Here is a 144,179-nt window from a genome sequence, read left to right on the forward strand (position 1 = left end):
TCATTAAACAACAATACACTTTACACCGTACATATTTAGAAAAATACATACGAGAACATTCAGAAATAAGTCACAATCTGTGCAGATATAATTGCTATTAACATTTTGAAACATGTATAACCTACCAATTTTTTTCTGTACACATATTTCTTTTTTCCCCAACCAGGGACATAAAACAGATATTCTTTTCTAATCTGATTATAATTCCATTAACATCTTTCTTGGTCATTAAAAATTCTTTTGCAATAATGGTTTTTAAACATTGTATGCACCGGAACTCTGTTTTTAAACAAAATTCTACCAGGAACCTCAAAGGCCAAAAGGGATATAAGTAGAACTACTGTGACCAGAACATGGGTGGGAGCCCTGATGCCCGCCTGACCCTGTAAGACACCCTGACCCCGTTCTGAAAAACACTGTTGCCTAATGTCATTTTTATGGCTGCAAGGTAAGAGCATAGCATCACTTAATCAGCTTGCTCAGTTGTTTCCAATTTTTCCCTTTGTAAATTGATACTACATTCTTTGAGCACATCCCATAATTATTTCCCAGTGAAGGTTTCTGAACATGGGGTGTGACATAATCAGAGCTATTAGCGTGAATGCCAAATACAGTAAAATCTTACTTAACTGGAATTCAGCTAACCACAATCCTTAATTAACCAATTTTCTTTTGCTCAACTTTGGGAACATAAAGGAAACTCTCTACCTCCCTCCCTTTTCTTCTCTCTCTCTCAAACACATACACAAGCACACATGCACAGAACTATGAAATAGGGATACAGTTAACAAATATATGCAATCACTGTACTCTGAGAACTATGAAACATTACTGAGAGAAATTAAAGGTGAGTGCAAATGGTGAGACATACCATACTCATGGACTGGAAGATTCAGTATTGTTAAAATGCCAATTCTCCCCCAGATTAATCTATAGAGTCAACACAATGACATTCAAAATATTAGCAGGGTTATTTTGAAAAATTTAGTAAGCAAATTTTAAAATTTATGTGGAAATGCAAAGCATGTAGAATAGCCAAAACAACATGGAAAAGGAGCAAAGTTGGAGGCCTCACCCAATCCGGTTTCAAGACCTACTATAAAGCTGACAGAAATCAAGATAGAATGGTATTCAAGTAAAGGTTGACATATAGACCAATGGAACAAAATAGAAAGCCCAGAAATAGATCCACACATATATGTGGTCAATTGGTTTTCTAGCAAAGGTGCCAAGACAATTAAATGGAAGAAAGGATAATCTTTTTAATGAAAGGTGCTAAAATAATTGGTGGCTATACGTACAAAAATGAGCTAAAACTATAAACCTTTAAAAAAATAGGAGAAAACCTTAGTGATCTTGGGTTAGGCAAAGATTTAAAAAATAGGACACATAAAATTTAAAAAATCAATAACTTGGACTTCATCAAAATTGAAAATGTCTGCTCTTTGAAAGCACAATTAGTTAAAAGAAAAGGTGGGACTTCCTTGGTGGTGCAGTGGTTACGAATCCACCTGCCAATGCAGGGGACACGGGTTTGAGCCCTGGTCCAGGAAGATCCCACATGCCACAGAGAAACTAAGCCCATGCGCCACAACTACTGAGCCTGTGTGCCACAACTACTGAAGCCCACGCACCCTAGAGCCGACGCTCTGCAACAAGAGAAGCCAACACAATGAGAAGCCCGTGCACCGCAACGAAGAGTAGCTCCCACTCGCTGCAACTAGAGAAAGCCCGCGCGCAGCAACGAAGACCCAACACAGCCAAAATAAATAAATAAAATAAATTTTTAAAAAAAAGAAAGAAAAGAAAAGGCAAGCCACAGACTGGGAGACTATGTCTGCAAACATACACAAAATAAAGGACTTATGTCCACAATATGTAATGAATTCTCAATATTAAGACAAGACAATTAAAATCAGGCAAAAGATCTGAACATTTTATCAGAAACACTGATGCCAAATAAGCGCATGAAAAGATGTTCAACATCATTAATTGTTAGGGAAATTTAAACCAAATGGAGATACCACTACATATCCACTGTAGTGGATAGAATTTAAAAGACAACGCCAAGTTTAGCTAGAAGGTGGAGCAATGGGTTAGCATTTATTTACAAAGTTAAACATTCACTTACCATATGACTCAGGAATTCCACTCTTGTGTATTTTTCAAGTGAAGTGAAAATATTTAATATATGTCTACACAAAGATCTGTACGTGAACATTTATAAGAGCCTTGTTCAGAGTAGCCAAAAACTGCAAACAGTCCAGATGTCCATTGATTGGTAAATGGATAAAGAAAAATCTATACCTAAATGGAATACTACTCAGCAATTAATAGGTATAAACTACTTATACATGCAACAACATGATGAATCACAAAAGCATTACTAAGTGAAAAAAGTCAGATACAGAAGACTACATACTATATGCATTCATAGGAAGTTCTAGAAAAGGAGAACCTGGAGTGGTGATAGCAGATCAGCCGTTGCTAGGGGTTCAGGGATGGGGACGGGGACTGACTGCAATGTTCTAAATAATATTTTTGACAGCAGTTGCACTACTAAAGACATATGTCAAAATTCATCATGTAGACTTAAAATTGGTGAATTCTATTATAAATAAATTATGCTTCTATTGGCATTTGGATTCATCTTCGTTCGCTTTTTTGTCATTCTTCTAGTCACTTAGCGGTTCACATTTAATGGTTCAGATTTGCAATGTCTGCTAAGTGTCAAGAATAGAGTTTGTGTTTCTTGTTATTTTCCTTGGTTGTTTTTGAGCAAAAAAAGAAGTGGGAACACCTTTCCTTCACCATTTTAAACTTGGAAGTCTTACAGATGATATTAAAAACCATGGACTGGAGCTATCCCTATTTCTTAATTATTAATTTACATTTTGAGACCCTACTACTGAGTCCCTACAATGATAAATAAGGACTCAGATCTCCCTCACCTTCCCACTTCCACTTCCCTATCCCCCCAGTGTAGTTATAGTCAGGACATATTTAATTATGATTGTGCAAATGTCATTCACTAGAGCATCACTCGAACTCTCTGCCCACCCCATAACACCTTAGTTATTCAGTCCTTCACTTTTACTGGAGTTACTCATTTTCCCATGTGCCTGATTTTCTACACATTTAATTTTTCCCAATAAAGCCTGCTTCAGTTCTATTAATAATGTTTTCCGTAATCTCAAATATATCATGTTCATCTTATTCCTAGAGACCTTCTTCTCAGAGCCTTCCTTCCAAGTTCTCCAATTTAAACCGTATGCGGTACCAATGTCAACCAGAAATTTCCATTCACCATCATCGTGGGGATTCATGTTGCCTCTTGCGCTTCGGATCCCTTGCTTCCTGGATTCCATGTATTCCTTTCTTGGTTTACTCCCTCGTTTTATTGGATCACTACCTCCAGTAGTTCACTAAAGGTACAAGGGAAGTAAATGATTTTCGTTCTTGCCTGTCTGAAAGTATCTTATTCTATCTTCATTTGATGAACAGTTTGGTTGAATATAGAAGTGTAGGATATAAATCAGAATATTGAAGGCATTGGCCCATTGTCCACTAGATCCCAAAGTGTTGTTGAGAGGTCCATTGATTCTGATCCTCTTCTTTTTCTCTCTAGAAGTTTATAATATCTTCTCTGTATCCCTGATAGTCAAAAACTTCACCGTGGTGTACCTGACCATGGGTCTTTTTCATTCTCCGTGCTAGGCCCATCCCTTGAGCTAGCTCTTTTGAGTTGGAAAATCATGCTTTAGTTCTGAGAAGTTTCCTTCATAATTTTGTTCCCTTGGCTCTCTATCTGGCATTTCTAGTAGTTGGCTTTTAACCTCTTAGACTTATTCTCTTGCTTTATTTATTTTTTTAGATTTAAAAATTTTTATTTATTTTTGTCTGTGTTGGGTCTTCGTTGCTGCACACGGGCTTTCTCTAGTTGTGGCGAGCGGGGGCTACTCTTTGTTGCGGTGCATGGGCTTCTCATTGCAGTGGCTTCTCTTGTTGCGGAGCAGGGGATCTAGGCGCGCAGGCGCTCTAGGCGCACAGGCTTCAGTAGTTGTGACACACAGGCTCAGTAGTTGTGGCTCACGGGCTTAGTTGCTCTGCGGCATGTGGGATCTTCCCGGACCAGGGATTGAACCCGTGTTCCCTGCATTGGCAGGCATATTCTTAACCACTGCGCCACCAGGGAAGCCCTACTTTTTATATTGAATTTTTATTTTGAGTCGTATATGTAACTTTCCAGAGGTTTTCCTTATTTAGTGGATTTTTTTTTTTCCCCAAAGCTTTCTGGTTCTTCTTTCATAGATCATCCCTACTCTTTTCAGGGAGATTGTCAGTTTGAGGTTGTCTCTGATCCTCCCAATTCTTTTTCCCATTTTTTTTTTTTTTTTGTTTTTTTTGTTTTCTGTCTTCAAGTTAAAAGATTTCCCCTGTGTCTGGAGGTACTTAGCCATCGGCTCTCACTTGGGAGCCTAGAAATCTCTTTGCACGTAAGCCAGACTTGGGTCCTAGGGCTTCAGTCTAATAGGACAGAACTTCAAACCAGCTCATTGTAAAGAATCCCAAATGGTAGTCTCTGGGATTTACTTCAGAGAAGATTCTTATCTCCTGCCTTGGGTGGGGATATAAAACTTGCTACTGGCATTCTAGGAAGGGGGAGGGGCAGTATTCAGATTTTCACTCAATTCCCCCATTTCTGGTCTGTGCGTCCTCCTACCCCACATGCCCACTTTCAAATCCTCTTCAATTACCATTGCCTCTCTTCCCATTTCCTTGGTCCTTATGGACTTAATACTTTAAAAAAAAATTTTATTGAAATATAGTTGATTTAGTTTGATATAGTTGTGTTAGTTTCAGGTGTACAGCAAAGTGAATCAGTTATACATATACATATATCCACTCTTTTTTAGATTCTTTTCCCGTATACATCCTTACAGAGTATTGAGTAGAGTTCCTTGTGCTATACAGTAGGTCCTCATTAGTTATCTATTTTATGTATAGTAGTGTGTATATGTCAATCCCAATCTCCCAGTTTATCCTCCTCCTTTCCCCCTTGGTAACCGTAAGTTCGTTTTCTACATCTGTGACTCTATTTCTGTTTTGTAAATAAGTTCATTTGTACTATTTTTTTAGATTCCGCAAATAAGTGATATCATATGATATTTGTCTTTACTAGATGAATTTTAACCCTCTTTCTAGTCTGAAATTGTGTCTTTCAAGAAACTAGAACCTGATCTCCATGGTGACTTTATTGATTTGTCCTATTCTGGGTGCTCCCAAGATGTCCCACCAATCTCCTTTTAAGATCTTTTCTTCCCTTCTCCAGAATCAACAGCCACAGGTAGGGCTGGCTTCGTGGGTGTGCGGCCTGTACAGTCACACGGGACCCCATACTCAGAAGGGCCCCAGCCTCGATTTACTGCTCTGAGGCCACCGCCTTGAAGTTCTTATTAATTTTCAATCCACGGGCATAACATTTCCATTTTGTGCTGGGCCCCACGAGTTACGTAGCCAGTACTGGCCACGGGAGGGTCGCGCGCCAGGACTCATCTTTCAAGGACTTTAAGGCTCGTGGCCAGAGCTACAAACACCTGTGTTCTGTTAACTCTGCTTCCTGGAAGGGAGGGAGGAGCAAGACATGTTTGCCCCAAGATTAGAAATGCAGAAACCAGCCCCCAACAGGTTCTGCAACCTGCCTGTGATCTTATCACTCGAGAGTTTGGGAAACTCCTGAGCTTTTCAGGCCACACTCTGAGACCTCACATGAATCTTACAAGGCGGTTTTGCTTCTGTGTAATCGGGGCTGTGCCTATGGCTGTTGATGTCCTTTGACAAAAGGCAATTTTGCATCCAGAGGACTTTATTCATTCATCCACTCGCTCGTTCACTACGAAAACCTTTAGGAAGCACCTACTCTGTTAGCAGAACGAGTGGGCTTTGAAGCAGGGAGAAATGAGTTACCGTGTCCCCCTCTGGCTCTTGTTGGCCATGTGAGCCAGTGAGCCTCAATTTCCCTCCCAGTTTGATGAGGAGAGAACGATTACCTCCCAACTCAGTGATGAGATAACCTGAGTCATGGGCCTTTTATGGCTCTAAACACTCTGTACCCAGCCCGTATTCGTTTCTTTACCTTTCTCCCTAGCACTACGCAAAACACAGGGGGTTTCAGCTTCAGGTGTGGATAGGCCAGGCCGCTAGCAGGTCCTGGAGCACTCGGAGGGTCCATTCTTCGGGGACACACTTGATTCTCTCTTCCTCCAGCAGAAATGTTGATGGGCGCCCAAGGAGAAAGGAGCCTCATGCATGTGACAGGTGTTTGCACTCTAGACTATCCCAGTGCTTTGTTATTAGCATTTAATAGGTTCCCAGAAAGCTCTGAAGATAATAATACGTCTCCCCTCCCTCTCAGCTGGTGATCTTGACGTGATATATTTATGTCTGTAGTGAAATTTGGAGGCTCTCACAAGGAGCCAAGCACTTGCTCTTATCTTTAAAAAAGCTTAAAAGTCTAGTTATGAAAATTAAACCCACAGAGAGGAGTGCCCAGGAATGTGTCCCAAGAAATGCTTCCTCTACAAGCTGTGCCTGTTTTGAGAGATGAATGGGGGAATGATAGAGTGAATGAAGCCTCGTGACAATTTATGGCGTTTGCGTCTCACGTCCCAGCTTACAGAGCTTTGACGGAGCCTTTTCACACCCACTATCCCGTTTCTACCTCACAATCTCAGAAGGCGTCTTGGTAAAGTTATCATCTCCACATTGCAGATGAGAAACCTGAGACTCAGAGAAGTGATTTGTCCAGGTCGCACAGCTGGCAGGGAAGTTTCAGGGCCAAGATTCAAATCTACTCTCCTGATTGCAGAGTCTCTGCTCTGTCGCCTCCTAGAAATAGTATTTAGCTATTTCCACACTCAGCAGAACCTCTTAACTAAAATCTAGCTGAGTTGTCCTGGGCTCCAAGCCCTGGGATGTTGGCAACACCAGGGGAGGGGGGTAGGTCCTGAGGAGGCGGTGGAACCAGCTCCGATGCTCAGATGTGGCCACACCCGGCAGACAGGGGCCCCAGCCTGGCTGAGAGGTGGCCACATTCCAGGAATTTCCATGGCCTGGTCAGGTGAGAATAATGCAGCCCCTCAGGGTGGCCTCATCTGGGGTCAGATCCATCCCTCTCATCCACTCAAGGACTTTGATCCTGTAATTCTATCCCCCACCCCAGTCAATGTTTCATTTCCATTCACATACAAACCCGCTGTAATAGTTCACATTTTTACCCTCTCTGTACCTCCCTGCTCTTCCTTACAGGCCTTTACTGACGGTCTACCTTTTCCTCCGGCTCTGCCTTGAGCCCACTCCAATTCAACTGTCATCCTTAACACGTTACTAAAACCGTCTTGTCAGTGCCGCGCATCTTGCTAAGTCCTGTGCTAAGCTCAACTCTATGCTTAACTATTTTTGTCGGGTTTTTTTATGCTTAACTCTTAATAGCATTTGATGTTTCTTCTTTCTTGACACTTTCTTCACGTGGTTCTGGTCACCATACTCTGACCGTTTTCCTCATTCCCCTTAGCCGCTCCTTCTGTACTCCCTTTACTAGATTGTTCTGCCCTTCTGACTTCTAAAGGTCACAGAGCCCGCGTCTCAGCCTGGGGCTCTCGCCTCATTCACTGGCTACTCTCGCTCCCCAGGTATTCTCATTCAGTCCTAGGGCTTTAAATCTCATTTTGACACTAGGACACCCAAATCCACGTCTCCAGCCAGAACATCTCTGAATTCCAGATTCATTTAAATGTAATGTCTCCTCTTGTATTTCTAAGAGACATATCAAACCTGAGGTGTCCCAAATCTTGATTTTCACCCCAAACCCGTTCATAACCATCTCTGCTCCACCATTCACCTCACAACGTTATCCTAGATCCCTAGGATTCTTCTCACAACTACACGCAATCCACTGCTGGCTCCACCTCCAAAGTATATCTATATCCCATTGCCCACGACGGTGCTCTTATCCAAGTACACCCGTGTCTGGGTTGGATTCCTGTAACAGCCTCCTGTGGACAGAGAATGTCGCCTGCCATATCAATAAACAAAGGCTGTTGCGGTCATCGAGCCCTCAGCAACCACAGGGGCCCCACGTCCCCATGGTGCACCCGGAGGGTGTTCAGGATGGAGCGAGCAGGATACTGGCCCCAGATGGCTAAGGTGCATATCAAAGAAACGATTTCAATGAGCATCCTGCACCTGCCCATACGCAGAAAAGTGCTAAATGCATTAACTTGAGATTCTGGTTTTTCTTTAATTAACAGTAATCTTTTGATGTTCCGACTACCTGGGTTTTTTTTGTTTTTTGTTTGTTTGTTGCAAAAAATTCCTATATATCCTGGCTCCTCCCTTACCTCTTTGGAGAAATCCCTCAGAGCTACGTGAGAGGCTGTCTCCGGGCTTAAGTCCTCAGTATGTCCGCTGAATAAAACATAATTCCCAACTTTTAGGTGGTGCATTTTTTCAGTCGACACTCCCAATTAGCCATCTTCATTCCACCCTTGTGATCTGTGGCTGTTCCCCATACAGAGACCTGAATAACAACTAAAAGAATAAAATAGAGCATGTCATTCCTCTGTTCAAAATCCTTCAATGACTTCTCAACACATTTAGAATTAAATTGAAATACCTTCTGTGGCCTCAGAAGAAATATTCAAAATACTCATATTTAGCAACTGGTAGGGAAATATATATTATGTATAAGTTTCTACGTAAATCACAATTTAAAAATACATTCCCTTCTATTTTCTAAATAAACCAAACTATATCTGTTTATATAATAAAACTGCTTACAGATGATGTAAGTTGAAACACAGAGCATTCATCAAATCAGTGCAATAATTTCTAAGTCATTTCTGGTTTTTGTGTGATCTTTGGTTTGATACAGTCTCACTAATTAAATAATGTCCCTATTGGGGCTAGGATTTGACAGAGTGAAACACGTCAAACTCCTCCAATAACTTCCCCATTAAATCAGTAGCCACTAGGTCACTTGTGGTCTTGAAATACAGAATTTCTCTTAATAAAACAATATTGTTTGCAGTACTGAATTGTCCCTCAGCTTCTGCTGAACTAAGAGTAATTATATTCAAACATTTTCTGAGCCTTACAATATCATCTGAGGTTCTTAACGTAGTCAATATCTTATTACTGGCTAAGCCACAGGGACCCACTGTAGAGGGCCGTATTTTGCCGTATTTCATGAGGTTGACCTTCCAGAGAGGGCCATGTGGCCAAAACCATGTTCTCCACTAGGCTACTTGGTTTTGACTCCTGGCTCGGCCACTTACAGAAATTTAAAATCTCTTTGTTTTAGTTTTCTTGTCTGTAAAATGGGGCTGCTGCTGCTGCTAATATTCAAAGGAGTTCACAGGTTTAGACTGGTGTTTGGCCCAGAAGACGTTACATATGCATTGGCTCTCACTCACCAAGGAAAGCAGCGCTGTTAGCGCCCTTGGCCGGAAGACTCGTGGAGGGTTTTAACAAATGCACGCCCTTAGGCGGAAGTGAGTTTCAGCAAGAACGTGAGAAGCGGGGGCTGCACCCTGGTGTCCTCAGGCCCTTCCTTCCTCCTCTCCTGGGGTGGGAGTATCTGCCCTCCCAGTGAAGCCCCAACACCTGGCTTATGCCTATGTGGGGCCCCATTTTTCTGCTCCCCCAGGCTCTCCCTGCTCTCTCTGAGTCAGAATCTTGTGAAGCCTGTTATCCCCACACACAGGTCTGGGCTAAGTGGGCAGGACAAGGCAGCCGCAGCTGATCCACCAGGAGTCCCTTCCCGCCTCCCTGGTAGGAGCCAGTGATGGTGGCCAGGAGGCAGGACCCACCAGGGACGCCTGGTGTAACACGTAGAAGGGGCTGTAAGGGTGTACTGGCCTCGTATTAGCACCGTGGGTCCAGGAGACCTTCAGCAATTGGGCCTTGCCCAGCATCTGACCCCGAGGCCAATGACTCTACTGTTCACCTGTGACCTTCCAGACACACAGGCTTCCTTTTGTTCCTCAAACACACCAAGCCCGGTTCCGTCTCGGGACTTGTCGCTCTCCCTGGGACATAGTCCCCCATAGTCCTGCACGGTTCTCACTGCATTCCCACCTTGGCTCATCTGGCCCTTCTTCAGAGAGGTTTCCCTGATGACCTCATAAAAATTCTGTGCACTTACCCCACCTAGTCATGGTACCTACCTACCCAGCTGCGTTTTCTAAAGCATCTATCTACTCCCTAAAGTTATATTTTATAGTTATCAGTTTTCTATTCTGTTGTAATAAATATGGCTGAAATAACAGACAACAAATAATGTTGGAAGACGTAGAAAGTGCTGAAAATTTAGAAGAAACAAGTATGAGAACAAATTACACAGGTTTGCAATTTGAAGGTTTGCTATATAGTTGGATAAAATACAGACGTTTCTAACAAGTCCCTGTTCGTGGTAGTCACTAGATTGTTTCAAAAATGAAATATGGAAGGAATTACTTTCGAGGAGCTGCTAATGGGAAGATGCACCCGGGAGCATATATTCTCAACAGTAAATAATTTCTTTTATAAAAGCAATATTTCGGGTAAGATTGTGTCCATATAACCAATGAAAGAGTGGCTGCTTTGACTAGAATAATAAAAGGACTCTGAGATAAGGTTGCCTAGAATGCCGCGGGTGAAATCCATCCATGGCCTCATGCACTAGCAGGAAGTGGCAGCAAAGGCGGAAGGCAGAAGTGTGCACATCGCTGCAGGATGCCACAGGTCTGGCTAATTTTATAAACACAAGACCTTGCAGATGCCACGGGATTGTCACCCTAACCTGTAATGGGCTGAATACCCGTGAAAGTCCCTTTTCCACCTCGAAGGTTGTTGGTTGTCTCATGGCAAAATACTAAAAAGACCTGTCAGACTTGCAGATGAGTTGTCTTTTTTTTCTTTTTACACAAAATGAAAGTATCAGATTTGGACATGTGATAACAAGTGGCTGTCAGGGGCATACTGCCTGGCAGATATTTTTGGAATTGTGAATACACCCCACTTGTCCCTTTGGAGTAAATGGGATGTTTTAACCAAGCGAGCAGCTGAATGGCTGGATGTGTTGAGTGGCCTTATCTCTATATTTACGATCACAGACGCCCAGGGGGCCCCTAATGCTGCCTGACAATTTATTAGATTTCTGGTGTAACTCCCCCATTTCCAAGAGCTATTACACCTCCCATCCCTCCTTAGACCTCGTACAAGCCCCCACCCCACTCAGCTGATGACTTGCTTCCCATCTCACTGGAATACTCAAGAAAGCCTTTCCAGCCATTCCCACCAGTGCCTGAGCCTGCTCACACGCTCTCAGTTCACAGATGAATTGCCTACAAGGCCAACCCTTCTGCTTGGGCCGCATATCCCGCGCCCCTCTCGCAGCTCAGGGAGAGCCCCCTGAAATCGTGCCCTGTCTCTTCTGCATCAGCATTTTTCCCTCTCTGACAGCTCGTTTCCATCAGCTTATAAACGTCTTAAGCAAGCAAAGAAACAAAAGCAGACCAAAGTCTCTCTGGACTTTACATCGCCTACCAGCTACGGCTCCCCCGCCTCTGTCTGCAACAGAGTTCCTGACAGGTGAGGTCTGCGCTCTTGAACACAACTCTATTTGGCTTTCTTGTCGTTGATGGTACCATTGTCCAAATCTGCCAGTGGGCCCCCGGACCCTGTCCTCCCGTAGTTCTCCGGAGCACTGGACACAGTTGAGGGCTTCTTCCTTTTGGCCACGCTCTCTTCACTTGGCATCCAGGACACCGCACGCTCCTGGCCACCTTCTACCCCCAGGCACTTGGCTCAGGCTCCTTTTCCGGGTCCTCCTTCTGGCCCCTCCTCGTGCACACACTGCAGCGCCCAGTCTTAGATCTCACACCTTTTTCTCTGTCTACTCTCAGACCCTTGATGACCTTAGCCAGGCTCTGGACTCCCCACTTTATACCTCCGGTTCCTACGTCTCCCCTGAGCATCAAACATCTATGCGACAGCACGTTCAGCATCTCCACTTGGATATCAAATAGACATCACTAACTTAAACATCTTCTAAACTGAACTCTTGATTTTTTTCCCCAAACCCTACCATAAGCCCACACCTAAGTCTTCCCTGTCTCAGTAAAATGGCAACTGCATTCTTATGTAGGTTCAGACCCCAAATGTTGCTGTCATCCTTAACTCTTCTCTTTTCCTCACACCCCTTCCCGTAAGGAAAGACTTTTTACTTCTGCCTTTGAAATTTATGGAGAAGGTGACCACTTCTCACCAGCATCTCCACCCTCACCCTACCAGCAGCCCACACCTGGGTCATTTCTCTAGCCTCCAAAGTGATCTCCCTGCCCCTCCACCAGCCCCTTCCAATCGACTCTCCAGACACCCAGTGCAATCCTTCTAAACTATGAGTCAGCTGCCGTCACTCTTCTGCTCTCCATCTCACCGAGGATAAACTCTAATGTCCTTACTATTATCCACAAGAACTTACTCATGACCTGGCCCGGCCACCTCTCTGACCTCCTGCCCTCTGCCACCTCCTCCTGGCTTATTAAGGACCACCTTACTGTCTCAAGGTCTTTGCACCGGCAGTGCTAACCCCCAACAAATCTAAATGGCTAGGTCCCCCAGTTCCTTTTTTTTTTTTTTTAATACTTATTTATTTGGCTGGGCCAAGTCTTAGGTGCGGCACGCGGGATCTTCGTTGCGGCATGTGGGATCTAGTTTCCTAACCAGGGATCGAACCGGGGCCCCCTGCATTGGGAGCGGAGTCTTAACTACTGGACCACTGGGAAGTCCCAGTCCCCCAGTTCTTTTATGTCTTCTCTCAAATTTCACCTTTGAGAGGCCTTCCTAGGCCATTTTGTCTAAAATAGCAACTCCCACCCACCCCCAATCTTCACATTCTGCTTTCTTTTTCCTTGTGGCAGTGCTTTGCTATCTGACATATTTTATAATTATTTATTTATTTATTATGCGTCTCCCTCAGCTAGAATGTAAGCTTCATGAGGTAGAGATGTTTTTGTTTATTGCTTTATCTCCTCCTTGTATCTAAAAAGTGTCTGGTGACTTCCCTGGTGGCGCAGCGGTTAAGAATCTGCCTGCCAATGCAGAGGACACAGGTTCAATCTCTGGTCCGGGAAGATCCCACATGCCGTGGAGTAACTAAGCCCGTGCACCACAACTAGTGAGCTTGCACTCTAGAGCCAGCGAGCCACAACTACTGAGCCTGCAAGCCACAACTACTGAGCCTGAAAGCCACAACTACTGAAGCCCACACACCTAGAGCCCGGGCTCCGCACCAAAGACAAGCCACTGCAATGGGAAGCCCACGCACCGCAACCAAGAATAGTCCTTGCTCGCTACAACTAGAGAAAGCCTGCGCACAGCAACGAAGACCCAATGCAGCCAAAAAAAAAAAAAAAAAAAAGTGTCTGGCACAAGCTAGGCACTCAGTTGTTTAATGCATAAAAAAATAACTGCTTTGGGGCTTCCCTGGTGGCGCAGTGGTTGAGAGTCTGCCTGCCGATGCAGGGGACACGGGTTCGTGCCCCGATCTGGGAAGATCCCACATGCTGTGGAGCGGCTGGGCCCGTGAGCCATGGCCGCTGGGCCTGCGCGTCCGGAGCCTCTGCTCCGCAACGGGAGAGGCCACAACAGTGAGAGGCCCGCGTACCGCAAAAAAAAAAAAAAAAAAGTTACTGCTTTTTTCGAAGTAACATTCTATGGAGAGAGCATTTTGAGACTAGATATTTGCACATGTGTCCATTGTTATGAAGACACTTGGTTCTATGCATCTTTGTGAGGTATCTTTTTCTTTTATGACTGCCATTAAAAAGAAGTATTAAATTGAACTTAGGACAAAAACTACAAGTCACTGTATTACAGTATTAAGCCAAGATTTAAAGACTAGTGAACTCTTTAATTACATAACTCTTACTAGTATTTTCACTGAAAGTTATTTATTATGTTAATAAGTAAATTAAATTTTTATTTATTTTATCAATAAACATATAAACATTTATTTTATATATTTATGAGTGTTCTATAATATACATCACTAGAACAGTCCTGCATGTATATAATATATACAAAAATATATATCTGTATAATGGGTATGCATGCTCAAAATTTTTCTCTGGTATTTTGCTGTCTAAGGGGTATGTGTTAGGATAGGATTAGATCTGGGCACATGTTTTTGGTTTTTAAAAAAATTTTATTTATTTATTTTTGGCTGCGTTGGGTCTTCATTGCTGAGCGCAGGCTTTTCTCTAGTTGTGGTGAGTGAGGGCTATTCTTCGTTGCGGTGTATGGGCTTCTCATTGTGGTAGCTTCTCTTGTTGTGGAGCATGGGCTCTAGGCACACAGGCCTCAGTAGTTGTGGCATGCAGGATCAGTAGTTGTGGTTCGTGGGCTCTAGAGCGCAGGCTTAGTAGTTATGGTGCATTGCTCCGTGGCATGTGGGATCAGGGCTTGAACCCATGTCCCCTGCATTGGCAGGTGGATTCTTAACCACTGAGCCACCAGGGAAGTCCCAGGTTTTTATTACATCATATTCTACTTCAAGAACCAATGCGAGAAATGGCAAAAAAATTTAAGGCCATTTTAAATTCACCATAGGCTTCTTCTGCATGTCATTGTGTTTCATTCATGTTGTTTTATGTAGCAGTTGTTCATTCTTCTTCACTGCTGTACTGTATTCCATTGGATGACTAAATCACATTTGCTTGTCCATTCTCCTGTTGATGGACATTTGGTTGTTTGTAATTTTTGGCTATTATAAAGAAAGGTTTATGAAAATAATTGTACATATCTTTTGGTGAACATATGCACTAATTTACCTTGGGTATATATCTAGGCGTGGAATTGCCAGGTCATAATTAGCATAGATTTAGTATAACTTCCAAGACTTTTCCAAAATATTCAATTTATACTCCCATCAGGAAAGTAGAAGAGACCCAATTCATCCATATTCTTGGCGAACCTTGATACTTTCAATTTTTAAAAAATATTTAGTCGTTCTGGTAGATGTGTGGTGGCATCTCATTGTTGTTTTTCGTTTTTGTTTTTTTTTTTGCGGTAGGCGGGCCTCTCACTGTTGCGGCCTCTCCTGTTGCGGAGCACAGGCTCCGGACGCGCAGGCTCAGCGGCCATGGCTCACGGGCCCAGCCACTCCGCGGCATGTGGGATCTTCCCGGACCGGGGCACGAACCCGTGTCCCCTGTCATTGTTGTTTTAATTTTCGTTTTTCTGATGACTCATGATGTTAAGCACCTTTCCATATATTTATTGTTCTTTTAGCTGTCCTCTTTTGTGAACTAGTTGTTCAAGTCTAGCCTATTTTTAATTATTTTTTAATTGATTTGTAAGAATTCTTTGTTATGGAGATAACTCTTTTGTTGAATATATGAATTATGAATACCATCTCTCAGTCTTTTGTTTGCCTTAACAATGTCTTTTGATGAACTAAAATTTTAAATTTTAATGAAGTCCAATATAACAATCTTTCCTTTCATGGATAGTGCTGTTTTGTGATCGTTTAAGGAAATCTATCCTATCCTAAGCCATAAAGATATTTACCTACTTTTTTTTTTTCTTAGAAGCTTTATGGTTTTACCTATCACATGTAGGTATGTGATTCATTTCAAATTAATTTTTGTGTGAGATAGGGGGTCAATAATTTTCATATGAATTCAATTCAAATGATCCAGAATCATTTATTGTAGAACAATCCTTTCCCCACTGAATTTTAGCAGCACCTTTGTTGAAAATCAGGTTATCTTATATGTATCTATGGGTCAGTTTCTGGACTTTGTATTCAGTTCCATTGATCTTTTGTCTATCCTTGCACCACACTATCTGGATTACTATTTAAATTGTTGTTGTTACTGTTTTTCAAAGTTAAACCAACCTTGCATTCTTAGAATAAACCCAATGTCCTTTTGATTTACTGTTCTATTTATATATTGTTGAATACAGCAAAGGACTTGCATTCAGTTTGCTGATATTTCATTTGTCCTGGGGAGAGAATGGACTTCAATTTTTACTTTTCTTGAAATATCCTTGTCAGATTTGGGCGTCAAGTTTAAGGTAGCCTCACAAAATTTATTGGTAACTGCTCTCTCTTTTTTCATTATTTGGAATAGTCTGTGTAAGATGGGTGTTATTTCTTTCGCAAAATTTTGGTAGAATTTACCAGCTGTGCCATTTGAGATTGAGGTTTTCTTTGTGAGAATTTTTTTTTTTTACTTATAGAGTCAGTTTCTTAAATAGGTATAAGATTGTTCAAATCTTGTATTTCTTCTTGCATAGCTCTTGATTATGTGTTTTTCTAGGAATCTGTCCATTCATCAACATTTTCAAATTTATTGTCTTAGAGCTGTATCCTCTTATGATCTTTTTAACGTTTATGGTATCTGTAGTGATGTCACTTTTATTGTTCTAATATTGGTTAATTTTGCTTTTCTTCTTGATTGGTCTTTCCAGGGTTTATTGAATTTATGATTCTTTTTAAAGAGCTAATATTAGTTTGTGGACCACCCCCACTGAATGTTTGCTTTTTCTTTTATTAATCTCTCTTCTTTTTAATTTCCTTCCTTCTATTATTATTATTATTATTATTATTATCTGGTTTAACCTTCTTTTTCTAACTTCTTGAGATGTATGTCTCTATCATTGATTTTCAGCCTTTCTTTTTTCTAATCCATGAATTTCAGGCTATAAATTGCCCTCCAGATTTAAGTGCATTTCATAATTTTGCTATGATACATTTCCATTTTTATTCAGTTCAAAATGTTCTGTCAGTCCATTGTGACTGCTCAGTTGATTGGGCTGTTTAGAAGTTTATTGCTTAATTTCCAAACAATTGGGAATTTTCTAGTTACTTAGCATATAGTTGATAACATTTGCAGCTGACTTCTCAACAGAAACAATGAAAGTTAGAAGAAATGGAACCATGTCTTCAGAGAGCTGAAAGAACAACTGCTAATCCAGTAATCTACACCCAGAGAAAATATCCTTTATATTCAGTGTCCTCTCTCCCTACAGGCAGAATTGAATAATAGTTTGTGTTGGATTCTGTGTCTGTCACTTAAGAGGTATGGTTCCCTGGGGACGTTAACTGCGTGGGCCTAAGAGTGGTGTGGGGGTCCTTGCTATGGTTAGGTCCTCCTTTTGTTAGGATTGAAGGGCTAAATACATCTCTTGCTGATTACACATTCTTTCTTTAGATATATTAATACCTTCAATCAGGCTTTGGTGTTATATCAAATCTTGGCCCAGGGACTCTTCAATCCCTGTAAGGGTTTATTATCTCCATTCTAATTTTATTTCCCTGTTTCCTCTTCTTGGCATTGCCTCAATATTGCTCCACCATATCACCTGTTATGCAGCTGAATTTTTCTCAAGAAATATGCCCACATTCACTCACACCTGCAGTACAAGACAGAGTCCATCTCACTGAGCCCTTCTGCCACTGATTATTTCCATTAAGCAAAAATCATCTGTGCCAATCTGACAGGTCAGCAATGGCATGTGAACCAGTTTTAAGAAATGCATATTAAAGCTTCTCTGCTGAAACAGTCATCTAAGTCTTACAGTCTAAGAAGACAGTTTCTTCCAAGGAGTCTGACTTTGCTCAAAACACTCAATTTTCTGTTAAGGAATGGCTGGGAAAATCTGTAACTCATTTCTGTGCAACCACATGTCCAAAGCCTCAAATCAAGATACGTCATCTCTTTAAACTATTTTGCATATACGTAAAAATCTTACAAAGTCATCTATCCATTTAACAAATATTTATTGATCACATTCTATAAGCTGAGTACTGTTCTAGGCCCTGGGTATACAGCAATAAACAAAAAGACAAAACTTCCTGATGCTATGGTGCTCGTATTTCAGTTCAACATACTAACTCCAGTTTAGCTGGGCATTCAGCAGTGCCCCCTTCCCATAGTAAAATTTCAACATTTGAAATCAGGGTTTGTCTAGAAAATTAGAGGCCTATAATCATGCTGTTCATATGACAATACTTAATGCTTTGAAGATGGGTAAGGTTTTTTGGAAAGAGTTTGAAGTTTCAGAGCCAAGCGTGGTAAATGACCTGGGTGACACAGCTGGAGAAGAGCATTTATCTAATGCCATGATTAAAATAATAAGACTGAATGCTCCACTGGACTGGGTGCCTCTTGAAGGCAAGGACCCTGTCCTGTTTATCTCTCATTTCCCAATTGCTGGCACAGTGCCTGCCACATAGTGGGTGTTTAACGACTTTGCAAAAGAAATGAATTGACAGGTGAATAAGGAGATTTTGGTGATCTCCTCTACTCTCATGACTTTAAATACCATCTAGACAGAGATAAATCCCAAATATATATCTCCAGTCCAGAACTTGCCTCTGAATGCTAGACTGCTATATCCAATTGCCTTCTCATCCTACCTAGAGGTCTTATAAGCATCTCTAACTTCACAGGTCCAAAGTCAAATTCCTGATTCCTCCTCTACCCCCCTCCCAAACTGGTCCACCCATAGTCTGCCCCTACTCTGTCAAATACAGCTTCACCCTTCCAGGTGCTCAGGACAAAATTCTTTAAGTTATCCTTGACTCCCTTCATCCTCGACAGCTGCTTTGATGGGCTTCTTATCCATCAAGATATCCTTATGGTTCTACCTTCAAAATATACATTTCCAGAATCTGTCTACTTCTCACTGTCTCCGCTGCTTTTACCTGGTTCAAGCTACCAGGATTATTGTAACAGACTCCTGACTTGCCTCCCAACTTCTACGTTTGCCCCCTAGCAGTCTACTCTCCCCACAACAGCCAAAGTAATCTGTTAAACATGTAAGATTGTGTAACTCCCCCAACGGCGTCTCTAATTTCTCCAAGTCTAAGTCCTTAGAGCTGTAATTTGTCCCTGCCTCATTTTCTACTCTCCCTTTAGCTCACTGTTCCAGCCACTCGCTCACCTCCTTGCTGATCCTTAAATGGTCCGGCATGAGGTTCGGGACTAGGGCCTTGGTACTCACTGTTCCCTCTGCCGGGAATGAGGTTCCCAACATGGTTCTTACTCCCTTGCCTCAAAGGTCACCAACTCAGGGAGACCTTTCTTGACCACTCCATTTAAAACTGAAACCACAGTATGGCTCCCATTCTCCTTTCCTGCTTTATTTTTCTCCTTGGCACTCATGCCCGTTTAACATACCATATATTCTCCTTATGTATTTTTGTCTCTCCCCACCAGATTATAATCTCCATAAAGGCAGGAATTTTTGTTTACTTTGTTCACTGCTTAATCCCCAAGACCTAAAACAGCGCCTGTTTAATGAAATGAAAGTGCCCAATGAAGGGACAACAATAAAGCTAAATTTAATGAGCATTTACCATGTGAGGCTCCATCGCGAGGGACCCACAGATAACACCTAATTCTTACAGAGGAGGAAATTGAGGCACAAAGAAGCAGAAAAGCCATGATTACATACCCAGGTCTAAACCACGTGTTCTTTTCTCCAGAACCCGGTGCCTCTCCTGTGCCAGAACCAGGTGGAGAGCCCCGAGCGCTCTGAGTCCACGCCACCGCTCCCCCCTCGCAGCCCGAGAGCAGGAGAGCTGCCGGGCCGGAACGGCTGCCGGAACAGAGACTGAATCCTCTCAGCAGTAGGCACCGCCCACTTTTTTACTGATTGGTTTTAGTTACCTTGACTAGGAAAGGGATGCTGTCTGGGGATGCAGGATCAGTGGCGCTTCATCCCTGAGCTAGCAAGAGACGGAAATCCAAAGTCAAGGGTATCGGTTTCCGCCCGGAGGGCTCTTCCCGCCGCTCCCGGAAGCTGCTCTCGCTGCCGGGGTAACGGGCCGCGAAGGCGGCGGCGGCGGCGGCGGCGGCGGCGGCGGCGGCGGCGGCGGCGGCGGCGCTGTCGTTATGGACCTGGAGGAGGCGGTGAGGGGGCCGAGTGCCGCGCCGCAGGGCGGCGGGGCGGGAGGGGAGGGAGGCTGAGGAGTAGGGGTGGAGGACGCCGGTTGGCTGTGGGGGCGGCCACTGGCCGAAGGGGAACGGGGCGGAAGGCTGCGGCGTGGGGACAGGGATGGGGCTGGCGGGGCTGGCGGGCCGCGTGTGCCCGCGCTTTGGGGGAAGAGGCTGGAGTTTCTGGCTGGGTGAGGTTGTGGGTGAAGGGACGGTGAGGTGTTCGTCGATGTGGGTATGTTTCGGGAGGAGGCTGAAGTTGTGGGTTTTGTGGGGTGGCCACCCACGTGTCTCATCTCTAAACGGGACCACCCAGAAGTTCCCTTTGATGCTGGAGGTTAGGCGAGGGAGGCGGGGCTTGGAACCAGAACGCCCCCAAGTAACCCCTGCTGGTGTCTCTGCGAATCTTAGCCATGGCCTGTGCAGGAATTCCAAATTCGGGTTTGGGGACACTCCAAGATTACAATAGTTATCCACATGGAGTCGCTGAAAACTTGACCAACTTGTTGAAGTAGATTTGGCATGCATTTTGACCCACTTCATAAAATGCCACTCTTTGATGGTGTTAGAGGAACAGTCGGTAATTAGATCAACAATAATAAGATTTCACGCACCAGAGAGTTGCGAATGGATAATTTGGTGCCAGTCTATGTATGTACAGAAGCATTATGGTGATGGAAGGCCTTACTCATTGTAGACGCTCAATAAATGTCTACTGAATGAGGGTTAACGTCTGTAGATGCTAGGTTAATGAAATTAGCAATTAGAACTCACCATTAGCGTCGTATATAGTTATGAGTAGGGATCTTGTCTGTTTTGCTCACCCTCAAATCCCCAGCACCTAGTTAAGTGCCTAGTACATACATTATACATTATACATTATACATTATACTGCTGCGTGAACAAATCGAAACTTGAAACAACCCTAATAAAACTGTGGCTCCTTCGTGGTGGGTATGTGTTCTTAGTGTCCTGGAGGAAGTTCCAAATGGTATGCTATTTCTATTTTTTAAATCTTCTCTATTCTTGAATCTTATCATCTTTTTTCCTCACAGCATGTTCAAGGAGTTTTATTTACTCATCTTTTTTTCCCACTTTACCCCTACCACCTTGTCTTCTTTGTCTTTTTTTTTTTCACCCTCACACACTGCATATTTTAGAAACATTTAATAGTTTAATTCAGTTTCAGATGGCTCAGACTGAACTGTTCTTCTTGTTTATAGATAATCCCTCTGGTATATTTTCTATTCTCAGTGATTCTTTATTTATAGAGTAAAATTGTAGGGAACCCTCTAAGTAGAACTGCAGCGTTTAGGTACAATGTATTGAATGTGGTTTTCCTTTTCTCCTACAGAAAGAGTTCAAAGACCGTTGTTCTCAGTGTGCTGCTGTCTCTTGGGGTCTCACTGATGAAGGCAAATATTATTGCACTTCTTGCCACAATGTGACAGAAGTAAGTAACAGACCTCATTTATGAATTTGCTTGTGCTTTAAAAGTTGCAGTTTCAGCCTAACATGTGGCATAGGTCCCCCCAAAACTGATCTATTTTTATTACTCAGGCAATGTCCAAATATGAAAAATGTAAGCGGTCCTCAAATGCTTACACAAGGGTTGAAGACTTTGTAAGGTAGATTTAGGATGAGCTTTTGAAATTATGTTGGGCCACATATATAAATGTTTTCCTGATTAAGACTGTGTGGTATGTATATAAGGGGAAATAATTAAAATTGCACTTACAAGATGATGCATTTATTTTTATTAGTTACCACTTATTTAAGAGTTTTTAATGTATTGTGGTAGCTTAGAGGTTTGGAAGACAGAATGTTAGAAAGACTGTTGGGAGTATGAGAAATGTGCTTCATCGTCATTATATCTTTGTACAGTGCCTTACACATTACAGAGTGTTTTCTCATCCATTAATTCATCCCCTCATAACAACCCGTGAGATGTGTATACTATTACACCTATCTGTAGATGGGGCAAGTAAGGCTCATCAGTTGAGTGAGTTTGCCACAGTCACATGGATAGAGTGCTGAGCCAGGACTTGAACCTCAGGCTTCCAACGTCAGTGGTCATTTTATTCCACCACACCTGTCTCTTAAGGTAGAGGTTGGCCAACTGTCCTGTGGAACCTTGGTAAATGAGGCTCCCTTCACACTGGGAGTGCTAGGTCCTCTGGGACAGGCTAAACATGCCAGGACTCTGCTCTCTGGAAAAGGATTTGCTCAAAGTCTACAGAGCCAGGAAGGAACAGATATACTACCTTTGCCGTATAGGCCTATATAAGAAAGGTAAATTTGGGACAAATATAAGTAACTGTGTGAACTTCTTCTGGCCAGGATGAAGTAACAGGAGCCCACCTTAAACAACTAAAAGCCTGGACAAAATGTATGAAGTAAAAAATAGTTTTCTTGAGAAAAGTGGTTAATGTCGCTTGCAACTCAATCACCCAAGAGCTTTTCCTTGAGACAGTCTTTGTTCTTCAGTCTGCTTCCCATTTGGTCACACAGAGTATTAAGAAGATATGTACTAAAAAAAAAAAAAAAGAAGATATGTACTCGATGAAATTGTTGATGTGATGGATATGTTCATTACCTTGTTTGTGGTGATGGTCTCGTGGATATACACACACATCAACTTGTACACTTTAAATATGTGCAGTTTGCTTTGATGTATATTGAGGCATTAATAGTTTTTGCTTTTGTACCAGCAGTGCAAATGTAAACATGGTGAAGGAAGATGTGTCTAAATGGACTGTTTATCGTTAGCAGATGAAGTCAGCATATACTATTTTTGGAGAAATTAAACTACCTTAACTAATTGCTTTCTTTTATTTCTGTCTTTGATAATGTTTCTGTTTGTTTCTGTCTGATAAAATCTGCTGCAGTCGTTTTTTAACTTGAAAGCCCCTAATGCCACTGTTTCCACATTTGAAAGATATCAGCCTGTATGGAATAACTTGTCAAGAATGTAGCATTCTTGAGGGTGGGCACCATCTTTAAACAGACGCAGAACCTGTCTCAATGCCTCCCATGTGATAGGCAGAGCTCTGTGTTGCACAACTTAAGTGGCTTCTCTTGGCTTTATTGTCTTCATATAGAGTGTGACACAATCAGTCCTTCCTGGAGAGCGGGGGTGTGTCGTGTCGGTGTGGAAATCCAGTGGGTGGGGAACGACCGACGAGATGGTGGTTTGCACCTGCAAAGAGTGGAGGCTGTGGCACAACTTCCCCTGTTTTTCTGCTCCTTTCATTGCCCTTCAACTTACTCTGTATATAATTCTCATGTTTTAGATACTCCACTGTCTGGAAGAAGGCCTTCTGAATTGATAAAGGAATTAGAATGTTATCTTGATTGATTTTATACAGGAAAAAAATTTTCAGGTCTTAAATCCGGCCAATTTATATTATAGACATTCTCGGAAGTATTTTGTGGGTATTTAATAAAGGTGTATGCTAGAATTGTGTGAGTTTAATAGATTTTTATGATCATAAGAGCAGATTTATTGTAGAAAATTTAGAAATTATGAAGATGAAAGCTAAAATTACCAGTGATCTCAACATACAACATTTCTTTTCATAGCTTCCATTTAGTCTTCTTTTTTTTTTTTTCTGTGTATGAGAAGGGAAAGGGGATGTGGGTGAGTACCACTGAATCTTCTGTCTTAATAAATATTGTCCTGTGTTATTCTAAACATTTGTGGACGTGTTAATTGACTGTATAAATATTCCACAATATAACTATTCAGTAATTTAATTAGTTACAGCTTCAGTTTGTATATGTAGCTTTTTCTAGCTTTTAGTTATTTCACATTTTGTCTAATCCAGATTTTAAGCCCTTTTTTTTTTTTCTTGCCTACTGTTTATAGGTTTTACCTGTTTTTGCTGGGTAACTGCTTTGGTGTGTATTCTGACATGTCTTATTTTCTCAGTGTGGCCAACCCAGTCCACCAGAACTGCTTTGAATGTGGTTTCTTTAACAAGAGAGGATGTATTCCAAAAATCCTGTTAGAGACATTTCTTTTGTTCTTAATGAAAGTTGAAGATAAATTTCATTCCAAATCTCTAAATTTGGACAAATATATAACTGTTCCCTGTTGGTTAAAAATCTTCACCTTTTCCCCATCATTTAGACCTAATTCTTTTATATTTTGGTTGTGAGAGAACCAGAATCTTAGATACCAGCCCTTGAGAGAACTTAGAATTGAAGACTTTGGGATGAACTGTACTCAGCATTTAGTCATTCTAAAATCCTATAGGTTTGATTAAGAATAAAATTAGCACTTTTATAATTTCATAAATAAAGCTGTTTTAGAGTATTATTCAAACACATAGAAAAGTAGGATGAAACTAATCTGTATGTAGCTTAGGCATTGCTGACTACAGTGAATACAGAAGTTATTTTAATTTCAAAGTATGTTTTGGATAGAGAAAAAAGTGAATAAATTTGACTTTATGATTGGTTTCAGACATTTAAAAATCAATTTAAAATAAAACTTTATTCATTTGACATACATTTATTTAGTGTTTACTGTGTTCCTGGCACAGTTTTAGGTACTGAGAAATTTTGAATCAGAAAGCAATATAGGGCTTCCCTGGTGGTGCAGTGGTTGAGAGTCCGCCTGCCAGTGCAGGGGACACGGGTTCGTGCCACGGTCCAGGAAGATCCCACGTGCCGCGGAGTGGCTGGGCCCGTGAGCCATGGCCGCTGAGCCTGCGCGTCCGGAGCCTGTGCTCTGCAACGGGAGAGGCCACAACAGTGAGAGGCCCGCGTACCGCAAAAAAAAAAAGCAATATAAAGGCTAACCAGAATGTTACACTTTATCTAATTTTCCCAAAATATTACCATCATTGGTCCTGGCACTCACAATCTGGTTCATTATACATCCCAGAGCATGCTTGGCAGTATAGTTAAGGAGATGTAAAACTATCTTTTTATGGTCTTTTTAATGGTCTGCTTCTATTTCCTGCAGAGATCTAGGGAAGTTATAAACACTGGGGCTATTCCTAATACTAAAATACAAGCCATCAACCGGGGACTTAAAAGAAAACGAAAACTTGGTAAGCTCTTTCTTCATATGTGCTTAGCATTTTTCAATCATGTTTTCACTTTCATGATTTGGGGATGTGGAATGGAATTTTAAATAGATTCTAAAGAAGTTGCCAGAATTTTAAGCAGGTAATCCAAAGTAGAATTAGAGTGGATAATTGTTGATGGTAAAATTGGAAGCAGATGTCTTAAAACATGTCCATTTTTTATTCTGCTTATTGTTAATGACTTGATTTTCCAGTGGAGCAACTATTATGCCAAAAATAATCTTAGCAAATGTAGCATATTTCTTTTTGTGTGTTGGTGTATGTTTTTCTGTTTTATATCTGTTATCTATTATATGATTTTCTGTGCTTTTAAAGAAAAATGCTTATTTTCTGAAATGAATCAGCTGTGGAGTTGTCAGGTTAGGCAAGTTAAACATGATATTCAGCTTTCAGAAATCCATTTCTCACACTGAATTTTGAACACACCCTTTTAAAATAGGGAAAATTATTTTCCCTTAAAATAAGCTCAGCATGGGTGTGCTTTGAAAAGTACTCTATTTCATTAATCCAGTGAGTACATAATAATTAACCATTATTGAGAAGAATCTGAGGTTAAGTTTAGCTGATGCTTTTTATTTCTGTGACTAATTGCCTAGGGCCAGATTCTCAGGTTTGAAACTAGGCTAATGGTAATGGTGGACTCTTCTATCTGAGGTAGCTTTAAGGATACACACATGAAATACATTATATATATAAATGTTAATGAAGTATCTATATGAAATACATTGCTGTTCTTAGATGAATAACAGAGAGACTGCCAAAATGCCAACTCATGTTCCTGTTTAACCTCTAGTAGTGACTATTTTTATTAGGCTAAATCTGATTAATTTTAATTAAATTTTTTAGAGTAAAACCTGATTAATTTGGACTTGACCTATCTAATAGTTAAAATTGTATATTTTAAACTTAAATTGCTGAAGGAACGTCAGGTGCTTCAAATTAAATGTTGAGTCTTATATTCAACCTCTTTGTCCTTAGTTGCTTCTTCATCTGTAAAGTGAGAATGTAATACCATTTATTATATAGAATAGGAACCCAGACTGAGAATTTAAAATACGACTTTATCAGTTTGTCAGAGCAGTGTGCAGGAAGGAGAGAGCACACATGGATAGAGCTTGGAGAGTTTAAACTCCCTGACCTTTGGAAGGCGTCAAAATTACAGGCTTCCTATTTTACTCCTATACAAGCTAAGACCCTTTCCAGAAAGTCCATTAGTCAGCAGGGGTGGGAAGGCCTTGTGACATTTGAGGTAAGGGAAGGGCATAGGAGTCCTGTGACATTCTGAGGGGAGAGAACCTCTTGGAGTCATGGTAACAGACTTCAGAAGCTGTGCGCTCATAACATACTTTTCAAAGAGTTACAGTATTTGTCCAGTAGGGAGGGGTAAAACATAAGGGTCTTAACAGATTTTAACATTCTCTTCAACTGGTAGTTTTATTTAAACATGTAGCTTTGTCCATTGCAGTGGCAGTTCTCGTCACAATCTCTTAAGGTTGTTTTGAGGTTGGAAGAAAGTAACCTACTTAAAATACCTGGTAACTAGGCTGAGCTCAATAAATCTTAGCTTCCTTGCTTTCAGTTTCACCCAGGAACCTAGAACCATCTTGAGAAAAGGAGAATGCCGTTGAGCAGTTTATTTTCTTTGTATATTCTTATTGCCCTTTCCTGCGATCTTGGAGCTTCACATCTTCACTTCTGTTCGTTCATTCTCCAAATACTCATTGTTCCCTTTCCATGTGAGTTGGAACAGAGGAGTCATACAAGCAGTGGCTGAGTGTCCTTTCATTTAGGATTCTGCTGGCCATTGTTCAGTACAGTATACATTTATAAAACTTATTTCATTTTTTTAATGTGGTGACTGTTCATTTTTCTGTCTCTGAACATTAACATTTCAGAAAAACTATAGATAATTTAAAATATTTAAAATCTGATAAATTATAAAAATGTTGTTTAGCTTTAGCATTTATGTACAGATTTGCCAGATGGGAAGCAAGAGAGTATAAGAATGGAAACTCTACTCAGGGGTATGAAAAAATTCCGGTTGAAGTGTATAAAACACAATTGTAACTATGTAGCAGCATTGCATTTAGTAAGTTGGGAATGCAAATATCTGAAACCTGCCATTTGTCATTTAGAGAAAGGCTGGGATTGGTATGTGTGCGAAGGTTTTCAGCACATACTTTATCAACAAGCAAAAGCCTTACAGATCCTTGGAGTAGGCCCAGAGTTAAAGGTAAGTCCATTTGTGCCTAGATGTTAGCTTTACATTTTGTTGTTTGAAGAACAGTAGACTTAGAGTGATACTAAGGAGGGCTATCAGTAATAACATTAGGCCTACTAGAAAGAATCATTTTTCTGATGATTTTGCTTTAATCCTTTTACTAGACCAGCAATTCCTAAAGTGTGTTCTACAGGATAGAAATAAGTAATACGTCCAAAAGAAAATAAGGTTTTAGTCTTCAGGTATTTAGGAAACACTGGGTTAAAGTAAAACAAATAACTTTGCCCACTTATTGGTGCCTTTTATGTGTTAGTGTGCTTTTTAATTTCCTAGGGGGTGTCGTATGCAGTATTCACAATTTGAGAGCAAAATACATTAAACCAGTGGTTTTTAAACTTGAGTGTGTGTGTATCAGAATCACCTAAAAGGCTTGTTAAAACACAGATCGCTTGACCTCATTCCAGAGTTTCTGATTAAGTAGGTCTGGAGTAGGGCCCAAGAATTTGCAGTTCTAACACGTTTCCAGATGACAGTGATGCTACTGGATTCAGCGTAGCTGGAGAGAGGGTTTCATGCATATGTGGCGTGAGTAAACACGACAGTATATAGCAGTATGCTCATAAATGAAAATAAGAGCAAAAGAAAAAGGGAGAAAGGTCAGTGTCTCCTGAAGTCACCAAGAAGAGATTCGTAAAGCAGCCTTTGCTGTTCAAACCAGTGTCTGCGACAGGCTGGCAGGATGACCCGTAGGCCAGTGCATGGCCTAAGTGGACTCTGAGCCTTACCCACGACAGTCACTGCGTCAGGTAAGATTACTGGTAGTCTGGGCTTTGTGAATCTGGTTTCTCCTTGCAGTCATCCTGTGTATAAGTGTTTTTCAATAAGTGGTTTCTATTAGTTACACCAACTAGCTTCAGTAGGGTTTATACCTGTGTAGCCTTCTATCTGCTTCATCGGGATTAATCCTGAAAACAGTTTCTCTGAAATTAACCCGTGAGTATAACTGTTTAGACCTGACCAGTTAAATGGCACAGCCAGAACACAGGCTCTGGAATCAGGACCGACTCCAAATCCCATTCATGGCCTTTCTACTTATTGGCTAGGTCATTTTGGCAAAGTTACTCAGTTTCTTCAGTGGTAAAATAAGAGATAGTAGCTATCTTGCAGGATTGTGTTAAAGCTTATGGATGCCTTGTACCTAGCAGGTAGGTGATGAATAAATGGAAAAATTGTTTTGTTTGTTTGTTTTGTTTTACTTTCACTTGGACGAGGGTGGGGGCAGTAAGAGGGAGGGGTGTCAATAGGTCACTGGACCCAGTAGCAGCTTTGCCCCTAACTGGAAGTGTAGTCACATGTAAGTTACTTTCTTTCTCTGAATCTTAATTTGCTTAACTTGTCAAAGGAAGGGATTCAACTAGGTGACCATAAGGAACTAAAATCTAAGATTAAGAAGAATTTATTCCATGCTTCCCGTATACCTGACATTGAAATGATCATTCTTCTTAAGGAAATTTAGGTAAGAAAGGTAAGAATACATATAGATGGAAGCAGTATGTAAAGTACAGGAGAGTAGCGATTCTGTGGTGTAGATGTGCCAGTATATTTTTCATCATAACCTGAAGCACCACTCATTTCCCTTCTACCTTAGAATGAAGTTTTACATAATTTTTGGAAGCGCTACCTTCAGAAGAGCAAGCAGGCATATTGTAAAAACCCAGTTTATACCAGTAGAAGGAAAACTACGGTAAGTCACAAATCTGAAAAGTGGGACCAGAAAACATGTCTAGTGAAGGGTAGAGATGAAGATGAGGTTCAGCCTTACCTGGGTTTATGTTGCTTGTCAGAGGGTTTTCAGTGAAGAGGTTTCCTTTACAGTCCAGAAGGACAGGGTCACTGATCTAGACACTGACCCCAAATAAGACATTGATGTCTTATTTGGCCAGTTGAAAACAAAGAAATTTGTGGTTAAGTTTCTAAACAGAAGCTTAAGGAATTTCTACCGTTGTGCTATTAAAAGCTTTTTTGCGTATATTATTCTTGCTGCTTGGAACACCTACTTCCTTTACTTGGTGTTTCAAGATTCAGCTCAGTTATCATCTGGGTGTTTCACCACCCACCCCCATCCGTCAAAGCAGTTAGATTTTTAGCAGTTTGCTATTAGTGCTTTGTAAGTGTGCCATGGATCATTTTATTTGGGGTAGGGGCGGATTCCACTGCTGAGAAACGTGGGTTTGGTAAGCTTTGATGTGTTTTATGTGTGATACTTACTCTCCAGGGCTGGGAAGAGATTCTGAACCTATTTGACAGACTTTTGTTAAGAGCTTAGAAACTTGGCCCAGTGTTTCCTTCTTTGGTTGGGGTCTCGTAGTTTCCACATGCAGTATTTAGTGACCCAGCAGTGAAAGAAATAGGTCCTAAGAACAAGAAGTTTAGAAATAGCAGGTGGGGGCTTCCCTGGTGGCACAGTGGTTAAGAATCCGCCTGCCAGTGCAGGGGTCATGGGTTCAAGCCCTGGTCCGGGAATATCCCACATGCCGTGGAGCAACTAAGCCCGTGTGCCACAGCTGCTGAGCCTGTGCTCTAGAGCCCGCGAGCCACAACTACTGAGCCTGCGTGCCGCAACTGCTGAAGCCTGCCCGCCTAGGGCCCGTGCTCCGCAACGAGAGAGGTCACCACAACGAGAGGCCCGTGCACCGCAACGAGGAGGGGCCTCCACTCGCTGCAACTAGAGAAAGCCCGCGCACAGCAACGAAGGCCCAATGCAGCCAAAAATAAAATAAATAAAAAAGAAAAGAAGTAGCAAGTGGAGCAGGAATAATGATAGTTCAGTTTTGGGCATAAATTTGAGACAGCTTTTGGACATCCAAAAGGAAATGTCACGTCAGATATGCAGATCTTCAGCTCAGAGGAGAGGTCTGGGCTGGAGATGTAAATTTAGAAGCTGGCAGCTTACACTATAATCAAAACTAAAATGCCATTGTTTGTAAGATGCACCATTATTTTAAGTACTTCCAAGAAAAGATAATGCTGCAGATTAAATCATGACATGCCTCTGATTGTAAGACACATCCTGATTTCAGGGATGTTAGAATGCGGACACATGGGAGTGCATTTTAGAATTGAAAGCAATATATGTAGTGAATGGTATTTAAAACCACAAGACCAGATGACATCCCTGAGGAGTGAAGACAGAGAAGAGGACCAAGAACTGAGCTCTGGGCAACGCTAGGGTTAAGGTGTCTGGGATAAAAGAGGGAGGAATCAGCAAAGAAGCCTGAGGAGCCACTGGTGAGGTGGGAGGAAAGCCTAGGGAGTGAAGGGGGCATTCTAGAAACCAAGGGACAGAGTGTTTCAAGAGGCGGGGAGTGATCCACTGGGAGAAATGCTGCCTCCAGCTCAGGAAGGGAGAGGGCTGACAGTCGAAGAGCGGAGCAGTGGGATCAAAACTCCGCCTGGAATGGGGGACGGAGAGGAGAGGAATTGGAGCCAGCGAGTCTGGACAGCTCTCTCTGGGCACTTTGCTGCGAAGAAGTACAGAGAAATCGCCTTGTAGCTGGAGTCAAGGGGAATTTTTTTCTTCAAGTGGAATTCATGATGGTGCACTGATAGGAACGATACAGGAGAAAGAAGAAATTCTTGATGGAGAACGAATAGAAGCGAGTGCTAACCTTTGAGTAGAAGGTGGGTGGGATCGAGTGCACAAAGGGAGACACTGGCTTTAGAGGGGAGCGTGGAGAGTACTCCAGAAGAATCCGATGGAGGGCAGAGCGCGTGGTGGAGCTGCCGGCAGACGGTTGCCTGCGGGAGCCTGTGAACGTTTCCTCAGGATTGCTTCGGTTTTCTCAGAGTCTCCGCTTATCAGCCAGCTTTATGGTTGCCTGGCCCCTCGTGGGCTCGCCTGTCGGAGGGGATGTGCTTGACAGAACACGCAAGCATTATCCTGTCCCTGATTTTTTTTGTCTCATTCTCTTGTGGTTTTCTTTAACATGAGCTTTATCTCTTCATAATAAGATCAAGTTTCTTGGCCTGCGTGGTTGAGAGCATGGCTTTTTGACTGTGATCAGTTCCCCAAGGTAATGTCAGTCAGTGAGGCCTTTAGGTAGCCAGCCCGCTGACTTTTCTTAGGGACACTCTGACCACCATTCCAACAATACATGTGTGAAAAATTAAACAAGGGTAAGAGATAGTATATCCTTGTCAAGCCTTAGTGTGCCTGGAGTCATTATTGACACTTGATGTTTTTATTGGTGTTGATACTAGAGCTGCAAGAGAGGTGTTAGTTACAGAGAGAAGGAGGCTTGACATGTCTGCCTGTTTCCTTGCTCACGCTTGACTGAAGCCCTTCTCCAAGAAGCGTTGCCGGGAGGTGCTGGGGAGCACGTGCGGAAGTCGGGCTCTTCCAGTCGCGGGGACTGGGCGGACGGCTGCAGGTCTCTAGAGGGGTCCTTTTCTGGTGTTTGTGATGCTCAGGAATTGTTGACGTTTGTGAAAATTAATTATGTTGTAAATTCCTGTAAAATCATAATTTATACATTTTACAAAATAGGTATTAGAAGATAATCCAAGTCATTCAGACTGGGACAGTGAGCCTGAGCTGCTGAGTGACCTGAGCTGTCCTTCTTTTGTTGAAAGTGGAGCAGAATCTCAGCCTGATGTCCACACTCAAAAGCCTTTCCCCATCATCAAAGCATCACAATCAGGCAAGATGAGAATCAAACTAGCTGGCAATGCATCTTAAAAATAGTCTAATCTCTTCATATTCCAAGGAGGGAAACTTGGCCTAGCAAGGAAGAATGACTTGTTGAATCATATGGCAAGGAGAAAGGTAAACTAAATGAAATCTTAGTGCGATTTTTAAAAAGGTACATCGTCTCTACGTGAGTTTTTTGGTGTGATTTTTAAAGGGAGCTAAACAGTAAGTAGATCCACAAAGGATGCTAGCTCCGTAAGGATAGGTGTGGGCTCAGAATTTTCAGAGAAAAGTTGCAGCAGAGAAATGGCAGAACTTAGCCATAAGGTAAGACAGACAAGAGTCAAAGATAAGTCGCCCAATTTCTCAGCATAGCAGGCTGAATAAAACGTACCACATTATGTGTGTGTATACATGTGTCTTACCTTCTGATTTAATTCCATAATTTAAAGTAGATGAGGAATATATTTAAGGTTACAGATATAGACCTCCTGAAAGCATTTATTCATATTAGTTTCCACACTCCTTTAAAAAAGAAAAAGTGATGGAAAACAGAGCTCAAAGAACAGACCAAGAATTTATTATAGATTGCTAGAATCTTGATGTGTGCTGATAGAGTTCTTTGAGAGAGAGCTTCCCAAACCTCTGGTGTTACGGATTGTTGAAATCTGCATTAAGCATGGTTATATAACATTTTCAGCAAAACACTTCGGAAGTGTGGAGTGCTTATTTGCAAGCCCCTAGCCCTCCAAAGATTAAAAATTCCTATTATCAGCATATCCTCATTGGTTTTGTTTTGTTTTGTTTTGTTTTCTTCAGCATATCTACATTTCTTGTTGGACTGCACAATGACACAGATATCAGTTAAGTTACATTTTGTGTCCAAAGAAGTTAGAATCCTAGGACAATTGGGCTGCATGGAGTCTCTGGAGTTTCCTTCTCCATGCTTTCAGGCAAGCCTGGCTCAGATAGTCCCAGAGGACTACGACTCTAAACCATCCAAGCCTTTTATTTATTTTTTTAAAATATATTTATTTATTTGGTTTCTTTGTTTATTTTGGCTGTGCTGGGTCTTAGTTGCAGCACACAGAATCTTCGTTGCGGCATGCAGACTCTCAGTTGTGGCATGCATGCAGGATCTGGTTCCCTGACCGGGAATCAAACCCAGGCCCCCTGCATTGGGCGTGCAGAGTCTTACCCACTGGACCACCAGGAAAGTACCCCCATCCAAGCCTTCTAAAGAAAGCATCGTGATTATTTACCTATGTTAGGGGTTTTTGTTTGCATGTTTGTTTTTTAGTAAATGGTGATCCTTAGAGCCTTATTTTCATTTTTACATTAAGTGTAACTATTCAGACAACTCTTATTACAAAACTATAAAATGGAGGTATTCATGGGAATTCCCTGGCGGTCCAGTGGTTAGGATTTCACTCTCGGGGCCCAGGTTCAATTCCTGGTCGGGGCACTAAGATCCCACAAGCTGTGCGGTGCGGCCAAAGAAATGCAGATATTCATAAAGAAAATAAAATCACCAGTTATTGTATCACCCCAGAGTAACCACTGCCACTGAATTCTACTATACTCCAAAAGGTTTTTTTGTTTTTGTTAATTGGAGTATAATTGCTTTACAATGTTGTGTTAGTTTCTGTTGTGCAACAAAGTGAATCAGCTATAAGTATACATATGTCCCCATATCCCCTCCCTCTTGAGCCTCCCTCCTATCCTCTCTATCCCACCCCTCTAGGTGGTCACAAAGCACCGAGCTGATCTCCCTGTGCTATGTAGCTGCTTCCCACTAGCCATCCATTTTATATTTGGTAGTGTATATATGTCCATGCCACTCTCTCACTTCGTCGTAGCTCAGGTTTTTTATTCATGTATATATAGAGAGAAAGGGAAAGAGTTTTATTATTTTGTTTTGCAAAAATGTGAGCTATTTCATCATTCTTTAAATTTTTTTAATCAGAATTCTACATGCATGTTAATTCAAATAAATTTATGACTTGTTATAATAAATTACAAAAATAACAAATAAAAATAAATTGCAGTCCATTGTCTCCCCGAAATGTCCTGTTTCCAAGAGGCATTCATTTTCAACTCTTTTGCAACCTGCGTATCCCTATCGCACGCTTCTAGTACTACATCTTGATTTCCGGTTTTGGACATTAGCGATTAAATTCCCACTGTGGAAGATGAAGCCTTAGCTCTTTCACTTATCCTTCACTGCCCCCCTCCCCATGTAGTTACCAACACACAATTATGAATTTCTCATTCTCTATCTTTCCAATATAATTTTTTACTGGATCAATTTTTGGTGCTTAAATTGTAAGTGTATAAATGCTAGTCAGAACTGAACCACATAGCTTACTATGATTACTTTTTCTGTATATCTTTTGGTTTTTCCAGAGTTGATAATTGTCTTGTTATTTGTTTAGTTTTCTATTTATTTATTACTAATCCATAATTTGTTACTAATGTATCTCCACACTTCCCCTCAGTTCTGAAAATCTCTCAATTCCTTAGATATTCTGTCAATTTCATCTTCTGTAATAGACTTTCTGGAGCTTCTGAGCTGCTCTGATCTAGAATGATGTATTTCTAGACCTGTGTCCCAGCTGTCTCTGGGATCTCTTTACCACCATTCCAAGGATTCTGTCACCTCTCTCTTGTTAAATTTCTTATTGCCTTGATCTCACTTCATCTTCCCTCTTGGTTCACGCCCTCATTTTTGTGGAACATCTTTTCTTATTTTGCTGAGGATATTAATATTATTTCCCACGGATTTGAAAATTTGTTTTGGCCTTGCCTGTTTATATTAGAGGATTTCTTCAAGTGTTTAGCAAGCCTAAGAAGGCTAGTCCTGTTTAAGAATGGAGATTGAAAAGTTGATTGAAACTTTCTACCCATGATTAATCTTGTCAGCTCTGCTCTGGTTTCTTTTCTTAGTGAACCTTCAGCATTGTCATCTTTAATTTATTTCCCCCCTAGCTGATCAGATTTTCCATTTGGAGGTTGTAAACCTGCCTGTTCTGGGAACTGGGTGGGAAAAAGGCCTCAGGGGAGGAAGGAATTGTCTCAATACTCAATATGTAAACGTTCACTTAATCCTCCTGTTTTCAGTAAGATACCCCTACTTCAACTGTGTATGTGACTGACGCCCTATCCCAGAGAGCCCTTTGTTTTACTGTCTCTACAGGAGAAACTTCCAATTTTCTGGCAAGATTGGGGAGCAGTCATTTGGCCGCATGGAGTTTGGGGAGAAGTCTGGGTGCCTAACTTCTTCTTAATCGGACTTTCAAGCTCTCCTCCCAGTATTAGTCCTACTTCACTCAGTTTCCAGGGGTACCTGGTTTAATCGATTCCTGAGCTTTCCTTAGAGGTCCCCAGGGGAAAATTAGATTGCTTTCTGGCTTTCCGTACTGCTGGCTGTGAATCCAGCTTTCTCAGCACTGCTAAGGCAATAATCAGCCATCCATTTGCTTTCCGGCTTTTAAAATTTTATTACCGTTGTCTCCTTTTCCTTGTTATTTGTTCTCATATTTATATCTTTTGAAAATTTCTTTATAATTGAAGTGGGACAGAACAGAGCCTAATGTATGTTTTCAATCTGCCATCTTAACTGGAAGTCCCTACATGTTATTATATATATAATATATATAGAAAGTTTTAACATAATATTTTATGGAAATCTGTGTCCTTGTATATTTCTTTAAAACTGTAGTCTTCAAACTTTAGCATCCACCAGAATCACCTGGAGGGCTTGTTAAACCATAGACTGGTAGGTTTGGTAATTTGCAGCTCTAGTAAGTTCTCAGGTGATGCTGATATACCTGCTCCAGGGTCTGCACCTTGAAAACCACTGATCTAAAGCATTGTGTAAATTGTTATGCACTGCTCCCTTGCATGGAGTTATTTAATTACATTTCTATTCCAGTCATTTGGTTGTTTGAAATTTTTGTCTTATTATAAACAGTGTTGCCACATGTCTTGACCCTGAATCTTTGCATGTTTTTTTTTTTTTTTTTTGCGGTACGTGGGCATCTCACTGTTGTGGCCTCTCCCGTCGTGGAGCACAGGCTCCGGACGCGCAGGCTCAGCGGCCATGGCTCACGGGCTCAGCCTCTCCATGGCATGTGGGATCCTCCCGGACCGGGGCACGAACCCGTGTCCCCTGCATCGGCAGGCGGACTCTCAACCACTGCGCCACCAGAGAAGCCCAGAAAAGGGGATTTTGAGGGATAATTTGGAGAGTTTTTGCCCGAGAAAACTTGGAGTTTCTCAGGGTCATTCCTCATCCTGCTTTTTAAATCTACCCTCACTCCTTACTTTAAACACCAGTTATATCCTGACAACCCTAAAATTCCTATCTCTTGCCCATCTTCTCAACTATAGGATTTTTTATATTCAGCTGCCCTCAACATTTCTGTTTGTATGCTTAATAAAATCTTACACTTGTGCAATTCTGATATCTTGATTTCTCGTCAAACCTGATCTTTTGCCATCTTCCTTGTCTCAGTGACTGGCATCTCCATTCTTCTTGTCGCTCAGTCCAAAACCCTTAGAATCCTACTTGTCTTCTCTTTTTTTCTCATTCTTCACATCCAGTCCCTCAGTAAATCCTCTTGACTCTGCTTTCAAAATATGTCCAGAATCCAGCCACATCTCACCATCTGTAGGGTCGCCGCTCCAGTACAAGTGCCCGTCGTTGTCGACCTGGAATCGTGGTCTCCCGTGTGCCCGCCCCAGCTCCACTCTTCATAGCAGCCAGGGGAACCTTTTAAAACCATAAATGAGATCATGTAGCTCTTCTGTTTAAAACTCTCCAGAAACTTCTTACGTACTTAGAAGAAAATCTAAAGTACAAATCATGACCAACAAAGCCCTTTAGCAATATGGTTTCTTACTCTCTCCTGTCATGTCTTAACACTTGCCCCTCACCCGTGGTGCTCTCGCTACACTGGCTTCCTTGATGTTCCTTCAGGTTGACTCTGCTAATGTACTTGGTGTTCCTCTCCAGATCCTTAAGACTTATTCTCTGATTTCATTCAGGTCTCTGCTCAGATGTCACTTCCCCAAAGCGGCTTCTCTGACCACCTGTGTAAAATAGCACATGTCTCTTCCCTTCCATCATTTTGTATGCCGCTCCAGTGCTATTCATCTGTGTTGTGCTTAACCACTGTCTGCAAATTTTTGTGGGGGGGGGGGCGTTTATTTACTGTCTGTCACTACTAGTATGTAGGTTTTAGGAGAGATGAGAGACTGTACACTGTCATTTCCCCAGAGGTAGAAGAGTGGCACAAAGAATGAGGTGGATAAGTATTTGTGGAATGAATGAGTTGAGGATGGAATAATGCCCCGTGGGGGAGGATGCCTGGAGGATGGGAGTGGGAGGGGGTGCTGCCGTAGCTAGTGTTTGGAGAGCCTCTCAGAGAAGGGGACACGTGAGTTGAGGCGTGACTCAAAGGAATTACACATTTTTTGCTTTGTAATTGTTTGTCCTTTTATTTATTTGAAAAATTGTTCCTGTTAACTATACAAAAATTCAAACAAGACAAATCCCTCCTTGGAATCTCAGCTCATCCGACTCCCAACAAAGAACCAGCAGTTACCTTTTTGGCCAATTTTCTTCTGAATCGTTATTGCTCTTTATTGCCAAATTGTTCTTTGTAAAGATCATATCAGTAACCTAAAGATATTTAAAATACCTCTTTGGATTTTGCTGGTTTCTTCTTTGTTGTCCAAAATAGTTGCTTGTGCTTTTAAAAATCTCCCTTTTTCCTTTTAGAAACAGCATCTGTCTGTTCTGGATCTCTTGACGGAGTTGAGTATTCACTGCGAAAGGAGAAGGGAATTGTGAAGATGACTGTGCCACGGACGCTAGCTTTCTGCTACCTGTCATTGCTTTGGCAGAGGGAGACAATCACTCTTGCGGATCTTCTGAGGTAAGCTGGGCCTCTCGTATAATGATGCTTCTACTGACTATCTGTGTGCACTAGGAGACAACCTTGGGTATTTTGGATTTTACAAGGAGGCTTAAATTAAGGAAGGGAAAGATTGGGCAGTCTGAATTCTAACTCTGAAATTTAATTCTCCTTGGGCTAATAATTCATCTCCATGGTTTCCTTATTTATGTAGTGGAAATAATACTATTTATCTTACAGTGGGGTATTAGAAAATTAATTATCTAATGTGAGTAAAGTGCTTTGAAGATGAAAACTGACATTTAATTAACTGAGTAGTAGTATTAAGTGTTTTTCATTTTTGACAGAGAAGATGAACAGATGACCTTTACATTGGCAAATGTTAGTAGTAGTTACACAAAAGCATACATTGGTATTGTTAAGAGCTAAAATATAGGTTGCGTTTATAAGCCAAAATTAAAAACAAAGCTATTAAAAGAACCTGTTATGTATATAGTCAGCATTTACATTTTTCAAGGTAATCTGCCGCGTTTTATAGTTAATGAATAAATTATGGCGTTCTGTGTAAGAATTTCTCATTAAATAGAAGATGTGCCAAAATCATTAATGCGTTAATTTTCCCTTGCTTAATATGTGTTCTAAATAATAACATTTGAGTTTTTTTTAGTGTGTAGAGTGATTTTAAGAGCACAGATTTAGAACCAGACTCCTGGGTTCAAATGCTGGCTCTGCCACTTATGTGTTATAGGACCTTGAGTAAGTTATTTAATTTCTCTCTGCCTCTGTTTCTTCATTGGTAAAATGAGGCTAATAAGAATATCTACCTCAGAGGGTTTGAGACTACTTTCAATAATTAGTACTACATGAAAAGCACACAGTGCCTGGCACGTAATAAGAACTCAATGCTGGTTATTGTTGTTTATGTTTTCTTCATCATCATCATAGGCACTAGGCCCTTTGATTAAATAAAATGCCTCTGATAAATGAGGATAGTGCCTTTGAATTTGGCCACATCAACCAAATAACAAGGCTTTTCTCAGATGTGATTAACAGTACATGCAAGTTGAAAACTTCCCTAATACGGAAAAGGAAATAGTCAGTCATGTCCAGGAAGCGCAGAGAGTCCCATACAGGATAAATCCAAGGAGAAACACGCCAAGACACATTAATCAAACTGTCAAAACTTAAATACAGAGAAAAAATACTAAAAGCAGCGAGGGAAAAGCAACAAATTACATACAAGGGAATCCCCATAAGGTTAACAGCTGATCTTTCAGCAGAAACTCTGCAAGCCAGAAGGGAGTGGCAGGACATATTTAAAGCGATGAAAGGGAAAAACCTGTAACCAAGATTACTCTACCCAGCAAGGATCTCATTCAGGTTCGACAGAGAAATTAAAACCTTTACAGACGGGCTTTCCTGGTGGCGCAGTGGTTGAGAGTCCGCCTGCCGATGCAGGGGACACGGGTTCGTGCCCCGGTCCGGGAAGATCCCACATGCCGCGGAGTGGCTAGGCCCGTGAGCCATGGCCGATGAGCCTGTACATCCAGAGCCTGTGCTCCACAACGGGAGAGGCCACAACAGTGAGAGGCCCACGTACTGCAAAAAAAAAAAAACAAAAAACCTTTACAGACAAGCAAAAGGTAAGAGAATTCAGCACTACCAAACCAGCTCTACAACAAATGCTAAAGGAACGTCTCTAGGCAGGAAACACAAGGGAAAGACTTACAATAACAAACCCAAAACAATTAAGAAAATGGTAATAGGAACATACATATTGATAACTACCTTAAATGTAAATATGCTCCAACCAAAAGACATAGGCTGGCTGAATGGATACAAAAACAGGACCCGTATATATGCTGTCTGCAAGAGACCCACTTCAGACCTAGGGACACATACAGACTGAAAGTGAGGGGGTGGAAAAAGATATTCCATGCAAATGGAAATCAGAAGGAAGCTGGAGTAGCAATTCTCATATCAGACAAAATAGACTTTAAAATAAAGACTATTACAAGACACAAAGAAGGACACTACATAATGATAAAGGGATCAATCCAAGAAGAAGTATAACAATTTGTAAGTACTTATGTACCCAACATAGGAGGACCTCAATGCATAAGGCAAATGCTAACAGCCATAAAAGGGGAAATTGACAGTAACACAGTCATAGTAGGGGACTTTAACCAATGGACAGATCATCCACAATGAAAATAAATAAGGAAACACAAGCTTTAAATGACACATTAAAGAAGATGGACTTAATGGATAGTTACAGGACATTCACTCCAAAAACAACAGAATACACTTTCTTCTCAAATGCTCATGGAACATTCTCCAGGATAGATCATGTCTTGGGTTGCAAATCAAGCCTTGGTAAATTTAAGAAAACTGAAGTTGTATCAAGTATCTTTTCTGACCACAGCGCTCTGAGACGAGATATCAATTACAGGAAAAAAACTGTAAAACATACAAACACATGGAGGCCAAACAATACACTACTAAATAACCAAGAGATCAGTGAAGAAATCAAAGAGGAAATCAAAAAATACCTAGAAGCAAATGACAATGAAAACACAATGACTCAAAACCTATGAGATGCAGCAAAAGCAGTTCTAAGAGGGAAGTTTATAGCAGTACAATCCTACCTCAAGAAACAAGAAAAATCTCAAACAACCTAACCTTACACCTAAAGCAATTAGAGAAAGAAGAACAAACAAAACCCAAAGTTAGCAGAAGGAAAGAAATCATAAAGCTCAGATCAGAAATAACTGAAAAAGAAATGAAGGAAATGATAGCAAAGATCAATAAAACTAAAAGCTGGTTCTTTGAGAAGGTAAACAAAATTGATAAACCATTAGCCAGACTCAAGAAAAAGGGAGAAGACTCAAATCAATTAGAAATGAAAAAGGAGAAGTAACAACTGACACTGCAGAAATACAAAGCACCGTGAGAGATTACTACAGGCAACTATATGCCAATGAAATGGACAACCTGGAAGAAATGGACACATTCTTAGAAAAGCACAACCTTCTGAGACTGAACCAGGAAGAAATAGAAGATATAAACAGACCAATCACAAGCACTGAAATTGAAACTATGATTAAAAGTCTTCCAACAACAACAACAAAAAAAGTCTTCCAACAAACAAAAGCCCAGGACCAGATGGCTTCACAGGCGAATTCTATCAAACATTTAGAGAAGCGCTAACACCTATCTTTCTCAAACTCTTCCAAAATACAGCAGAGGGAGGAACACTCCCAAACTCATTCTATGGGGCCATCATCACCCTGATACCACACCCAGACAAAGATGTTACAAAAACGGAAAACTACAGGCCAATATCACTGATGACCATAGATGCAAAAATCCTCAACAAAATACTAGCAAACAATCCAGCAGCTCATTAAAGGATCATACACCATGATCAAGTGGGGTTTATCCCAGGAATACAAGGATTCTTCATTATATGCAAATCAATCAATGTGATACACCATATTAACAAATTGAAGGATATAAACCATGTGATAATCTCAATCGATGCAGAAAAAGCTTTTGACAGAATTCAACACCCATTTATGATAAAAACACTCCAGAAAGTAGGCATAGAGGGAACTTTCCTCAACATAATAAAGGCCATATATGACAAACCCACAGCCAGCAGTGTTCTCAGTGGTGAAAAACTGAAACCATTTCCACTAAGATCAGGAACAAGACAAGGTTGACCACTCTCACCACTATTATTCAACATAGTTTTGGAAGTTTTAGCCACAGCAATCAGAGAAGAAAAAGAAAAGGAATCCAAATCAGAAAAGAAGAAGTAAAACTGTCACTGTTTGCAGATGACATGATACTATACATAGAGAATCCTAAAGATGCTACCAGAAAACTACTGGAGCTCATCAATGAATTTGATAAAGTAGCAGGATACAAAATTAATGCACAGAAATCTCTTGCATTCCTATACACAAATGATGAAAAGTCTGAAAGAGAAATTAAGGAAACACTCGCATTTACCATTGCAACAAAAAGAATAAAATACCTAGGAATAAACCTACCTAAGGAGACAAAAGACCTGTATGCAGAAAACTATAAGACACTGATGAAAGAAATTAAAGATGATACAAACAGACGGAGAGATATACCATGTTCTTGGATTGGAAGAATCAACATTGTGGAAATGATTATACTACCCAAAGCAATCTACAGATTCAATGCAATCCCTATCAAACTACCAATAGCATTTTTCCCAGAACTAGAACAAAAAAATTCACAGTTTGCATGGGAACACAAAAGACCCCAAATAGCCAAAGCAGTCTTGAGAAAGAAAAATGGAGCTGAAGGAATCAGGCTCCCAGACTTCAGACTATACTACAAAGCTACAGTAATCAAGACAGTGTGGTACAGGCACAAAAACAGAAATATAGATCAATGGAACAGGATAGGAAGCTCAGAAATAAACCCACACACATATGGTCACCTTATCTTTGATAAAGGAGGGAAGAATATACAATGGAGAAAAGACAGCCTCTTCAATAAGTGGTGCTGGGAAAACTGGACAACTACATGTAAAAGAATGAAATTAGCACACTCCCTAACACCATACACAAAAGTAAACTCAAAAATGGATTAAAGACCTAAATGTAAGGCCAGACACTATAAAACTCTTAGAGGAAAACATAGGCAGAACACTCTTTGACATACATCACAGCAAGATCCTTTTTGACCCACCCCCTAGAGAAATGGAAATAAAAACAAAAATAAACAAATGGGACCTAATGAAACATAAAAGCTTTTGCACAGCAAAGGAAACCATAAACAAGACGAAAAGACAACCCTCAGAATGAGAGAAAATATTTGCAAATGAAGCAACTGACAGAGGATTAATCTCCAAAATATACAAGCAGCTCATGCAGCTCAGTATCAAAAAAACAAACAACCCAATCCAAAAATGGGCAGAAGACCTAAATAGACATTTCTCCGAAGAAGATATACAGACTGCCAACAAACACATGAAAGGATGCTCAACATCACTAATCATTAGAGAAACGCAAATCAAAACTACAATGAGATATCATCTCACACCAGTCAGAATGGCCATCATCAAAAAATCTACAAACAATAAATGCTGGATAGGGTATGGAGAAATGGGAACCCTCCTGCACTGTTGGTGGGAAAGTAAATTGATACAGCCACTATGGAGAGCAGTATGGAGTTTCCTTAAAAAAGTAAAAACAGAACTACTATATGACTCAGCAGTCCCACTACTGGTCTTACACCCTGAGAAAACCATAATTCAAAAAGAGTCATGTACCACAATGTTCATTGCTGCACTGTTTACAATATCCAGGACATGGAAGCAACCTAAGTGTCCATCGACAGATGAATGGATAAGGAAGATGTGGCACATATATACAATGGACTATTATTCAGTCATAAAAACAAACGAAATTGAGTTATTTGTAGTGAGGTGGATGGACCTAGAGTCTGTCATACAGAGTGAAGTAAGTCAGAAAGAGAAAAACAAATACCGTATGCTAACACATATATATGGAATATATATTTTTAAAAAAAGGTTCTGAAGAACCTAGGGGCTGGAGAGGAATAAAGACGCAGACGTAGAGAATGGACTTGAAGCCACGGGGAGGGGGAAGGGTAAGCTGGGACGAAGTGAGAGAGTGGCATGGACATATATATATATATACACACAGTACCAAATGTAAAATAGATAGCTAGTGGGAAGCAGCCGCATAGCACAGGGAGATCAGCTCGTGCTTTGTGACCACCTAGAGGGGTGAGATAGGGAGGGTGGGAGGAAAATGCAAGAGGGAGGGGGTATGGGCTTATATGTGTAAGTATAGCTGATTCACTTTGTTATACAGCAGAAACTAACACACCATTGTAAAGCAATTATACTCCAATAAAGATGTTTAAAAGAAAACACAAAAAGCAGTACATGCAGAGAGTCCATGATTCAGTGAATTTTACTGTTAAGCTAAAAACCTCAGGGCTTCCCTGGTGGCGCAGCGGTTAAGAATCTGCCTGCCAGTGCAAGGGACACGGGTTCAAGCCCTGGCCCAGGAAGATCCCACATGCCACGGAGCAGCTAAGCCCACGTGCCACAACTACTGAGCCTGAGCTCTAAAGCCTGCAAGCCACAACTACTGAGCCCACGTGCCACAGCTCCTGAAGCCTGCGTGCCTAGAGCCCGTGCTCTGCAACAAGAGAAGCCGCGACAATGAGAAACCTGCACACTGCAACGAAGAGTAGCCGCCGCTCACCTCAACTAGAGAAAGCCCATGCACAGCAGTGAAGACCCAACACAGCCAAAAATAAAATAAATAACTATAAACCTCATCTTGTTCTGTATGCCCTCATTGGGTGATCTCATCCTTTCCCAAGGCTTTAATTACCATCTATACGATGATGATTCTCAAATCTGGATTTCCAGCCCAGACTTGTCTACTGAGGGCCAGACCCATATGTTCATATATTCACCTGCCTTCTGGGCACTCCTTCATCATCTCTCTCCTCACTCCAGCTCCTCCTCTAGTGTTTCCTTTCTTCGTAAATACCTGCGCCATGTTGCGTCCCATACAGCCACCTGAGGCTCATCCTTGACTCCTTCCTCTCTCTACATATAGTTAATAGAGTTAATCATTATGTCCTCTCAATTATACTTCCAAAATAACTCTCAAACGATTTTTCCCCGATTCCCTCTCTCTTCACCTGGGTTACTTAGCAGCCTTCCAAGTGAGTCTTGTGCCACTCCTGTCCATTTCCTCCTGAAAACCAGAGGGATCTTAATAGAAACAGCAGTCTAATCATGTCACTGGAGCTGGATAACAGGGTTAGCCATCCTACGCAGGGCCGTCTGTAAGGGGGTAATGCAACTCTCCTAGAAATCTCACAAGTTGGAGAAAGTAATATCTGCCCGAAAATTCTTCTCAGGGAGAATATTGTATGTGGTTGGAAGGATGGGATAAGATCCTGCACCTTTGTCTATCTGTCTCTCTCTCTCCCCCCTCTTCTTCTGCCTCTCTCCCCACCCCTCTGTCTCCCTCTTTCCTTTCCTCCCTCTTTCCTCCCTTCCGCCTCCAAGGGGAATTCCCTTCAAGGAGATTAGATCTAGTTAGCTGGAGGGCTTTTATTTTGCCCTGTGGGACATACAAATTTGGGACCCAGTTTAACTGCTTGGAGCAGTAGGAAAAGAGACTTCACCACTGATCCCCTTTCTCTGCTTTTCTTGGAAAAGAGCTCTAAATCACAGGCTCTTCTCAAAGTGTGGCCCCCGAACAACCGCGTCAGCGTCACCCAGTGATTTGTTAGAAATGTAAATTCTTGGACCCATTCTAACCTTCTGAATCAGAAACTCTGGGGACAGGGCCTGGTAGTCTCTGTTTTAATAAGCCCTCCAGGGGATTCTAATGGATGCTAAGTTTGAGAACTACTATTGAAAAACTACTTAAAGCACATTGATTTGAAGGGAATACGTTATTTGCCTGGCCCCAGTACCCATACATTTATACTGATCCTGCATGTCACTTCCCTGTTTAGATCCTTTAGCAGCATCCACAGTCCTTAGGATAAATTCATAGCCCTTGTATAGCCTTTAAAGAACCCTACCTCCCTAACAATAACAATGATAATAAATAAAAATAGCTAACATGTATTTGTTCCACAAATATTCATTGAATACCTACTATACACAGGTGTTGTTCTAGAGTCTAGACGCCTGAAATACAGTTGTGAACCATATATAGATCAAGTCCCGGCTCTCGTGACGTTTAAGACTAGATGAGCAAATACACAAATAAATTAAAAAATGATCAGACAGTGAAGTGCTGTTCAGGAGATTGAAATAGGATGATGGGGCTTCCCTGGTGGCGCAGTGGTTGGGAGTCCGCCTGCCGATGCAGGGGACGCGGGTTCTTGCCCCGGTCCGGGAAGATCCCACATGCCATGGAGTGGCTGGGCCCGTGAGCCATGGCCGCTGAGCCTGCGCGTCCGGAGCCTGTGCTCCGCAACGGGAGAGGCCACAACAGTGAGACGCCCGCGTACCGCAAAAAAAAAGTAGGATGATGTGATAGAGAATGACCAGATGGCTACTTTAGATGGGTTATTAGGGAAGGCCTCACTGAGAAGGTGGAGTTTAAGCCGCACTCTGACTGAAAATAGAGCCAGCAGCTGAATATCTGAAGTACTCGCATTCCAGGTAGAGGGAGGCTGCTAGTGCCAGGCTCTAACGCAGTTTCAAGCTCTGTGTGATCAAGGAGCAGAGGAGGCTGAAGTGATGGGAGTAAGAACTTGAAGGAGGAGTAGGAAGATGTGGACAGGGAGATAATAAACAGGGGCCAGATGTAGGTCTTTGTAAGCCAAGTTAGGAGTTTGGATTTTTTTTTTTTTTTGGAGGTATAGTTCATATACAATACAACTCACCCTTTTAAAGTGTACAAGTCAGTGGTTTTCAGTATATTCACAAGGTTGTGCAACCATCACCTCTATTTCCAGGATATATTCATCACTCCAAAAGGAAACCCCATTCCCACTGGGAGTTTGGCTTTAAGTGTGATAGTAAGCCACTGGAAGATTTTAGCAGGAGACACATAATCTGATTAATGTTTTCAAGATCACTCAGGCAACTGTGAGGAAAGTGGATTCTAGGTAGGCACAGGTGGAAGCAGGGAGACCGGGTGATCTTTTCTGTACTTAAAGCAAGAGGGTAGTGGCTTGGGTTAGGGTGGTGGTAATAGAAATGGAATGAGGTGAAGGGGTTCAGGATATGTTTTACAGGTAGAGACAACTTTCCTCTAATGCAGTGCTTCTTAAATTACCTGTAATGAAGAACCAATTTGTTAAATTTCCAGTCTGTCACAGATTGAAACTTTTGAAAAGTATAATAATATTATAAACAGAGACAGTGTTTCCAGGGGACGTGCCTGGAGTAGTGGTTTGTTGGTTCGGAGGGTATATGGGATGCTGTTAGTCTGTGCCCATCCCTCTTTCTCTATTCTCTACTTTATTTTTCTTCTTACCATTTTTTCCTATCTGACATACTATAAATTTCACTTATTTGTTTTCTCATCTTTCTCTTTTCATTAGAATGTAAATTCCATGGGAACAAGAATATTTTACTGTTTCGTTCCCTGCTGTATCCCCCAGCCTAGAATAGTGTTGGGTATATAGTACTCAATAAATTTCTGTTGAACGAATGAATGAATTGTAGGTAAGTATGTATGAGTGTTTATTTATATATATGTGCTAGTTTCTTTAAACTCAATAATTTACTCAAAATATTTGATCAGCTATTATGTACCAGACATTGAGATGGAGTGGTGAACAAATGTTCCTTTGTTTAATTGTTCTTCCAGTGACAGGCACCTACCGTGCACTGTCATAGGTACTGGAGACTGAATGGTGGGCAAGGAGGTATTCTAACAAGGAAAACAGGGATCAGGGAAGGTCCCGCTGAAGAAGTGATTTAAGAGATTAGTAGGAGCTAATCATGTGAGAGGAACTAGGAATAGGAGGAAGGAATGCCATGTCTGCAAGCCTGGTGGTAAATTGACAAATTAGATAAACACACCTTTTGGAAATATTTTGTCTATTTGTGCAGAAACTTAAGAGATTATTAATCAACTAAATGTTTTCTCCACACAGGGGTACAGAGAATAATAGATATTTTCAGATTAATTATCCTTACATATATGTAGGATATACTGTATACTCAACTGATTCTTACCTTGTCTTTGAAATACATTTTTACCTCTTTTGTTTACTTTGCCAAATCAGTACATATCTTTTACTGAAGCTCTTTTTAAAAATATAGATTCGTTGAAGAGGAACATATTCCTTATATAAATGCTTTTCAGCATTTTCCAGAAGAGATGAAATTATATGGGCGTGACAAAGGAATCTTTGCTATAGAGGTATGTTATTTTCTTTTTTACTTCGTAGTCACTTATAAGACACAAGAGTAATTTGGTGATTTATATTCCTCTCCTGACTTATTTGGTGTTGGAGTTTTAAAAAATGTCATCGAGTTTTTGTTCTATTCAAATATGGACATTAGTCATAATTTAATGAAGAGTAGAATTGTTATTTTTTGTTTTCCTTATGTGGCAACATCTAATCCTTTAGGTTACGCAATCCTCAAAATACAGCTATAATGTTAGGTGTGTGCATTGCAAATAGGTGTAGTGTTGAGACTAAAAGTTTTATATAGAGACCATTAGGTAATTTCAAATTTAAAAAACAGTATTTTTTGTTGTTATTTGCACACTATGTTGCTTTGGAGAGAAGAGATGAAAGTTATTATGTTGTTTCAAGAGGCATATTTTTTTTAATATATTTATTTATTTATTTTTAAATTTTTGGCTGCGTCAGGTCTTAGTTGTGGCACGTAGGATCTTCATTGAGGCATACGGGATCTTTTGTTGCGGCGCGCAGGCTTCTCTCTAATTGTGGCGTGTGGGTTTTCTCTCTCTAGTTGTGGCGCAGGCTCCAGGGTACGTGGGCTGTGTAGTTTGTGGCACGCGGGCTCTCTAGTTGAGGCGCATGACCTCAGTAGTTGCAGCGCATGGGCTTAGTTGCCCCGCAGCATGTGGGATCTTAGTTCACTGAACAGGGATCAGACCCGCATCCCCTGCATTGGAAGGTGGATTCTTTACCACTGGTCCACCAGGGAAGTCCCTCAAGAGGCACTATTTTAAGTCCTTTGCTTGTGTTAGTCTTCTTCTAGATCTCTTTTCAGCTGTCTCCAATGGCAGCGCTTCTGTCCTTTTAATTATGAGTCTTTATCACTATTTATAGTACTCAAAGGTTATTTTCCCTGTGCTCTTCATCAGAAGGTTTTCAGTGTACTAAATATTAATATTAAATATTATCCTCCATTTACCCACTTAAGGAATTATTTTCATAGGCTTTCCTAACCTTCACAACCTTCACATTGTTTTCAGTTTAATTCAAGAGACATTTATGATCCTTACTAAACCCCTGCATGAGTATGGTTCACCATCTTCCCAATTTTACATGTGAGTAAACACCTCAGACAGGTAGAATGATTTGCCAAGGTCATGCAGATGGTAGTCTCAGACTTGGAACTACAGTGCTTTAGGCCTTTTACTCATTGTATGGTCTTTTGTTCTGTTTTTGTACCATCTTACTATTATTTGTCCCATCTAGTCTTAATTTCTTGTTTCTTCTTTTTCTGCCTTTTTTGAATTAAGATTTTTTTTATGATTCCACTTTATCTCTACTATTGATTTATTAACCATACCTCTATTTTTTTAAGAGGTTGTTCTAGAGTTTATAAAATTCATCTTTAACTTACCACAGTCTGCCTCAATAATATACCAGTACATGTATAGTGTAAGACCCTTACAAGAATATATATACTTCCACTTCCCTCCTCCCATCCCTTAGTGTTAAACATTTTATCTTTACCTGTTAGATATTCCACAATGCGTTGGAATTATTTTTGCTCTAAAACGTTGTTTATCTTTTTAAGAAATTAAAATGAGAAGAACTACTTCATATTTACCCACCTTTTGCCATTTCTGGCACTCGTCCTGTCTGAAAATGTCCTGTAACATTTCTTATAGTACAGATCTGTTGGCAGTGAATTCTTTTGGCACTTTTTGGTCTAAAAATGTCTTTGTTTTGCCTTCATTTTTGAAAAAACATTTCACTAGTATTGAATTCTGGGTTTGTACTTTTCCTTCAGCACTTTAAAAATGTTTCTTTCTACAGGACTGTCTGATTTCTCTTCTCTTCTCTTCCCTTCCCTTCCTTTCTCTTCCCTTCCCTTCCCTTCCTTTCTCTTCCCATCTCTTCCTTCCTTCTCTCCTTCCTTCCTTCCAACTACATGTTAGACCACAGCTCACTAAGGCTTCTGTTCTTTTTCTTTTCCTCAGTGTGTTTTGTTTTGGATAGTTTCTACGATGATATCTTCAGATTCACTGATCTTTACTTCTTGAATGTCTAATTTGCTGTTAAACCCATCTAGTAATTTTTTCATTTCAGATTCTGTATTTTTCATTTCTAGAAGTTCCATGTTAGTCTCATCTTTTTCGTTTCCTTCATTATGTTTTCTTTTACATCCTCCAGTTTATTGACAATATTTACAGTAGTTGCTCTAAGGCTATCGTCTACTAATTCTGTTATCTCAGTTATTTCTGGGTCTGTTTCTATTGATTGATTTGTCTCCTGATTATGTGCCATATTTTCCTGCTTTGCATTCCTGGTAATTTTGATTGGATGCAGACAGTGTGAATTTTGTGTTGCTGATGGATTTTTGTTCTGGTGTATGATTAGGTAACTTAGATATCAGTTTGATCATTTAGAAGCTTGTTCTTTTAATGGCTGTTCCAGAGCCTATATTGTGAGGCTAAGGAAGCCCCACTACTAAGGCATGTCCCTTTGGGAGACTCTACCCAGAGCCCCCAGTATTGTGAAGTCTCTCCACTCCAGCTGGGGCCTTATGCAAACTCTGAGAATTGTTTGCATTCATTGGAAAAATCCAGTGATTTTTTTTTCTCCCCTGGCCTCAGGTTTTTTCTCACACATGCACAGATTGGTACTCAGCCAAAGACTTGGGAGGACCCCTTTGCAGACCTCCAGAGTTCTCTCTCTGCAGTTTTATCCTCATTGGTACTCTGCCTGCAAATTATAGCCACCTCAGCTAACAGGAACTCGAATCTCTCTCTGCTTAACTCAGCAAGACCACTGGGCCCTGTTTCACTCCCTGCTCCCTGCACTACAGCTTGGAGACTGCCTCCAGGCAGTAATCTGGGGCCATTTGTTTCTCTTCTCTCAGCGATTATATAGTCCTGTGCCTCCTGTTACCCAATGCCTAAAACTGTTGTTTCATATATTTTTTCCAGTTCTCTGTTTATCATGGGAAGTAAATTCCCGTAGTAGTTTCCCATTGTAGTTAATCCTTTAAGGGCAGAAACAGAATTGTTCTAAATACTCATTTTTAGACATTTAGAAATAGAGTCAATATTCAGATGCTTTTTAGCTGAGTGTTTTGAAATACCTGCCTAGTAATAATCTCTTTTGTTGACTATTTTTAAATTAATCTTGAGTTGAGGGGACAGGGCTATGTAAAATAGGGGAGTGATTTCTTGTAGAGATTTTGATAGAAAGTATAAGCATAGAAATATATGAGATTATGTCTTGGTAACAGTAACTATTGTACTTTACCTTTTTCACTTGTATCTTAGCTTTTTTTTAAATAAACTTTTTATTTTGGAATAATTTTAGATTTATAGAAAAGCTGCAAAAATAAAAATATATCCTTTACCCAGATTCAACTATTGTTAATATTTTATTTTATCCTTTGTGCTGTTCTTCCCTATCTATGTATCTATCTATGTAATTCTATTTCTGAATCATTGAGGGTAAGTTACATTTATCATGGCCCATCATCCCTGAATATTTTAGTGTATATTTTCTAAGAGTAGGGATATTCTCTTATATAACTGCAATTTACTTATTAACTTTCTATTTTTCTAGGAGCTGCACAGTATAGATATGCCACAATTTACCTGACTAGTTTTCTATTGATGGAGTTTTGTGTTTGGGGATTAAAGGCTAAAGAAGGCAGCTAGGTAATGAAGAAACAAAACAAACAAAACTGAAAACAATCTGAATGTCTATCAAGGAAAATGGATAAAATGTGATATAATCAGACATGGTATATTAAACAACTATGAAAATGAATCAACTACCGCCACAAGCAACAGGAATGACTCTAAGAAATATTCTGTTTAGTGTAAAAGGCAAGACTTAGGAAGCTACATACATATGAAATCACTTTTGTTAAGCTCACAAAAGAAGTTAAGCTAAATATATTTATATAACTATATTTATGTGCGTGATAAAACTATTTTTAAAAAAATAAGTTTATGGTAAGCATAATTCAGGATACTAGTTACCTCTGGAAGGGGAGGCACAGAGGGGGGACTAGAGAAGGAGTACACTGGTAGATGTAACAGTCGGGTTTGTTTGTATATTTCTTGCATCCCTAACTACTCTGAGAGTAGGGATCATGTGTAATGCTTCTATTTTATCATACATAAGACCTAATATATAATCATTATGTATACATGGTAAGAACTCTGTGTTTATTGGTTAAATGATTTGAAATAGCTGAAAAACAGAATTAGTTTAAATGCTTTATTTAGAGAAGATTTCAAATAGATTTGTTGGGGATTTTTTTCCACCTAAGTAGTAAACATCCAGACTGCTTCTTTTGTATTTATTACATAATATACCCAGAGGCTATTCAGTAGTGGCATTTGACTGAGAAAATTAAAAAGCATTCCACTGATATTTTAGTGGTAAATGTGTAAGGGATATAACTTCTGCTTATAAGCAAGGACATTTAAAAAGCTGAGTTATGGGTGTGTCAGTATCACTCATGAAAACCAGTGTGTGAGATAAATAATCTTATCAGTTATTTGTACTGTTCACCAGTATACTGAAACCAATAGTAAATTACTCTAGTCAGAAAATGTATGTTTGAGGCTACATTGATGATATTTGTTTTAGGAGAATCATACCTCCTGTTTGCTGAGTGAAACCAGTGATTTCATGTGAATTATCTGTGATTTAGTTTGATCCCTTGCCAGTGCCCACCCCTAGTACCCAGCATGCTCAGTCCACTTCTCCCCCTACCTCTGCTTCCCAAGAGAAGGAATGAGAACCAAGGTTTATACTCATCTAAGGAAAACTGAATAATGACAAAGGTTAGCCTGCTACAGAAATGATCACGTAACCCTGCCAAAATCGAATCAAAATTATTTGGGGATTGTCTACTCTTTGGATACCAGCTTGTAACCTCCTTTAGTACAGATATGTGAAATTTGAACATAGGTATTCCACAGTCAGCAGAATATTTGGAGGACAGGCACATCTTAAGAAGGAGGACTCAGATAGGTTTTTCCCAGCTCTGATCCTGGGGCCAAAACGAATAACTGCCTCCTGTTCAGCTGGTCATCAGTTCATAAATCCGTGTTTATTCATAAGGTTTACCTTGGTCTGTGCAAGTCGACAGCATGTTTCTGAAATGACCTCATCCCCAGGACCAAGACTGTATTTCACATAAAATAATGTATTCACCACAAACTTCCAGAAGATTAGACTTTGAACATAAAAGAGTATTTTTTGCTACTGCTGATAGATTTACAACCATTAAGATAATTCCAGCAGACTAAAAATGCGAATTGAACTGTTTTGTGAATCATAAGGCATGTGGAGTTCATTTTATCCTTCCTTCATGGGTAATATATTACAGTGCTTTGTCATTTCTTCTGACATTTTTATTCCTTGTTAATTTTCCTTTGCAATAGGAAGTCTTATTTTAAGTTTGGGTTAACAGGTGCATGTAGCATTAGCGTTTTCTCAGCTGAATCTTTGCTTCAAAACAACACTAAGAATAAGTAAGGGTGAGGCACTGTACTTTTTTTTTTAATAGCAAAGCAGGAAGTTCACCTCTGACAGGGTATTGTAATCAGGTTTATCACAAGAGCCTGCTGTTGTGTAACAGAAACTCTAGCTTGTCCTTACCTGTCTTAAGGCATTGCTTCATGAAGGAAAATAAACTCACTGGAATATTTGTGAAATTCAATAAAATGCTTTCCCAAGCACTCCGTTTTTAATGCATGCTAGAACAATTTATTATAGCCTTGTGGTCTTCTAAAAACATATTAGCCTTGTGATTTCTTAGTATTATAATTAAATGAATCTATAGCACTCTAGAAGCCCTATGTGTCATATTTACTATACCTTTTAGACACATCCTCAGCCGTGTCTAGTATTCCCATGTCCATATTCCCTTCCTCCCCTCCCCCACTTTTTCAAGAAAAATGGAGGCGGTTTGGGATGTCTTCAAATGACTGTTTACTTAATTGACAGGCAGCTTTTCTTCATTGTATGCTTTGCCTTTGCTTACAAAAGTGCATTCACTATTCCATAGTATGTTGAAACTTTTAAGTGGAAACAGCTTTTCATTAACAAAGGAAGCATTTTCTTTCCTCCTTCCATGTCTTAGCTTTCTCTACTAAGTCTTGGCTTCTTCAGCAGCTGTACCTCCACCAGAAATGAAAAAAGGTACAATTGTTCTAGGAGATGGTGATGAAGATAATGCCAGTGGGGTTTTGTGTGTGTGGGCTGCTGGGGACTGTTTTTCCTCTGTGTTTGGTTTTGTTTTGTTTTTGTTATTCCAGAAAGTTGAGCACACCTTAAAAACAAATCAAAGGGAAGGGGGAAAAAAGCTTTAAAGACCCTTAAACCATTATCCTGTGTGAACTGTTTCTTTCCATTAAATTGTTCTGTTAATATTTAAGTGGGCCCCTCTGTCCCACTAACGACAAATCTGACAAAACTCACTTTAAAACATAGGGTAATGGAATACAGAGTACGGAGTACTGATGTGGTTTGTTTCTTCTAACAAGCGGGCCATAAGAGTTTGTGTCTTCCTGCCATTACCCTGACTTAAGAGCAAAGTTCAGGAGAGGAGACAGGTGTGCAAATTAAGTTTTAGTATTTCCAGCCATCTCCTTTTTCTGAGTTGTGATTCCCAACTCCCGGTAGGTAGCTGTTTCATTTTCCGTATTTATTTAATTTATTTTTTATTTTTAAAATAAATTTATTTATTTAATTCATTTATTTGGCTGCGTTGGGTCTTGGTTGCTGCACGCGGGCTTTCTCTAGTTGCGGAGAGCGGGGGCTGCTCTTCGTTGCAGTGCGCGGGCTCAGTAGTTGTGGCTCCTGGGCTCTAGAGCACAGGCTCAGTAGTTGTGGCACATGAGTTTAGTTGCTCCGTGGCATGTGGGACCTTCCTGGACCAGGGCTCGAACCCATGTCCCCTGCACTGGCAGGAGGATTCTTAACCACTGCACCACGAGGGAGGTCCGTGTTCTAATTTAAAGATAACCTCCTCCTCCTTTTTTTGCCTCTGCCTCTTCTGCTGCTTTATTTTTGAGTCGTTTCTGAAGTGTGGTGCTGATTTGAAGCATCGGTTACTTCTAGCAAAAATCTTTCAGTTCATCTGGTAGAATAAACTAAAAATCTATTCTTTTTCAGGGATACCATCTCCATATGGAGTACCAAATAGTCAAATTGCTGCTTGAACCAAGGTTGGGCCTAGACACACTTATCTCTGTTACAGATAGAATTTATTCTGCCGATGACTTAACACACAGTAGGGATACTTCTATCTTTTCAGCCTTGATTTTCTTTATTTTTATGTATTTTAAAACCCACAGACCAATTTCTTAACAGTTAATATGTAACATACATGTTATTCTGCCATGGTCCTTGACAGTAATTCTAAATCCTCTCAAGAATTAGTCATTAGTCACTAGACTCAGCAAGAAGTAATAAAGAAGAAACTGGAAATTCATTCCAAAGTCCATCTCCAGTATTTTGAATGTTGATCAACAGCATCCTCTCTGAATGAGTAAAAAGAAAAGATGTAATGCTGGTTCAGCCAGACCCAGTGAGTGGCACTTTGCCATGATGATTCACTTTGCCTTGGAGCAATCTTACACCCTTTGTGAAACTAGGTCCCGTCGGTTGAAGGAAGAAAAAGACTCCTCCAGAGCTGTCAGTCACTCTTTCAGCCTCTCCAAATGACTGTCTTGTTGGATCAAGGTTTGATAAATAACACTCTGAGTCTTCAAACTCTAGATTTTTTCACCATCTTACTCTGTAGGCCGTGTGTAGCTCTTGGGATTGTTTGTGCAATCTTTGTTAGAGTAATAATCTAACAGGTTTGAAATCTACCTGAGGGAAATTAAGGCGAGTGTAATGATAACAGGTGTTCTCAGTTTCCCTCACTCCCACTCCCTTCCAGAATTACTACTGCCAGACAACATGAATAGAAACCAGCTGATGTGTTCTTTTGTTCCTGGCTTCCCACAGCGTCTTAACCATCACTGGAATTTGTGGGTGTGCTTCTCTTGGCAAGCTTGTGAAGTAAAACCATCTGAGGGGCTCTTCCAGGCTACGAGAAAAATGAGGTTGAGAGCCACTTCATTTTATTTTATTATTATTTTTTTTTTTGCACAAGAATATTGTGGAGAGCTTGTTTAAACTATAGACTCTTAGTCCTAGTGTCAGGGATGGATTTATTAAGTCTGGTGTGGGATCTAGGAATATTTTATGCAAGCACCTTGCAAGTGGTACTGATAGAAATGGTGCTTTGAGCAGTACAGACTAGTTTTCTTATCTCTGCCTCTGTCATTCTTTTGTTATTACATCTTATTCCACAAAAAATTTGAGGTAAAAAGTAGACTAATTAGGGCTTCCCTGGTGGCGCAGTGGTTGAGAGTCCGCCTGCCGATGCAGGGGACACGGGTTCGTGCCCCGGTCCGGGAAGATCCCACATGCCGCAGAGCGCCTGGGCCCGTGAGCCATGGCCGCTGAGCCTGCGCGTCCGGAGCCTGTGCTCCGCAACGGGAGAGGCCACAACAGTGAGAGGCCCGCGTAGCGCAAAAAAAAAAAAGTAGACTAATTAGCAGATAACCAAAAACCAATATAAAACAAAGTGCTATTATACCTTAACTAAATATGCAAAGTTTTAAACAGGATTCTGGTAGGCCTCTTATTCTACTTAATACATCAGAGATTCCCCACGCCAAATGAAAATACAAAGACCCAGCAGCTTCTATGAGACCCTTTCCTTGGGTGTGTTCTGTACATGCATGCATTTTCTAAAAGTCAAAGACTATTCTAACGCAGTCATTAAATGTTCACTGTAATTATTATATATCCATGTTTTGCAATCTTGTCAAAATTAGAGCCTGATTCACCTCTCCAGGCTAAGGACAATGGGACAGAAAGAAAAATGTGACACTGTGATCATATTCTCTAAAACAATGCTGTGTAACAGTACTCCCAGCCTTCTGCCCAAGGTTGGATACTTTGCTGAGCTAGTGGTTCAAGAGTGGCCTGCCTTGGTTGGAATAGGAGCAGATGTCTAGGGAGATTAGTCCATAGCCAGCCCTGTAGGGACAACTGGGCCACCACTTCAAGTGATGTCCGTGGCGGAAGGGAGCGGATGTTATTGTGGGTGTTTTAGCATACCAGATTCCTTTTCATTAATGACCTTGCAATTACTTGTCATGAATTTATCATCCATTAAATTGGTTTTTTGAGATGGTTATTTTTCAGAGGGGAACATTCACTGCTCTAGTGTTTGTTTTGTTTGCAGATAAAAGTACTTAATTTCATCTCCTACCTTCATTATTTGAAAGGATTAGGGTTGCCATAAATCTTGTCAGTAATGTTAATTGTTTTAACTTGAAAAGATGCTTCAGATTTTGTGCGAAATGCAGCAGATGTCTAAATAAGTTAATTTTATAAAGAAAAAAGAGCTTTTGCCAAAAGTCACTGAGAATATATGTTTTCCTTTTTTCTCTTTTAAATTCACAGATTAGAATACAATTAATAGTATTTTAGCATACAAGTAGAATTACTGTATCTCAACATTTAAAAAAAGACTTGAAAGGCCACATTGCTATTTTGGATTGACAGAAATTTACTTTGTATTCTTCAGCTACAGATTAATCATATGTTAATAATATAGCTAATTGAAAGCCTTTTTTTCCTGATAAAACTCGAGTTTAGACATTGAAATAGTTGTATCAAAATAAATACAATACAAAGAAGGTTGTAACCTCAGGCAAAGTAAAATCAGGCATAGTTAACACTTTGATTGTTTTCTATAAGCATACTCTTTTTAAAAAATATTTGTTTATTTATTTATTGGCTGCATCGGGTCTTAGTTGCGGCCCGCGGGATCTTTTGTTGCAGTGCACAGGCTCATTAGTTGCGGTGTGCGGGCTCTCTATTTGTGGCACGTGGACTTAGTTGCCCCACGGCGTGCTGGATCTTAGTCCCCAGACTAGGGATCGAACCAGCTTCCCCTGCATTGCAAGACAGATTCTTAACCACTGAACCACCAGGGAAGTCCGTATAAGCATAGTCTTGTACCATTATAAAGCATTTCCTTGTGCTTTATAATTGCATATGAGCTGAATGTACCAAAGAAACATTTAACAGAGAAATATTCATTCCTTCAGTTGGCTTCCAAACACCTTCACACATTTAGAAAATGGGCAAGACATGACATAATGGTATTATTGGCACAAATTGTTGGGAAACAGATTTTTCCTTAGAATAAGGAAGAACTTTTTAATGATTAAACCCATTAAAAATGGAATAGACTACCTTCAGGGAAGGTGTTGAGTTCCCATCACTGGAGATTTACAAGAAGGGCTAGACATATACCTGCTGGGGATTTTGTAAAGTTAGACCATATACTTTTAAAGGTCTTTCCAACTCTGAATTTGCCAATTAGATTATTTCTCCTACAAGGTGATGTATGAAGTGATTCTGTTACACAAAATAGTTTATTGAGCTGATATTATCTTTCTCTCTTACCACTTTTTTTTTTAAATAGGCATACATACAGAAAAGTGAACGTATCACAAATGTACCCAACCTGATGAATTTTCATAACCTGAACCAGCCCCGAGATCAGGAAACAACCTTAGCACCCTAGGAGCTCCACCCTTATGCTCACTTGCAGTCATTACCTCCACGACTCCAAGAGTAATCAATCACTCTCCTGACTTCTAACCGTGTAGACTAGAAGCTCAGTGCTGAGTTGCTGAGTTTTGTACTTTACCTACATGGAGTCATTCTCTTTTGCATCTGGCTTCTTTTAACATTATGTTTTGAAGATTCATTCATACTGTTGCATGTAGAGCATTCATTTCTTTGCTGTATAATGTTCCACTGTGAGACTGTATCAAAATTTACTAGATAGTTATTCTTGTACTTACTCTATTGGTGATGGCATTTGGGTAGTTTCTAGCTTGGGACTTTCACAAATAGTGTTATGAACATTCTAGTGCATGTCTTTTCATGGACATGCATGCACATTTCTGTTGGGTATATGTAGCTAGAGCTGCTTTGCTGTAGAATATGTCCACACTCAGCTTCAACAGATACTGCCAAACAGGTTTCCAGAATGTTTGTATTCAGGCCTAGTTTTAATGGGGTCCTGCCGTATCGGAAATGTTAGTTTTTCTGAAATCCCATAAGCCTTAAAAAAAAAGTCTTGCTTGTAGTACTCGATAACTTTCTACCTTATCCTATAGTTATTTTTGTACACTGATCCCTTTTCTAGAGTATAAACTCCTTGAAGAGATTGCTTTATTCATCTTTATATTTCCCAAAGTATCTTGCATAGAATAGACTCTAAATTTAATATTTTTATGTGAGTAGATGAGTAAATGAGGAAAAATTATATGTAGTATTAATAAGAAGAATGTTTGGAAATTGCAGAAATATAAGTAGCATACCCAATAAACTACAAGGGTGATCCTTAAGTGAACAGAATTAGTTTATTAATATTAGCTCATAGATTTTCCTGAATTCTATAAGATACTCTTATAGGCTATTAATGTGGGAAAATAGAAGTTTGAATTGCACATTTTTATCTATTAGACTTAAACCCTGGTGTCATCTCTCACATAGAAGCATGTGACTATTATGTAACACTGAGCTAAATCTGTTAGCTGTGAATTTGAAGATTGGCAAGAGGGTGCTGGTGAAGGAGGGTGAGAGGGAAGTCGTGCTTTGGAGTGATTATGACGACATTGTAACTCCAGTTGGGTTGCAACTGTATACCAGATTCTTCCATGATTGGCAAGAAGGAATGATTTCACTCTACCATGGGTAAGGCCAGTAAGAGTTTTATGAGCCAGATAGAATTTTAATTGACCACTATTACTGTTGAAAACTGCTTAGTGAGGATATTTGGGATTTATGGGCGTTTCCCCTTAATGCTTTTCTCTACATTCCAAATTTTATTCAATGAATACATATTACTTTTATTTTTTTGTTTTTTATTTTAAAAACATTTTTTTTAATTTATTTTATTTTTTGGCTGCGTTGGGTCATTGTTGCTGCGCCTGGGCTTTCTCTAGTTGCAGTGAGCGGGGGCTACTCTTCGTTGCGGTGCATGGGCTTCTTATTGCGGTGGCTTCTCTTGTTGCAGAGCATGGGCTCCGGGCACACGGGCTCAGTAGCTGTGGCACTCGGGCTCAGTAGTTGTGGCTCACGGGTTCTAGAGCTCAGGCTCAGTCGTTGTGGCTCGCAGGCTCAGTCGTTGTGGCACATGGGCTTAGTTGCTCCGTGGCATGAGGGATCTTCCCAGACCAGGGCTCGAACCCATGTCCCCTTCATTGGCAGGCAGATTCTTAACTACTGCACCACCAGGGAAGTCCCCATATTACTTTTAAAATCAGAAAGTAGTTTTTAACATAATTTGTGTTGTAAAAATTGCTACCTTGACTATCTCTTTCATTCCAGTCTTGGCCTAACTATGAAGATATCTATAAAAAAGTAATTGAAGTTGCCACATTTTTAGATTTGCCACGTTTTCCAGACATAACTGAAGACTGCTATCTTCATCCAAACATCTTGTGTATGAAATACTTGATGGAAGTCAATCTCCCTGGTAAGTGTGTGGTGTATATAATGAACAAGCTTTGACTTACTAAATTGTTATGAACAATATATTGCATCTTCTCAAATCAGAAACTATTAGAGTCACCTGACAGGGTCCATAGTAACATGAAGCTTAATTTTAAAATCCTTTCTTAAAATATTTTGGACCATTTAAAATGGATAAAAGGACACTGTTCAGAAATAATTAGTTCTATTTTGGTGTGAGGGATTTTGAGAGAATATGTTCGGTTTTTACAGTAAGTTTGCTGAGTACAAGTAAAGTAACACGTGTTTCAGTATGTGTTATTAATTACCTAGGCACCCACTCCCCCCAGAAAAGCAGCACTTCTTCATTTGCGTGAAGCATGATTATTACATAAAGAATTCTAATTTTAAAAATCCCAGAAGTTAATCTATGGTAACATTTTTGTTGTTCGCTAATATATTGCTATTTCCAGTCCCTAAAAGAAATGGAGTTCCAGGTCTGGTAGGATGAAACACAGAATGTGAAGACAGCCTTACTAGCTGTTGTTCACAATATACCAAGACACAGGTAGCCCGAATGGAATCTGCCGATGGAATCCATTCTTGAATTTCTTGCTAAACTAGAAATGTGAGAAATGCAGGATTTCTATTCTTAACAGAAAATACAAACGTGGTGTGACTATATTATTGCTTAAGCAATATAAAAAATGTGATTGAATGTATTTTTAATAGGGGAGGAAAATACATATGTTATATGAAAAAAGCAATATGTAAAACTGTATGTATGGTATAATTTCAACTATAAACATAAATTGGAGTAACATATATACGCAAATGTAAATATTAAGTCTACTTTTAAAATATTTTTTTAAAAAGGAAAAATAATTTAAACTTTTCAAATACATTTATTTATTTATTTGTTTGTTTATTTATTTATTTATTTTGCGGTACGGGGGCCTCTCTCTGCTGTGGCCTCTCCCATTGCGGAGCACAGGCTCCGGACGCGCAGGCTCAGCGGCCATGGCTCACGGGCCTAGCCGCTCCGCAGTATGTGGGATCTTCCCAGACTGGGGCACGAACCCGTGTCCCCTGCATCGGCAGGCAGACTCTCAACCACTGCGCCACCAGGGAAGCCCCAAATACATCATTTATTAAGCTAAGGAATGTACATCTCTGGTTAAGATTTCAGAAGTCACTAGCCATTTGATTAAGGTTCCAGAATTTGGGGACTTCCCTGGTGGCGCAGTGGTTAAGAATCCACCTGCCAATGCAGGGGACACGGGTTCGAGCCCTGGTCCGGGAAGATCCCACATGACACGGAGCAGCTGGGCCCTTGCTCCACAACTACTGAGCCTGTGCTCTAGAGCCCGTGCGCCACAACTACTGAGCCTGCGTGCCACAGCTACTGAGCCCGCGTGCCTAGAGACTGTGCTCCACAACAGAGAAGCCACCGCAGTGAGGAGCCTGCACACTGCAACGAAGAGTAGCCCCTGCTCGCCGCAACTAGAGAAGTGCTGTGCGCAGCAACGAAGACCAAACGCAGCAGCCATAAATAAATAAATAAATAAATTTTTTTTAAAAAGACTCCAGAATTTGTAGTCTGATTTCTGCGCTTTGGCATGTTACATAGATCAGATTATTGTTTTGGATTTTGGTGTTTTTCATTTACTTTTTTGATGGTTCTTTCAAAATATGGAAAGCTCCTGTGTTCTCTCATATACTCCAAAATCCTGAGCTTATAGTGGGAATGCTAAGATATGGAAGGAATACAAGGAATTACCAACGCGTAACTGACACGGGCTGGGTTATGGAAAGTGTCTAGCTCACGTAGTTGCTGTTGGACAGAGATGAGGGTGGCAGTATTTTCTGACCACTGTGTGTGATATAATACTATTTCTTACCTAAGTCTTCCTGAGAGTAACAAGTAGAATTAAAACCATTATAATAGGCAGAGAGACACTACTAGCATCTGATATGTTAAGTGCCTTTTTGGAGACTGTATTAAAAAGAACCAGGATAGAGAAATTTTACTTCTCACAAACTGTTCAATAGAAATAATTTGAAATATAGAAAAAAAAATTATACACAAATGTTATTGACCTCCTTATTTATACTGAAAAATTAGAAATAAATGCCCAACAGAAAGGTAATGTTTAAGTAAACAATGTTATGTATATTCAGTGGAACATTATGCAGCTTTTAAAATCATGTTTGTGAAGAGTATATAAAACATGGCAAATGTTTATGTTATAATAAAAATGAAATGGGCCAAATTATAAAATTATATATAAGCATAGCTACATAAAATTAAAATATTCATTAAAATATTAGAAATAAATATACCAAAATATTGAAGTGCTATTTCTAAGCTATGGCAATGCCTTTTTTCCTTTCTTCTACCTTTATGTATCTTGTAAATGTCCTGTACTGAGTTTGTATTACTTAATTGTGGGGGGACAACACACAAAATAGATCGACAGACTAACATGTAATAGTCCCTGCACCTTAGGATTTTGTTTTTTTCATTAATTTATTTATTTTGGCTGCATTGGGTCTTTGTTGCTGCTCGCGGGCTTTCTTTAGTTGCGGCAAGTAGGGGCTATTCTTCATTGCTGTGCGCGGGCTTCTCATTGCAGTGGCTTCTCTTGTTGTGGAGCACGGGCTCTAGGCACACGGGCTTCAGTAGTTGTGGCTCTCAGGCTCAGTAGTGGCTCACGGACTCTAGAGCGCAGGCTCAGTAGTTGTGGCACACGGGCTTAGTTGCTCCATGGCATGTGGGATCTTCCCAGACCAGGGCTCGAACCTGTGTCCCCTGCATTGGCAGGCGGATTCTTAACCACTGCACCACCAGGGAAGACCCTGCACCTTAAGATTTATATTGTAAAATGTGTCATTGATTGACAAAGCATCCGTAAGATTATAAGAAGACCTCTAGAATATTGCCATTTTCAAAATTTAAAGTTTGCTCTCTATAGTACTATCAGTTCTATGGTGCTGTTGATCAAAAAGAAGAAACCCATGTATTTGGCCCTTTCCCGGAAAGCTAAAAGTGGTTTTAAGCATACTGGGGCAACAAATGCCCCTCCTCAGTGCCTTTATGTATGACAGTGTCGTCTCTGGAACTCGGTAGAAAGGTTTTAGCAAGCATGTCACACACACCCTTACTGAGTAAGCACTGCCTCTTTGATGGCTTTGAGTGAACTCCAAACACATTTCTTAGTATTGTCCCTCATACTGGGACTGAGAAGCCTGCCAGAGAGAATTTCTGGCAGCTTTCACAATCAGTATATAGTTTGTGGGGAACTTTATTACAGAGTTTCCAAAGTGCCCCATCTATATTACCTCATTTGTGAAGGTGGGAAGGGTGGGCAGGTGGGTATTCTCACTTATAGATGAAACATAGGCAAACTGAGTGACGCCTGGCTGGTAGATGGCTGAGTACATACTTAAATCCAGCCGTCCCATTCCAGAGCTAGTGTTCTTTCCACATAATGCTCCAGTTCAGAATCCTGTACTGCTTAGTTTTTCTCTGCTGTCCTGGCTTCCTTCCTCATAATTTCTTCCACTTGCTTTTTTATTACTCTGTACTTTTGGCATAAGAGAAAGTTTCAAGATAATTAATTTTAAATAAATTGGGGAGACAGTTTTCAAGAAATGCCATTCTTTATAGTAATAATCCTATATATAATAATATATACTATATATATAATACTATATACTATATATGGTAATATATGCTGTGTGTAATATTGTATATACTACTATAAAATTAAAGTATTGTATACTACATTAAGAGAATAGAATCAATAGGATATAATGACTGAATGCGTGTAGGAGATTCAATACAATACAATTTATTATGCTCTTATAAATAATAGCCATTCTACTTGAATTTAATTAAAATAGAATATGGTACATCCTGGGTACTTAAATTAGTGAGTAAAGAAATTTGCTCAGTAATTTAGAGTTTTCAAAGTATATTCACTTGTGCTATCTTATTTAATGTTTATCCTCACCATAACCCATTTTACAAATTAAAAAACTGAGGTTAGGTGACTCTAATTTGGAGTCACAAAGCTAATGATTAGAGAGCCTAAATACATAAGCCATAGATTTTCTGGCTCCAAGTCCCACATTATTCAGCCTTGAATAATAGATGCAGTCTGTGCTGAGCATATAGTTTCTTTGGGAAAGCAGTGCAGCTGGTGAGATGCACATCAGGCTTCCAGTGTGCTAGCCAGGCTTCCTGCTGGTGAGTGAGTGCATTTTTAGAGAAGCTCTTGGTCTTACAGGAGAGTTAGTTTCAGGTAAATGCAAATTGCTGTAGAAACACAGACAAGAAACATGGATGAAACAATAGAAAAATGATGTGTGGCTGTGCATTAGGCGGCAAGATGTGTCCTATAAATAGCAATGTTTGGGGAAGTCAAAATAGGAGAAGATACTCCCTGCTAGCGTTCAAGCATTAATTTTTCTATACAAATATCATTTCTTGGTTGATTTTATTTACAAAATGTATGTCTCAGCGTTCTAGCATAGTATCCTATTTTAAGATAAACTAATCTCACAGATACACACATTAGTAGAGTCTAGTTAGCCAAAGAATTTAATTCACATTTTGCTCTTTCATTCTTCAACAGATGAAATGCATGATTTAACCTGCCACGTGGCAAAAGTGACTGGAATGGGAGAAGTGGATTTTCTAACATTTGATCCTATAGCTAAAAAGGCAAAAGCTGTTAAATATGATGTACAAGCTGTAGCTGTCATTGTGGTGGTATTGAAACTGCTCTTTTTATTGGATGACAATTTAGAATGGTAAGTGTATGTCAATTTTATGAGGAGAAAATTGTATTGCTTTTACCTAATTATTCAGAGTAAAGGAATCCATATGCTATATCTCAGTAGAAAATAGAGACTCTCAGGTGTTAATAGAACATTGACTAGTAGCAACAGTTACTTCGTACATAATATCTTGACTCAGCTAGTTGTGAGAGATTTCATTTTCCAAACAACCTTAGTAGGTTGTTTGGATCATGTTTTCTTCCTATTTTTAGGTAGATACACGTGTTTCTCATTGCTCTACTGATTCCTGAGTTTTAAATCATCATACAAAATCCTAAAGAGTCATTTAGCACTTCATCTGTATACCTTTAGGCTTCTGGCACTATGTGTCTTCAAAGATTATTTTGGAAAGTAAAAGAATCTTAAAATGCCAAGAGTGGCAGTATTTATAGTGTCTCCTTCCCTGTTTCAGTGATAGCTTCTCCATTAAAAGTTGGCATCAGTTTCAAGTACTGTTCTATACGTTTCCTTCAGAAGAATTCAAAATATAACTGTCTTCCAATAAATGATTTCTAAATAAATTGATTTTTTTATTTGTATCTCCAGGTCTTTGTCTAATATTGCTGAGAAATATAATGAAAAGAATGAAGAAGGTACTTACTTTTTTTATGAATCAAATTCAAAGTGATTGTAAATGGTGGATTAAAAGATACAATAAACGCAGGGAAGAAACTTTGAGAAATATACACATACACATATATGTACACATATATACAAATTGTACCGTGTACCAGAATGTTTTATATGTATAATTATTTAATTATATCTCAAGGCTACTGAAAAACCTCAGTGACTTCCTACTGTGTGTAAAGGCCAGCCTGCCTTTTAGTTCCCAGCTCCTACTCACAGCCATACTAGACCATGAACCTCCTGGCAGCTTTGTGAGTGTACCGTCTGTTCCAGTGCCTTCAGCCTTTGCTCGCATTGGTCCTTCTACCTGAAGTGTTCCTTCCTTCTTCCCCCCAACTCCTTCTGTCCCTGGCAAGTCCATCTTCATGCTTCAAGACGCAACGTAAATGCCCTCTTCGGCCTCTCTTCACACCTACTCCCCAGTTCACCTCTTCGCAAACCAGAACCGATGACCCTGCCACAGCCACTCCTGTCCAGACTTCTCTTAGTTGTTTAAAACACTGAATTGTAACTAGCGGACTAAGCATTTCTATCCCTGTTAGGCTGCCAGTATTTGTAAAGTGCCTGGAGTATCTGCCTCGTAGTGACGGCTGTGTAAGTGACAGACAGGCAGACAAGTAGGTAGATTGCAAGCTTCTAGAGGGAGGGGCCATATCTTTTTTACTTTCTTTTTTTTAATGTATCTTTAATATTTAGCAGAGTGACTGGCCTAATATCCACTTAATAAAGTGTGGTAAATGCATGAATTCTTACATTCAATTCCAGTTTCTTAATGTTCTCACTAGGATTTATGTTCATTGTTTAATTTTTAATTTCAGCTTTTTTGAGGTATAATTGACATATAAAATTGTAAGATATTTAAAGTGTACATTGTAGCAATTTGATGTGTTTGCATTGTGAAAGGATTCCCATGAAGTCAATTAACACATCCATCACCTCTCCTATTTACCTTTTTGTGTGTGTGAGAATATTTACGTTCTCTCTTAGTGCATTTCAGGTGTACAATACAGTATCACCAACTATAGTCACCATGTTTTACATTAGAGCTTATTCATCTTACAGCTGAAAGTTTGTCTCCTTGTACCAATCTCACCCTCTTTCCCGCACCCCTCAGCCCCTGGCAGCCACTTTTTTACTCTTTCTATGAGTCTGACGTTTTTTTTAGGAGTCCACATATATGTTCGTTGGTTCTAGGAGCTTAGGTTTAATGGTGGCATTAGTTTGTGTGTTCTTTCCAGAATGCGTGCAGCATACTTCTTTCTGCACATTGCTTCCTGTTGGCTCCTACGTAGAGTAAAAGGTTGGACAAGATGTTTTCTGACGTTAAAGGGCCTTCATGGACTGTGCAGACATTTAGAGTAAAGGGTGCTTTGACATATTGTCTTCCCGTGACCCTCAAAATAAACCTACAGTGTCAGCAGGGCAGGGATTGTGGTCCCCATTCTCTCTGCTCCCTAGCTGTCCACTGTCCCCCTGCCTTCCCACATTACTGATGAGGAGTTTAAGAAGTTGTGACTCACTTAAGGTCAAAGAACCTTGTGTTCTATTAATTGTTATAGTTTTCCTTCTTCCTTATAGCTCTTCTGGTAGTTGCCTGTCCTCTGTGGCTCTGTTGCTCTGTGGTCTACAAGGCCAGAAGTAATGATTATATTGGCCAGTTGAAAGATTTTTAACTAGACATTGAAGGTAGACTGTCTTCATTAGAGAATATATAAGAAATTCAGCCTCTCACTCAGCCATCCTCCTCCTGCCAGCCTTCCTTTCTTCAGACTTCCTCGCTCTCTAAGCCTCTTTCCTGCTTTACCTTGAATTTCATTTTTCTCCTCCCTACTCTTCCCATCTCCCCACACGGATTGAAGAAAAGAGTGAGGAGTGTAGTTTTATGCTTGACTATATATTCAATTCTGTTGTCTATCTCACCCTGACATCTTGAACACACACTCACTCCACCTGTCCAATGCAATCCACTTTCTTACTTATCTCCAGAGTCTTTGGATTTGGATTAGGATTAGGAAGAACAGAAATAGGATCTGATGAAACTAGAAGTCTGGTGCCATTGCACACATCTAGCCATCGTTTGTCCCTTAATTCATGTATTCCTAGACGGATTGGAGCACCATCCTGTGCCAGGCACTGTGCTGGGATTTGGGTCAGGAGGAAGAGGCCTGATTGTGTAGTCTTCTGCGTAAACAAAATATGTCTTCTGTTCTCAGGGGGGTGATAGTCAAATCTAGGAGAAACAGACATTTTTGGTTTTGGTATAATTTAGTTAGGGCCACAGTACAGGTAGGGACTCAGAGAAGGGAGTGACGGCAGATTACTCAGCAGTGGTGTTAGAGCATGGATACAGCAGCACCTCCCTCCGTAGTCTCCAAGGGCTGGTATATAAATGCTGAGTCACATCAGTGAGTGAAGACTCAGAGGAACAGTGTGTGTTATAATAATGTGACATATTTGGTTAATAATCATGGATTTCATTTCTTTCAGATAAGCCATGGTTTGATTTCAGAAAATGGTACCAAGTTATGAAGAAAGCTGTTGATGAAAAAAAACAAAAATGGGAGGAAGCCAGGGCAAAGTATGTTATCTCTTCTAGTTTTAGATTTACCTACTTTATTTTCAAGTCTGTTACTTTACATTTGAAAGCTGAAGTTTCATCAGTTTAGACTCACCAGCATTGTGACATTTTTTCTAGAACTATTGACCCATCTATCCAAATTAACTTTTTTCTTCTTTCTATTACTATTAACTAAACTAATAATGTCCTTTTTTATTAATGTCCTTCTTCTGATCCGGGATCCAATCCAGGGTACCATATTGTACTTAGTCATCAACTGTTTATGATTCGCATGACTCTCTTCTGCATTTCTGATATTCCTCCCTCTTTCCTTTCTCAAAGTGGATCATCTCCCATCTATGCTTCCCAATATTACAAAGATTACAAATGTCAGCCTGTGACATATGTAATTGGAATGTTCCCCCCAAATAAAGTTCCCTATAAAAATCAAAACAAAGGAAAGCAGAAAGAAAGTAGTATAGTTAATTCAGTCCGTCTCACTGTTTGACTTTGAGCTCTCATTCTGACGTAGGTCCACTGTGGTAAAGTGGAAAGAGCGTAGCGTTAGAGACAGTGCAGGGCTTGAATCCTGATTGTATGACAGCCAGCTGTTTGACTGTGGGCAAAGGACTTAAGTTCTTAGCCTCAGTGCGCTAAAACATAGTTAGCTCATAAATTTTCAGAGACACTGTCTTACGTAATATAGGGTACATTGCTATAGATCTCTGATTTAAACGGTTTTATATCTATTCTTAGAACTTGGAGTCTCTGTGAGACTTTGAAGAAAAAGTTAACATCTCTCTAGTTTATGTAAATTTACAGTAGTACTCATTTGATCAAGTAATTTTATATCCCTTGAGAAAAGTCAATGTTCCTCAAATTAGTTAAAATGATAATTCATTCAGCTCCAGTTTCCTCATCAATAAAATAGGGCTAGTAATGCCCGCTTTATACTCTAACAACTAAATTTCAGTTTTTGCAGGTAGAATTAGATTATTTTTCCTCTAAATTTAAGAGAGCATTTAAACAGAGAAACAGACTTATAGGGATGAATAAAGTGCTGTGGGAGAGAGGATCCTTGCCAAAAAGGGGAGAAGATGAGCAGTTTCTTCCTGTTCAGGTTGGATAATGATGAGGGAGAAGAGGTGGGAGGTGAACTTCTGAAAGCCGCGGGCCCCCGGGGAACTGGGTGGGCCCTTCCTCTTCCTTGTTGGAGAAGTCATTGGATCTCAGCAGGTATAAGAGTAGCAGCAAGAACGGAAGGTTATCCTGTGTTTTTAGGTTGTCCTGGAGAATCAGCCATTGGACCTTCATTTTGGGGGCCAGCTGGTGTTGTCTTGACCGATACTGCGAGGCTAGGTATTCAGGGGCCATGCCACTTGGGCGTCTCAGTAGTGAATAGGCATTCATGAACTCAAACTGGGCAACAGCTTACACTTCAGACATAGCTATTAGAGCTCAAACTCATGTTGCAGTGCTACAATCAGTTGCACATCTAAGACTTCCTGACTTTTAGCTACTTTATGGGAGAATTTAGTGACCAAAAAAAATAAGTCTAGTATCAAAATGGCATTTTCCAGACAGACACCAGGCCCCAGGGAGGAGCTTGTCCAGGGGATCCATTACCAAGATCCTTCATAGAGTATGTGCTTTGGGCTGAGTGAGGTAACTTATGTAAGTCACTACTGACTGATGTGTGGGCACAGAGCCCCACTGCGTGCTGATTACCTGTTTTACCCTACCCCACCTCCATTGTTGATATAAATTTCTAATTTTCCTCTCTGTTCTTCTGGACATCATCTTCCATATTGTCAGGTAGAAGTTACTAAGCATGGGTCCCTATGCATGGGACTATGAAAAACACTAACAAACAGTAGTTGAAAGCCTAAAAACCCCTTTAGAGACTGCTTTGATGACTTCCAGTTTCCATGGAGATGTTGAGAAGAACATGGAGGAAAATTTCAAAGCACTTGCCAAAAATCTTTGCAGCCTTTTAGGTTAGGCAAAAATTTTATTAGATGTGATACCAAAAGCATGATTCATAAAAGAAAAAAAAGATAAATTAGACTTCATCAGAAGAAAGAATTTCTGTTCTTCAAAAGATGCCGTTAAGAGAAGCTACAGGTTGGGAGAAAATATGTGTGAATCACATATCTGATAAAAGATTTGCATCTAGAATATATGAAGAATTCTCATACAGTAAGAAAACAAACAATTCAGGTTTTTAAATGGGCAAAAGATTAACTTCACACAAAAATCTATATATGAATATATGTAGATATATATACTTCATTCACAGTGGCCAAAAACTGGCAACAACCCAGATGCCCTTTAGCTGGTAAACAGATAAACAGTAGCATATCTGTAAAATGGAATACTATTCAGCAGTAAAAAGGAACAAACTTCTGATACATCCAGAAATATGAGTGAATCATAAATACAGTATACTAATGAAAGACTCAAAAGGTTACATATGGTCTAATTTCATTTTTTGACATTCTGGAAAAGGCTAAACTATAGGGATAGAAAAACAGATCCGTGGTTGTCTGAGATAAGTTCAGCTGTGGGTATGGAGAGGGGTTGACTGACTGTCAAGAGGCATGAGAGATTTTTGGAGTGTGGAACTGTTCTGTAGATTAATCGTGGTGGTTACACAACTGTATGTGTTTATCCAAACTAGTGGAACTGTGCACTGAACAGGGTCAGTTTTACTACATGTAAATTCAACCTTAATTTCTAACAGTGGGGAAACAAGTCACGTGGGGAGACTGGACAAACAAAGCATACAGGGCTTTGTGGCATCCTGGAGAAAATGTTAGGACTTTGTAGTGAACCTCTGTTTTTTTGTAGCTTTTGTAGTTTTGGGAAGAGGTAAACAAAGTAAAGTAAATTTTTAAAGAAGGACTATCTAAACAGTATTATCATTTTAGATCGCCCACTTATCCCATCTCCTGGGCATATGACCCCAAGGAAGTAAGAGTGCCTCCTTGACTATAGCATAATTGCCACCTGTATGGGCGTTTATTATAAATACATAAGAAAATCTATCTAGATTAGGTATTCACAAGGAATTTTTAACAGTGGGTTTATCTAGGGAGTGGGATTAGACTGTTTAGGGAACTTCTTTATTATTAAGAGATTTTTTACCTTGAGTATGTTATCACTTATTATTTGATAAAATAAATAACAAAAAGATATTTGAAAGAATCACAAATGAGAAGCTCTCTGAATATTTTAAATGTGGTATGGTTCATTAAAATTTAGTTCACCCATAATTTTCAGGAAGACCATCACCTATTAACCATGATTACACCTCTACATCAGAAGATGGGCACTTACAGTTCACTTTGTACAGGTTATCAGAATCAGAAGTACCAGTACTTCATCCTCAGCAGAAGGGCATTTGGCCAAAGACAGGGAGGAACAGTTATTTCTTAGGTGGCTCCACTTTATGAGAGCAGACAGCAAGGGAATTTTATGGTAAGGGAAGCTGTTTCTGCATTTTATTTATTTATTTATTTATTTTTTGCGGTACACGGGCCTCTCACTGTTGTGGCCTCTCCCGTTGCGGAGCACAGGCTCCGGATGCGCAGGCTCAGCGGCCATGGCTCACGGGCCCAGCCGCTCCGCGGCATGTGGGATCTTACCGGACCGAGGCACGAACCCGCGTCCCCTGCATCGGCAGGCGGACTCTCAACCACTGCGCCACCAGGGAAGCCCCTGTTTCTGCATTTTGATGTAATTAATCATTTCTTTGGGATCTTATGGCATCTGGGAGCCTTTGGGGAGGAGCATATCTTTCTGTGGCCTTGCTGCCTCCTTCAGTGCTGCTTGCCTGCTCCTAGGTCATAAGCTCTATACAGACGTGTGTCAGTAGGTCATTCTAGGTCAGAGCTATTACACGGGGTATCACGAATTTCAGACACTGCTTTAGAGAAACTTCTCTGAAATGTGTTGAGGTCCATTTATTCTCCATCCTGCTCCAAATGTTTTTCTACCTTGTACAGGTATCTATGGAAAAGTGAAAAGCCACTCTACCACTCAGCGATTGACAGATCAGTGGTGTATAAAAGAAGGGGTGAGCTGCATTTCCTCTTGTTAATGCCAAGTAACAATACAGTTGTAGAAAAGCTAAGTATCTTAACTTGAAAAGTAAACGCGTATGTACTTTCTTCACTTCTTTAGGAAGTGTTCCGATGTACATCCAAAGAGACATCATCCTCTGCAAGAAATGTCCATAGGAATCTTATCTATTTATTTCAGGAACATTGCATTATTCAAAACAGAACTTAAGTTTCCACCAAAATCTAAAATGCCATATATCTATGACTTTCAGAACTCTTTATCTGGAGAACTGCCTTTAGGTTGTTTTGTTCATTCTTTTTTTTTTAATTGTGATAAAATGTACGTAACATAAAATTCACCTTTTTAAAGCCTTTTTAAGTAGTTCCTTGACATCCTCATCCACTGTCAGTTTCCCCTAGTGTTATGCTCTTATATCGCCATGGTGCATTTGTCAAAACTAAGAAACTAACATTGGTACATTACTATCAAGTAAACTATAGACTTTATTCGTGACTTAACATTAGTTTTTATTTTATTCCTTTTCTTTTTTCCTTCATTTCCAGAAATGGTCGTGAGTCTACAAAAACAGTTTAGCACACTGGTTGGTTCAACACCAACTGTTGAAAAACAAAGCCCTTCAAGTTTTCAGTTCAGCTGGACCGAAGAGGGCAGTGATAGAACTTGTTTCCATGGGCATAGCCTCCAGGGAGTCCTGAAGCAGAAAGGCCAGTCACTGATGACCAAGAATTCCCTCTATTGGCTGAGTACTCAGAAATTCTGTAAAAGGTATGTGATGCTCTTAGAAATGACAGGATAAAAAACATGATGAAACTTCTAGTTTGGCCTGAAGGAGTTGGCTGTAGTAAGAGCCAGATAGGTTATTTGTTGGAATTAGAAGGTGGTGAACTTAGAATCAAGACACTCAGAATTACACACTGAGTGCTGTTTAAGGGATGGGCGTGTTGACTAACCTCACGGTGATAATCATTTCACAATATACACATGTGTCAAACCATCGTGTCGGACTCCTTAAACTCACATACGTTGTATGTCAGTAATATCTCAATAAAGCTGGAAGAAGTTCTAGATTATAAAGACTTTTCTGATTGTAACCTTATATTTTTATACTAATCTCATTCCCATATTGACATAGGAATTGTCTGTAAGGCACATTCCCATAGTTAAGAGGACGTGCTCGTGAATCCAGCTGTTCATATCCCAGCCCTGCCGCTCGCTCGTGCGGGCAGGTTATCTACCATCTCTACAGCTCTGTTGCCCTGATTGTAAACGCAGGGTATGGTACTGACCTTCCTCCCCTTCTCAAAACCTCTAGCAGCTCCCATCTCCTTCTGAGTAAAGTCAGGAGAGCCTGTGGGGCCGCCAGCCCCGCTCCTCTCTGCCCTCCCGCTCCTCCGCGTGCCACACTCACCACGCAGGTTCACACCGGCCTCCTGGCCGCTCCTGGAGCTTGCCAGCCACACTCCCCGCGCAGGCCGTGGCACGTGTCGTACCTTCAGCCTGGAATGCTCTTCCGCCGTGTGTCTACAGAGGCTCACTTCCTTCAGGTTTTTATTCAAATTTCACTTCCTCGGAGAGGCCTTTCTTAGCCATCCTGTCTAAAATATCACCGCTCTGCCCTCACACCCACACACACTTCATCACTCTCTAACCCCCCTGCCTATCTTTTTTGCTTATAGCTTTTCTCACTATTGAATGTATTATTATATATATAACGTACTGTTATATATTTATTACATATTATTATATATTTATTTATATTATTATACATACACTAGAATGTCAGGTCCTTGAGTGCAGGGACTCTGTCTTATTTAATGAAAAATCTCAGAGACTAGGACAGTGCGTAGCACATAGTAGGTGCTCACCAAGTATTTGTTGAATGAATGAATGGAAAATAGAAGCTGCCTCATAGGGTTTTCATGAGAATTAAATGAGATGTATGGTGTCTGTCACATAGTAAATACTCGATAAATGATAACTATGATCATTTTTTTAAACAAAACTAATTTTCTGTTGAAGAGTTTAACTTCCTGAGTTGAGTATCAATCAAGATAAATAAAATGTAGAAAATACAGTAGAAGATACTAAAAGGAAGTTATCTGTATTAAAATTTACTGCTCAAAAAAACTTTAGCCGAGTCTAGAATGGTTAAGGAATATAACTGTCTTAACAGCAACCACGAAAGGCCAGAATCCCAACCTTTGGTCAGCTCCACATCTGGGGTGATACAGGCCTTTGAGCAGTCAGTGCAATGGCTTTTTTATAACTGATTCACTTTGTTATAAAGCAGAAACTAACACACCATTGTAAAGCAATTATACTCCAATAAAGATGTAAAAAAAAAGATTTAAGTTTTCCTCGAGAAGAGGAGAAAAGGCTGTAGCCCTGTCCTGCGAGGACCGGGGCTGTTAGGACGTGGCGTGCTGGTGCTGTTGTGTCTGCAGAGTCAGCCTGGGGAAGTTAGAGGGGAGCCTGTACCCTACACTTTTCACGTCGCACGATCAGTGGACTTTTGGATGTTCCTCATGGGTTTAATACTGTAATAAAAGATAGTTAGTTACAAATAAATAGACCTTGGTATAGTCGGAGATGAAACAACCAAGATATTTTTCTCTGCAGGAATTACGAGGCTAAACACCAAACCATGCAGACGAATAATTTTATGATCCCATGATTTTATGCACCAAAATCATCCATCGAACCACCTGCCTATTTAGACCATAGCCTAGAACTACAGAGTAAGCAAAAAAGCGTTCAGCTAACCTATCAAAAGGTCACTGAGTCCATGACTAAAGCTTATACACTTTTCTCAGAAAGCTCACTCGAGCCTGCTCACTCTGCCTGGAGGTGTGTTTCTGTCAGGCTGAGTTGTCTGATTTCCAAATTCCTCATCATCAAAAGAAACAGAGTAGGCAGGAGACTGAGAGGTGTCTGCTGATAAGCATCTTGACAGCAAATATAAATGATATTCATTTGACAAACAATAGAGGAACCAGCATCAGAAGCAGAAGCAGACAAAAGAACTCAAATTACAGTGGTCTGAAGTTCATTCATGACACACAATAGCTCCACAGAACTAAATAAACCAGACCATTGTCTCAGCTTTAACACAGAACGTGTCCCCAAATTGTGTGCATCCTCTCTACCTGTATTTTCTAATATTTCCACAGTAAAAGTGGACAGGTTGTCACAATATAATTGTAAAGGCTTTAACAAATATGCTGAATATGCTTCGCTTAATAATAACCAAGTAATGTATAACTGAGTTTTAAAAGATTTCCATCCAAAATGGTCACAATGAAATGTTTTGATGCTTAAGAGAGCAGATCTTCAGCTACATGGAGAATTTTGTTACACAGAAGGACTCATTTTTGCGGGTTCAGAAGAGACAAACATTGTACTATAAAATAATTTTGAGAACACTCAGGCCTTGAGAACTAAGCAGAGAGAGGCCGCAAGAGCACTTCAGATACTCGAAGGTGTTTATCCTTCTTCTCTGAGGCAGAGCCAACAATCTTGATGAATTTAAATGATTATATATTATATTTGGTTTTATCACTTAAAACTTTAGGAAAATTTAAACTTTCTGAGTTTATGATAAGGAATGTAATCCTTAAAAGATATTGTTATTGATTCAACTTAGAAATAAAAAGTCTTACTGTAGCAGATACTTCGTATACCTTTTCTTAGCTTTCTGTTGTAAAAACAGAGTTTTCCTTATGGTCCCTAGGCAAGAGAACAATATTTTTACCCTTTTTGTTGGTAATATTTTGTCTGAAAGAATCTCTTAATATAGCTAAAATTAAAAGTTAGAGGGCTTCCCTGGTGGCGCAGTAGTTGAGAGTCCGCCTGCTGATGCAGAGGACACGAGTTTGTGCCCCGGTCCGGGAAGATCCCACATGCACGGAGCGGCTGGGCCCATGAGCCATGGCTGCTGAGCCTGCGTGTCCACAGCCTGTGCTCCACAATGGGAGAGGCCCCAGCTGTGAGAGGCCCGCATACTGCAAAAAAAAAAAAAAAAAAAAAAAAAAAAAGTTAGAAAAGAAGAAAAGCAAGAGGGCACCATCAATGACTTACATTTGATTTTTCCATTAAACCAGTCAATGCACAAACAGTTGAGGCTTTTCAGTTTCCTACTAGTGAACATAGTAGGGTATTAGCTTTTTTGTGTATTATTAAAATAGGCTTAAGATTTTAGGTGAAAATTTAAAAATCAATTTTAAAGGAATGTAGGGCAAGTGAACAATTTTGAGCCCTTACTGTGTGCCAACCATTGGTTAAGTGCTTCATATATATTCTCATGCAATCCTCTTTTCCATCCTATGAGGTGGTACTGTTATTTTTTCCTGTTTTACAGATGAAAGAACCAAGAGTAGTTACCCATAGTCACAACTGATGGGTGGCAAACTTTGTGGTGCAAATAGAAACATTCCTTCAGGAATTTAGGGCCATATATGTTATATAAATCATAATATCTATACATTTATATCCTCTGTATACTGTTCACTTGTTTTTTAAAACTTTTTATTATGGAAAATTTCAATTGCACTCAAAAGCAGAGAGCACGATATCATGAACGCCCCTGTACCCGTAGCCACCCCACTTCAGCAGTTGTCTACATGGCTAGACTTGCTTCCCCCATGCCCCAACTCCCTCACCCCTCTGCTCCTAGATTATGTGGAAGAAAATCCCATACATTGTAATTTTCTTAAATAAAACCATGGTACCATTAATCAGACATTAAAAAAAACTAATAGTAATTCCTTAATCTCGTCAAACAAGTAGCCAATGTCTAGATTTTCCTGATTGTCACGTAATTTTTTTTTTTTTTTTTTTTTTTTTTGCGGTACGCTGGCCTCTCACTGTTGTGGCCTCTCCCGTTGCGGAGCACAGGCTCTGAACACGCAGGCTCAGCGACCATGGCTCACAGGCCCAGCCGCTCCGCGGCATGTGGGATCTTCCCAGACCGGGGCACGAACCCGTGTCCCCTGCATCGGCAGGCGGACTCTCAACCACTGCGCCACCAGGGAAGCCCACGTAATTTTTTAAATAACTCAGAATCCAAGTAAAGTCCATACACTGCAGGTGGTAGAGATATCCCTTAAGTGCTTTAATTCATAAATTCCCCCTTTATCTCTTTTTTTTCCCCCTTGCAGTTTACTTATTGAGTAATCCAGGTCATGTGTCCTGTACAATTTCCCATAGTCTAGATTTTACTGATTACAGACCATGATACCACTTAAGGTGTTCTCCTGTCCCCCTGCTTATACCTTGATATAGTTAGAGATTGATAGAGTTAGCAGTTTTAATTAGTGTTTCAGAGATTTTATGGTAGTGAGAGATTTGATCAGATTCAGGTTCTACTACTTTAAAATAAGCAAAATTGCTTTGTAAACTCTTCTTTCTATAATACATACAGAATTGCAACATACATTATTTTCTTTCGTTTGTTTTAAAATATGTCCAGAATCTCTCCCTGTCTGCTTTTGTTTGTCTTGACCATGGTAAGAGGAGGGGGGCCCACCTGGAGTGGAAGAAGTCATGAGACCTGGCTCTGTACCACCTGTGTCCCATGGCATGGTGGCCAGGGACAGTGCTGAAATCTTTTTCCTTTATAAAATTTAGGATTGCTTCCAGATTGTTCTGTTTTCTTCCAGCTCAGAGTACTATTTTAAGCCTAACCATATATATTTTTTAAGTTATTTGGGGGATGTTCAAGGGATGGATGCATACGTTTCTAAAAGACCTTTAAATGTAGTGTCTTCCTTTTTCTTCCCCTTCTAGCTATTGTAAGCATGTGACAACCTACGAAGAATCAAATTTCTCTCTGAGTTATCAGTTTATACTAAATCTTTTCTCCTTCTTGCTAAGAATAAAGACCTCCCTTCTCCATGAAGAAGTGAGCTTAATAGAAAAGAGACTCTTTAAAGCAAAATACAGTACAACAAAAAAGAAATCTTCAAGATCCAGGAAAGCAAGAAAATGTTGAGAAAAATGAAATGGAAACTTCCTGGGGAAAATATTTTAATAGTGACAGTAATGTCAAATTGTAATATGATATTACAGAGAATGGTGAAAAATATTTTTTGCAACAAAATATATTTTGCAACAAAAAATTTTGTTGCAAGCATGTACATACATACAAATATATGTATCAAACCACTTATTAAAATGTATATTAGAAAACAGGTGGGCTTCCCTGGTGGCACAGTGGTTGAGAGTCTGCCTGCCGATGCAGGGGACATGGGTTCATGTCCCAGTCCGGGAAGATCCCACATGCCGCGGAACGGCTGGACCCGTGAGCCATGGCCGCTGAGCCTACGCATCCGGAGCCTGTGCTCCGCAACAGGGGGGGCCACAACAGTGAGAGGCCCACATACTGGAAAAAAAAAAAAGAAAACAGGTGAAATTTGTTTGGATTTATTTTTTAAATTATGAATGTTCTCATTGTTAAAATAATAATGTTGTATAAATGGTATCCAGGAGTTTGTATTCATTGTATTTTAAAGCTAAATTTTCTTTTTAAACTAGATCACTTCCTTAACTCTTTATATCCCAGAATAAATCCCAGATGGATCAAAGATCTAAACATTATAATCCTTTATATATACATATATAAAGTATTAGAAGAAAACAAGTGTGAATGCTATGATGATCTTGGATTGGGGAAGGACTTTCTAAGATGTCTCAAAACCAGAAACCAAAAGGAAAAGATTGATAATGTGACTACAAAGGCAAAGGCAAATGACAAACTGGGAAAATATATTTGTAGTATATGATAGACAAAGGAATAATTCCTTTAATGTATCAATGCCACTTGCAAAGCAATAGGAAAAAGATAAGCTGAACAAGGGATATGAAAAGATAGCTTTCTGAAAACAACAACAACAACAACAACAACAACAACAACAACAGGGCTTCCCTGGTGGCGCAGTGGTTGAGAGTCTGCCTGCTGATGCAGGGGACACGGGTTCGTGCCCCGGTCTGGGAGGATCCCACATGCCGCAGAGCAGCTGGGCCCGTGAGCCATGGCTGCTGAGCCTGCGCGTCCGGAGCCTGTGCTCCGCAGCGGGAGAGGCCACAACAGTGAGAGGCCCGTGTACCACCAAAAAAAAAACAACAACAAAGGCCAGGCTAAAAAACATGATAGGATACTCAACCTCACTCATATTAAATACAAATTATGGAGATATTATTTCCCACATATTAGATTGGCAAAGATTATAAAGGTTTATAATACCTGGTAAGGATATTGGAAAATGAGGCATTCTGATTCATAGTTCATTTATTGATGCAGTAAACACTTACTGAGCAACTTCTCTATGTTCCAGGCACATGCCAGACCCTGGAGGTACAGGACTGAACAGGGCCTTTAAAGATCATCCATTCTAATTGGGCAGGGACAAATAGTCGACAAATAAATAATATTTGGGGTAATGAAGTGTAATGAAGAAAAAGTAAAGGGTAAGTGATCAGGTGGGCCATTTTGTAAAAAGTAATTGAAGGAGGACCCTCTGGGGAGGTGACATTTGAGCCGAGACCAACCTGTATGAAGTACAATGAAGGGAGCAAGCCCTGTAGCCATCCAGAGGAAGATCATTCCAGGCAGAGGAAACACGCAGAGGCTCTGAGGCAGGAGTACGCTTGATGGATTCAGGGAATAGCAAATCGTTTGGGTCAGCTGGAGTTTGGGGGTTGAAGGGGAGGGAGATAATAGATGGCTTGGAAGAGGTTGCCTTCAAGGCCATGATAAGGGCTTTGGCTTTTGTCCCAAGTGTGTCACAGGAAGCCATTGGACATTTTTGAGCAAAAGAAAGATGTGATCCAACCTATGTCAAAAGGATCAGCTGCAGTTCTTAAATGTAGGAATCATCAGCATATAAGTAATATTTTAAAACGGTGAGACTAGATGGGGTCTCCTAGGGAGTTAATATAGAGAGAAAAGGTTTTCATAGATGCTCTTTATGAAGTTGAGCAAGTTCCCATCTACCTTAGTTTGCTGAGAGGTTTTGGTCAGGAATTGATGTTGATTTTTTTTCAAATGCTTTTCCTGCATCTGTGAGATGCAGGTTTTTCTTTTTTAGCCAGTTAATATGGTAGTTTACACTGAGTTACAAATGTTAAACCAACCTTAGATTCCTAGGATAAACCCCACTTAGTCATGATCTATTATCCTTTTAAAGTACTGTTGAATTTAATTTGCTGAAATTTTGTTAAGAAATTTTGCATCCATGTTCATAAGGAATGTTGTTCTGTAGCTTTCTTTTCTTGTGATTTCTTTATCCAGTTTTGGTATCAGAGTAATGCTATAATCACAGAGTTGAGTTATGAGTTATGAAGCATCCCCTTCTCTTCTTGTTTGTTTTCCAGAAGCATTTGTGTTGGGTTCTTCCTCTTATATAGGAGGTGCTCAATGCATGCTATTACTGTTGCAGTAATCCCCCTCTTCCCTTTCAGGTAGTAGGTGGATAAGCTTTTCCTGTGGTTGAATAGTTTTTAGATGTGAGCACACTCACTCAGAGAAGTAACACTTCTTTATTAGGCTTAAATGTAACTCATAAGGTTGAAATGCATGCAAAACCTTATTTTTTTCAGTTTGTGGGTGCTGAAAACTTTTTATACCTTTGAGCAATCTGTCTCAATATTTTTAAGTGTATGGAACTTGTTAGCAGATAGTGAAGTGAAGCTCATCTGGGTCTGGATTGGGAAAGTTTTCTTTGTGGGAAGGTTTTCAACTATAAATTCAGTTTGTTTAATATCTATAGGGTTATTCAGGTTATCTATCTCTTTTTGAGAAAGCTTTGCTCTTCAAAGGACACTTATGAAAATGAAAATTTAAACCACTGGCTGGGGGAAAATATTTGCAAAAAAAAGTTTGCAAAAACAAGCCCTGACAAAGGGCTCGTATCTGTGTAAATAATTCTTACAATTCAATAATAAGAAAGCAAACAACCCAATTAAAAATGGGCAGAAGATTTGAGCCGACACTTCACCAAAGAAAATACACAGAGAACGAATAAGCCCTTGAAAGGTGCTCAACATCATTAGTTATTAGGAAAAAGTAAGTTAAAACCAGAAGGAGATACCACTACACACCCAGTGGAATGGCTTAAATTTTAGAAGACTGCCCATAGTAAGTGTTGGCAAGGATTGGGAGCAACTGGTGCTCCCAACTGCTGACGGGAATGTAAAATGGTACAACCATTTTAGAAAACAGGTTGGTAGTTTCTGAAAAGTGAAAAATATATCTACTATATGATCCAGCCATTCCACTACTAGGTGTCTACCCAGGAAAAATAAAAGCATTTTCCACACAAAGACTTGTACGCAGATATTCTTAGCAACTTTATTTGAGATCACAAAAAAAGGTAAACAATCCAAATGGCCATCGACAGGCGAATGGATGCGGTGTACATCCATACAAGGGAATACTTAACTATAAAAAGAGACGAACTGTTGAAACAAGCGACAACACTCTGCTCAGGGGCGGGACTGGGGGGAGTATATGAGAAGCATGTCTTTCTATAACTTAAAACATTGCTTTCCAAAGATCTGAACTGGAAAATTATTTGAATATGAATTTTGTGGAATCAGCACCATGATTTGAAGTGCTGTGGTACTTCAGCTGAGTGAAGAGTTGAATTTGCTAACAAGCCCTCCAGGTGATTCTCATACACCTGGAGGGCTAAGCTCATGGCCATGCAAAGATAGCATGCATGTGCAGAAATTGAGTTAAAACCACTGGCCTCAGGGCCATCCACAGGCAGGGGCACTCAGCTCCACTCAGCTCCAACAGCCGCCTTCCATATCCTCGCTGGGAGCTACTTCTGGGTCCTTTCCACCCTCAGGGCACCTTAGTAGGCTGGGCAGCCATTCCTTCTGTGCTGCCATCACCCCACCCGTGTTGGCACAGGGCACCCTGTAGGGGGTCTCCTCAAGCCTTCTCTGCCTAAATACTTGCCTCAGCTATTTCTAAACTGCAAAAGAACATGATTATGAAATAAGGCAGAAGCAGGCAAAGTGCCATAATGGATGTGCAAACAGAGCCCACAAGGAGCATTGACGGGGAAGAGACCTACACCCCTGGAAGGCGCGGGCGTGGAGGAACTGGATTCCTGGGCAGGCTGCCCCTGCCAGAAGCGGGAATCAAATCTTTTCAAATTGATTCCCCTTTCAGGGGAACTAATAAATTATCTTGCCATTAGAGTGACTTGTGATACTTGTTCCTTTGGATGGAATCTCTTTTATGAATAAATCTCATTTAGTTTTGTTTTTTTTTAGTTAAATTGCTTACCACTGCAGTGAAACATAATTTTACAATTTAGGGGACCACCCTAAAGGGAAGTAGAACCAAGTAGGATTTCACATGGTCTCAGATCCAGTAACCATTGTAATAGTGTGAAATCAGATACTTCTAGGGGGTGAAAATAGAATACAGCAGATACTTCTGGGAAAAAAGTCTTCAAATTGTTTTATGTCTCTCAGTGATCAGTCTAAGCTCATGGCCATGCAAAGATAGCATGCATGTGCTGAAATTGAGTGAAATTTCGTATTTTTAGTTGTCTTAGATCATCAAAACATCTCGGAAAGCACAGCTGTGAAACGCACTCATTAAGCACCTATCTACTTATTGAACATTTTACACGTTTTCTCACTTGATGTATTTAGATAAATCTATCCATCTACAGCTACAGCAATTAAAGGTTTCATCACAGTAGATTAAAGCAAAAACTTTAAATGTGTTAAAATTTTTCTTTAAAAATTTAAATCCGGTGAAAATACAATGAGCGTCTTTTCCCACGAGAATACAGAACATTGTCCCAAACAGTTCATTAGTCTACAGGAATAGCTCATACATGTTGAACGTAGTTCTGTTGGTTTGGGGTTTTTTGTGTTTTAATCCTTAAAAAAATGCAGGTTTCTTTAGGCAGCGTGAGATTCTGTGTTAGACTTAAAAGGAATGGGAGTGTCTCCTACCTGCCAGGTTTGGCTTCTCTTGCATGGGATCAATCAACATTGTTATGGGAACGTAATGATTGTTCACAGGGCGAGGAGCCTTATCTCACCTGAAGGGTAGCATTTCCCTCTGGCCGGGAAGCAGCAGACCTGTCACTGCCACTCAGAAGTGGTACTTCTATAGCCCAAAGGAAGGAGGCCGAACACTGACCTGCAGAGTGTCTATAGTCCTTTGTTATCTCTGGGATTTTTCCTCCCTCCATTGGCACAAAGCCACCTAGGGGGGGAAAAAAAAGAAGTACTAATTCCACCGTATGTTGACACAGAAAGCTATACTGCTTAGAAGGAAAGAAGAAGCATTACTTCCGAGTCTCAAGGAAAACCTTGAATAGAATTTCCAAAGTATGGTGGCTATAAAATTCTGTTGAGTTATTAAATATTGCAGATAGCTAGAAGTGTTTAAAAGTGTGTATTTTTATCTTGAGTATTTAGCCGGTGACTTTTTAAAATTTAAAATGCCTTTGCATTCTTGAAAGCCGAGTAAATTCACACAGTATTGTCTCACAAAATGTTTTCAAGAAGCCCTTAGTGTATGTTCCCTTGTGAAGTATTTAAGCATAAAGTGATTGTAGTGCCGGACTTACCTGATAATACACTACGACTTGAGAAGAACTTACAAAAGAGTCCTTTATTGACTATAAATTAAGAACCTGCTATTTCAGCTGACTTGGCCTTTTGCCCTCTGCAACAATGAGTTCCTTCTGGAAAATTATCAAATATCAAATATCCATAAAACAGGTAAGGTACATGCTTTATGGATATCTGAGTTGAACAGGCTGACTCACACAGATATTCCCAAAGGAATTTTTAAGTTAGAATACCACTTAAATGTAATTATCTTTTGTCACCACTGTTGTCCACGTTAATTCAGATTAAGTGATTAAGTTAAACATTACCTAAAATGAAAAAAATGGTCTCTGAATTTTAAAACTCCCAAAGTTAAAGTAGCAAAAATGTGTTCTTTACCATGTTAGAGGATAAGAAAATGTTATAAAACATGTTTACTGACTTTCGCCTTTCTCTTCTTAGAAATTCACACCAGCAATAAAAGTCTCCCTGGGACGGTCTCTGCTTGGGGTCCCTGGCACCCTAAGCAGTCAGCCTGCTGGGGCCCTCAGGCAGGGGCCAGCCCCTCGCCACGCCCATCTAGCCACAATGTCTTTCTCAAAGTGCAGCCCAGGGATCTGCGTCTTGATCAGACGGGGCTCCCCTGCCTGCCCCCTTCTCACCACTGCCTGAGGATCAGAGTGGGTGGATCGGCCTCAGAGTCTGCATTTCATCCCCTGGCACCGCACCGCCCATCCCCAGGCGCAGAGGATAGGGACTACCCCCCACCACCTGCCTCCACCTCCCCGACCCCAGCCTACTTCAGTCCCCCCTCTGTCTGAAAAGGCATCAAAGGGAGCTCCATTCTTTCAGTTCCTCTGCACCCACAGCGCCTCCTGTTTTTGGCATTTAGTATAGCCTGATTCAGCGTGTGTCCTGTTGTCCTAACTAGGCAGGAAGTTGGAGACTGGGGGCCATTTCTCATGGCTCCATATAGAGCCCCACATCCAGTATTTGTTTAATAAATGCCTTTGATGAAAGTAATGATGATAAAAAAAGGAAAATTACAAAAAGCTTCCTACTTTCTTATCAGTTACCACAGTGCAATGATCACTACTGAATGAACGTAGTTGTCTGCCTTCCAAATGTTGGTTTGGAATCAAACTGAAGTACTTTTAAGGCAGAAGGGGGAAGGAAATGGGCATAACTTTTGCCCACGGTCTACCTGTGGCCTCATCCACTAACTATATAGTACTCAGAATGTGCCAGGCACCGTCCTAAGCACTTGACCCAAATCGCCTCTTTTAATCCTTGCGTCATCTCGGATGATGTGGTGCTGTATTATTTTACAAATAAGGACATTGAGACATTCTGATCCCAGGTAGCCTAGCTCCAGAATCCGTGGGCTTTACCAACTTACAGAGCTATGTCTGGAAGACCTCAGCCCCTGGTGATGTCAGTTTGGAATCTAAGGAACCGCAATGCTACTCCAAAGAAGAAAACATTAGCATATGTGAGGAGGGTGTATCCTCACCAAACCCCTCCTCCAAGCCTCCTCCCCAAGCCTGTTTGTCCTTTGTGCTCAGGTCTCAATCACAGCTCCGTTGGCTAACCACCCAAGCTATATGTTGCCAGCCCTCGCTACCTGTCACCGCCAACGTCTCATCCGTCACTCAGCCCTGGTAGTTCCACCACCGAGTTTCTCTCTGGCTAGTGTCCAATCTTCCGTCGACACAGTTACCGCCCACCTCAGGCCCTCATCTCCTCCCCACGGGTAGGTTGCAAAACCTCTCACCTTTCCAAACATTTCTCATTCCTCTGCCAGTTATTTTCCAAAACTAGAGCTAATAGCACTTTGAGGCTCAAAACCCTTTGATGGCTCCCTGCTGCCTGCAACCCGATGGGCTGGCCTGGGGTCCATTACAACGTGGCTCCCACACGACTTTCCCTGTCTCACGCCCTGCGCCTTCTCCCTCCATCTCGGGCAAGAGGCTTCTGAACACTCGCTCGGCACCTTTCTCGTGCTGTATTCTCTGTCAGGAGTGTCCTCCCTTGTCTCAGGAGAACCTTTATTCCTCCTTGATGACCCTGCTCAAATGCCATCTCCTCCACTTTCCCCACCTCAGCTCCCAGGCAGAATCCATCCTTCCCAATGCATGGAGCACACGTCTCATTAGGGCATTTACAACATTCGTGCTAACATGCCTTGGTCTCCAGATGGAGCAATTTGATTGCCAGACAGTGAGTTGAGTATGTACCTATACACCTGGGGCTGGGTGGGAGATTTTGAGGTTAAGACACCTGAGACCTTATATGAAAAATAGAGTTCACAAAGATAAAATGATAAATGTAACATGTCATAGAAGCAGCATATTTAGGAGGTTTTACACATCTAATTGGTGATAATGAGGTTTATACAATTAATTTCCACTTACCACCATAGCTTATCAGAAACTTTGCAGGATTTCTCTTCTCCACATTTTCAGTGAGACGCCGGTACATCGGTTTTGCTTTACTAAGGATCATATGTATACTAAAAAGCACGTTTTGTGCTTTGCCTGGTCCTCCATCTACTTGTTAGAGCCTCTGATTTCTTTTCTCAGAGCTGCTGTCCTCATCTGTTGATCCCCACAATGACCCCAGGGTAGAGTCCCATGGAGTTTTGTGATGCTTTGAGGCACTTTTATTAAAAGGATTGAAGGATACCTACGTAAGTAATGCTCAACTGTCTCCCAGCTCCCAAGTAATACAGCCATAGTGATGCCCACGATAATTTCAGACCAAACACACACCAGTCCCTTTCCCCTCATGGAAAGCAATCCTGATTTCTACTTCTTCTTTCTCTTTTTTTTTTTTTTTTTTTGCGGTACGCTGGGCTCTCACTGTTGTGGCCTCTCCCGTCGCGGAGCACAGGCTCTGGACGCGCAGGCTCAGCGGCCATGGCTCACGGGCCCAGCCGCTCCGCGGCATGTGGGATCTTCCCGGACCGGGGCACGAACCCGTGTCCCCTGCATCGGCAGGCGGATTCTCAACCATTGTGCCACCAGGGAAGCCCTCTACTTCTTCTCTCTTGATGCTTGTCTCAAAGTTCTCCTGATTTTTCCCTTCTCCTTTTTTCAATCTCTAAATCTTCCTTTCTCTAATTACCACCAACAGATGCAATTCAAAATTCCAGATACTGGAATTGATAGTCTCATGGTGTAGAAAAGATACACAAAAGTGAGTGTATCTACACATAAAAACCGAGTTCATGAAATGTCAACTTTGGGCAAGTGACAGTCCCTTTCCCTGTTTCCTACCTATGAGGTTAATATCTCTTGTACTAAAATTTGATGAGATGCTACAGCTTTAAATGGATATTGTTTTATAGCTGAAGATGTTTTACCACTAGACACCTTTTCTTTTAAGAGTAAAATATGCAAATGTGAGCCAGCAAGCAGAGCCAGGGCCTCCCAGCCCCCCTGCCTGTGGCGTTTCCTTGAACTGGCAGGAAGCATCATGGCTCCACCTCACTCCGTGTTAGTCACAGGCAAGAGAGGTTTCCTGTTGCAACTGTTGAGCCTTCACTGAAATGACTGCTCTACAGTGAAGCCATAAGAAAAGAATGTGAGATATCTGGGTTCTAGTTGCCAGAAGGAGGGTGACACCCAACTTGACATGGCTCCTTCTGCCTCCATTCAGAAACAGAGAGAGAGTCTGGATGGAGGGCCACGTATTGGACGAGACTCACCTGAGACCACAGTCATCCTGGCCCAGCAGGTGGCCAAGGTGAGGCAGGGGCAGAGTCTCCAAGAGCAAGCACGTTTGCAGCAATGCCACTGAAGACATTTGAAAACAGAGTGTGTGGCGAACACAACGTGGAGAGTCAGTGCTTGGGAATCAACTTAGAGAACGATCAAACGCCATCTCCCAAGCCAGATGTTGTCACAAGGAGCCCCGGCCACGGCCCTGCCACATTTAAAGTGTCCAGGCTGCTTTATGTCGGGGCCACAGGCGAAACCCCAGAATATCAGGCAGAAATACTCACATGTCAGCTGCACCACCCCCTAGAGGGAAAGTGTGGGATTTGGAAATGAGATGCCTGGGTTCATGTCCCGAATTTACTGGCTACGAGACTTTGAAAATATTGTTTGATCTCTCTGGACCTCGTTTCTCCATCTACAAGATGGGCGTAACCCTCTCTACCTCATAGGGTTGCTTTAAGGATCAGGTGACTCAGGTACGTGATTGCTTTGAGCACCGGCTACCTCCAGGAGGTTGCTGTCATTACCATCCTGAATAACAACAATCGTTGATCCTCTGTAATGTGCTTATCCCCATGTTAGATGATGAGGGATTTTTTAAAATATGATATATAGTTTCTGTTCCTTAAGCAGCTTATAATACAGTGAGGAAAATGGGGAGATGGAACATTTAATGTTTATTGAGTTCTAATAGGTCTGGCATTGTTTGAAACACTTTTCATGAAACAAAACAAACCTATCAGCCCTTGGTGACAGGGATCTCTCACATTCCCCACTTGAGGAAATTGAGGCTCAGAGGTTCCAGAATGTCCTAAATCACAGGGCTGGGAGGCAAGGGTGGAGATTCCACACTCTCCCTTCCACACCCCATTTGCCCGGAGCGGATGACTTTCATCTCACAAGAGGCACTGGCAAACGGGGTGAGACACAATGGCTCTGGTGAACTGGCTGGTACAGATTCTTGGATGTCAGGCATGGAGGCTCTGCCCTCATCTTGCTACTACTTCAGCTATCCCTTCAATATGGGCTGTTTCAGGGTGAGGTCCCTGCCTGTGACAAGCCCTGCACATGGCTGGTCAGGCTGTAGTTAGGTTGCATGGCCAACAAACAAGTGCTTGGACGGATGGGACAGGGTTCCTGCCCTGCTGGTCTCTAAAGAAGATGGAAGCAAACCATTCAGGGCCTTTGAGCCAGGCATCGCGTGAGATTCTTTAACTGCATTATCCTTTGTAACTGTGCAAAACTTGATACTGTTTTCCTCATTTTACAGTTGAGAAAACTGGGGACTGGCAGTGAAGTAGACTGCTTAAAGTAAAAACAGGAGGTAGATCTGAGGTTTGAATCCAGATCTTATACACTTCAAGTCATCCCCTCAAACTCATGCAAAACTGAATTAACTAAAAGGCACAGATGCTTGTGATGAGTGGTTATTCAGGGGTAGCTGAGGAGCTGGGGGAGGAATTTGTATGGGGTGGGAAGGGTTCCTGGAGGAGATGGCATTGGAGGTCGGCCTTGAAAGAAGATGCAGGACAGGGGTGGTGAGGTGGAGAGAAGGAACAGCACAGGAAACCAGGGGCCTGAAATTGCAGGATGTATTCAGGGAACTCTGTGATGGGGTCCAGGGCATTGGGGGTTTTTAACTGGGACATAAATTTGGAACTGTAGGTTGGGGCCAAATTGGGAAGGAACTTGAATGCCAGGCTTAGGAGCTTGGACTGCAGTCTGTAAACTGTGGGTAGCCAAGATCAGAACTATTCTTAGCAACCATTCTTAGAGTTGGGGGACACTGGAGCTGGAAGGGACCAGATGACCTGTCTAACCTCATCCTTTTCCAGAAGCCCAAAGAGAAGTGACTCTACTGAGGTCACCAGCAGGTCAGTAGAACTTGGACTAGAACACAGGTCTGTGACTCTCCCAATCCACCTCCCGGTCCGTCTCTTTACTTCCACAAGTCTGTTAAAACCAGGTGGTCGGTCTCCTACAGGAGAGGGGCCCAAAATTCATTTCCTATTCTGAAGCCCACGACTTGGGAAGTTACCTCAAAGATCCTCCTTCTCTTAAAAAAAAAAGGACCCAGGGGCTTCCCTGGTGGCACAGTGGTTAAGAATTCACCTTTCAATGCAGGGGACACGGGTTCAATCCCTGGTCCGGGAAGATCCCACGTGCCGCGGAGCAACCAAGCCCATACGCCACAACTACTGAACCTGTGCACTAAAGCTCGAGAGCCACAACTACTGAGCCTGTGTGCCACAACTACTGAAGCCCACGCACCTAGAGCCCGTGCTCTGCAACAAGAGAAGCCACCACAATGAGAAGCCCGCGCACTGCGACGAAGAGTAGCCCCCGCTCGCCGCAACTAGAGAAAGTCTGCATGCAGCAACGAAGACCCAACGCAGCCAAAAATAAATAAAATTTAAAAAAGAATTGTTCATTAAAAAAAAACCACTGATTGCTTACTCATAGTGTCTAGTTATCATACATCCATACGAAGAAATAATATGCAGCCATTTTTAAGGTGCAGTAGATGTACAGGTGCTGACATGGAGAATGTGCAAGACCCTAAAGTAAGTGAAAGCAAGCAAGCTGAGGAGGGCTGGGCACAGTAAGCATCCCACTGTATAAGAAAAGAAAACGTGTATGTTTGTGGATGCATATGAAATATCTGGAAAGTTATACGAAAACTGGTAACAGTGGTTATCTCTGGGGAGAGGGACAGGAGGGAAGAGGGAGCAACTCTGTGCTCTAAACCCTCTGTATGGCTTACATTTCCTTCTTCTGTTTTTACTATCAGCATGTATCATTTTTATAATTTTAAGAATAGTAAAAAAATTTTAAATAAGGTATTGCCAACAGCTCATAGATATGGATTTTAACTTCTATTTTAGAGAGCTCTTGGAGACAAACTAAATAAGCCAATACTCAGATTTACAAAATAGACCCAATTTTTTTATTAGTACATCTAAGTTCTAATAACCTCGGGCCTTTACTGTTCTTGTTTTTGGATTTATGGTTTGATATTTATTCATTCATCCCATATTTATTTTGTGCCTATCGCGTACCAGGCAGTGGGACTGAAGCACGAGGTCGTGCGTCTTCTGCAATAGGAAAGCCATTTAAGCCAATCCCCGATGTGGTCCAGATGGGAGGAGGCTGAGGGCCAGAAGAGATGCCTGCAGAGGAAGGTACCCATCCAGTGAACACTTCCTGGACAGCTTCTATGTGAATACCAGGAGGCTGGGGACCGTAAAATGAAAGCGGTACAATCCCTGCCCTCTCTTGAAAAGCTCCCACTTATGGTGGAGACAGAAACAAACAGAAAATCGAGTATTACAAACAGAATGTGGTAAGTGTGGTGATGGGGTGATGCACAAGTACCGTGGGTGCACGTGGGCCACTTAACCCAGCCTAGAAGGCCGGGGAGGACAGCTGGAGGAAGGGGAGGGGGTCCTAGCCCAGCCTGGATGCTTGAGTGGAGTTTGCCAAGCAGGAAGAGGGGGAGCAGGGGCTGGGGGGCAGGGCGTGTTCTTAGCAGAGCAGAGCAGGGCCAGGAGCAGAATTGCAAAAGGGTGGGCGGAGCTGTTCAGTCACACTCGTGCTAAGGTGTCTGGACTTTATCCAGAGTGTAAAAGGTGACATGATCTAAAATTTGTGCTTGATAAAGGTCACTCTGGCCACATCTGGAGACAGATTAGAGGAAGAAGAGGGACGGATGAGGTAAAGAGACATTGTTTCCCAACTTGAGTCACGTCTGCGGCACAGCTCTGCTGATTTGCACCATATCTGGGGACCACGTGTACTATTATTTACTTAATCATTTTTAAGTTAGCCCACTTTAAAAATATAATTTATTTAAACAAGATAGTGAAGAATAAAAAAGAACAGCCTCCCTGGCTCCAGCGTGGTACCCAGGGCTAGAGGACAGAAACTGGAAATGGCAGAAGGGCATGTTGGTGAGAAGCATCTGTGGTTGCCGGTTTAGGTCCCAAGAGGCCTAGAGAACAGGGAGCAGGAAGTTGGTGGGAGTGGATGAGGGATCAGCTGGTACTGAATGAAGGCTCTAATGGCCTCCATGTTGCTAAATGCCCATCTTTCTTAACCTCCTGGCAGTATGTGACCTGGCTGACCACCCTTCCTCCTTGCTTCCTTTTCCTCCAGTGTTGGTCCCATTCTTTTCTGTCTCTCCGCCACTGAGGTTCATCCCATCTCCAGGCTCTCAATACCATCTCTGTGCTGATGATTCCCAGATGTCATTTCAAACCTGACTTCTCCCAGGACTCCAGGCTCATATCAAACCATCTGCTGATACATCTACGTGGATCTCTAATAAAAACCTTGAAATTAACATGACCGAAATGAAACCCCGACCTCCTCCAGAACTTCTCTGCCTGCAGTCTTCCCCATCTCAATGATGGCCAAGCATTCTTTTCAGTTTTCAGCTGAAAACCTTGTAGTCTTTGACTCTCTGTTTTTCCTCTCACACCCTATATCCGATTTTCAGGAAATTCTGTTGGTTTTACCTCCAGAATAGATCCAGAATTTGACCACTTCTCACCACTCCACCCTACCACCCGAAGCCAAGCGACTAGTACCTTTGGCCTGGTCTCCCTGCTCCCACATTTGTCCCCTACCCCCCAACAGCCAGCTTATTTACTTTCAAACAGGAGTGAGGTCATGTCACTGCCCTATTCCAAACCTTCCAATGCTTCCTCATCTCACTCAGTAGATGCCAAAGACTGTACAAGGGCACCCAAGCCCCACAAGGAGTGTTCCCTGCCCCCATTACCTCCCTGAATGGATCTCCCTTGTCCTTCTGTCCTCCAGCCCTTCTGGGCTCCTGCGGTTCACCGAACGCACTGGGCGACCCCACCTTCCCCAAGGCTGAGCCTCTGCCTTTATTTTGTCTACGGTCTGTTACCGCAAGAAGGATGCTGGAAGAAGGCAGGAAATTTCGTCCCCTCTTTTCACTGCAGTATCCCCAGCATCTAGAACAGTGCCTGGCATAGAATATTTGTTGAATGAAGGGCAGACCCTGGAGAAGGGAGCTTCGGCTCAGGAAGGACAACTGCGGCCAGGAATAAGTAGGGGTGGAAATGGATGGAAGTTGGCTGGTGAGAGGAGTGAGACGGCTTTAGGGGTGCCGGGAGGGGCGGCAGTCGGGGAGGAGAGTGCGGGGTGGCGGGTAAAGTCGGGATGTGGTTCCCAGAGGGCTAAGACGTAGGCAGAGATGGAAATTCGAGATTGGTGGGGTCGTCCAGAGAGGTGGGGCCCAGGAGACGGGAGGGGCAGGCACTTGGGACGGAGGCGGCTCCCGCGAGGCTGGGGCGACCACGCCACGGGCACCCACGCTGGCTGCACCGGGGGCGGGGGAAGACGACGGGTTAGGAGACTGTGGCAGTCTTCCAGTGACTGTCACATAGTGGACAATCTGAAGTGGATGAACAGGGGGTTCTAAAGCCAGAGAGTGTCGGTGGGCAAGACGAGCAGGGAGACATCTGAGCCTCCTCGGGTAAAAGCCAGAGCCTCGTAAGTAAGTGCACGCGGAATGAGAGGTGAGCGGGGGCACGAGGAGGGCGGGGCGCTCCACAGACCCCAGGCGGGAAGGTGCCCGAGGCAGCCGAGCGGCGGACCGCGGGCACCGGTGAGGGGCACAGCCGCCGGGTGGGGAAGCTCCACCACTGGAGCAGCGGGCGGGCGAGGAAGGAAGAGCGCCCAGCGCCCGGGAAGGCGACGCCAGGGCACGGCCCGTCCCGCGGGTGGGCTGCCGAGGGCCGTGACCGGGCAGAGCTGGGACGCAGCGCCTGGCCGCCCTGCCGTGGGAGCGCGGAAGACCGCCGAGGAGCTGCAGGTGCGCACTGGGAGCCTCGCGGCTTTGCCAGTCCGGACAGGTGGGAGGCGCGAGCGCCGGGCGCGCCACACGGACGCGGCCACGCGGAGCGGCGGACCCCCGCCCGCGTCGCTCGGCCCCGTCGCCTCCCTTCGGCCCCGCCCCGGCGCCCCGGCGCGCCGGCCAATCAGGCAGCGCCGCCAGGCTCCCGGCCCCGAGGCCCAGCCCTGTGCTTGAGCGCCGCCAGCCAATGGGAGGCTGGGCCCGGGTGCCCTGTGCTCGCTGCCCGCGCGGAGCCGGCTCAAAGCGAGAAAAGCGAACCCAGCCCGTCGGGGCCGCCGCTCTGGACCCGCCGCCGCCGCCGCCGCCGCCGCCGCCGCCGCCGCCGCCGCCGCCTCCTCCTCCTCCCCCCGGATCGGGTGTACTGTCCCAACCCGAAAGTCCAGTTCTGCGGCCCGGCAGCGGCGAGCGAGCACGATGACACAGGAGTACGACAAGTGAGTGAGGACGCTGGCAGGCGAGTCCGGCCGTGCGGCCGGGCTCCTGTTGCCCGGCCGGCCGGCCGGCCGGCCGGCCGCACCTGCCGCGAGGCAGGGCGGGCGGACGGGCGAGGCGAGGGCCGGGGCGGGTGCGAGGTCTGGCGGGCGGGCGGGCGGGGGGCGCCTGTGCGAGGCCGGGCGAGGAGGCGGGGGTGCCAGGCTGGGAGGGCGGGCGTCTCGCGTCTCGCCGCCCGCCTTCTTCTCCGCCGCGGCCTCTGCCTGTCCGCACCCCAGGCCGCCTTTGTTCCCCCGAAGACCCCTGAGGGGACCCCTGCCTTGGGGGCCTTGACTCCTGAGAGGAGCCGCCACTCCCGGCCTCCGCGTCCTGGTCTGGGGGACCACCCCACGGGCGCGCCCCGCTGCTGCTCTCCGGTGACCCGGGTGCGCGGCGGGAGCTTCGGGGCGCCCCGCTCGCGGGCTGGGGCTCTGCCCGCCGGCGGCCCCGTGTCCCCACCGGGGCGTTTTCGCTCAGGGGGGACAGTGGAGCTCTTTGGGACGCGCTCCACGGCTGGAAAGGGAGAGCTTCTCAGGTAATCTCTGTCGCTCAGCCGTGTCATTCGGCCAGGCTGCTAGAACTTCCGAAAGGAGAAATTGAGGGGAAAGTGGAAGTGCTCCGGTGTCCTGGCATTTTCTTTTCCCTGGCTGAGAAAATTGTTGCATTTTTTTCCCCACTTGCCTCACTGATGGTAATTACGGATTATTGCAACTAGCAATGCTCAGAAATATCAAGAGGATGGAACTTTGAAATCAGGATGGTAGACTAGAGAGCACTGTGCTTACTAACGTGCTTTTTTGGCGATCGTGATTAAAGAAATATTTTCACAAATGTAAGGCGATAATGTAACTGGGTGAGGGACAGTTCTGTATTTTCTTTGCAGCCTTTCTGTAAATATAAAATTGCTGCAAAAAACAGAAGAAACAGAAAACCGCCAAAAAAACCCAAGTAAATCGCACCCGACCAGTCAATGTATTTGAGATCAGTAAATCCAGGGCAGAGGGGTAACTCTCCCAGCTTTATAATTATTTGCTGAGGATCGCTTTGTTTAAGGGTGCTCTTCTTGTGGATGAGAGGTTTAGATATTATTATGTATGGATAACTTAAATTTCAGTTAATCTTGTGGTGTAGAATATGCAGATAAATTATTGCTTGAACTGTATTTCAGAAGTCTTCCAGAGATCATTGGTGAAGGGTTTAAGACTCAGGGAGAGGGCAGTGATGAGGCTTCAGGGACTAACAACAGCCTGACTGTCATGAGGAAGTAGACTAAAAAAGGCAGCTGGTTTCGTGTTTATTTCTTGACTTATAGTTTAGATAAGGCATATTTCCAGAGCTCCAATTTTGGCCTGAGGCATAGTTTGGAAATCTAAGACACCTTCAGGGTGATCACAAACAAAACCATTGGCAAAAAAATATTTATTTTCTGTTGCTTGTGCAGATTTGGGATGGGGGTGGGAGAAGAAGGGAAGCTGAAAAACTAGCATTATGGGAATTGAATGAGCCAAGTGCTGTCATAATCTTCTGGAAGTAGGTATTACACTATTAATAATAGCGCAGGACACCAAATCACCCCCAGAGTACCACTGGTTCAGTGGCTGTTGTTCTGTCCTCCTGATGGCGCAGGGAATGCCCCTTTGTATATTACATTTTTTTTTTTTTAATTTGAGATTTGTGGGAAGTCTTCATTTTTAAACCAACCATGTGCTTTGAACAACCCATCGTGTTTATTTTGTGTTAAAATAGTATACCACCTCAAAACTTTTCCTACCAAATGTGAGCTCCTAGGACTTTAGGAGTAAAAACATTGGCTTTGAAATAAGACAGTTTTGACTGAGGATAATTAAGTTGTAGGATTTTTTTTCCCCCTTTTTTTCAAAGATGTTCTCCTTTTTCTGAATCTGTATCTGTTTTTAAAGGGCCTGGGTGACTGCCAAACCCTAACCTTGTTGATTACTTGAGAAGATAATCAATCTTTCTACATTCACTTTTAGAGTAGGTAGGTCACCTTTAGGCAATTTACATATTTCGTTTGTGTGTTGCAATGAGAACTGATCCTTTAATTTGCTTTGTTAGGATGGTGATAATTCAGAGCAGTTCTGAATATTTAAAAAGTTTTTCTTAAAAAAAAAACTGCTTGATTTTGCTGGAGGTAGTGTTCCACTTTTTCTCTTTATTGACTTACTAAACAGAACCACTGAACAGTTACTGAGGCTGTTTACATTTCAAGTTTTTGGAATCAGTCATGTTTGCTTTAATCTTTTAAGTTAAATCTTCTATAAGACTCTACTAAGTTCTCCGTTGATTTTTCTGGATTTTTCCCACCGAACTACAGTGTTAAAGTGGAAGAGTTCTTGCCCAGTATGAAAAACCAGTAAAGATTTTTAAAAACTGATTTCTCCACTTATTTCCTTAAAAACCTCTTTTTGTTCAGTGGCTGCATTTATTGTTGTAGATTCTTAAGTGTTTATCTCTACGATAAACAGTTAACTCCCATGCCAGAGAATTGTGCCTCCTTATTGATTTACAGTCCCCTTTGGCCACATTCCATGCTCAGTCTGCTGGTAATCAGTAGAATATTCTAACTCTCTCATATACCCCCGAGGATTAAACCAAGTCGCCCTTTTTCTTTCCGTCTTCTCCTTCTCTCCCCTTTGTTTGTAGTTTTTAAGGCATGGCATCACCGGGAGAAAGAGGGAGATATCATATACCAGCATGGTGATTGAACCATATATATACTCTGTGTAAGAGGGTACAGTCCTGAATGTATATGTCTGAAGAGAGTGAATGTTCTGTTTTGCCTTACTTTGTCCTTGTGTTTGTTTTTGTAAAGTGTTTGCATAGCCTGACATTTTCTTGGAGTGGGTTTTTGACTTTTGGTTTTGGGGTTATTTTGTGCCAGGTAGTGTGTCCTGGGTTCCATGTGCAGGTTAACTGCAGGTTCCCTGTGCTGCCTAAATACCTTATAGCTTACTGGGTGACCCACTGGGCTGCATTTAAGCGGGTTGTCTTCTGATCTTGTCTTAATTTAACTTTACTAGGGTCATTGATGAAACAATGGACTATTTTATTGGAACATCAAGGAATTGGTTGTTTGCCTTTTAAAAAATTAGCTTATGATGACCTGCAGTAGAGATATATATATATATCTCTATATATATGCAGTAGATATGCATATGCATATATATGCATATCTACTGCATATATATGCAGTAGAGATAGAGATATATATATATTTTTTCTTCTTAAAAAAATTTCTCCTAAGCAAACGGCCAGTGTTGGTTCTTCAGAATGAAGCACTTTATCCACAGCGTCGTTCCTACACTAGTGAGGATGAAGCCTGGAAATCTTTCCTGGAAAACCCTCTCACTGCAGCAACCAAAGCGATGATGAGCATCAATGGAGATGAAGACAGTGCAGCTGCGCTGGGCTTGCTCTATGACTACTACAAGGTGCGTTTGCCTGCTCTTTAAAAACCCTAACAACAGCCCCAGGCACACTTGATTCAACAGCATATAAAACAGTAATTTGCTGGTAGAATGTAATGCAGGTTGCTTCTGTAGTGACTATAAATAGTTTAATGAGTACTTTGACTTACTGTGGTTCAAAGCTGAAAATCTACAATCGTAGAATCAACGGGTCATTTTTAAAATGTGTAAAGTAGCCAGCTGTTCTGGCTCTATCTGAAAGGTGAAGCTCCCGTAAGAGATGTTACCTGTGCCCTAATGAGATTGATCATTTTTCCAGAGGTAGTTCTTAGTGCCATCAAGAGTGGACGTTGGTTCATTTACCTGTGCTCTAACCTTTATTCCTGTGTAGTCAGAGTGGTTTCCTTTTCCCTAAATGATCTTACAGAGCACTTGATTTGATTGATTTGATTGTGGGATTCATGAAAAAAACAAAACCCGTATTTTCTAGCCTTGGACTTTCTGGTTCTAAGGTCAGGATATATTTTGTTGCCTGTTCCTAGAGATTTGGATTAGTCTTAATTAAACACAGCCTGTTCTCCGCCTGGAGTTTTACATGGTGTTCCTATCTGGAGATGACACCCCTGATCTGTACCGTCATCATTATCCTAATAATACTAGCTACCACTTACTGATTACCTGTATTGTGCTAGCCATGTTACCAGAATGAATGTGATTTCTGATCCCTCCAGCAATCCTGGAAAATATGTGCTATTATCCCTGTTTTGCAGATGATAAAAATAAGATTCTCAGGTCACACAACTAGTATGTGTTGCAGCCAGGGTTTCAGGTTGCGCCCAAGCGCCCGCCTCAGTGTGCCTCGCTGCCCTGTGGGGGGCAGGCTCTGCTTGCTGGCTTTACTTTGGCGTTCTTCTCTCTGACCCATAGCCCGTATATATATAAACTGTAAGATACAGCCCAGGAATGGCTATATATTACAGCTTATTTTTACCATCTCTTTGTTTTTGAAACGTTCAAACCTATAGAAAACTTAGAATAACAAGATAATTAACTCCCAGATACTCTCACCCAGATTCACCAGTTGCGTGCCCTCTGTTACATTCTGACACTGTATTCTTCTCTGAATACAAGAAATGCAGAGGGTAAAAAGCAAAGAAGATAGTTTGATTATCAAAATGGGAGGGGCGACCTAAACAAAAGATTTAATTGTTTTCTGGTATGAGGCCATGTGTCCAGCTTGTGTTTGAGGTCTGAGGTAAGTTTTTTTCCCTTAAATATGAATGGAAACTTGCACAGTAACCGAGGATGCTAGAAGAAACCCTTGCCTGGGACGTGTGCCACAAATAGAACTTGTATTATCTGTTCTTCTTATGGCTTGTTTTATTGACTCAGTGTAAAACCATAAATTTCTATGTATTAAGTATGAAGTTTGAAGTTACATATTTTTAATTGAAACTTTTGAGAATGGGAGAAACCCAACAAGTTTAGTGCCAGAAAGACCTATGTAATAACACTAATTGCAGTGGTTGTATGTGTGTGTATTTTAAATAAAGGGTCATCCTAAAAGTATTTTACATCTTAGGAGATAAATCCTCATGTCTGTCCATTAAGGGTGGCAATCTTAGTAGTACTGCATGTCAGCCTTCTTGCAATAGCTGTAGGGTTATTTATTTTCCTTTTTAAATAAACTGACTTATTTGTTTCAATTCTTTGGGTGTAACCATCAGTCATTTTTATATAATAACTTTGGTAAAGCTTTAAAAGCGTGTTGTTAATACGTAAAACAATAATTTATTTTGTCTTTAAGGGTAGAATAAGAATGTGGGAATAGAATTTCTACGTTCACATTGAAAACCAGTTTCAAACATCTTAGTGGTTTTGGAGTACATGTTGGGAATAAGTCTCAGCTGGGTTGATGTCTGCAGTACACCCAGTAATGTTTGCCTGCTGTCACCTCCTATGCAAAGGGGAGCAGAATCAAAAAAGGAATAGACCCAACAGAGTTTGATTTGTCCTTTGGGTAACAGACAGTGTGAATCCCAACATATCTAAAGAAATTTATCATTTGGAGCCAACATTTGGATCTTGGAGTGAACCGTTAATATGGCTGATCATTTTGGTTTTGCGTTTGATCTGAAAGGAAGGGTAGCAGAGAAGAGCAGGGAGAATGTTGAAAGAGCGCAGTTGTGTTTTCAGTAGCTTCTTCTCTATTACATTATGTAGATAAATGGGTAGAACCAGACCAGAGGTATTTCTTTTAACAGATAAAACCCAAACTCAATGACAAAGTAAATGTTGGATATTCTGAATTTATTTGGCAACTAAATAAAAGTTGGTTTTTACATATCAACCCGGTGACCAGATTGTAAACTCCTTGAGGGCAGATACTGTCTTATTCGTCGCGTGTCCTCAGAGCCTGGGGTTCGGTAGGCAGTCAGTAGGCATGTGAATGGTTGAGCTTACTGAAAAGTAAGGACTGTGTCTCTACTTCATGAGTAAGAACTAAATTGTTGTCATGTGTGTTAATATCTAAGGTTCCACGAGAGAGAAGGTCATCAACAGCAAAGCCAGATGTTGAGCACCCAGAGCCAGATCATAGCAAAAGGTAATGTTTAATACAGAGCATAAAACAGTACACTTGAAAATGCCAGGTTTCTGTGAAAATAAAGCAAAAGTTTGTTTAAATGAACAGGTGCTGGTGGAAGAGATGGGTAAGTTGGCCTCTTAATATCTGAATTCAGATTTCATTACTGATTTGTCTCTCACTAATAATTACGATTCTATTGCTGAGAAGTCACCCGTTTCTTTAGGTGTAGTTGCCTTTTCTAGAAAACAAAAGCAATAACTTTCTCCGCACCCAAAGGGATGTTTTTAGTAACCACGTGAGTGCACTGTTTGCTTATTTGTCTTTTAGATTCTCTTAAGAAGGATGTGTCTTAAGGCAATGGTGGGGGTCCATTAAAAAAAATAAGTATCAATGATCTTGAATAACTGCCTAACTGAGTAGAATTTAATAAAGTATGTTCAGCTGTATTCCAAACTCCTGTTGAGGTTATTTTTGAAATCTTTTAGGTTAAAACTTTCAGAAATTCAAATTAAGCCTTGGCTTTATAGCCATGAAGAAAAAAAGTTAAATGTGCCTTTTAAATTGCCCTGTGTTCTATTAGTAATAAAAGAATAAAACATTTTTGAAGAAAGAATGATCACTCAGAATCCCACTGTGCTCACAGTTTAGTTGTTTGCCGTTTGGGCGTGCAGGCGCATTTTATGGGGCTGTGATTATATTCACAGATAGGATTTTCTTCTACTCAGTATATTTCATAAATATTTTCCATATTGCTGTTTTAATCTTCATAATTTGGAAAAGGGCTTATGGCTTTTATTTTTTAATTTTTGTTATAGGCACTTTCAAACATAACAAAAGTAGAGAAATAGTATAAGCCAGTAGCTACTCAGCTTCAACTGTTATCAACTTACTTCCTCCTTTTTGATCTACTCTTCCCTCTTCTCCAACTTTCTAATTAATTAATTTTTAAATTTTATTTTTGCTAGAATATTTTAAGGCAGACCCTAGCTATCCTTAACATTAAGGCTGTTTCTGATTTTTGCTATTACAAAGCCTTAATGAACAGCTTTCTAAATAGCTTTTTCCTTTCTCGCTAAAGAAATTTCTTTAAGACAGTCTTGGGAGTGAACTTATGGTTTAAGGTTTGAATATTTTATTGATCTTGAAATGTGCAAAGTTGCCGAATAGCTTTTTTCCCTTAAAGGTATCAGCCTATATGGTTTGAGGGGGCTTTGAAAATGTATCAATTTTACTCTAAACTAAAAATCATCTTATATTACCCAGGATATTTATTAAGCCAAAAGTAATTTGTGCAAATATAGGGAAAGCAAGTGAGTCTAAGTACTGGGAGAGGTGGTGGTTGAGGACCAAGTACCTCACACTTCCTGAGCCCGTGTGCCAGGCATCATTATACGCATATTCTCGTTTCATCCTCATCACCACCTTGTGAGGAGAGGTACCATCATTATCCCCATTTTATAGATGAGCACGTAGTTACTGAAGGATTTTGAATCTGCCTTGTCCGACTGTAGAGTCTGTACTTTAACCACCAGCCTGTACTGCTCCAGTTAATCACGTTTGTAGCTTCAGGCTTCTAGTAAAATATGATCATTTTATAGGATTATTGGAAATCAAATATAGTAGAGGAACGCTCTGAGTTCTCAGCATTTCAAATGAAATTTTACTCAGTACTTCTGGATTTTACTTGCCCTGTAACTATAAAGCGTTTTTTTCCCTTTCTCTGGTAACGGGTTGTTGTGCCATTTCCTATTTATTTTGTTTCTACCAAGTATATTATTATTATTGCACGGGACCCAATAGCCCAATGCCATTAGGAAGATTAAAATTGTCAAGGAACTGTATCAGCATTGAGTTTGAAAACACAATTTTCTTTTCTTTTCTTAAAGAAATAGCATCTCAAACGTGACTGAGCAGCCCCTCATTTCTGCTGGAGAAAACAGAGTGCAAGTGCTGAAAAATGTGCCATTTAACATTGTCCTTCCCCATGGCAACCAGCTGGGCATCGACAAGAGGGGCCATCTGACAGCTCCTGACACCACGGTCACTGTCTCCATAGCAGCGATGCCTACCCACTCCATCAAGACGGAGACCCAGCACCACGGCTTTGCTGTGGGGATCCCCTCAGCAGTGTATCATCCTGAGCCCACAGAGCGTGTGGTGGTTTTCGACCGGAACATGAATGCTGACCAGTTCAGCTCTGGTGCTCAACCCCCAAATGCTCAAAGGCGTACTCCAGACTCTACCTTCTCAGAGACCTTCAAGGAAGGCATTCAGGAGGTACAGGAAATGAAAGCATCTTCCTAAGACGCTGTGTGTTTGTATAAGTATTGGGTTCCACCTCTTCCTTGTTATGTAAGCTTGAAACTCAGCCTAAAGTCAGTGGATTGGGAACAAAAGAGTTGTTTTTCTTTTTTTCTTAAAGAGAAAAGGTCCATGGGTATAATTTGTAAACTAAACCTATAAAACCAGAAATTATTATCAAGAGCACATGGCTAATCTTACAAGCAGCTGAGTTAACAATTATGATTTCAGCAAAGTGATTTGCTGGAGAATGAGAAGGAGAGCTGCATACTTAATCTTCCGTGGACAGCAGACATAGACACACAGTCTGTTTTCGGCTTTTGTCCTAGACCAAAACAAGCTCCCCGCAACTGGTCTTAATATAAAATGATTTATCATATATTTGCTTAGTGTTTCTTGCTTGGTACATTGTCAGGGAGGCGGGTAGAGCTTGATGACAAGTGCATTGTGTGACATTTACCAATTAATTCCAATTACTTCTGAGGGCTCTGTGGTGATGAACACGTCACTCAGGTAAAAGTTAGGGGCTGAGGACGTTTGGAACTGTATTTAATGACTTATGGGGGAAAGGAGCATCCGTCTCCACTTACAGAGTTAGTAGAATAGTAACCTTTCCTGGGAGAGTGCACCGATCCATCCAGCCATGGTGCTGACTTGATACTGTATCTTAACTTGGTGCAGCGATAGAGCTAACTCCTAAAAGTCATGAGATTTTGGTTGCACATTCCAGAGTTTGGACAGAATTGGGATGTGTGGGAAAGATGGGAAGAGAGAAGAAGGAAGCGCTTTGTGGGAGCACTTATGTAAATTGTCTTAATTTAATCAAGGGATGTATAAATGGATATTTTTTTCTTTTTAATTTTCTTTTAAAATTTTTTGTAGCGTCAAAATTTTTGTTTCAGACAAACTTTGGAAGAGTGGTGGGTTGCTGTAAGCCACATGCTCTGATGCTGTACCAGACGTTGGTCTTTAGTGAGCCTGATAACCAGTTACATCGTTGTGGCTTATCACGTTGATATTTCAGGTTTTCTTCCCCTCGGATCTCAGTCTGCGGATGCCTGGCATGAATTCAGAGGACTATGTTTTTGACAGTGTTTCTGGGTAATAGTTGTCTTTTAATTTGATTTGTAACTTTCAGCTTGTATGACTTACTTCCTTTTTGTTAATTTGATCTTGGAAAATCAGAGGTGGCTTTCACAGCTTTCAACTTTACTTCCTTGCAGTCAGTGTGGTGACGTCTTTGCTGGAGGACGTTTGCTTTAGTGCATTCAGTTTTGCACTCTGAACTGTGTTTCATGTTTCCCTAATTCTTGGTGTTGGTGCTTTTTCTTTCCTTCGGTTTCCTTATGTGATGGTAGTAGTAGTGGTAGTAGAATGGAATCTCAGAGAAGAGGTGAAGGGATTAAATTAGATCTGAGGTCCCTTCTGTTTGCAAAAGTGTATAATTCTGTGAGAATTTAGGAATAACATCAGGTGGATAAAGGCTTTTATATTTTTATTAGTCTCACTAATGATAAAATAAATGGAGTCAACTGTTTACTGGGCTGACAACCTCTTTTATATGTCACAAAATTGCATCTCAGTCTGGAAATATCAATATTTTCCAAGTTATATATAAACATCTTTAGTTTTTTTAGGAGTGTAATTTCGTTTTATGCATTTTTATGTGTGCTGTATTTTTAAATAAAAGTTTTATTTAAAAGTCTAGGATTTTATGGGAATTGAGACTGCCTTATAGACCTGCCTCAAGGTACAGGAATCACAAACTCAAATGCCTTCAGGATCTAGGATAGGGGTCAACAAACTTTTTCTGTAAACGATCAGATAGTAAATATTTTAGGCTTTGTGGGCCATACAGCCTCTGTTGCAACTGCCCAGCTTTGCCCAGCTCTGTCGCTGAAGCACAGAAGCAGCCGTAATGTGTAAACAAAGGGCGTGGCTACATTCCAATAAAACTTTATGTATAAAAATAGGAGTAATTTGCCAACCCCTGGCCCAACAAGGTTATTAAAAAACTTCAGGGGAATATAGACGTGGTGCTATAAGATAAAAGAAAATGTAGACAACCGTGGAGCGCCATCTGAGTACATTTAAATTATAAGCAAAAACAACAAAAAAGTGCTGGCAGGCCAAATCACATTTAGTCAGAGGCCTCCCGGCCTCCTGTTTGCAACCTTTGCTGGGTAAATACCAGGTTGGTAGCATGTCTTGTGAGAGTTCCTTCCGGAGTGCTTTTCACTCATTCATATCATTAATATCCTTTGCCTCCAAACTTCTAATTTGTTAACATCACTTCACAGATTTTCTAGTAGGCATTTAGTAGTCCCACATCTGAGAGATTTGAGAATTTCTGGGTTGCTTAAGATTATATTTACTCTGGAAAAAGCAGCAACTGCTATCTATTTATAGCATGACATGGTCAGTTGGATGTTTCTAGTCATCTGCTCTCTGCATACAGCCACACTAAAGCATGTCAAGTTTGAGCTCAGGCATTTAAGAAGCTTCCAAGAGAGTGAATTAGAGATCTGTGAGTTTTTTTGTTTTCTAGGAACAACTTTGAATATACCCTAGAAGCCTCAAAATCGCTCCGACAGAAGCCGGGAGATAGCACCATGACGTACCTGAACAAAGGCCAGTTCTATCCTGTCACCTTGAAGGAAGTGAGCAGCAACGAGGGCATCCACCACCCCATCAGCAAAGTCCGAGTAAGTCCTGCTGTCAGTTCTCGTCTCTGGGAAAGCTGGTCAGAGCTTACTAGTTCCAGGTCTGAGGCAGATCTAAATTAAGATCTGAAATTGCAGTTTTAATTCACCGCAAAATCGAGAACTAAGTTTTCCAAAAGATACTCACGCCTTCGTGTCTTTACGTCGTGACGCATTCTCTTTCACAGAGTGTGATCATGGTGGTTTTTGCCGAGGACAAAAGCAGGGAAGATCAGTTAAGGCACTGGAAATACTGGCACTCGCGGCAGCACACGGCTAAACAAAGATGCATTGACATAGGTAAGTAGCTCCAGAGCCTGCTTTTATTCCCAGAGGTGCAAGCATCCAGTTTTCTAAATCCAGTTATTTTTGGCAGTGATCAGCTTCCTGCCGAATGCATTTGAATTTTTACGCCAGCTACTGATCTGTTCCAAACATTGTCCTTGGCCTCCTGGAATCGGTGCTCTTAACATTACTTCCTTCATGAGGACATATGCCCCATGTGGTGGCTTTCCATGTGACACTGGGGCCAGGAGCTGTAGCGCCAGCTCGTGTAAGAGTGTCCTGCTTTTCAGTCTACAAATTGTTTGAGGGGTAGTGTCTTCTTTAAGAGATTCTGATTATTTGGAGATGGTAATAGGTGGAGGGAAAAAAAATCACCAAGTTAAAGAAAATACTGCTGCTGTGCAGCAACACACACAGTCTTCCCTAGTTACATGTTGAACTGCATCGAAAGTCTCTTCTGTCTGTAAATAGACCCAGAGATTCATCACTTGGAGTAAGAGCAGCAGACCTGTGCAAATCCATATTTAGTCAGGTAGCTTTGTGAAAACCCGTGTTCTTGCCATGTATATAATTTTCATGTAAGACCATTGTCTGTATCGCAAGATGGCTCTTAATCTTTGTGTTACTTCTTTTCTTTGCCTGTGGTAATATTCATGTTCTCTTTCAGAAGAATGAAAAGAACTGAGTTCCAGTCTTGATTCTCTGGACTTAGTTTTGTGGCCTTGGGACAGTTATTTAAACTTTTTAGACCTAAGTGTCCTAATTTTGATAAAATGGGATAAATTTAAAAATGTCTAAGCTTGCCTCCATTACAAAAATTGTGATTCTTTTTCTTCCTTTTTTGAGCTTCTTTCAACCCAACAAAATGTTAATTTAAAGCATCCAGCAGTGATAATATTAAAAGCTGAATCTTACATTGAACTGCTGTAACCTCATGTTGGAAACTAGAAACCACGACTTTCTTTTTCTTTCTCGTCCCTCATACAGCTGACTACAAAGAAAGCTTCAACACCATAAGTAACATTGAGGAGATTGCTTATAATGCCATTTCTTTCACTTGGGACATTAATGATGAAGCAAAGGTAGGTAACGAAGTCCAGGGACTCCTGTGTTAACCAGCTCTTTGAGGAGTGGGAGGAGCTTAGTGATTGGACAACCGATTTTTTTTTTGTTTTTTTCAGTTTTACTTGTTTTCCCTCCTTTGCTAAGGAGGGAGAACAAGCGAGGCTAGGAAGGCAGGTCACGGCCATGGTCATGAGGGGCTTGAAGCAGGACAGGACGAAACAGGCCCCCTGCTCAGCCTGTCCGTGTGTCCTGTTCCTCAGCCAGCTGGTTCTCACTTTCTGTCTTTTCACTGGTTCACATTTTCTGGACATATGGCACTTTCCCAGATGTACAGAACCGTCCCTCTCCCCTGTCTGTTCTCTTCTCCCGCAGCAGGGCCAGCAGCCACTGTCTGGCCTCGAGTCTGACTCCTCACTCTGGGCTCCATTTCCTCCATTGCAGAGTGGAATCAGTTCCTGACTCTTCCCTCCTCCGGGTGTGTAGTAAGGGTGACTGGAACAGGGCCTGTGAAGCTGGTGGCGTTTCTTCAGAAAGGTCCTCGAGTACAGGTTGTCATTAGTGCTCCGTCTTGTGTCGCTACCCTGGGAACACAACTTGCTTACGGTTCTTCTCTCTTGGGCTTTGACAAGTGAAGAGTTGCCTCCAATTCAGATGGTCATTTGGATAATTGTATTTGGAAGTTTTAGTACCTTTTAAGAAAAATTAAGCAGATTTTTCAGTCATGCTGCCCTTCCTACAGCCTTCTTCCCTTTTAGTAGAACCCATCTCTTCACTAAATTATTAGCACTCTGGTATTTTTTTTTGCCTTAGTTTAAAATTTGGAGCTCAGGCAACACAATAGAAACACATTAATTTCGGGCAGTTGCTCAAGTCAGACTGATCTTTACTGTTGGTTGCAGTCGTAGGAACACTTTTGTATATCAAGGACCAGGTACAAAGTTACCATCACCTTCCTGTCCTTTCTCAACCTTTCTTCTATTTTCTCTTTTATTTATTCAACAAGAATTTTAGCAATTATGGAATAAGACACTGAGTTAGGTGCTAAGTATTGTAGAATTTAATTTTTTCCCACCTAGCCTTGCTATTAAAAATCATATGACTGGATTCTTGAGACCCGTGTTAACTTTGTATTATAATTACTTTCCTTTCGTACTATGGTTATGGTGTCTAAGGCAAAAGTGTGTCTTAAGAGTGCAGGATGTAGTAAGTGGGGTCTGCCAGTCTGTTAGGAAGCTTAAGTTGCTGTAATTGCCTTAAAGTTATCCTACTGACCACCTCCATCCTATGCAAACGTCTTCAGGCTGCTTAGTCCAGAGTTTGGTGCTTGATTAAAGAGTGAATTCACTACAGAGAAGCTAGTAGAAGGAAAAGTAAACATTTCGTTTTATACAAATGTTGTTAGAGTTATTCTGAAATTAAATATCATAATAGGACTCAACGTGCAAGCAGCCTGTAAGAAGAGTTGGCCGTGTGCCCCCCGGGTGCTTCTGTTCTTAAATCAAGCTAGGGAAATTTGTCCTATTTGCCATTAGGGCCTGATGGAGAAATTGCGGAGGAGCTGATCAAGCGCATCGAAGTCCTGAGTTCATTTTTCTGACTTATCTGTGACCTTGGACTGGTCCCTTGATTCACTGGCTTAGTTTTCCCCCTCTTTTCCGCCTAGGAGAATAAAAAGGCCACAGTGGTCAACTCTCTTCTTTGCTGGGGTGTCGTCAGGACTAATAAGCACTTGTCAGGGTACATGGAGATCTTGGCGGAAAGGCCCTGCGTGTGGGCAGGGTGCTTTGTTTGATGTGTCACTCTTCGGGGTGGGAGTAATGGAAGTCCAGATGACGGGTAGGGTTAATGGCTGGTTTTACTCTGAAGGCCTTCAGCTTGTTTGTATTAAGAAGTATTGTCGGAGGCATGTCCTAAGTAGCCTTAATAGCATTGTTAATTGATGTAGGGAAATTCAGTTTCATTCTCCTTTCCAGACCCCCAGCACTGACTTGATTTTTTAAGCCTTTGCCAGCCCCCAGATGGGGCTCGTGTCATTTCTTAATGAGGCTACTGCCTTTTGAAGCTGATATCAGGCATCATCTTCAAGTGTGTGTTGAAATTAAGTCTGTAGATATTTTGCTTTCCCTGCAAGTTGATGTTTTCTGTTTTCACACTGAAAGTACTTGATGCCCCAGGGCAACTAGAGTGAATAGATATACATGCAGAATCCTGTATAGATTTTTTTCACTTCTTATTTTGAAAGCAACCCACTTTCTTGTTCTAATTTAGGACACATTTGTTGATTCTTAATTCCAGGTCATTCTCCCCCACAAACATAGGGTTTCTTGGAGACATGTGGCATTCCCTTCTTCCCCCACTTTTTAAAGATATCTAATATACCCTTTTGGCCAAGCCAGGAGGAGCAAAACCAGAATTCCAGCCCAGGGTCAACATGAGAATCTTCTCTGTAGCTTCTGCTGCTCTTTGGAGGTGATTGTTTTTAGGACGTGTCAGGTTGAATCTTGAACACCTTGGCTTAGGTTCTAGGTTGGGAAAAGCACTGTCCAAGCTAGACTCATCCTGTCCCTGTACACACTCCATCACCGGCATAATCATATACTTGCTGTTACCATGGAAACTTGAAGACGTTATGAAACTTGTTTAAAAAAAAGTTATTAGACTTCAAAGTAGCAGGGGAGAAGGAAGTTGCTTTGAAAAGCAGAAATATCTGAGAAGCAATCCCCCTGGTGGCCCTGATCTCTCTACTGTATATACCTATTTCATTCATTTTTCTGTACTCCACACAAAATTAGATTTGTTTGGGTGGTCGGGCATCTTTTTAAGAGTCAGGAATATCTACACAAATTATAGTTTATCTGACATTCACATTTCATTGAGAAATAACTTAATCAGATTTCTTCCCTCCTGATATATGGCTGAGATCAGCTGCTTGAGGTAATTTTGGCAGGGAGAAGAAGTGGTTCCCTTTGAAACATTAAAATAAGGTGCTCTGGTGAGATGCTGAAGTTTACAGGTTGTAAGATAGGAGGGCACTGGTCACTTTGGGAAGAGAGGATTAGGAAATTGTTGGGCATGAGGAGACATCAGGAAGGTGGGAGGAAGATAGACACAGACTTAGACTATAGAAAGATTTCATCCAAAGCCAGCTGTGCACCTTGCCCCCAGTTGCAGGACTTCATAACTTTACCCAACAAATATCCAAGTGCCTGCTGTGTCCATGGTACTGTGCTCCATCCCGGCAGAAACGCTGGTATTGTAGTTCAGATGTATTGTGTGTCAAATAGGCATTTGTGGCCTGAGATCCTAAATATAACATCATGTTTCTAAGGAAAAGAAACTTTACAAATGAACTTTGGAGCCGCAAATAATTTAGAAGTTGGGGTTATCTGTTCTGCACCAGTTTCAGCATTTCCACAACCAAGTGAGTAACTCTAGATAGGCTGCACATCATGGACTAGGGTATAATTTTTTGCTTGGATTGTAAATCTAAGAGTTTACAAGAGCTTTGAGATTTGGATAGTGATATGAAGCCTGAAGATCTAAAATAAACAGAGGAAAAAGAAGTTAGGGAGAGAGAATTAACTTCTTTGAATGTCGGTTTTATGCCAGGCACTGTGCTGAGGTGCCTTCTCTGCGTTCACACTTAACGGGTCAGTGCTGCCTGCTCAGTACCCGTGAGAAAGTGCTTAGTCCTCCAGGTGGGAAGATGTTTGCTGCTTGGTCATCCAAATGAGATCACCTGAGGAGGTAAGAATCTACACCTTGTAATGGACAGAAGGTGTTCCTGACGGGGGAATATTTAAAAGTGTCAGCATTCATATTAATAGAGCAGCATTATGGATTCACTAATATAAATTCCCGTGGTAAGTAGACCACTTTTGCTACAGGGAAACAGTTTATGTTGATTGTTGGATGAGTGATGTTTACCTACAAAGGAGAGGAAATTATAAACCAAAAAACCTCTGTATGGAATCAAGTGAACATTGAGTCAGCCAGCTCTGAGGGATCCCTGGCCTCCAGGGGAGCATTCACAGGAAGGGATATCTCTTGGTGGTATAGGACATGGTTATACTTAACTAGACAGTATGAGAAATGGGAAAACAGGTGCAGTTGAAAGCAGAGCTCAAGATCGCTTTGATCGTCTGTGTGTGGCTATGATCTCCATGAGTATGAAGCAGACCTTTTAAAGATGTAATGAAACCCCAGGGATACAAAATATCTAACATGTTTTTCCCAGAGGTGACTTCTAATCCTTACTGGAAGGTGGATTGGGGTGCAGCTACCATTCATACATTTCGTTTTTTAAATAGTAGCAGAAAAGAGCTTGCCGTCAGACACGCACTAGAGCTCCACCTGGAGTGAGCAGTGTCAGACAAGGAATAGGTGTGGAGTCTGAGTTTCTTTATACTGGATTTTGCACCCGTGGCTTAAAACAACCCGAAGACTCGTGAGTTGTCCCGCCATGCCGTGCTGGAAGCCGGTGCTTCCCGATGTCTTCATCAGACCCACAGAAGGAGGCACTCCGGGATCAGGTGTGATGAGCCTTCTCACGGGCAGAGGGAACTGCACCTTGTCCTTGTGGCAGGATCGTATCTCTGGCGGGACAGAGCCCATCTCAACAGGCTGTTCATGTCTTCATGGTTCACTTCCTTCACATGTTTCACCTTCAGGGTGGTGCCTTGGCCTGCAGAGAAAGGATAGGGCAAAATCAGAGCATCCCCTTCCCCGGAGGGAGAAAACCCTCAGTGAGAGAGCACTTTGTGCTTTTACTTTTAATTATGAATCTGTCAGCTCTAAGGAGGAACTCCAAGGCATTCTGCAGGATTGTCCTTTGGAACCAAATGTTTTCTGTCATGGAGAGGCTCGTGTTACAAAAGAAAGAGGATTAGAGTAGAATGCAGAGCCTGTCTGGAGCACTGAGAGGCTTGAGCACGGGGGGCCTGGGTCCGGCTGGAGCCCTGGTATCTTTCCCTTTTGTCTCCTGTCTCAGCAAAAGTGTATGGGGTTCCTGCCGAGGATTATTGAGGCTCCCGGAGTTCATTCTGTCAGAGGGGTGGAACCATGTTGGTAACTTGAACTTAAGACTTTTTTTTGTGTGTGTGTGGTACGCGGGCCTCTCACTGTTGTGGCCTCTCCCGTTGCGGAGCACAGGCTCCGGACGCACAGGCTCAGCGGCCATGGCTCACGGGCCCAGCTGCTCCGCGGCATGTGGGATCTTCCCGGACTGGGGCACGAACCCGCGTCCCCTGCATCGGCAGGCGGACTCTCAACCACTGCGCCACCAGGGAAGCCCGAACTTAAGACTTTTTGTGTGTGCTGTGGGATGCAGATTTATGAGTTTAGTAACAGTTTGTTGTTTTGTCTAAGCGTAATATTTGGAATCCATCGTGAGAGTAATTTTTAATTTGTTTGGACTGAGCGTATCGCTCGCATTTATAGGGATTCCATTCTGGTGAAGCAGCCGTCAAGTGCTCCAGTAAAATAAGGTGTTGCCAGTTTGGTTGCATTAAGCAGGGACAGGTTTGGTTTGTTTCTCAACTTTACATTTCCAGTGTGAACGGGAGGGAGGAGGGAGAGGTGAGTCAAACATCTTGCAATTGCAATTAAATATAGGCAGGAGATTTAAAACAAAAGTGTATCCTCCCTGACCTAACTAGAAAAGGAAGCCAGGAAGCACTGTTACTTTTAAAACAAAGATAAAGGACTTCCCTGGTGGCCCAGTAGGTAAGACTCTGAGCTCCCAATGCAGGGGGCCCGGGTTTGATCCCTCCGCAGGGAACTAGATCCCGCATGTGTGCCGCAACTAAGAGTCCGCATGTCACAACTAAAAAGTCTGCATGCCACAACTAAGAAGTCCGCATGCTGCAAATAAGAAGTTCGCATGCCGCAACTAAGAAGTTCGCATGCCGCAACTAAAAAGTCTGCATGCCGCAACTAAAAGGTCCACATGCCGCAAGACCCAGAGCAGCCAAAATAAATAAATAAACAAACAAACAAAGGTAAGAGACTTTCAGAGTCCACACAGATGCAGGCTAGACTCTCCGTGTGTCCTGCCCTTAGACCCTAGAGAAACTCAAGGTAGCCGAGGAGGCTTCTTAGCTGACGTTCTTTCTACTCCAGGGGTGTCCTTCCATGCAGTTGGAAAATACATATTTATTAAAGTAAAAAATAAAACTTTTGGTGCCAGAAAGATAGTCACATTCCTTTATGGGGAATGAATAGTCTTTAGAGTTGTGGTTCGATCAGTATTGGAAGTGACAAGAAATTTTTCTTGATTGGAAATGTGTGGAGAATGCTTTTCATTACCTGATAACAGAATAAACTCTTTACTTGGCAATTGGAAAGCTGACTTTGAAGAACCTGTTCTGGGTCTGATTATGAGGGAGGTTTCTCTTTTAAAGCGAGGGTTGTTGGGCTTTGGCTGCAAAGGGTTTCACGTGTTACCCTAGTGTCTGGGCAAGAGGTCCATCCTGAATCCGGTGGACCTTCAGAACCTGCAGGTAACAAAAGCACACGTTTATCGCTGCACACACCTGAGGGTGAGGGCCAAGTCACGATGTTTCTGGTTGGACAAGGGGGACACGTGGCAGCTGAAGAAAGCCTCGGTTTAGTAGTGAAACTTGCGTCTTGTGAAACGGATTTGAGGCACCGTGTCTGGTCAGCCACTAGAAAAGTGCTGTCACTTGAACTTTTTTATCAGTCTTTTTTTTGGTGGGGGAGAGTTCAGGTTTTTCCCCATGCTCCACCCTGCCCATGTCATGAAACAATGAGCTCCTCTCTAGAGCTTTTTCTTTTTGACACTTTGTCACATTAACCCTCCTGTTCCTGGTCCTTCCTGGAAATTCCATCTCCAGTGGTTTTCTAAATCTGTCATTTCAACCAGTTTTGCTACTTGTAAGCTAAACCAGAGGGCTTTGACCCTGCCCAGACATTTTTAGTCATAACTGAATTTACCTGGAATAGAGGTTTCAGGGCAATGCAGGGTCTGGGAGTTCAGGGGGTTTTTATATGGCAGATCTTCTTCATCCGAGACTCCAAATCTGGTAGTAAATATAAGTGAACTCTACGTTAATTACTCAGGGACTTTTTCTTTAGCTTTTTAAAGTTCACAGTATCTAATTAGAGACTTTGATTGGAAGTCAGCTTCCTGCCAAGTCTTCCCTTATGACCTGTCTGCTCCCCTGCCCTACTCTGTGCCTAGAGATGCTGGAATGTGGCCGGTGTTTGCCTTGTGTCACACCTGCATCCAGATTTTCGTATTTCAAACAAACGTTCTACTTATTTGGGACAACACGTGCCCGATCACTGTATCTGGCAAGTGTCCTTAAGTTCACCAGGCCCTGCTTGTAGGATATGACAGAGGGAAGATGGGCCGCAGGTGCCTCCAGAATGTTTCTCCCTCTCTCTTTTTCTCTCTTTGGGACTCTTCCCTGGCCCTCTGCAATCTTTGCAGGAACTAAGGCTGCGTGTGGGCGGCGTGGGAAGGCAACACTGTGGCAACAGTAAGGGTGATGACTGCATCCTTGTTTTGTCTTTGGGGAAACGCCCCATGCCACGTCCATGTGAGAAGATTGCAAGTTAGTGCTTTGCTCTTCCCACACCCCTTTCCTCGCTGCCCCAGCCTTCCAGTTCTTTTCTCTTGATGGTTGGTTGACGGTCTGTGGAAGAACACAGATACTAGTTGCACGTTTGAAGGCTTTTCGTTCGTGCTGATGTTATTCCGTAGTGGGATTTTTTTTACTCACCTCACGTCATGAGAATAGTGGGGAAGCGTGACTTTCCTAGGATTAGCTGGTGAATCGGCAGTGGAACTGGATCCTGCTTCTGAGTTTATGACTCAGTCTCTGATACCTTCTGGGGCTTAATTAATTAATTAGACCTGCACATCGGGAGAAAGTAGGGGAGCAACAAGGCTCATACAGAACTAAGATAATCAGGCTTTGTTTGGTTTGGGGTTTTTTTGGTTGGGGGGGAGGGAATGTTGATTAAGATTGTGTCTGCTGGGGCTTCCCTGGTGGCGCAGAGGTTGAGAGTCCGCCTGCCGATGCAGGGGACATGGGTTCGTACCCTGGTCCGGGAAGACCCCACATGCCGTGGAGCGGCTGGGCCCGTGAGCCATGGCCGCTGAGCCTGCGCGTCCGGAGCCTGTGCTCCGCAACAGGAGAGGCCACAACAGTGAGAGGCCCGCATACCGCAAAAAAAACAAAAAACAAAAACAACAACAAAAAAGATTGTGTCTGCTGTATAATGCTCAATAAGTGTTCCTGTCTGATGAGACTTTAGAATTGGATCTTGATTTCTTCCTTTAAACTGTTTCCCACTCCATTGGTTTCAGCCGGCATAACTTCATATACGCATATTGGGAAAATAGTGATTGTATTCTAATTAGCACTGTTGGATTTGGTGAGAATAAACTATGTTATTGACCTCATTATAATTTCATTTATCAGAAGGTTTCTAAGAAAAGCTACTGAGAAATATTTTAGAGTGATCTTTTTGACTGATATGGAAGAGAGTTAAATTAAAACTTGTTCTAGGGCTTCTGCTTTCAACTTAGTAGATCAGTTACATCCCAGGAATGAGGTTAGGAATGTGATCTCTTTATTTGACTAAGTTGAATTTTAATACTAGAAATGGGTTAGAGCGATAAAGACTCCCAGAGGCAGCGGGGACGGTGCCCGTGACGGCTGTCACTGTCTGACGGGGCGAGCCATCTTTAAGTCCCTTGCGCGTTAGGAAGTCACAGAGGGACTTGGCGTAGACTCCCCACGTGATCTGGGGTATAGGACCTTGACCTCATGCCTCCTGAGCAAAAAGGGACCTTCTGCTCACAGCCATTTGGGGGTCAGTTTTTCCCCTACTTCACTGAACAGTTTTTCCGTTAGGTTCTTCTTCAAGCTTTCTGTGCTTCATTGTGTCATTGTGGTTTCAAGAGCACAGATTTGGAGCAGGAAGCATGGGTCCTGGTTTTGTCTTTGTCATCTGTGTACCGTGTGTCTGTATCTTCAGAGCCTGAACCTCAGCCATAGTTGGACACTGTCTTTCTTGAATTGAAAGGTGTTGAGTAGCCGGATTCTGAACCATGTGATGCTCGTGTTAAAGGTAAATGTTTCCAGGGAACACAACAGGGATAAGTGCATTCTTGGGACATAAAACATTTTTCAGTTATCAGCTTTGTGAAGTGTCTTCCATAGTTAAATCAGCCCATTTTCCTTTTTTCTTTTCTTCCTTCTATTAGATCTTTTCTCTTTTCTTGCGTATATTTACCAAGCAATTAGAACTCACTTGAACTATCTGAATGTGCACCATAATACACGGTGCACATGTGTAATTTTGACACAGGGTAATCAGGCATGCTCTCAGCTCTGTAGGCTGACACTTTTCCAAAAGTCTGTTGTATATAATCTGACTTAAAAGAGCAAAACACCATTCTCCCTTGAAAATTTTTTTCAGTCATTATTGATCAATTTAACTCATTTCTAACGTCCTTCCAGGAAATTCTCTGCAGGCTAGTTATCAATTGCTCCTGTGTGAAAGGACCGGCTAGAAGTCATGCTGCAGAGAGTTGACTTTCTCAGCTGTACGTTCATGCATTCAGCAAATTATTCACTGTGCTTCTTTTTGCAGGCAATAAGGGAGGGAATAAAAGACGATGCCAGCAGAAAGCCTGTCCTCAAAAGAGGTGGCACTCTCTGTGTGATGATACAGGCCTTAAGTGAGGTTTAAAGTGCTCTTTCGATTTCCAGGGCAAAGGGGTACTTTCAGCTAAGGGAGTCAAAGGCTTTATGGAAGAGATGGCACTGGGCACCATGCTTTGAGAGATTGCAGCCGCAGAATATTTTTGCAAAGGCTGTTTGGTGGGACCTTTTTTCTTCCTTATTTTTCCCCCACAGAGTAGCTGTTGTGAATTTAAGTGGAAACGAGGCACCTGGAACACCGTACTTAGTCTGCAGAGGTGCTGTGACACATTGAGGCCCAGACATTGCAGTGCAGGAAGCAACATTGGGATTTGTCTGCGGCAACACTCTAATCTTGGAGGAAAGTTGTAGATGTTACCACACCTGTCAATATGACACAAAGCTACAATGAAGGGATAACATGCTTAGTTATCAAATACAGACTGTTAGGTACCTGTAGTTTCTGTAATGGAAAGATGGTCACTGTAGGTAATGTTTTAAAGTATAAACGTGAATAGATGCTGTAGAAAATTACCTCATGGCTCCCTATGTGAATTTATCTCTGCCCTAGAACTTACCTGTCTGTCTCTATATATACATCAGTGAGCCTCTAAATTCCATAACCTTTTCCAAATTGGGGGGGTATATAGAGTCCATTTAATTATTCATTCAACAAATATTTATTTAATGTCCAGTATGTATAAAGAGCTGCTTGTTATCCTCAGTTCTACCAAGATGACCTAGGTGTTCACATCTGCTTGGAGGAAGGATGTGATCATAAATAACCTGTGAACTTGGGCAGCAAGTTACCTAACCTCTAAACTTCATCTGTGAAATGGGGTCAGAGTAGAACCAATTTCATAGGTTGTTTTGAGGGCCAAAGAGTCAGTACACTGCAAGAGTACAGTAAATGGAACTCAGAGATCATAGCAGCATGTAGTTTTATTTGGCTGGAGTTTATGAATTTGGGGTCCTTCATTCAGTGAACACGTATTTCTTATTGGCCAGGCACTGCAAGGATGCCTTGGGAATGTAAAGGTGAGTGGGACGTGGCCCAGTTCTCAGGAAATTCAAAATTTAGTGGAGAAGATTGCCATTCTAGTACTTACAGTGATAAAAGTAAACACAGAGGAATAGAACTTACCTTGGAATAGGAAGATCAGAGAAGGTTTCTCAAGGGTGACACTTGAGTGGGTCCTAAAGGATAAGAACTAGCTGAGCATTCAGAGCCCAGAACGAGCCTATAAACTGGATGTGTGTGAGTACAGAGCTCAGATCGGGGCTGGACATCCAAGGCAAGTGGGCGACCAGATCCTGAAGGCCCTGTGGTGCACCTAGTGAGGACCTTGGACGTCTCCCTGTAAATGATTCGTCTCAAACCCTTGGGACTGTGGACCAAGTATATTGGGGTTGGAATTTCTTTGCATTTTCAATTCAGTGATTAGACTTTTAAAATCACAAGTATATTCTGGTGCCAGTTGCTGCCAGGAGGCTTCAGTGCTAGTGTTTGTGCTTAGGTGTTAGGTTTGAGATAGATAAAGTCCAGGTGAATCCTTAGGGTGCTGTGTGATCAAACATTATGTAGCTGTTTGAATAGAGTCGTATTTCTCAGACTAGGACTGGATATGTTTTTAGGGGTTGAGGAACTTTTTTTTCTCTTTTAAAAAGGATACGTGTATTATTCACATTTGAGAAGTGCTGCTCTAGGTGGTGGAAAATATGGCTGGAAAGGCGGATTGCATCACATACGGCATTTGACTGCTGAGGAATTTAGTCTATTACATAGGCAGTGGTGAGCGACTGAAAATTGTTGAGTAAGAATGAGTGATTAAGATTCTGTGGTGATACTGGTGTTTGGTGATTGCCTAATGTCAGGGAAGCAGCCTCTCTTTTTTCATTTCTTTTCCTGATCTGTAGCCATTTTACTGTTTAAAGGGCGCTCTCCTAGAGGCCAGAAGAAAGAAGGGTTAATTTATGTAAATTTATATTAGCTCTTTTTTTTTTGTCGAGTCTTTTCATTTGTTTTTTTTTGAGGGGGAGCACTGTTGTGTGTATTTAAAGTTTTGTGAGGATTTGAAGCTTGTTAAATTAAGATTTGGAGTTAATAGCTGGATTTTTATATACCTATGGTTTTTCTATCTCTCATTACCAGCTTTTAATTCAGTACCATTTAGTAGTAATAGGCATTAGGAGAATACAAAAAATATACTAAACACTGGAAGAAATTTTTAAAATGGGTCACACATAATTCCTGCCATCAAGGGGCTTAGAGCACTTATAATCACAGTGTGACAGAGTGACCAAGTGTTCAGTAGAGGTGACGGGGGTGTGGATACCAGGCCCTTGGCCTGAAATAGAAGCTCACAGTAGGGCCACAGGGTGCTGGGGGCAAGGCTACTTACTACAATGTGATAGATAGTAAAACAGGGTTGTAATTCTTTTGGGATAGTTAGAGAACGCATCTCAGAGAAGTTATATCAGCTGTTACTAGGTCTTTATTTATAAGAGAGATGTCAGTAGAGAATGGAATAAAATTTACTTTAAATTGAGGGGCAGAGAAAATAAAGATTCCCCAAAGTGTGTGTAAAAATTCCTGTAAAGCAGGTGTGAAGCTAGAATGGGAGTTTGGAGCTGGGTTTTGGAGGGCCTTAAGAATTTGGGTCCCTTCCTTCAGACTCTGGAGAAGCACTGCAGGTTGCTTATGACTTAGTTGTCCCGGTCACTGAGGTGACATTATGTGGCTGAACGCCTGTGGCCTCTCCCTCGTATGAGCATTATGCTTTGTTACTCTATTGTAGTGTAAACATCAGAGCCCTTAAAAAGAAAACTTTATCCCTTAAAAAAACTTAATTAAAAAGAAAACTTTATCCAAACTGTCATAAGAGTGGTTCATATAATGTTCTTAGTGAATCTAAAGGTTCACATTTTGAAATTTTTTATTCCACTCATTGAGAAAACCATGTTGTGGAAGTCAAAGGAAATGATTTTCACCATTTTAGAAGCAATGTTATAATAATGTGTAAAATTCCACCTAAATCTCTCAGTGGGGAAAAAAATTAAAACTATATTATTTGGCTGTCAGGTTCTTGTACAGGAATAATAATATAGAATGAGTATTACTGTTGTGGTAACTTTTTGAAAAGGAACCGCCTTTTTATTTATGAAAATTATCCTAGTGTATTTAAGTTAGTCAGTTTCATCATTTAGCTTCTGACTCACCTGCTTATAATTTTTGTAACTTCTTCCTGATGAATTCCAAGTGCATTGTTAATGCTTTCTTCCTGTGAATTAGGTGGGTGAAAAATTATTTCTAGACTATCTCCCCACAAATGAAACTCACTTGTCAAAGCTCATACATCTGACTACTCCCTTTAGACTAGAGACTCCATACGTTTTCTGGAATTGTGCCTTGGTTTGTGGTACTGATGGTAAAGCCCCCAAAGAACAGGCGACTTGGGGGTTTATAAAATTTGTTCTCAGTTGCTTTCACTCTACGACTGGGAAATGAACTGCTGATGGTGACCTGTGTTTTGAGCAGACTAGTTCCCTGTGTCTTTCTTCTCCTTTTCTTTCCATTTGAGGAGTAACAGTGGACACAGCAGCTGGCTGGTGAACAGTATTGTGCGGCTGCCATAATGCTTCCTGGAAAAATCATCATAAATTAGTTCAAGATCTGATTTCTTGTTGGTTCTGTGCTTATAAACATTTGGAATGAAAAAAATCTATACAAGTTACTCCTTTGATAATGTAAATCTTTATTCTGTTGTTTTTTTCTCATTTTCAAACTGAGGTTTGAAAACAAGATTAAATCTTTTGAAAAATTCTAAGTGCATGAAAACAAAATTAAATTTTTTGAGAAGTTCTAAGTGCGTGAATTCTTGGCCAAGAATGAGGAACTGTCTTAGAAAAATGGGCTGGACATTGAAAGAGGAATCTTGCCGAGCATCTTTCCACCTGTTGAGCAGGGTTTTTTGTGGTTAGTTTTTTTTTCTCTCTAGTGATTTTAGGTGGGAACATTAGTTGCTCATCTTTTGAGATTTGTTCCAATTATTTGAATAAAATCAAACTTTTTCTCCAAATAAGTGGCAAGGAAGTATGAAAACAGAGAAAAGGTCATTACTTGAGTTCTTAAAGATCTTTATTTATGTCATTCTAGAGAAGGAAGGTTGTGTATCTTTCAGCCTACTCTCAGACTTCAGAAATAAGGCGTTTTAAGTGTGTATGTGTGTGTGGCTGTGTGTGTGGATGCACACACACGTGTATTGTATAGAAGAGGAGTTGGATGTGTAATAATCCATCTTCCTTTTCACCTCTTTCCCACCTTCTGTAGGTGATATTGAAGTTTTTCTGTAATCTCATTATAGAAAATATTTCTCTGCACAATGAGTATGGTCTGAACATTTGTTTTATCCAGAGTTGGGTGACTTGGCCTGTTGTCCAAGGCCAAGTCAAGGCCAAGTCACCCAAGGTAGAACCCAGTCCAGGTGTTAACACGGTGAGGAGCAGAAGACATCCGCCGTGTTGCTGCCCCAGGGCCCAGAGCACAGCTCTGCCTCGTGTCCTACACTTGCTCTCTCCCTCTTTTGGGTGCTGCTGATTAAAGATTGTCACCTTCCTAAATAAAGATCCACAGACACTGACTGAGCTTCTCCAGCAGAACTTAGTGTAGTCCGTCCACGAGCGTGGGCTGCATTGATCAAGAGTGTGGGTGTGTGGGTGAAGGTCACACTAATGGGAAGTCCATAGCGGGTATCTTCTCAGGAGGTCACCTGTGGGGAGAGTGGAAATACTGAACTACAAAAAGCGGGGGTAGTGCTTCCTCGCTGTTTTTACCACATTGTGATGTCGTAAGGATCAGTTACTATCCCGGCAGCTTAGAGAATGGTGTAGCTCGGGGGGTCAGCAAGCTGCAGCTCTCAGGCCCTGGCCAGCCAGGGGCCTGTTTATGTGAATAATGATTTTTCAAGATACCACCACCCACATCTGTTCACGTATCTTCTGTGGCGGCTTTCGCACCGTTACTGCGGAGTTGGGTGGTTGCATGGCCCACAAAGGCGAAAACTCCATCAGGCCCCTTTGCAGAAAAAGGTGACCCACTGCTGATGTAGATAGATACGAGAAAGCTGTTTTAGGTGTCCGCATTGAACTTCTTCTTGGTCATGTTTGTTCACTGCTCCCTCGGCATCTTCCTCCTCTTGCTAAAAACCTGTGTGCTGAGCGTGTGCTGTGTACCAGGCCCCAGGAACAGGAATGGCTGCTTGAACGTTGTATCTGTCCTCTGCGGGCACGACGCCACCGGCCAGTCTCACACCCGAACACACAGTTCATCCATACACGTCAACCCCCATGAAAATCAAACGTCCTGTGAGGGCTAAACATAAGAAGTGAAGTCTGACAGGCTTTTAATAGGTTTTTTCCTGGTCTCTGTCTTCTAAAGTAGGAGTTCTTGAGAATTTACACGACCTTGTTGAATAGCAAAGTTGAGCAGATGCTTTCATCTTTATCTTTCCTTTGATTAAATGAATATTATTCTTATTTGATAGGGCTGTACCTCTGTAAAAAAATTTTTTTTAATTAAAAAGAACCTGATGGGATACATATAAATACATGTAAGCACATTGGAACTCTTTCAAGAAAGGAAACCATATATTGGGACTCGTTTTAATAACCTCAGAGTTTTGGAGCCAAAGGAGATCTTTGATCGCTCAAAGTGTGTAAGTACATAGAAGATTAATTACTTGACGGCAGTGGTTTCTATCCTGGCCGATCACGAGAATTACCCAGGGAGGACCTAAGACAGTTCTCGAGCCCGAAACCCACCCCAGGCGTGGGAGCAGGAACTGTAGACGTGGCCTCACCGTCACCGTCTCCGGTACAGGCTGACAGCCCGGGGATTCCAGGTGAGTCAGGGTGTGAAGCACTCGAGCTCCCAGGCAGGATTATGCTCCGGCCACATTTCGAGAACCACTGCTTTGTAAGATTCTTAATTTTATACAGGTAGCTAGTAGATAACTTTAAGTGGCAACTTCACATGGTGCTCTTAAAAGAACATGATTTGTAAAAAGTTGATTGATCAACGTATTACACAAAATTATTGTCACTAGAAATACAGAGTAGGGATATAGGATTCATCATCTTTCAGTGTAAGTATGCTGGGACTGCAGTTAAAAGTCATCTAGAGGTCGTCGTCTAATCCAACCCTGTGTTTGACAGTGGGGGACCCTTGCCCACATCACAGCACAGTTAGTGACAGAGCTGGGACCAAAACTTAGGCGTTTTCCTTCTCAGACCAAAGCCTTTCCTGCTGACCACATTACCTCTTGCTAGAACATATATCAGGCATCTTGCACCCTTGCCAGCCTTTGGTGTCCCCCTCAGGGCCAGCTGTCCCTGTGACCGTCCGGCTTGTTCTTGTGCCGCCCCCATTTTTCTCCTGCAGGGCTTCAGCCCACCGTTGCTGTACCTCGTGTCCCTGGCCTAGATACCGCACAGCCCGTTCACTGTTCACTGGTATGTTTGTGTGTTTATCTAGAGAAGGTGGCACTTTTTTAATGCTGAGTTAGGGACGCCGTACCCGTTCTCTGACACATTTAGAACACCGCCAGGTTTAGAAAGAGTTGATATGAAAATAGGAGAAGCATGTCCATAAGAAAGCAATTGTAAGTGATCATGAATAACAGTGAGAGTAATGCCTTTCTGAAGGCTCCGTGTTTATACTGATCCTGGGATCTGGCTCCTGCTTATTTTTCTGCTTTGAATAGAAACTTGACACTGGGAAGCAAGGGCAGGTTAGGTTTTAGGTTGGATTACCATGAAATCCTCTTGTAAAGGGAATACCACTTTGGGTCAGAGACTTCCTGGAATTGTTGAGGGTAAAGTGTAACTTTCCCAGGCACCTGTTTTTGAGTTAGGAATCGAGCCAGGTGGCCTGGAATGATGGAGAAAATTTCAGATTTTCCATTTAGTTGTAAAATGAAAAATGTGGTGGTTTGGTTACTTTATGTGCTCAGTTGTTTGCGTGAACTATTGTCTTTCTGTCTGCCTTTCTGTTTGTTCTTCTTTCATCTATTCCATAGACTATCTTTTTAAGTTTGATTTATGGATTATATATGAAACGGTTTTTAAAAAACGTATAGGAAAAGATATAAAGTCAAAGCACGAAGTTTCTGTAGTGGATTTGAAATTCATGTGTGCCACTTTTGCCTACATATCTAGATTTATGTATTTAAAAAATTAGAGCAATTTGCTTATTTGCTGAAAATTACTTAAATGAAAAGAAAAAATCATAGGTAAGATAAGGCAGTCCTAGATCAGGAACCGTGTCAAGTGGAGAAATGGACCCAGCCTGCTGAGTATTTACGATCTAGTCAGGGACATAAAACATACACATATAAAAATGGCAAACCATTCCAGGTAGTAAAGAAAAGCCAAGTGATTTGTCTATAGGATAAAAAGTTGGTTTGGGAAACAGAGGCAGCCAGGAGTGAAGGGGGAAAGTCTTTTATATGAATCCCAGCCCTTTGCTTTCTACCCTGGGGACAGTTTAAAAAGTCTCTCCAGGCCTCACCTGTAAACAGAGGATAACAGGCCCTCCAGGCTGTGCTGACGACACCAGGTCACGTGTGTAAGGTGCATGCCCAGCACGACAGCTCAGTGCTGTCGGCTCCGTGTCACAGTGCGGGCTGAATGCAGACAGTCTGGGAGCAGGGCCTTGAGTCGGACCTTTAGATGGAGAGCAGCAGAGAGGAGCTGTGGAGGGGACTGGACCGGGACAGGAGGGGACAGGAACAGGAAGAGGGACAAGGACAGAGGGGAAGCAGGGCCACGCTGCCAGCGCGTCCTCGGCTTGAGAGGGCGGACGGGGCTGAGCGGGGGTGGCGGGGGGGCGAGTGAGGGATTTGGACAAGTTCTCAGTCTTTTTAGGATGTTTTGGTCTCTTCCTACTTAAAAACAGTATATAGACTAGAACAAGAATAGAAACCCTGGTTCAGCATTTTGCATACCTTCTGGAGAGCGTTCTTTGTCCTGTGGCTAGAATGTTTTTCTCCTTACCCTCTGTTCCCACTCTGTGCTCTCTTATCTTACCTTCTTACAGGTTTTCCCCCCTGTGCTGACTGCAACGTCTCCCTCTCTCTCTGCGTCTTGCTTCAGCCAGCGGCGCCCCGCACGACTGTGGCGGATCTGTTCTTGGTTGTTAGGGCTTCAGGGTTGTCACCTCGTGCAGGTCTGGCAGGAATCCAGAGTAAGGGTCTAGGGTCTTTGAAATGTGCCAACCGGTTTTAAAAACTGTAATTCCAATAATACCCACTATGTGGTGCTCATGCATCAGAAATAAATTCTAAAACTAAAGCATTGACGGGGAGCTTAAAAACCTATGACCAAGCGTGGAGAGCTTAAAATCCAGGATCACAAACACGGGGCGGGGCGGGGGCGTGGGGAATGGAGCGTGTTCGTGATCTGTACAAGGTTCACCTGGGTCTCTCTAAGGAACAGTTACCTAAATTCCAGAATATTTGGACATAGATGTTACAGGTCATCCTAGGAGGTGGTGTAGACATAAAGACAGGCGGATCCCCAAAGAGTTTGTTGCAAGCTCTAACACAGCTGCAAAGAGAATGTGTACCATTTGGAACATTCAAAAATGACATCAAGAAAGACAGCCAGCCTCAGCCCCACCGTGTGATACTAAATAAGTGTTCTGGGGGAGAACTGGCAGGGGGTCAAAGCTGCTGTCTGTCTTTTCCCTTTAAGGTCTGCATTCTTATGACCAAAGGTGGTTTTAAAATAAACCCTTTGTTACCTCTTTAAAAAATCTTTTAAACAAGAAGCTGAGCTCTCATTTAGAACATATCTGGATAGGTTCGGTGACATTACTGTTTTTACAAGCTGTGCAGAGGTTGACCATCAGTGCCTGGTGCTTACAGAACCTTTTCTTTGCTTTGCAGGTTTTCATCTCCGTGAACTGCTTAAGCACAGATTTCTCTTCTCAGAAAGGTGTGAAGGGGTTGCCTCTGAACATTCAGATTGACACCTATAGCTATAACAACCGCAGCAACAAGCCTGTGCATCGGGCGTACTGCCAGATAAAAGTCTTCTGTGACAAGGTAAGGCTGCCGACTCGGCAGGGACACTTAGAATACAGCGTGCAAGGGGCACCCTTCCTCACAGGAAAAGACCAGGAGCTGCTTAAGTTCAATAAGAATGTATTGCTGATAATATAAAATAGCTTATTTTAAATAAGCAATTCATGTTTTAGCCACGCAAAATCACATTATATAGGGGAGAAAAATAATCTCCTTTTGACTGAAAAACTGGAGGGGTCGATGAGCACATTTATTTTCTTAGGCGTGTCCGATAGGGTGGCACACAGGGACTCATGCCAGCTGCACCCAATCCTTGGTGGCCCCTCAGCTTACGGGGACCTGCAGGCCACGGCTGCGGTGTTGGAGCTCTTCCTGAGCTCTGGGTCTGAGGACTCTGCGCCTGTGTTATCACTGGCTCACCTCCCTCCAGGCTGTTTGGCAAGTTGTCAGCCAGCTCACTAAGGTAGGAGAAAGTGAGCTGCAGATTCTTCTTGACAGCAGCAGGTAGGCAGGAAGAGAGAGCACAGGCCCAAATGATGTCAGTGTCATTTCTGTTCTCTGGTATGACGCCCTTTTTTCTGGAGAAGAGATGTGCACTTTTGCCAGGTGCAGAGCGAGGGGCTCAGCTGGATTAAATCCAGAGAGAAGCTATAGGCCCACGCTGGTTTGGGGTTTGGAGACAGTGGTATCCTCAAGAATCGGGCGGAGCCGTCTGCTGAACTAAGATTGAAGAAGACTCTGACTTTCCCCACTCGGAAATATCGGACTGTATTGTTTTTGCCCGTCTCCTTTTTTCATCCTATTAAAACCTCTCTGTTACTAAGATTTTTAGAAGGTACTAGGAAACTGGCAGTGTATTTGCCATCAGGGGTCTGGTATCCTGGCCTGTGTTCTGGGTGCACAGAGCAAGCATGCAGCCCTATGTGGATGAGCCTGAGGCCCTCCAAGCCCAGAGGACTCCCTCAAACACCCAGGCTCAACGATGTTTACCGAGTACCGGCCATGTGCCTGATAATGTGCTAGGTGTATTAGTCCTCTGCTGCTGTTAACAAATTACCACGAACTTAGTGGCTCAAAACTACACACATCCATCATCTTACAGTTCTGTAGGTCAGAAGTCTGACCCAAGCCTTACTGGGCTAAAATCAAGGTGTTGGAAGACTGATTCCTTTCTGGAGTCTCTAGGGGAGAACCTGTTTCCTTGCTTCTCTGCTTTCCAGAGGCCGCCCGCGTTCCTTGGCTCATGGCCCCTTCCATCTTCAGAGCCATCCTCACACGTGCTCCTCTGGCTCGCCTGCTGTTGAGGACCCTTGTGATTAGATTGGGCTCACGCAGGTGCCCCAGGAGACTCTTGCTGCCTTAAAGTCAGCTGGGGAGCAGCCTCCTTCTCCTTTGCTGTGTAAGCTGACAGAGTCACAGGTTCGAGGGTTCAGACGTGGACAGCTTTGAGGGGCGTTAGTCTACCCACCGCAGTGCTTTAACATGTGCTGCATTTTACAAATGACAAATTACATCTGCTGTAGAGCAGGGATTTCTGACCCTAAGTCACATCTCTTTCCTTCATACCACATTCTTCTTTTTAGCCAAAAGACAAACTATTGCGATGTCCATGTTCTTTTTTTAAAAATCTAGGGAGAAATTAAAGTTTTATCCGTTTAAAATGTTTTCTGACATCTGCTGTTTCTTTTATTTATTTATTTATGGCTGCATTGGGTCTTTGTTGCTGCGCCCGGGCTTTCTCTAGTTGCAGCAAGCGGGGGCTACTCTACTTTGCAGTGCGCGGGCTTCTCATTGCGGTGGCTTCTCTTGTTGTGGAGCACAGGCTCTAGGCACATGGGCTTCAGTAGTTGCAGCACGCGGGCTCAGTAGTTGTGGCTTGCGGGCTCTGGAGCACAGGCTCAGTAGTTGTGGCGCATGGGCTTAGCTGCTCCGCGGCATGTGGGATCTTCCCGGGCCAGGGCTTGAAGCTGTGTCCCCTGCACCGGCAGGCGGACTCTCAACCACTGCGCCACCAGGGAAGCCGTCCACTGGCTTTTGAACACGTGGACTGAGGCCCCGGTGACCGTGTTCATGTCTGGTTTCCGTGTCAGTTCTGGGCTGTTTCAGTGCTTTGGTCACATCCTCCTCACTCTTGGTCTCCGGCCTCCCCGCATGCCTGGCATCTCACTGGACACCAGACGTGTGAGTTTCACCTTGTTGGGTGCTGGATGTTTCTGTCATCCTGTGCATCTTCTTGAGCCTTGTCCTGAGATCTAGTGAAGTTCCTTGGAAACAGGCTGACCTTCCCAGGTGTCCCGTTTGCCGGCTGCTGGGCGTGTCTGGAGCAGCGCTCAGTGTCAGGCCGTTCTTCCCCACGGCTGAGGCGAGCTCTTCCTGGCTCTTCTACCCAGTGCCCGTGAATTATCCGTTTTTCCAGCCTGATCGCTGGCATCAGGCGCTGCTTCTGACCCTGGCCTAGTCTTTTCAGATGTTTTCTGCTCCCCGACTGTGGGTGGCTTCCTCACACCGTGCGCTCTCGGTGCTCTGCTGAGTGTGTGGGGCCCTCTGAAGACATCCAGGGTTCTTTCTCTCCCAGCTTTCCTCTTTGCCACTTTGCCTGCCGCCTTGATCTCTCTGCTTCGCCTCTGCCTTCTCATTCCGAGGAATCTGGCTCGTGGAGACCCCCGGACATCCCTCCCTGGGCCGCAGCCTGGAAACTCTGGAGGGTGCTCAGCACCTGGGGGTCTCGCCTCACTGGTTTCCCGTTTCTAGGGAATTGCTCTTCTTTGTTGCCTGGTGGCTGGGGCCTTCAGAATCCTTGTTTCATGCACTTTGTCGTTCTGCCAGTTGTTTCTGAGCAGAGGGTAAATCTTGAGTGGAAGCAAAAGCCCCTTCTCATTCTTTGTAGATGTAGCTGATAAATAAGGAGGAAAGTGTCCTGTTTTGTAAAACTTCCTTTTAGGGAATATAACTTACCATCTACATGAAGTTATTGTTAGACTGTTAGAAGGACCTGAGAGATACCGACCAACTCCAGTCGGTAACTCGAGGAGACTGGTGATGTCTGCCTGTTCTCCTCCGTCAGGGAGGTGATGTTTGCGTCAGTATCACGTAGCAATGTTGATAAGCAGGTTGTATGTTTATTGGTACATTAGTGGAGCAACACCTTCTAAAAGGCAGAAGGGGGTTTTGTATTCCGTATTTTAAAATGTGGTTTTGTTGTACAATAGTGCCAAAATCAGTGGGATGATTTTTACTGCCTCTCTTTGCTATTAGGGAATTTATTTACAGAAAAGTAAGTCACCTTAAGTCAAGTAAGTTCATACCTGAATAACTTTGTAAAGAAATCTACGTCATCCAGAAAAAATGCCAGTAGGTCAAGCAAAATGACTAACGAATAGTTTTGTTTTTATTGCACTTGCTTGCTTACTTTCAGGTCGTGCTTGTTACTAACAGGCTTGTGGGTTCAGCTGTGTGGCAGTGCCGTTCTCTGGGTGGTTGGAGCACACTGTGTACCTATGTCCTCTTTGTAGGCCTGGGAGCATGCTTTTTCTCTCTTAGGTGACTGCAGATTTCTAGTTAAATGTTTGCTTTTGTGAGTCACAGGTGGTCCTATCTGTCACTTAGTAGATGCCAAGTCCTTGGACAAAATCAGTTTTCGGTGACCACATTGCCCATACAGGAAAGTACACTCAAAGCAGGGTTAACTTGTGTTTTTTCTTTCATTTTCTTGTTAATAGACAACGAGAAAAGTCACTTGTCTTTGAAGCCAGTGTGTGGTACATTAATGGATTTTCTTAACTTTCCATTTAACCTGGCCACGTCCATTGTTGAGGGGAATTTTGCTCTATTTGTTTTGTTTTGTTTTGTTTTTTTGCGGTATGCGGGCCTCTCACTGTTGTGGCCTCTCCTGTTACGGAGTACAGGCTCCGGATGTGCAGGCTCAGCGGCCATGGCTCACGGGCCCAGCCGCTCCACGGCATGTGGGATCTTCCCGGACCGGGGCACGAACCCGGGTCCTCTGCATCGGCAGGCGAACTCTCAACCACTGCGCCACCAGGGAAGCCCTATTTGTTTGTTTTTTGAATAAGTGTTTTCCTGTGATTTCATATAGTTAAAAATAGTTTTAAGAATGGGCTTTTTAGAGGAAACTACTGTGATAAGCTTCATGAGTATAATAAGCAATGCAGCTTATGTCCAAAGAGGAGATATTTTCCCCCCATAGGTCAGGATAAGAGTTAAATATTTTCAAGAGGATCAGATAAACAGCACCGTGTCTTGTCTTCTCTTGACCTAGGGAGCTGAACGGAAAATCAGGGATGAAGAACGAAAACAAAGCAAAAGAAAAGGCAAGTGTACTGACCCCAGCTCCCAGTTGAATGCCTGTAAGTAGAAGTGTTTTCACCAAGCATTTTAGACCTTTTCCGTTCAGAACAGTGACTTGAAGGCTTCAAGCAGAAGATAGAGTAGTGGATATTCTTTACTGCTGTGAGGTGGTAGCTTTGCTTCCTTTAACCAGGTACAAGGACAGGTGAGGGCTGAACTAAGTCATTTTCTGGGGAACTGCAGGAAGGATTCCTGAGTTTCTCTAGAGTTCAGACGATTTTGCCTGTCAGTTCTGGTTCAGGTTGCTGGCTCCAGTCCTGAAAAATAACACACAGTCCGCCTGAATAGCTCATGATGAAATTGGAACTTGTCTAGGTTTTTAAGAATAACACTCTTTGGAATTCAGGTTGTCTTCATTCCAAATGAGTGTGGTGGTCTTATGTTGAGTATTCTGACATTTGCAGAATCTGTAGGGCTTCTGTTTGGACGTGGCACTGGGAAAGCTTTTTTTCTTTTTCTTTTTTAATGTGACCAGCATTCATGTTCACAAAATCCTGTAGCTTTCAGCTAAAAGGAAAAAAAAAAAAAAAAAGGAAGCTGCTGTGTGCAGGCAGCGCTTCATCCACAGTGTGCGGGCGGCCGCGCCTGTCCTCTTCGTGTCTGGCGCCCAGCAGACGTGGCCTGAGTGCAACAGTCAGGGTTCTCTCGCTGGCATCACGCTGCAGCCTCACGACGTCACTTCAGAGAGCAGCTAACTGGCTAGGAAAGCTCGTCACTAAGCACCGCAGGGTGGGGGCTGATGGAGTCTGTAATTCAATTAATAAGAGTTAGATAGTCATGCTGACTCTCAACCTCCCTGAGGTTCGGTTCTGAAGATGAGGGTCTGAAGTTGAGGTTCGTGTTCTGAATTCAAGCGTACATCGCTGTCAGAACAAATTATCTAATGAGGAGAGCGGGGGTGAAATTACTTCCAAATTATATTTATACAATCATAAGTTTTAGCCTTTCAGGCAGAAACTCAGCATGCTTTGCCTCTGTTCTGGATCTCAGGTTGTGTGTCTGTGTGTGCTTAAAGATGGCTTTTTCTCTCCTGAGATGCGCAGTTGACTTTAGTGCAAATACAAACAACCTATTCCTTCACATAAGCTGTGATTTTTCTCAGTTCAGGCAGCATGACCTGTATTTGATATTATTCTACAGTTTAAGTTTCTTAAACAGTGAGGAAAATGCTCTGTGGCCTGCCTCCAGTCTGCGTATGTAAGCTGTTGACTGTGGTGTCCTCATTTTTTTTTTTTTAAGTTTCTGATGTCAAAGTACCGCTGCTTCCCTCTCACAAACGAATGGATATCACGGTTTTCAAGCCCTTCATTGATCTCGACACGCAGCCTGTCCTCTTCATTCCTGACGTGCACTTCGCCAACCTTCAGCGGGGCGCTCACGTAGGTAACCAGGATCCCAGGGTGGCTGCAAGGAAGTGAAACTCCGCAGAAAGAAAGGCTTTGGCATCGTTCATGGCAAACAGAAGCCAAAACGTCGTGAGGTCTGGCCAGTGTTAGGTGTCAGCTCTTTGGAGTGTTCGGTTTGGGCAACATGATGTCCATGCGGTCAAGTATGTGTAAGCATTGTTGGTGGAACCCCAGTACAAGACCTGGCAAGTTAATTCTGTGTGGATTTATCTATTTGTATCTTATCTCATTTAAAGGATACTGGAATAGTAACAGAATTTGGAGCTTGAGTCAGTGATCCTGTGAATTTAACTTACATGGGTCTGGACAGGAGGGAAAAGCCAGTGGAATGCCTGGGGTGGGATCCTTAATGGAATAAAGAACATCTGAGGGCTCTCCCTGTGGTTTAAGTTAGGGGATCATCATTGGCACATGTTTGGCTGTGTTTGGGCGGCTAATGTGAAATTTAACAAATACGCAGCCAGCTTTGCTTGGAGCAGAAACTCAGTGGAGGTAGGAACTGGGTGGAGTGGAGCGTGCCCGCCAAGCTGAGCTCAGAGAAATACCCCAAAGACAGCTGCCATGCGCTTTGTACACAGATTCCTACAGGCAGATGAGTTTTCAGAATTCTTCAGGAAAGTCACTGCCAGTGTCGTTAGTTTCTAATGAGAAGCTTTGGGGTGAGCAGGGGTCAGCAGTCTTGTGCTGTAAAGGGTCAAATAATAAACATTGTAGGCTTCTGGGGGTCAGACGGTCTCTGTTGTGACCACTCACCTGTGCCACTGTGGGCTCAGAAGCACCGTAAACGCTGCGCCATGAATGGGTGTGGCCGTGTGCCAATAATAGGCAGGCACGGGGCCAGGCTTGTCTCGTGGGCTATAGTTTGCCAACCCCTGAGTTAGAGGAGTTCAGGACATCCCCAAGAATCTGGGCATTGAAAAATAAGGCTAGAAGGTTTTGTATGAGATTGGTCACATTCAAAATTATTTTCATTTTAGGAATAATTCATTTAAGGTCTAAAGTATTTTAGCATATTCTTGAAAAGAAATCTTTTTTTTTTTTGGTCTTAGGTCCTTCCCATTGCCTCAGAAGAATTGGAGGGTGAAGGGTAAGATTTATGTTTTGTTTTAGCAAATTCTTTGTATTTTGAAACAATCTCAAACATATAGAATAATTATAATACAACGAACTCATTTTTTCCTGAGCCATTTGAGAGTAAGTTGCGGACCCAGTGACCCATGCATCATTCCTAAATACTTTGGTGTATGTTTCCACCAATGAGGATGTTCTCCTGCGTAAAGAAGTCAGGATATTGACATTGAGACCTTAGTACCATCCAGTCCATGTTCCCATCCAGGCTTTGCCAGTTGTTCCAGTGATATCCTTTATGGCAAGAAAAGGTCCAGTTCAGACTCCCACAGTGTATTTAGTTGTCCTGTCTCCTTAATCTCCTTCAATCTGGAACGGCCTCAGTCTCTCCTTGACTTTCCTGAGCTAATACCTCTGAAGGTTACAGACCCGTTGTTCTGCAGGACATCCCTCTGTCTGGGTCTGTCCTTCGTTTCTTCTTGGTTGGGGTAGATGACGCGTCTGGGCGGGAACGTCACAGGCAAGGCCCTGCTCTCAGTGTGTCCCGTCGGGGGCACACACTTCCAGGGCACCCTGCGGCTGGTGACGTTCGCTCTGATCGCTTGATTCAGGCGGTGCGCCAGGCTTCTCACTGTGGAGTTGCTCTCGTCCTTTTGTGGTACGTGTTTTGCGGGGAGGTGCTTTATAGCTTTGTAAATATCTCATTCCTTGCCCCACTTGGCGTTTCTTCATCTACATGTTTATGTCAGCACGGACTCGGGTTTCTGCTCACACTGTCCCGGGGCTACGGGGTCCCTCAAGCTTGCCCCTGGATCCCTTTGACACGACCCTCCTGTCCTCACTGCTTGAGCACTTCCTCACTTTCAGGCAGAGTGTGTTCCAGGCACTTGCGTTTTCCCTTCTCCGGCCCTCAAATCAGCCTCTTCTCCAAGAAGCCCTGGTTCTTTGTGGAGACTGGGCTTTAGAAACCCAGAGGCGGCCTCTGGGTGTGCTTGTTGCTGTTGAGGTGTTGCCGCTCCCCGCACCTGGGGGCACCCTCCTTGGCCCACACCAGCAGCCCTCCCGCTCAGCACTCTACCATGTTGAGGGTCCAGTCCCCCTCTTTGGGCCATCCTGGCTCCCCGTGCCCACCCGAATTGGCCACAGGCCTTCTCTCTGCCTCTTTAACTCATTGTGTTCTCAGACATAAATCCTGCAGGTGCTTTCGTCGGAGGCCTGTTACGTGCCGGAAGCTGAGACGGAGTATCTTAAGGGCCAGCCTCTATTCTTGAAGTGATGATTCTGCTCAGAAGCAAACACTTATTTCATTTTCAGTGTTTTTTACTATTTTCTTGCTCACCTACTCTGAACCTCACAACGTTGAACACCGCATAACTTTGAAAGCCAATCACTCTGATCTTTTCACTTCTTTCTCCAAACGTACTGTAAACATTTCCCCTTTGTATTTCCGCTGACACTGCTGTATTTTAACCCTTTGGAGTTTTATGCTACGATTGTCTCCAAAGTCCTCCAACTGGTTCTTCTGCTTGTAGGTCCTGGAGTCCCCTCCAGTCTCTACCACACACTGATTACAGCATTCTTGTCTCACAGAACTTTCAGATTCCCTGATAACTGCAACATAAAATCTAGAATTCCTCAGAGCTGAACGATCAAGATTTTCCAGATTAGATTTATCTTCTTCTGGAACATTCTGTTTCAGCCAGCCTGGCTTTGCATTTTCCCGCTCACACTTCCTCCCTCTTTTGACATGCCCTCTCCTCTGTTACCACCTTCATGTATGTCTCAGATCCCACCTCCTTCATAAGTGTTTTCCTGAAAAGAAACTGCGTTCCCACACCGGCAGCTTGAGCCGTGTAAGAACAGCCAGGGTGTCTGGCAGGTGCCTGAGTGAGTGTAGTCCCAGCTCTGCCATTCAGTAGTGTGAGCCTGGTTCACTTGGCATCTTTCCTTGGGCCTCAGATTTTCATCCACAAAATAAGGAAGCTGGACCAGATAGAGAACGAAGGTCATTTTAAATCTAAGATTCAGCGATACACCCCCAAACTCCTTTTGTTTCTGCAAGTGATTTAAGGTGAAGTCACGAATTGCATACTTCGGATCACCTGCAGGTCTAACTTGAAAAGGGGACCTTATGGCTCGGAAGACGGTTTTGTGATCCCCCCTCCTGCTAAGCTGAGCCGGGTAGAAGAACCAAGGAGAGGTGCGTTGGTTTACATTTCCTAGTGGGAAGTGAGCTCTGAATTTGTCAAAAGCATACACTGCTCAAACAGGTCTCATCAGTGTTGACTTCCTTGGGTGTTCCTCCGTCAGACCAGCTCCTGGCTTGAGCTGGGCCCTCCAGCAGAGCTAAAAGAAGCTGAAAGCTGTGTTCCTTAAGACAGATTTCATATCGGTTCGTGTTTGCTGTCCTTGATATGGACATCTCCTTTTATTTTAGCCAATACCCACGGTCTTTTCTCTTATTTTGCTCCTGTCAATGAAGTGCACTTTTCTTTTTCCCTCCTTATTCCCAATTGGGGGTCAGTGCTGCTCTATGTGCGAAAGGAGTCGGAAGAAGTCTTCGATGCCCTGATGCTCAAGACTCCGTCTTTGAAAGGCCTGATGGAAGCTGTAAGTAAGAGGAACTTTGTGGTCCTCTTTAAAAAGTAAAAAGAAACTTACATAGAATTTGATTGGAACAAACCTTACCAGAATGTCCGGATTTGTGTGTGGTACTGAAGCCTTTCCTGAGTCCCAGCGCCCTGTCTGTGGCTGCAGCACGTGCCACGTTTTACCCCACGTCCCAAGGTCCTCAGCGGCTGCAGGGCTGTCCCCACCTCAGACTGCTGCACCCAGCGCACTGGTTCGTAGACAGCAATCACTCAGCAATGTCTAATCCTCTGAATTGAGTGAATTTGTGATGACCTATGGAATGGTTTAATTTTCATAGACTTGGTTAAAGGGAGATTGCCACTTAAACGACTTAGAAGCCGGCAAAAGTTAATTCTAGTGAATAAAATCTTAAAAACTTCACGTGTAAAACAGTGGCTCCTTGGTCTGCCTTTGAAACTCCTGATCTGGGGCGTGACCGAACTTGTGTCAAGATCTTACTCAGAGCCTATTCATGAAAATGTAGACGTGTGACCAGAGACAACCACAGCCCTTCCTGCAGGATCCCAGCAAAGGGCCCACAGCAAACTGACCCCAGCCTGCCCTTAAGACATCAGAGAGAGATGTGAGAAGGGTGCCACGCTGATTTTGGCTTTGCCCCAGGGTGAAATTCAAGGAATCAGCACTGTGTCTTGATATTTATCAACCTCGGGCCCTGTAAATCATTAGGATCTTTGAGCTCGAAGCACGCCCATGACTGGGCTGGACATAGGTTTCTCCCGCCCCCCCCCCCACTACTGCAGTGTGTTGGATTCATTTAAGAAACATTTGTTAAGGGCCTGCTTTGTGCCAGGCACCGTTCTGGGGCCCTGGAGTTAGAAGGGTACGTGACAGTGCCAAATGGAGCTTAGATTCTAGTTAGGAAGATAGAGACAGTAACGTAAATGAAGACATTACTGTGTAATTTGCCAGGTACTGGTAAATGCGATGGAGAAAACTAAAGCAGGGCAGCGGGACAGAGGCTGGGGGCGCTATCGCTCAGCCCCTCAGGGAGCTCGGCGTTCACAGCGCCTCTTAGCCCGTTCCTGCCACCCGTAGCCCTCTGCTTCCTGCGATTTCTCCTGGGTCCCTCTGGCTTACCTTGTCTTCTGACGGCCCTTCTTAAGAATCACGCAAACTCTTGATTATGGGGAGAGGAGAATGTGAAAAAAAGACTCACTATGCCAAATATAACTTGTTCACAACTCATGAGGAATTCATTACAGTCTTGCATCTCCTGGGCGGGGATTACATAAATATACAAAGAATTACTATCCAGTGATACAGAAAAGAAATGAACTTGTTTGTATGATGGGAGCTTGGGTTTGGTTTGAAATGTGTATTTTTGTTAGATTGAAAGTTGATCTGAAGGTTGGGCCTCTTCTGAGGCCCCGTTTTCAGGGCCCCCTGGAGCTGTGCTCTTCAGATTGAGGCCGGGTGGGCAGTGGCCCCAGTGTGGGAGTGGTCTGCACAGCAGTGCAGATAAGGCGTTTGATCTGGACTGAATCAGCTGTTTGTCCTGTAGTAATCCATCCCCTTCCTGTACAGATAGCGCCTGTGCCCTGAGAGGAAAACCTCCAAAGTTTGTACCGTACTGATTTCATCACACTCTGTGGACCACCCATTGGTCATGAAGGGAGGAGGGGCCACACGTTGGCCGGAGCCTCGCTGCCCTCTGGAGAGGCTCTGGGAAGCCCTGGCAGAGGTGCAGGCCTTGCTGTGATCGGGCCCTTGGTGTTCCTTCTGGGCTGTGGGATGTGAAATCATTTCTTTCCTTCTCATAATTCTGTCCCCGAAATTAACTCCTGCTTTGTGCTGGACACGTTTTAATCCCACAGCAGTCCTGGGGTGGGCGAGGTGAGATAAGAGGAGGCTGAGGGTTAGAAAGGTCACCTGCCAGTGGAGGGTGAGTCAGAACTGATCCCCCTTCCGTGTGTCTGACTCCAAAGCGAGGCCTTTATGTGCTGATTAAAGTACCTGTGACAAGGTGGATGTGTGTCATTGTATGCTTGTCAAAACCCGTGGACGTACAGCTCAGAGAGGGAACCCGAGTGGATGGTGGACTTCAGTTCCTAATGGCGACTGAGTCGCCACAGTGTCGGCTCAATCACACACAGCAAGTGCAGCACACGGGTATGGGGGGCAGCGAGCAGCTCTGTGCTTCCCGCTCAGTTTCTCTAGAAACGTAAAACTGCTCTGTGAGGTATTAATTAAAAAAAAAACTATGGCCATATGATAGACTTCTGACATCTGTAATCTCGCGAGAAATAACAAACACCCGATTCCAGCTTTCTCCAAAGGCAGGTAACACCCCTCCCCAGGATACAGACGGGCTCTCATCTGTGTCTTTGCATGTGCATTTGTGAGAAATGGAAAGTGGAGTGTCTGAACCACTATATTAATATATATATTGTTTGTTTTTTCAAGCCATGAAAACAGCATTTTGTGATTATTTTTCTTTTACTCTTTCAGATCTCAGACAAATATGATGTTCCCCAAGACAAGATTGGGAAAATATTCAAGAAGTGTAAAAAAGGGTGAGCAGTGACGGGCATTCTTAGTACCTCTAAATAGTGTTAATATTATATAACGTTCATGTTATTCACGTGCATTTGTGCCCAGTCAAGAACCAGTTATAGAAGCATCAATGCAAGAATGTATTTTTTCTTACTAAATTATCCCATAAAGTTGATTTACTTTTCTAGGACATTTTTATGGTTGTTTTTCAAGTAGAGACTTTGTTCTTCCCATGCTTGGCTGCAGCGCAGTGGCTCCAAATTCCAGAGCACGTGATGAAATTTACTAAGGATGACAATCGCTACCCCGTTTATTGAGCCCTGTCGTGAGTCAGGCACTGGGCTGGGCACTTGGTGTGTTATTTAATTCTCATGTTACCCTAAGACAGGCGCTACTACTCATAGTTTTTAGACGAGGCAGCCGAGGCCCAGAGAGCCTGAGAGGCTTGTCCAAGAGCAGGTGGTGAGTTAGCGCTGAGGCCATGACTCAAGCTCTGTTTTGACGACTGCAACACCTTTGCCCTTCCCACTCCATCCTCCTGCCCTGGATCATGTTTTCAATGGCAGAATGTTGCTTCTTTGTCCAGAAGTTAGTATTTTTAGTACTGTTTTACTTAAGCGTCTGTGCTGTGTGGTATGGGTAAGCAGGGTATAGGATAAGAATTTTTTGGCTGAATTCTAAAGCAAATGGAATTTTCTAGATGGGCCTAGTGGGAACGGTGGGACTTGATAGTAGTAGTTCAGCTAAACCTTAAGGGTAATTAAATTAAAGGGAAGATAATTTGTCAGGGAGCCCTGGCTTCAGGTCATGTAGGTTCATCTTACTGATGTGCTTTCGAAAGCTGGACCAATGAAGTGCTCCTCTGTAGGCTTATTTTGTTCATTATAATAAATGCTGTTTATTGAATGATTACTGCATGCTGAAATAATAACAATAGCTAAGCTAGTGTGTTTTCTTTATCACATGCCCTGCGTGGCAAGCGTTTTACTTGAGTCCCTCGTTTAATCCCGACAGTAATCTTACAAGGTGGGCACTACTGTTAATAGCCGTTTCGCAGATGAGGAGGGGGAGGCATAGGGAGGTTTCGGCAGTCGCCTCCCGCATCCTAGCTAGGAAGGGGCAGAGCTGACGGTGAGGGCTGGGCCTGCCAGCAGAGCGGGCAGCACTGAGTGGGTCTGTCTCGGCTCCCCTCTTGCAGGATCCTGGTGAACATGGACGACAACATCGTGAAGCATTACTCCAACGAAGACACCTTCCAGCTGCAGATCGAAGAGGCCGGGGGGCTGTACAAACTCACCCTCACCGAGATCTGAGGGCGCCCCGGCCCACTACTCCCAGCGAGCTCAGGGAAGCTGTCACGTGGGCCTTTGGGTTGGCAAGCCGCAGGTTCCCCGGTCGGCCACCTTCCGAACGTGGGTGGATGTCAGTGGAAGGGGGGTTCCTTTCCAGTTGGAGATGGAGCTGCGTTTGGCTTGGAGATAGCATTGACTGTATTGCATTGGCGTTTTTCAGATGACAGAGAAAGCATGTACCACGATGTTTGAATTTTCTGATATAAATACTTAGCATTAAAAGTGAAAACTTTGTTCCAAGATTTACTAGATCACCTGGGAACCTTAAGGTATCTGCTACGTTATTTATAAAAATATTGTCTCTTCAGTGCTAGTGGGCCCTGCCCACTAGTGCACCTCAGACTCGGTGTAACTGTGACCGCCTCAGGTTATGGGCGCGGCACCCCAAGAGGACCAGGTGCGCCCTTTCTCCCTCGGCCTCTCATTCCCCAGTAAATGTTTACTCCAATAGGGCAAGTTACCGAAGTCTTCCTTTGCAACTCTCTCCAACATATCGACTGCCTCTCTCATGAAGAACCTAAACGGTTACAGTGTGCGTCCGTGAAAGCTAAAGCTGCGTGCATGTAAGTGCAATACGCCTTGAAGGCCCGCGTCTGTAAATGTGTACATACCTGTCTTATATAAATAGATAATATATACATGTGGTGTCCGTGTACATACAGTGAAGAGATGTGAGAAGGGCTACCTGAAAGACTTTCTTGAGACGAGAGGATAAGTTATTTTCGATCACCTACACCCAGCAGATAGCATACTGCGCTTAGTGGAACCCACTCCGACGCTTTCTTTGCGTTTTCCCAAACACAGCAGTCATTCGGTAGCATAGCAAAACCTTCTCAAACGACAGAGATTCTGTTTGCTCTTGCAAATGTTATTATGTGGATGTCAGCACTGATTAACAAATGAAGTAAAGGAAAAAACACTGCTGCAGCTCATGACTGCTGTGTCTGCTAGTATCAGTCAGGTGGACCTGACAGAGGGAATAAACACAGTAATCGTAACACGTACTGTGATTACTGTGAACCGGTGACACAACTCAAGACGGAGTTCTTCCTGATCTTCCTGTTATGAGAAATGACTTCTGTTGTATCATGTTCCGGAACCTTCAAGCTTTAGTTGTCTAGTGTGCTAACAGTTCTAGAAAGCATTCATGAATTTATGAGACTGTGTTACTATGGCAGGGGAACGTTTTGTACACACGTTGAAATACATAAAAATCCTAAAAAGTGTAATTTTGTAACGGAACTAAAACCGCAGGTACCTTTAGGCTCAGGGAGGTAGGTTATTTGTATAAGTAGGTTTGATAGTTACATTCTTACCTTAAAATATTCTAATGAAGTATGTGAACTAAATTGCTGGTTTTCTAAGATAAGATATTATGGGACACGGGTCATATAAACAACATTTTATATTTTGTTTTATGGGATCGATTTTGTCTTGTTTTTAATTGTACAATTGAAGATGTATGTTAAACCAAAGGGATTAAATTTTATATGTCTATTTCGTAATATGTCATTTCCTGTTATTCAGTTTGACTTTTTCTTTTCATTAGTCAGTAAAGCAAAATCTGAGATCTTAAAATAGTAGAGCTGAAAAGAATCACTTTAGCATTTTCTCCTTATTTCCCAACATGTATATCTGGGTCTCTTCCTTCCTCTTAATTTTTCCTTAGACGGGTCTGAAATGATCCGAGTAATTGTTAACTGAGGGGGCCCTGAATTAGTTTTCACGTACTTCCAAAATTTAACCACAAAAGCTTAAGAGAAACGCTTTCAGACCTAATACCTTAGTGTTCTTGGTTTTTAAAAGCTTAACAGAAAACGTCTATTCCCTGGTTGTCCAGTGGTTAGGACTTGGTGCTTTCACTGCTGAGGGCCGGGGTTCCATCCCTGGTCGGGGAACTAAGATCTCATAAGCTGTGCAGTGCAGCCACAAAAAAGGAATAAAAATCTACCAGTAATGTCTCAGTTCATCAGAATTTCTAAGTCAAACGGCTATTGTAAGCATATGCAGGTAATCTAGGGCCTAAATGTGATAGACACTAAAATATATTTCTAGTGAACACATGATCACGTGAAGGAAGTAAACTCCCTGATAGAGGTCCTGCAATATCTGTGCACCTTGCACTCTAATCCTTGGGCCACGCGTCAGAACTTCTGAGGCGCGGACTCCGCTCCTGGTCACCCAGCGGCTCCAGAGCCTGTGGGCTGAGGCCCACATGTCCTCTTCCTGCGGGGCCTTCCTAGACTCCTCTGCCCGGTCCCCTCACACCGCCTGCCTTCCCGCCTCTGGGTTTCTTTCTCCCTTGGTCACTAGCTCTTTCTTTTGCCTCAGAGCTTGGCTTTGCCCTGGAGGCGAGAGGCTTCCCCAGTCTCCACAGTGGACGTGCCCGGGTCGCCTAGCCCTGCACTCCTACGGCACATTGTGACCCAAAACTGCCTCTCATCTCCCTGGATCGCTGGCACCCAGCCTGGTGCTGGTCACGTGGCAGGCGCTCAGTAACTGATTTTGCAACGATCAAGTGCCAAGCTGGTGCCCTTGACGAGCCCCATCCCTTGCAAGACACCATCAGGGAGATGGTTTAGAAGTTAGAAACTCAGAGCTGAGCAAGGCTGGACCTGGACCTGTAGGGATAGAGTGGGGGTCGTTCGCTTAACCTGGCGGCAGTCAGGAAGGCAGAGCCACTGAGGCCATCGTGGGGAAGGGGTCGCAGGAGAAGGCGAACGTGGCTGCAGGTGTGGAGGGCCGGACCACACCTGCTCGGGGCCACCAAGCGTGCCCTCATTCGACATGGCTGTCCTCTGCTCACCCTGTGGAGGTGGCACGTTAGTGTCGTCCGGTATCAGCCGTGTGGCATCTCACCCGCAGATGTTGGCCACCAGGATACAGCAAATATAGGCTGGTAGGGGGCATCATCAGGCCTTGAACCCACGCCTCCCCTCCGCCTCCCCCTCGCCAAGGGCGTCGTGGCAGGTGTGAGTAACAGGCCCGCAGACTGTTCCTTCTCTGTTCGGGTCGCTTCTGTCTGACACACACACCCTTGGCCCTGAACTCCTTTAGCCGTCACCCCCTTCAAATCTTTCAGCCAAATTTTAAAAAATTTTATAAATGTAACACATGGCTAAGAAAAAAACATAAGCCATTAGAATGAACGGAGCTCCATGAGAGAATCTCTCTGAGGGATGAATTTCCTGCCACCCCAATCCCACACCTCGGAGAGAACCACCGATCATTTTTCTAAGACCACACGAGTCCTCGAAGCAAACTCAGGTGTACTGTGCATACTGTTTTGCAGGTAGGGTCGTACTATTTTTTTGCAGACGTTTTCACAAAAACACTATCACTGTTCTTTAGACGTGAGTTCTTTTTAATGACTGCCTTGTGTTCCATTATATAAATAACCATCATCTAATCAGTACCCGCTGATGGACATTTAGGCCAAGATTTTGCCATTACAAACATCGCTGCAGAAGAACCTGCGGGCAGGTCTGTCCTTACATACTTGTGAGGTAGAATTGCAGGATGAGTTCTTAGCAGAAGAATACTGAGTCAGAGGCTATGGTCTGTAAACATTCTGTAGAGACTGTAAAACTGTCACCCAGAGTAAACCGATTACATTCCTGCCCACTGAGCATGAGTCTGTTTTCTCAGCATCTCACTGCTTTAATTTGTGCGCCTCTTGAGTGCAGGTGAGCGTAACTTCGTGTTCAGTGGCTGTTTGTTCTGTGAACTGTGTGTTTACTTCCTCGAAGGAGTAATCTGTTTGTTGTCCCGCTTCCTCACTTCTTACGCACTCAGCCCGGGGCAGCCCGACTTCTGTCCCTGCCACACCGCCTGTGGAGCTCTGTGCCGGGTGCTTGATGATGTCCTTTAATCCTCACAGGACCAGTGAGGGGGGATGGCGCCCCATTTCACAGAGGAGGCTCAGGAGATCACACTGCTAGGGAGAGACAGCGGTACGTCCAACCCCAAGCCTCCGTTTCTTGCCACTGTCACATGCTGTGTCCACTGCAAATGCTCTTTTCAAGGTAACCGATGACCTAATTGCCCTTTTCTCTCTCTGTCTCGGACATTCAACGTTAAAGAAAACCTTCTAAATTACTTTGGCTTTCGTGACGGGTATATCAGCTAGAAAGTTTGGGTCGCAAATATCAGAAACTCTCCAAGCTGGTTAAACAGTAAAGGAAATATGTTGCTTTCCAAGCTGAAAGGTGGCCCAGCTTGGTCCTGGACCTTGATGTCACCAGCAGCTTACTTTCTTTCCTCCTTTGGAGGCTCCGTCCTCAATTTTACTCTCCTTGAGGAGTTCTGCCATACTCTCTTTCAGGGATAAAATGCTGAGGAAGGCTAGGCAGGCTTTTAGGAGGGTAATGCCTCTGGTGGGTGGGTGGGTTTTCTTGCAGAGATTAGGGAAGAAAATTGGACTTTCCCGAAAATGTTTCCAACCAGCACGCATGTGTGTTCAGGTTTCATTGTGTACTTGAAGGAAGATGATTTCAACGATCTGGGTGGAGTTTTCCTTCTGGCCTCTACTCCTTTCTGTGCGTGGTCTCCTCTTTCTCTTTAAAGAAAATTAAGTCCAAAGCCTGCTCACACGAGTTCACACCAGCCCCTGGCATCAGGAGACTCTGAGGCCGGAGAGCGAGTTACACAGTCACACCTGGTCACCTCTCCATTCGTTGCATGGCCCCGCTGAAAAACAGCACGCTTAATTTTCAGGAAAATCGTAGCTGATAAAAACTAAAATAGTGCAACATGATTTTTTTTTACTCCCTATTTCCTTTGAGGCTTTCCTCCCTCCCTCCCCTTCCATCCTCCCTCCCTCCCCTTCCATCCTCCCTCCCTCCCCTTCCATCCTCCCTCCCTCCCCTTCCATCCTCCCTCCCTCCCGCCCTCCCTCCCTTCCTTCCCATATGTTAAGAACTCAACCACTGACCAGGGGAATCATGGGAAGAGAAAATGCTTGAGGGTTCCAGGTGGCCGGCTATTTAGGCCGGAGGAGAGGCCTTTCCCTGTAAACAGCCCTCTTCAGGGGTGAGGCATGATCCCTTCTGGTCCCAAAAGCTTAAAACTCACCAGGCTGTTTATCACGCAGACTGCTGTGCCTGGGCCACCTTAAAGGAGGGCAGCAAAGTGCCAAGAGTAGTTCACATGTTACCCCCTAGAATGGGTACAGAAGCTCTCCCCCAAAATGATCTAGACACAGACTTAAAGCCTTCACAAAAATTAGTTAAAAATGGACCACAGGGGCTTCCCTGGTGGCGCAGTGGTTGAGAGTCCGCCTGCCGATGCAGGGGACGCGGGTTCGTGCCCTGGTCCGGGAAGATCGCACGTGCCGCCGAGCGGCTGGGCCCGTGAGCCATGGCCGCTGAGCCTGCGCGTCCGGAGCCTGTGCTCCGCAACGGGAGAGGCCACAGCAGTGAGAGGCACGCATACCGCAAAAAAAAAAAAAAAAAAACCACACACACACCACAAAAATGGATCAGAGGCTTAAATGTAAAAT

General features: G+C 42.4%; 2 protein-coding genes across 2 annotated transcripts; both read left to right on the top strand.

Annotated features, from left to right (window-relative positions):
• Window positions 1–19,928: 19,928 nt before the first annotated feature.
• Window positions 19,929–79,117, top strand: TAF1B (TATA-box binding protein associated factor, RNA polymerase I subunit B). Its single transcript, XM_082672601.1, has 15 exons — window positions 19,929–19,967; window positions 21,346–21,444; window positions 24,964–25,051; window positions 27,223–27,320; window positions 28,957–29,052; window positions 31,855–32,008; window positions 37,784–37,940; window positions 47,749–47,848; window positions 60,312–60,459; window positions 65,075–65,252; window positions 65,826–65,872; window positions 68,397–68,487; window positions 72,474–72,544; window positions 73,095–73,317; window positions 78,337–79,117. The coding sequence occupies exons 1-15, from the start codon at window positions 19,950–19,952 to the stop codon at window positions 78,539–78,541; spliced, it is 1,773 nt and encodes a 590-aa protein (XP_082528727.1). The 5' UTR covers window positions 19,929–19,949; the 3' UTR covers window positions 78,542–79,117.
• A 15,041-nt stretch (window positions 79,118–94,158) lies between these two features.
• GRHL1 (grainyhead like transcription factor 1) lies at window positions 94,159–138,640 on the top strand (the record flags this gene model as incomplete). Its single annotated transcript, XM_082671950.1, has 16 exons — window positions 94,159–94,178; window positions 97,481–97,667; window positions 100,178–100,248; window positions 102,117–102,507; window positions 103,556–103,632; window positions 105,080–105,236; window positions 105,422–105,533; window positions 106,506–106,600; window positions 125,206–125,364; window positions 129,620–129,677; window positions 130,948–131,087; window positions 132,164–132,201; window positions 134,291–134,382; window positions 134,707–134,792; window positions 137,283–137,347; window positions 138,526–138,640. The coding sequence occupies 16 exons, from the start codon at window positions 94,159–94,161 to the stop codon at window positions 138,638–138,640; spliced, it is 1,863 nt and encodes a 620-aa protein (XP_082528076.1).
• Between the last annotated feature and the right edge of the window lie 5,539 nt (window positions 138,641–144,179).

Source organism: Grampus griseus, assembly GCF_964374135.1.
Source record: "Grampus griseus genome assembly, chromosome: 15".
Classification (NCBI taxonomy): domain Eukaryota; kingdom Metazoa; phylum Chordata; class Mammalia; order Artiodactyla; family Delphinidae; genus Grampus; species Grampus griseus.

Bases quoted from the DNA above. Each gene is read 5' to 3' on its own strand.
- TAF1B (XM_082672601.1), top strand. The intron at 29,053-31,854 runs GTAAGTCACAAA...TTTACAAAATAG, and splicing joins CCAGTAGAAGGAAAACTACG to GTATTAGAAGATAATCCAAG. The intron at 68,488-72,473 runs GTATGTTATCTC...TACCTTGTACAG, and splicing joins TGGGAGGAAGCCAGGGCAAA to GTATCTATGGAAAAGTGAAA.